Genomic DNA, 138788 nt, shown 5'->3' on the forward strand with positions numbered 1-138788 from the left:
AGTGTCCATAAATAGAGTTTTATTGGAACATAGCCACACTCAGCAACAAAGGCTGTACAGCCTGCAAGCCAGAGACTCTTCCTCTCTGGTCCTCAACGGAAAAATTTTTCAGACCCCAGAACTAATGGAAACAACATGCCTTCTTAACTTGGAAATGACTGGGCCTAGACAACTCCCACAATGAGCTCTCTGTGCCCGGCCTTTCCATTTGAAGGGGATAATTACTGTGTTGCTGAGAATGTAATTCTAACAATTCTACCACATCTGCAGGAGATAACTGGGGCAGCCTTCCTGTTGTTGTTGGCACCCATGCGTTCCACATCCCAGTTTGGCCTTCACTGCAGGGCTGAGTTTTAGGAAGGCTGTGCAGAGGGAAGCACATCTACAGGTTGAGCAGCTCACACACTCATGCTCTACTTGTGAGGTCTTCTAATAAAACAAAAACGGGCTTATATTTGACATAGTAATTTTGAGCCAATCTGCCTTTTTTTGAGAGCAGTTATTTTCCCACATCCTTAAGTATTCATTACACACATCCACATGTATTCTTTTTAACCATATAGCATCCTGTAATGTGAAAACACTATAAATCTAATGTTGGACATTAATCTTACTGTATTCTTGGCTGTCATAAGCAATACTACCTCTGTATCTGTTATGTTTTCTTTGACTTTTTTCAGATAAATTTTTAAAAGTGGCATGGCCAAGTTTAAAGAGCATATACAAATTATAAGGCTTTTTGATAGATTTTCCTCTTGAAAGACCCATAATTCATAATCCAACCAGGAGGATATACTATAGGGCCTCTTTCCCCACAGCGTTTTCAGCATGAGATGTTTTCATTTTTTAAAACATTCCTGCTAGTTCCATAGGCAAACAATGCTGATGGGTGGTTAATTTGTATTTCTTTAATTACTAGTAAGTTTAAGACCTTGTCATGTGTTTTTGGTCATTTCTAGCCTTTGATCTCGCACTGTTCGTGCCCTGCATACATTTCCAGTTTTTCTATTGGGGTAGCTTGCGTTCTACTGATTTTCTTTAAAGAATAGTATTTTATTGGAAATACTTTTTCTTCTGCTTTCTTGCCTTTCTACTGTGTGCTTTTTCACATCCTCAAGTGTAGTGATATTTGTGTTCTCTAATTCTCACAAGTGGCCACTATTAGCAATTTAACAGATGCTCAAAGAGGTGCCACATTGTCAAATGGCAGAGGTAAGATTTAAAGCAAGTCCAGGGTTTATACACTCCCTCAATTACTACACAGTAGGTATCAAAATACCCCAAGACAGCAGCATCAATAACATCTGCGAGATGCAAATGTTAGAAAAGCTGCAAATTCTCAAGCCTCAGCCCAATGAGTCAGATGCTGAGTGGGGCTCAGCCAGCCCTCCAGGTAATGATGTGTGCTTAGATTGGAGAGCCACTGCACTGCATTGGCCTTGCTTCTGGATTTCTAGATAAAATAAGATAAAAAGATAAATAAGGGAATGGTAGCTACCGGGAAAAGGTCAAACGCTGAGGAGAGACAAAGAAGCACTTGTGCTGCCTCAAAGTGCGTATCCAAAATATCTTCTGTGCCAAGTGTCTTCTCCACTGTATACCCAGGAGCTAGACCTCCATGGATGATACAAATACGCTCTCCCTCACACTCTGGCCTCCAGACATGGCAGGAGGCAGAACAGCGAGGTTGCACTACTTACCTCCCCAGTCCCCTTCCTTCTGTGTTCCCTTGAGTTGGCTGCATCTCCTGACTCAAGCCACGGCTCTGGTAGCTGGCCGTTTTTCAGGTCCTGATGACCTTATCCTTTCTTGACTCATCTGTTTTTAGGAGCCTCAGGACTCTGGCCTACGCCACAGCCACAGCAACGAGGGATGTGAGCCACATCTGTGACTTATACCACAGCTCACAGCAATACCAGATCCTTAACCCACTGAGTGAGGCCAGGGATCGAACCTGCATCCTCATGGATACTAGTGGGATTTTTTTCTCTGCGCCATGCCAGGAACTCCCCCAATGATCCCTTATTAAACTCTCTTCACCTAGCTTGAGGATGCTCCCTTTTTTCTCTAGGATCTTGTTTGAGTCTACAAGTTCTTCCTGGGCCCTCATTTCTCTAATTTCCTCCAGTTTTAGTCACTTGATAAGTTGGTTGGTTGTTGGTTCAAAGTTCCTGGTCTGCACCAAGCTCTTTGCTGCTTTGGGACTTTTGCCTGAGGACCCACTGCTCCAAACACTCTTCCTCCTGTGCTTTGCCTGGTTGACTGCAAGTCTCAGCACAGACAAACTTTCTCTTGGAGGACTTCATGGATGTTCCTCCAAAATCAGGTGCCCTAGTCATTCTCTATCAGAGACCCTGCTCTTTTCTTTCATAGACACATCTAAACTTGTAGTTGTGTACTTAACTTTGTGTTCATTTGTTCAGTACCTGTCTTTCTTACTAGCCTGTGATCTCCATGATGGCAGGGCCCCTGTCTGCTTTGCTTACAGGTATAAGCCTTGCACATAGCCTGGCACACGGTAGGTACTTAACGACTCCAGAATAAAGGAAGGAAGGATTTGGCGTGCTGTCTACTCACTCTCCTTCAATAGAACCAGGGCAGTTATTCTGAGTACAAGGTGCTGGCGAGTTGTTCCAGCTCCTGCAAACAGCAACTTTTATAACTGGACGGTGGACAAACCACTAACCAGTCCAACAAAACCCAAGAACACAGATACCCTCTCACACATGACTACTCTCACACCCTAATCCCTCCAGTGAGAATTAAACAAGGGGGAAATGCCCAGGGCTATAAAAGCTATAAGACACAAAAACGAGGGGCAAAGTGGGTTATAAACCTAAAGGAAGAAGGAGCGAAGTAGCTGGCCTCTATCACCTTTGAAATGACTCCCAGGTGCTATCGATGTGCCCAAAAGGATGGCTTCTTCAGGGAAATGCCAACAACTGACACGCACATTGTGGTCTCCCACATATGTCTATGCCGGTGTTTACTTAGCCATTCCCTATTTCAACAAATATTTAATGAAAATCTATGTCCCTGTTATTGATAGGGACAGAGTAAAGGCACAAAGTAGGTGATTAAATAGTTAATTCCACTAGGGGGTTGGAAGTAGAAAAAAAGTATAGAAGACCCCGGTAAATTAATGATCACTCAAGAAAGCCACGCAAGAGAAGCATGAAGACATGCCCCAAACAATAAAACAATGGTGGCACAAGACCTATGTCTGCCCAGTGAGGTCAGTAAGTTAATGATTCCTAGGACATGCTTTTCTGCGCACACTAAAAACAAAAATACAGGGAAAGGTGACATTATACTGAAACTGAGATGATTTACCATATTTAATATCTGTTTACTGCCTTTTTGATCATTTCCAGTGCACCATGACAGTCCTAGTTTGACCATGTAGGGATAGTAAAACTCCCCTGCCCAACATGGAGAAGGAGCTGATGATGGAAGCCTGATGTCTACTCAAGAATAAGAAAGTGGGGAGTTCCCGTCATGGCGCAGTGGTTAACGAATCCAACTAGGATCCATGAGGTTGCGGCTTCGGTCCCTGCCCTTGCTCAGTGGGTTAACGATCCGGCGTTGCCGTGAGCTGTGGTGTAGGTTGCAGACCCGGCTCGGATCCCGCGTTGCTGTGGCTCTGGCGTAGGCCGGTGGCTACAGCTCTGATTCGACCCCTAGCCTGGGAACCTCCATATGCCTCGGGAGCGGCCCAAGAAATAGCAACAACAACAACAAAAAAGACAAGAGACAAAAAAAAAAAAAAAAAAGAATAAGAAAGTGGTCTTCTCCTCCCTCTTTTGATTATAAAACTGTAGTTCTGGATGCAGCACTCCCTTGCTCACCCACTTGTATTTCTCCCAAGCGTCCTGTACTAACTGAACTCTTCCCTTACCCGCCACTTTGACTCTTAGCTGAATTCTTTCTGTGCTGAGACAGAAAAATCTACACTTTACTAAGTTCTGAGAATGTGTTCTACTGGTTTCATTATGGTGTGCACAAAGGTAACAGCTCTTAAGACATTCAAATGGAGCTATGTGAGAGATGTAAGATAAAAAACTATTATGCAGGGTAAAAATATTATAAATAGCCTCCATGTAGGAGCACAGGGGGGCAAAGGATAAAGGGATACTTTGTCCTGTGGGAGGCTGCCCTAAGAAGATAGCACTGAGGTAAGAAGATGTAGGAGGCAGCCGCTTGTGGGCAATGGGGAAGGGAAGGCAAAAAAAAAAAAAAAAAAACCATGCCAGGGCACTGGAAAGGGATATGGGTTTTCACTCTTGGACTGTGGAGTGCAAGTGAGAATTGGTGGAAGTAGACTAGGGACCTAAGAGCCAGCCAGATTTAAATCACAAAGAACCTTTCAAGGGAGCTTAGCCCAAATTACACATGGGTATATGTGGGCCACCAGAGCATTTAAAAGTCCAAGAGCAGCCTCTGGTTTGCCTTAATTCGTTAAGATGGCAGCAGGGAGGACAGCGTTGTAAGACTACACAGAGGCAAGAGGACCAAAAGAGAGAGAGAGAGGAAGAGAAGAAAGGCTAAAAAAGAGGGAAAAGGTGAGCACCTGAACCAGAGCAGAGGCAGCGCAGATGTGGCTCTAGTAGAGAACTCAGGAGTGCCCTATACCAGGATGTTACTGTGTAGGTGAGTGTGAACAATGACCCTAGGACAGAGCTCTTTTTTTGCCTTGGCAACTGGCCAGTTTTACCAAATTGGGCAGAGGTGGGAGTAAGATAGGGGTCCCAAAGAAAACATGAAATCAGCTTTCAAGGAGTGGATGGTGAGGAGAGTGCAGGACATCAGGTGAGAGCATCCATTAGGCAGCTGTTAGAAGCCTGTGGGTTTTGAGCAGGATCTGGTTAAAGACAAGGACTTGTGACGTCACTAGCGTGGATGAGACTGTTAAGAGTTGAATGGGAAAATGACATAGAGAATAACATATAAACACTTCACAGTTTTTCTCCCTTCTCAGCTTGGACCAGGGAAGGAACACTTTTCACTTCCCCAGATTCAGGAAAAGCCAGCGTGCAGATGCTTTCCGTTCCAGCTACTGGAGGGTCAGCCCCACCTGTGGGACTCGAGAAGGGCACCAGGCTTCCTAGGTTCATTCCCGGGAAACTCGGACTCCTGCGGTCCGCTGGGCACTCACATCTGGTACCTCTCGCCCTCCAAAGGCCTCCGCCGCGGCCACGCCCCGCGGCTTGGCGCTGCGCTTTGACGTCATCACCGAGCGCCCTGCCTGGTCTCTCCCGCCATCCCGGACACGCCCCGCGGCGTGGCGCTTCGTTTTGACGTCACCACCGTGTGCCTTCCCCGCCCCGCAGGTGTTCAAGCTTCAGCCCCGCGGCGGCGACAAGCGCGTTTCTTGTCGCTTCTCTCTGCCAACATGTTCCCGGCCGTCTCGTCTCCGCGGACCCCGGGGCCAGGGGCTCGTAGGGGACCTCTGGGGGGAGTCGGGCCAGGCTCCACGCCCCGGGCTACCAGCAGGAAGGGTCTGGCCCTGGGGTCTGCGGTCAGCTCCCCGGTGCTCTTCTCGCCCGTCGGCCGTCGTAGCTCGGTGAGCTCGCGGTAAGTGATCGTCCCTGGTTTAGTTCGGCGACCGATAGGCTCACTGACCTCCAGAAGTCACTGGAACCGGGGACGGCATGGGGGACGCCTCCTCCACCCTTGCTTTTTATTTCAGCCTCCTCGAATTCATCACTTCTTCGCTTTGCACTTTTCTTGAAATTACCTTTGTATGTAGGTAAAGAACAATTGGATTTGATTTAGTGGCTGCGTACCTCACTTAGTACTCTGTGATCGGCCTGGTGTAGGTCACTTAGGACCTCTTCATCTGAAATTGAGAAAATGATACCTGACCTGAGCTTTCGAAAGGAGTCAGTATGAAATGCTACAATTCACATGTAAAGTGATGGTGGGAATGGGGACCTGAAACCCTGCAAAATCATTGTATATGCCTAACATAGTGCCATTAGTATTTGCTAATTGGTAATTAAAGGTATTTTAGCTACAGAAGTTAACTTTGTGGCTATATTAATAGGGAAAAGGCTTTCCATAAACAGTGAAATAAGAAGAGCAATTGTGTCAGGAGTTCCCTTTGTGGCTCAGCCATAATGAACCGGGTTAGTAACCATGAGGTCCTGGATTCCATCCCTGGCCTTGCTCAGTGGGTTAAGGATCCCGAGTTGCTATGAGCTGTGGTTTAGGTCACAGACGCCGCTAGGGTCTGGCATTGACATGGCTGTGGTGTATGCCAGCAGCTACAGCTTGGATTCAACCCCTAGCCTGGGAACTTCCATATGCCTCTAGTGTGGCCCTGAAAAAAGACAAAAAAAAGAATAGTAGTTGTGTTACCAAATAAAAGCATGGCTCACCAATCTGCATCACTCCTGAAACCATGCTCTGCATCCCCCCCTTTCATAATTAATCTGGAATTTTAGAACATGCTGTCATGTTTCTTGAGTGATTTCCTTTGAATTCCTCTATCAAAAATGAATTTTCCTCTTCAAGAAAGTGGTAATTTTTTTTTTTTTTTTAAGGGCCGAACCTGAGGCATATGGAAGTTCCCAGGCTAGGGGTTGAATTGGAGGAGCTGTAGCCACCAACCTGCACCACAACCACAGCAACGCAGGATCCAAGCTGCATCTGCATCGGCCACCAGCACCACAGCTCATGGCAACACCAGATCCTTAACCCACTGAGTGAGGCCAGGGATCAAACCCTCATCCTCATGGATGCTAGTCATTTCGTTAACTGCTGAGCCACGACGGGAACTCCAAGAAAATGGTAATTTTGAGTTTTGAACTTATAGTTAAGATTTATCTATAGAAGTTTGCGATACTTTTTTTTTTTGTCTTTTTGTCTTTTCTAGGGCTGCATCGGCAGCATATGGAGTTTCCCAGGCTAAGGGTCGGATCGGAGCTGTAGCCGCCAGCCTACGCCAGAGCCACACCAATGCCGGGTCCGAGCTTCATCTGCGACCTATACCACAGCTCATGACAAGGCAGGATCCTTAACCCACTCAGCAAGGCCAGGGATTGAACCTGCAACCTCATGGTTCCCAGCCGGATTCGGTTCCACTGCGCCACAACAGGAACTTCAAGAAGTTTGCAGTACTTTAAAGGAGAAATGATTTTTAGAGACTACCCTGTATCCTTTTTAAAAATCCTCTTTTGCATTTTACAAATGCTCTTTTAGTGGTGGCCTTGTCATTGTTTTCTACTCCTTTTGAGAAAAATCAGTGCATAAAAGTCACACTTTGTTTTTAAAAAATTTCATCTTACCTTTTGGTGATCCTTTAAGAAAAACCTTTGTTGTAGTACTCTGTCAGGAAACACTGCTCTCAACTACTCTCTGCGTCTCTTTGTTTAATCCTGTGATAAGACATAGAATATGTTTTATACTGATTAATTGACACTGTTTTTCTGTGAATGTTAAAAAAGAGAGAAGGAAATACAGTTTCTACTGCCACATCTGTTGTTGACCAGGAAATAGCATCTACTCACGACCCTATTTAATTTCTTGATTTGGATTATATAGAGTTGGTAGATTATTTTAATTCCAGATCTGATGGGAAGTTAAAGATAATCTAACCCAATGTTTGTAAAACTTTTTTGACCACAATGTATGATAAACTCTATATTCTGTTTTTCAGAAATGTTGATTGAGACCCCCCAAATGACCTATAATTTGGAAAACGTATTTCACAGCTGAGGAAGCAGAGTTATAAAGAGTTTACATGAATAGATCATGCATCTAATTAGTAGAGATAAAAATCTGAAGCCAAGTATTCCTAAATCCTGTCAGTCTCTTTTTAATGAACAATAAATTTAACTACACAGTATACATGAGCCAGAGTTTTATACTTCGTCTTTCTTTGTGCTTATTAAAGATATTTTTTCTTTATTGTGACAATATAGTCATAAAAATTGTAATGGATAATGGAATATTTTAAGGTGTGGGTGAAATAACATGGTCTCATTTTTTTAGAGGAACACCTACACGCATATTCCCACACCACTCCATAACTGAGTCTGTGAACTATGATGTGAAAACGTTTGGATCTTCTCTCCCTGTTAAAATCATGGAAGCCCTAACATTGGCTGAAGGTGGGTGTCATTTTCCATTTGCCTCTGTTAGCAATTCAAAGCGAAGCCTAGGTCTGGCACAGAGATTGAAGTTTGTGCTTCGTCTGGTATACCTGCATTTCAGTGGGGAGAAATAGATAGCCTGTTAAAGTTTACATTGTATTTGAGAAATATGATAAATTTGAGAAGCAGAATGAGTTCATTTTAGCACAATTAAAGTAAGTGTTTATGGTTGTATGTACTGTGTGTGCAAGACTCAATCCAACTCAAAAGTTGATTGAGTATATGAAGTTTACCTTTTTAAAAAATCCAAAAAAGTACTGCCTCGCATTAATGGGTTTGATAATGCAGTAAAATAAAGTTTTGCCTCCATTCTTCTGGCAGAGAATTAGAGGAAGTTTGGAAGGTGCAGTCACCACAAGCTTCAGAAAGACTGCTAAGGATGAGAGCTGGTGTGACCGGCAGAGCAAAGTTCAGAGGACCCTGCCATGTTCTGGAATAGTATTTTTCAAACTGGAAGGAAGTGACTGAAATCAGTTTAGTGACAGATTGCAAAATATCAGAGCGCTTCTCATTTTGCTTATTTTATTTAAATTGTGCATGAATGCACCGTGATATAAAACATATGACATACTGTGAATGACAGTCAGTTTAAAGTACTCCACTCTACAAGAAGGAATATTTCTCATCAGTGTGAACTAGCACATCTTGCCTATAAGTCCATGGGATCTTCAGATGCAATTAAGACAATTAAATTTCCACTAATCTCTGTCATGCATTGTTCCTGTTTTAAATATATATTATATTTTCTTTTCCCATCTAAAAATTTTAGCTTAAATTACATCAAAACCTTTTAACATACTTCTGGCTTATGCCACTAGGTCATGTTAATAAATAGTACAGGGCCTCAGAGGAGTCTAGAAATCAGGATGTGTAAACTGAAGAAGTGTGTAAACTTGAAAAGATCTCTTCCTCACATGGAAACTTCCAGGTGCTAGTCACTTGGTGTGCTGGGTCAGGGTCCTCCAGGGGTCACCAGTGGAGGGTTTGGGGCTGCTGCAGTGTTTTCAGGAAAAGAAAGTACTGAGCAGTTAACACTTAGCCTAGGTATGATTTGATATTTTAGCTTGTACATTATCGATGCCTTTTATTTTGCCCTCCTACCCTGACTTGAAGCGAAGAGCAAAGCCCAAATTAATGAAATTTCTAGATCTGTTAATACATTTACACGGGTTTACCCCCTACACTTAGAGCAGTGGGTAGTCCTCCCATATCCACAGGCATGTGCTCCAAGACCCCCATTGGACACCTGAAACAGGGTAGCACCAATCATAGAATACTCTGTGCTCTCTTATGAGTAGTAGGAGGCTGTATGAATTGTCAGCATCACTTCTCTGTGCTTTGCAACCACATTTATAGTAAAATAGAGTCATTTGAACTCAAGAACTGAGATGCTGTGAATCTGATAACTGAAGACCACTGCTAAGCAACTAATGTGAGGGTAGCGGGTGTGGCATGGATACGCTGGACAAAGGAATGACATGGTCCCCATCGGGACAGAGCAGACAGTATGAGATTTCATCACAGACTTAGGTGTTGTTTGTTACCTCTGGAATTTTCTTTCTTTCTTTTTTTTTTTTTCTGTCTTTTTGTCTCTTTTAGGGCCACACCTGTGGCATATGGAGGTTCCCAGGCTAGGGGTCTAATCGGAGCTGTAGCCGCAGGCCTACGCCACAGCCACAGCAATGCACGATCTGAGCCTCGTCTGTGACCTACACCACAGCTCACCGCAACGCCGGATCCTTAACCCACTTATCGAGGACAGGGATTGAACCCATGTCATCATGGATGCTAGTTGGGTTCATTAATCGCTGAGCCACAACAGGTACTCCTTTAATATTTGGGACTGCAGTTGACCGCGGGTGCCTAAAATTATGGAAAATGAAACTGAGGATAAGAAGGGGTACTATATACTAATTCAGCTAATTAATTACAGACTAATTATTAATTTGGTTCCCATATAATGAAGCAGTTTATCCTACTTTCAAAGAGCTCTTATTTAAAAATCCTGTTCTTGGAGTTCCTGTTATGGCTCAGTGCTAACGAACCTGGCTAGTGTCCATGAAGGCAAGGGTTCAATCCCTGGCCTCGGTGGGTTAAGGATCAGATGTTGTCATATAGCTGTGGTGTAGACCAGCAGCTACAGCTCCAATTCAGCCCCTAGCCTGGGAATTTCCATGTGCTGTGGGTGCAGCCCTAAAAAGACAAAAAAAAGGAAAAAATAATAAATCTTGTTCTCTTGAAGGAAAATAATTTTTCCTTGAAATGTTTCTGTATTTAACGAGAGGACCTATTATTTGTGTTGCTTTATCAAAATAAAATTATGAATGTTACTAAATATTATAAAAAATAAGAACTGCTTATAACAAGAATTAAGAAATAACAAACCTAGGTCCAAAATACCTTTTTTGGCTTTAGATATATTTCTAAAAGTGATAGTCTAAGTTAAACAGATCTCTGGAATTCCCATCATGGCTCAGCGATAATGAACCAGACTAGTATCCATGAGGCCGTGGGTTTGATCCCTGGCCTTGCTAAGTGGGTTAAGGATCTGATGTTGCCATGAGCTGTGGTGTAGGTTGCAGACACAGCTCGGATCTTACATTGCTGTGGCTGTGGCATAGGCTGGCAGCTACAGCTCTGATTGACCCCTAGCCTGGGAGATTCCATATGCCACCGGTATGGGCCTTAAAAAAAAAAGGTTAAACGGGTCTCTTGTTTTGGATATTAGTAACTCTTGAATGATTGAAGAGTTTTTTGTTGTGAGTTAATCTTGTGTGGGGGTATGGAGGTATGTATGTGTGTGGTGATTGGTTTTATTTTTTGCCGAAGAGCAAGGTAGTAAAGGAGTTTTTGGTGTGAGGAAATGTAAAGTTTTCCCTATTCATACTGTAAGCTGAATTATGTGCCTCTTTTTTTTTTTTTTTTTTTAGTTGATGACCATCTGACAGTTCACATAGATGAAGGTGGATGGGCTTGTCTGGTCTGCAGAGAGAAACTCATCATTTGGAAGATTGCTCTGTCACCTATTTCCAAGGTGCTGGCTCTTTAGAGCTGGAAGGAGATGGGGGAGGATTCCTAATTGGCTCTGAGTTTTACCCTCACTTTTTAGAGTTGGTGAAGGACCATAGTTTGAATTTACTCAAGCATTATGGATTTGCATTTTCACAGTGGTAGGAAATACTGAGAATGCATACACGTCTGTGTATTGGGAAAAAGCTTTCTCCCCATCATGATTTTTTTGTCTTTTAGGGCCACACCTCAGCATATGAAAGTTCCCAGGCTGGGCGTCAGATTGGAGCTACAGCTGCCAACCTATGCCACAGCCATAGCAATGCAGGATCCGAGCCATATCTTCGACCTACAATGCAGCTCACAGCAATGCCGGATCCCCAACCCACTGAGTGAGGGCAGGGATCAAACCCAATCCTCATGGATACTAGTGGGATTCGCTTCCGCTGCACCACAACAGGAACTCCCTCCCCCATCGTGATTTTAAACAAGATCTATTTTTTACGTTTAGTAAAATTAGAGACCTTGATTATTATTATTATTATTATTTTTGGTCTTTTTAGGGCTGCCTCTGGGGCATATGGAGGTTCCCAGGCTCGGGGTCCAATCAGAGTTGTAGCCAGTGGCTTACACCACAGCAACGCTAGATCCAAGCCATGTCTGCGACCTACACTGCAGCTCATGGCAACACCAGATCCTTAACCTACTGAGCGAGGCCAGGGATTGAACTTGGCGTCCTCATGATGCTAATCAGGTTCGTTTCTGCTGAGCCACAACGGGAACTCCGAGACCTTGAAATCTTTAATGAGTGTTGTGCTAAGCAGTCTTTCTGATGAAGTCTCAGACTAAATGTCATCCACATCCATGCAAGTTAATGAACTGAGTTGATTTCTATGAAGATAGGAATATGTTTCACTGCATCTACTGAATAATGCTTAGTAAAATAGGAAAATGATACCAGTTTTTACACTAGTTTACCTCTCAGTTGTCAACTTCTCACACGGTGGGTGGTCATTGGTACGTCCACTCCTTTATTCTCAGCAACCTCTTGTTTTGTCTGCTCTGGATCAGGCATACTCTCTGCCCTCTCGTGCTCACTGTACCCTTGTTCCACTGGGACTCGGTCTCCTGCTCACCTCAACTATTCCTGTCCACTGGCCCCTCTCCTGCTGCTGCCTAGAATACCGTATTTGCAGTTAGGAGCCTGGGTGAGGGAGAGGTCCTGTGGGGGGCATCCTGAATTAGCAGAGGAAGCCCAATATTTTGCTGAGTCTAGGAATATTTTCTGGATGGCTTGGTGTACTTACTCTAGTCATGCTCATTTTAAATGTCAAGTAAACAAATCAAGATTAGACTGGGAAAATTCTGTGGGAAGCCTATAGAATCATTTCTTTCAACAAATAGACTTTTTGGTTTGGGGAGAGATTGAACTGGTTGTTATTAAGGGTCTGGTCTAGCTGTTAAGTGTTCCTGATTTTGTATCACTTAATATATATATTTTTAAATTACTGAAATTGATGATAAAAGCCTGATCAAAAAGATTTGAGAAGAAGAATATTTGTAGAATGGTATTTCCATCAATGAATTAAACTCTAAAATATGCAAACAGAGGAAATAGTGACGTCAGGTGCATATTCAAAAAGTTGGATTTGACATGAAAGATTTTTCTTCTGTGGATTTGTCCCATAGCTGTCTGTTTGCAAAGAACTTCAGCTGCCACCAAGTGATTTCCACTGGAGTGCTGACTTGGTGGCTCTCTCGTATTCTGCTGCCTCAGGTGAATCACATTCTACTCAGGTAGGTGACTTACATGCTTATTGAAGTACTTTTTGCAGGGTGGGGTGTGCCTGTGGCATGCAGAAGTTCCCCAGCCAGGGATCAAACCCAAGCCACAGCAGTGACAATGCCGGATCCTTGGCTTCTTGGTCACTGGAGAACTCCAAAGTACATGTTTTTAAAGTAAGGGAATTCTAAAATTGGAGGAATCATCCAGCCAGACTCTGAAACATAATTATAAAGCCACAGGAATCAAGACAGAGTGGGAGTTCCCATTGTGGCTCAGCAGAAATGAACCTGACTAGTATCCATGAGGATGTGGGTGTGATCCCTGGCCTCTCTCAGTGGATTAAGGATCTGGCATTGCTGTGAGCTGTGGTGTATGTTGCAGATTCGGCTCAGATCTGGTGTTGCTGTGGCTGTGGTGTGGGCCGGCAGCTGTAGCTCAGATTCAACCCCTAGCCTGGGAACTTCCATATGCTGTGCACGTGGCCATATAAAGGAAAAAAAAAAAACAGGGCACAAGACTTGAACAGACACGTTGCCAAAGAGGATATAAGGATGCCAAATAAGCAGATGAAAAGATGTTCACATCACCGGCCATCAGTGAAATGAAAATTGAACAAGTGAGACATCACTGCACATCTAGTGCAGTGGCTAAAATAAGAAGTACTGACACTTCCAAGTGCTGACAAGGAGCAACTGGAACTTCATATTGTTGCTGTCAGAAATGCAGAATGGTGCAACCACTTGGTTTTCTCTTTCTTACACAGTTAAAATATGCTTGCCATATGACCCAGCAATTCCATTCCTGGCCATTTATTCTAGGGAAATTAAAGCTTATGTTCATGCAGAAATAGTACACTCATGTCATAGCAGCTTTACTTGTGATGGGCAAAGGTGGAAGCAATCCAGACATCCTTTAGCAAGTGAATGGATGGATGAACTGATTTGTCTGTAGTGTGGATGACACTGAAGAGGCATGAGCTGTTGATTATCCACAGCCTGGATAAATCTCAGTGATATTATGCTCAGTGAGATAAGCCAGTGTCAGAAGGTTATATTCTGTATGGGTTTGTTTGGCATCTTCAGAAAGATAGGACAAGGATGATGGAAGTAGTGATGGCCAGGGGTTAGGATGGGAAGGTGTGACTATAGGGAAAGCATCAAGGAGTTCTGGGTGCTGGTGGAACTGCTCTGTATCCTCACCATAGTGGTAGTTATGGGTCTATCTGTGTTGTAAAATCCATACATCTGTGAGGAGTTCCCCCTGTGGCCCAGTGGGTTTGGGATCCGAATGTGGTGGCTCAGGTTGCTCTGGAGGTGCAGATACTATCCTTGGCCCCACGCAGTGGGTTAAGTATCTGGTGTTGCCTCAGCTGTGGTGTAGATCACAGCTGCGGCTCAGATTCAGTCCCTGGCCTGGGAATTTCCATATGCCTTGGTGTGGCCAAAAAAGAAAAATTTGCAGAACCGTGAAACTAAAGGGCAGAAACATCGATTTTACTGTATGATAATTAACAAAGAAAAGGAGTTTTTATTTCTGATTTCTGGTAATTAGTAGTACGTCATCCCGTTTTCTTTACATTGGTGTTGTCAGACTTCCAATTTGGGGTCCTTCTTTTCTTGTGATTGTTGAGTTCGTGATCTTGTTTTGAGGCTGTTGCTGTCATGGTGGCCACCAGAGAAGGATCCATCCGCTACTGGCCAAGCCTTGCTAGTGAGGACACCTACACAGAGACGACCGTGGACTCAGGAGGGGATAAGACTTACAGCTTCCTAACAGCCGTACAGGTATATGACGGGCATTCTTTTACATTTACTGGAAAGCCATGATGAGGCCTCTAAGGGGGATTTGAACAGATCACACAGGCCTGTGGGGCTGGTGGGAGTAAAAAAGCAAGAAAGGTAAGGATCTAGGATTTGAATCCTTAGACAAGGGGAAGCCATGCTCATGGGTCTCTGAAATATCAGTAGTGCATAGTAGCCGGTCGTTTTCATTTCTTTCAGAAACACCTTATGGGAGTGACTTAGAAATTTTGACATGAGGAGTGGTTTATTAATACATACTCTGCAGGTTTACTAAAGAAATAGAATCTGATACTTGATTCGTTGAACCTACCTTATGGTGAACTTATAGCTTAAAAGTCAGAATTTAAGAAACTTGCAATCAGAAAACTTCAACAGTTTTTCTGTGTAGAATTAATAATAGTAAGTGAATGGATTCATAAGTAAGTTATTTTAATAAAACAACAGTGTTCTTTTGGACTTAACGTACAGATGATTTTCCTAGTTATAAGAACAATTTCCGTTAATTTTCTTTTCTTAGTCTTAAATGCCTAACTGAACTAATTCCATGATATTTGTTCACAGGGAGGAAGTTTTATCTTGTCCTCTTCAGGAGGCCAGCAAATTCGCCTGATCCCTGAAAGTTTAGGAAAGATCCACCAGCATATCCTGCCTCAAGGGCAAGGCGTGCTTTCAGGAATTGGTCGGAAGGTTTCTTCTCTCTTGGGAATTTTGTCTCCTAGTAGTGATCTCCTAGTAAGTTGACGAAAGAACTCTTGTCTTACAAGTGTCTTTCTTAGTGAAATCAGTAAATTTCCTGTGAAGTTTGTATTGCCTCTCTCTGACCAGTGATGTACATGAGATGGGGCCTTTGATTTTTCCAGTGAAGTGGAAATGATGATCAAATGAGTTCATACTAACCCTCTTGCATACCCTCTAACATTAATATTCTTAAATCACACAGATTATCTTAGAGGTACATTCTTTAAGTTAAAACTACAATGTAAAATTATAAATGTCTAGTTTTGCTTTCTAGACTTTACCAAAAGTATGTTCTCCACTCCGTCTCCTCTAGCTGTCTGCGTGGGTGACCCAGGTCTGTGTCGGCAGGGCTTCTGCCTCAGTTTCCCAAGGAATGGAAGGAGGATGATGGGAAGGAACAGGTGTGGGGCACCTGTTCCAGGTGTGAGCCAGGTGCTCTGTGCTTGCTGTCTTGTGTGATTACTAGTGGCCTATAGTGTAGAGAGCTTTATCTTTGATTTGTGGGTGAGGACTGAGGACATGGCCTCAGTGAGGCTACAGACCACTCAGTAGACTCATTTCCAGGCCTTTTGGAATTGAGAGCTTTTTTTTGACTGTGCTGTTCCCTCTGTTTTCAGTTTGCTGTCATCATCTGCTTCCTTAAATTGTCTTTGAACCCAAAGCTTAATGTCTAAAAACAAATTCCTCCTGTTCTCTTCTTTCCAACTGACTACAAGTTAACATACAGAGCTCATTTCTCTTTTGACTTCTCTATTTCTGAGGGCAGCATCACTCTTTTTGGAGACCCAGGTATAAAACTATGATTTTTTTTTTTTTTTTTGGTGTCTCCCTCTCCTGGAGCGATGATCTACGAGGTATTCTAGGTTTTTACTTCTCCCACATTTCATTGCAGCTCCATCTTCCTGCTTCTGTTGTTATGCCCTAGTCCACACTCTTGGTAGATTTCCCCTAAACTCTTGGTGCCAGCCCACTTTATTCCCTGGGAGCGCCTTCTATCCCATTAGTGGCCAGAGTCATAGTAGCAGGAGAAGTGGAGACATTTAGGGTTTTAACTCAAAACAGTCATGTGTACCCAACGAAAAGAAACACATCTATACTGCAGAAGCAAGTATATACTTAAAAATAACACACACGTACCTGCCAGGTTCCCTTTCCTATGACACATCTCTTGCACTCAAAAGCCATTAGTATTATCACCCTTGTTTACTAGGTTCACAAACTCCCACTTGAGCCTCTGCTCTGTGTCCCTGGTTTTTCACTAAACCCCATTTTTGCTTCTTTCCTAGTTATTATCTGCATTTCAATTTAGCAGGACCACTGCTTGCTCACTACCCTGTGACTTTCCCACCTCCAACCCTGCTCTTCGTGGACCTTCTGCCTTTATATTTCTGCCTATGGAAATCTTCCTTCCTTTCAAGGTCTATTTTAGGATCACTCCTTCTTTTGAGTCCTAAATGAAGAATTCTGTTTCAGGATTACTAATCAAGTAGTTATAAAATACACTAAGTTTGAGTTTCAGAGAAATAGTTCATTAACATTAGAACTTAATAACCTATAAACTTTTTTCTTCTCTCCATACAGCTTTCAAGTGTCCTTTGGGATAGAGAGAGATCAAGCTTTTATAGCCTGACAAGTTCAAACATCAGTAAATGGGAATTAGATGATTCTTCAGAAAAACAAGTACATAGTTGGGATATAAATAGAGTCCTGAAGGAAAACATTATAGATGCTATTTGGGTAAGGAATAGTAACATTTGTTTCTAATTCACAAATGTAAAGTTTTAGCCGTCACATAAGCAGAAATGGAGTATTCAGTCTTTAGATATTGGCATTCATTGATGCACTTAATTTTTAAAATGCATGCAGTATTCATTCAATAACAGTTTGAACTACTGTGGTTGAGGCACTTTACTCAGTGCTGAGGATATAAAGTGGAAAGAAATGATTCCTGTACTCCAGTAGCTTACATTACTGATGTTTTCATCTAGGGATCTGAAAGTAACTATGAAGCTATTAAAGAAGGGGTCAACATTCGGTATTTGGATTTGAGGCAAAACTGGTAAGCAGTTCATTTGTCATAAAGAATATGGTAGTTGTTTGGAGAAATAAGTTGATCTTTACTATAAAATGATGAGCAGTCTTGCTCTCTGTTCTTCTAGTGCCTCTAATGCTAACCTTATAGTGTGATGCCTTACTAAATGGTTTGGTGTTATCTAATGATGCTAATTCATTTGAGAAGTCTAGGTGCTTGGCAGCCTTCAGCTGTGTGTCACATTAGCTCTCTGCCCTAGCTAGGGATGCAGCTTTTATGCTGTCACAGCTGGAGCTCCTTGTTTTTCTGTGCTTAATTAGAGCTGTCTTACCCACTGTGTTGATTTGAAGTGGAGTGTTGTTTAGTCTTTAGCTTGGTTTAGTATTTTTAGTTGTTAGTAGAGGGTGCTTGCCACCCTTTTAATATTTCTGAGACTTGAACGAAAGCTGCTAAAAAATGTACTAAATATTGTAGAAGGTTTGAGATTAGAGACCATTTAATTCGTTTGGGGGCAACAACTTTGATAGACTTAAGAGGACCATATAAATCTTAAGATGAAAAAAGTTTGTTTTCACATATACATGAAAGCCTCATTTATGGAAACTCACCTGGGCATAGATTGGCCTGAGAGCTGTGCTTTGCCCGTCCCTGTGTTTAATGACTTGTTGATCTTTTTTTAAGTCAGATTTATTGAGTTACATTTTACATACAGTAAATATTTTCCACCCTTTTTAGTGTATAATTCAGTGAGTTTTGACAGATGCATAGTCAGTTAATTGTAACCATAGTCAAGATACAGAATAGTCCTATCACTCGAAAAATTCCTTTGTAATCAACCCCTCCCTTCTCCACTTTCAGCTCCAGGCAACCACTGATGTGTTTCCTGACCCTGTACTATACATGGAACCATATGTTATGAAGCCTTTTGAGTCTGGCTTCTTTGATGTAGCATAATGCACCTGCTGCTTATTCAGTGCTTCCTTCCTTTTTACTGCTGAGTAGTAGTCCATTGCATAGGTTTACCAGGGTTTGTTTATCTGTTCAGCAGTTGAAGGATATTGAGTTGTTTCCAGTTTTATGCAATTATAAGTAAAGCCACTAGAAACTTTTGCACACTGATTTTTTTGGTGTGAACACATGTTTTTATTTCTCTTGGGTAAACTTCTAGGAGTGGGTTTGCTAGGTTACATGGTAAGTGCATATTTAACTGTAAGAAATTGCTAGGCTGTTTTCTGAAGAGGCAGTAGATCTTTCTTTTTCACTGATTAGTGATGGACTTCTGATTTTGGCTGCGGCATGGCACCTAGCAGACAATCCATGTCTCGTCTATTACTCTCTGATAGCAGTGGAAGATAATGGCTACCAAATGTCAGATGCAGTAACTGTAGAAGTCACTCAGTATAATCCACCTTTTCAGGTAAGATATCTGTCTGTAAGGTTTTTTTTTGTTTTTGGTTTTTGTCTTTTTAGGGCTGCACCTGCATCATATGGAGGTTCCCAGGCTAGGGGTCAAATCGGAGCTGTAGCTGCCAGCCTATGCCACAGTCACAGCAACACCAGATCCGAGGTGTGTCTTTAGCATACACAACAGCTCATATCAGTGCTGGATCCTTTAACCCACTGAGTGAGGCCAGGGATTGAACCTGCGTCCTTACAGATGCTAGCCAGATTCTTTTCCACTGAGCCACAATGGAACCTCCCTGTCTGTAAGTGAAATTACACAGTGACAATAACATACTGAGTTATTTTTCCTAACTGTTGCAGGGCCAGATTCTTTGAGAAATTCATCCGCTGGCTCGGAAATACATTTTAAATTGCTAGTTTGGGGGCATTGGATCCTGTCTGCCATGCTAAACACATTCCTTTCCCTTGGATTAGCTAAAGAGAAGTGGGAGTGGAGCGCCTGGCAGCAAGTGTGTTTCTCCTGCTCCCACTCTGTGAAGGGATTCTTGTTTCTTTATCACTGAGTAGAAAGAAAATGCTGACCATGAACTGCAGAGTGAAAAATAAGGAAGGAATCTGATAGGAATTGGGCTTTGGTTTCACCCCTGCAAATTACAGGGAACAAAAAAACCATTTTTGCTCAGAGATTATATTGGAGGCAACTACATTAAATACTCATCAAAGTTCATGTAAACAATTAGAAGGTAAGCTCTCTAATTTTAAGCTTCTTAATGGCAATTGAACATTGTTTAATAACTATGATGTTTGTAAGGAGAGGTCTTAACTGCTGTAAATTCATTTCTTTTTTTTTTTTTTTTTTTTGTGGCTGATCCCATTGTGCCATGGCAGGAGCTCCTAAATATTCATTTCATTAAACTTTGTATAGTATCTAATTCTGCAGCTCCAATTTGACCCCTAGCCTGGAAACTTCCATATGCTGCAGGTACAGCCCTAAAAAGAAAAAAAGAATAAGAATTCTGCAGAATTAGGAGTTCCCATTATGGTGCATCAGAAATGAATCCGACTAGGAACCATGATGTTGTGGCTTCAAACCCTGGCCTCACTCAGTGGGTTAAGGATCTGGCGTTGCTGTGAGCTGTGGTGTAGGTCACCGACACGGCTCGAATCCTGTGTTACTGTGGCTGTGGTGTAGGCCAGCAGCTGTAGCTTCTATATGACCAGCCTGGGAACCTCCATATGCCATTGATGTGGCCCTATAAAGCCAAAAAAACAAAACAAAACACACCAAAAAACCTGCAGAACCAGAGTTAAGTGAAATGGATTTATAGGATTTCCTGCTGTGGCACAATGGGATCAGCAGCATTTCTACAGCTCCAGGAGGCAGGTTTAATCCCTGGCCTGGCCCAGTGGGTTAAAGGATCTAGTGATGCTGCAGCTGTGGGTCAGATGTGATCCCTGGCCTGGGAACTCCATATGGAATTGGAGCTGCAGCTGCCAGCCTTTACCACAGCCATGGCAACATAGGATCTGAGCCACATCTGTGACCTACACCACAGCTCACGGCAACTGCCAGACCCTTAACCCGCTGAGCAAGGCCAGGGACCGAACCCACAACCTCATGGTTCCTAGTCGGATTCATTAACCACTGTGCCACGATGGGAACTCCTTTTTTTTTTTTTTCTTTCTTTTTTGTCTTTTTGCAATTTCTTGGGCCACTCCTTTGGCATATGGAGGTTCCCAGGCTAGGGGTTGAATCGGAGCTGTAGCCGCTGGCCTACACCAGAGGCACAGCAACACGGGGTCCGAGCCGCATCTGCAACCTACACCATAGCTCACGGCAACGCCAGATCTTTAACCCACTGAGCAAGGCCAGGGATCGAACCCGAAACCTCATGGTTCTTAGTTGGATTCGCTAACCACTGGGCCCCAACGGGAACTCCTAGTGAGATTCATTTCTGCTAAGCCACAAAGGGAACTCCACTAGTCAGTTTCTTAACCTGCTGACCCACAACAGCAAATCCAGAAATTTTGTTCTTAATATGACTCTCATGGCTGAATGCTATAAGGAAGTCTTTTTATTTGGCCATTTATATGAAACAAATAAACCTTATGTGCTCTGACTATATAAGCGAAATATGCTCAGTGTTAAAATTTTTCAGGCAAAGGGTATAAAGAAAATGTGAGAATTAAAAAATTATGGGATTCTGCTTTTAATATTTTGTTTGTAAAAAACATTTTTTTTTTTGTCTTTTTGGGGTTGCAACTGCGGCATATAGAAGTTCCCAAGCTAGGGGTTGAATTGGAGCTGTAGCTGCCTACCTACACCACAACCACAGTAATACCAGATCTGAGCTGTGTCTGCAGCCTACACCACAGCTCACAGCAACACTGGATCCTTAACCCACTGAATGAGGCCAGGGATCAAACCTGTGTCCTCATGGATACTAGTTGGGTTTGTTACTGCTGAGCCACAACAGGAACTCATGTAAAAATTTTTTTAATAACAGTATATTCTTTTTAGCTTTTGTCATTTTTATTATTCAATCAGATCTTATTTCTATTTCAAATTTCATATGTGAATAAGTTAACTCAGTGTTCTTGTGCTTGATATCTAGATAGTGAGGAAAGAAACAAAATGTTTATCAGGAGTTGTTTATAAGTATTTGTCAATTCTAAAATAAATAATGAACTAATTCTTTATTTTCTTTCTCACATTTGCTGTAGGCTTTTAGTTAAAGTCTTATCACCTTGGAAATGTTTTCAAAATTTGCTAATTATTTGCAACTCAGCAAATGATTTCTCTAATTGATGTTCGTAAACTTATTCTGTTTTATAAGTCATCTTATACTTAGTGTTTAGGTTTTCACAAGGATAATTAGTGAATATTACCATTTTTGTGAGATGGTAGATGAATTATAAGATCGTACAAACAAGTATTTTTGTTTCAATTCTCATTGAATCTTAAATTTAATTTTTAGTCTGAAGACTTGATTACGTGTCGGTTGATGGTCCCAGACTTTTCAAACCAGACAGCCTATCTGTATAGTGAAAACTCTGTCTATGTGTGCTCCACGGGAACTGGGAAGTTTTCTCTTCCTCGGGAGAAAATTGTCTTTAACACACAAGGTATGGTAGCAGTTTGAGGAACCAGGACTAGTGAACTCATTAGGCATTCCAAGCAGTCTTTGTTCTCTTAAGTGTTGCTTCAGGCATGATACCCCTAAGTGTTACTGACACATTCAGTACCACATCTGCAGTCGCGAATGTTGCAGCTCAACTGAAAAACCAGAAAGATGGTAGAATTCCCAAACTGTTATATTTATGGGCAAAAAATAGTAATGTTTTTCCCTGAAGAGGCCAGAGGAAAGAACTGATGTTAAGAGAAGTAACTGCTTGTTCCTCGTTAGTACTAGTGACATATCCTGAATTGATGTTCTTTGAATAAGTGTATCCAGAGCCCTGGGTAAGAAGAGTCCAGGTGCTGATCTCACTTGGGGTGATGGGGTGGGGGTGGGGCTGGAATGGGGGCCAGACCCAGCCAGAAGCGAAGAAAGCCAAGCCCGTAGTCTCAACAGGATCCTTACCTGAAGAGGTTGAGCAAAAGGCACAGTCCAGGTGAGGCAGCAGGATGGAACCCAGATGCTGTAATTCTCTAGTCCCAGCACAAGAGCTACATCGGCAGTGGGATGCTGTCAGGGACGGAGCAAGCTTAGACATTCCTTCCCTGTTGCTTACTCAGAATGTGAAGATAGAATTGGGCGAGAAGATCTGTCCCATTGAAAAGCTGTTATTCAGAGTTTTGCAGAAGGAGCAGTTCTCTCTTCCAGTTCACTGTGCTCACTGCTCCTGCAAGGCTAGTTTTATTGTCCTCAAGTTGAAGGTCACAGCCTCCTACTCCAAATGGTAATGAGCTCTTGATTTTGGATACAGGCTTACAGAGCTGAGTTCAGAGTAGGAGTAATGCAGTAAGGGCTGTCAGGATTTCCCGCCCAGGGGAAAGTAGTTTTTGTTATGTAGACTTGATTGTGTATCTTTTTTTTCCTCATAGGAGACAGTATTTTAGGAGCTGGTTCCTGTGGTGGTGTTCCTATCCTTTTTTCTAGAAACAGTGGATTGGTGTCTATTACTTCAAGGGAAAATGTGTCCATATTAGCAGAAGACCTTGAAGAGTCACTGGCATCTTCCATTGCTGGGCCAGGCAATGAGGTAACGCAGTTCCTTGAGAGGCAGACATTTTTGTCAGGGTGTTTCTCACAATTGCTTAGAACTGGCGTTTTAAAAGAGCTGTGATGAGTCCACTCATTCTTGTATCCCCCTCATCTCCTTTGGCTTCTTTTGCAGGAGCAACTACCTTTTTTTTTTTTTTTTTTGCTTTTTAGGGCTGGACTTGCCACATGTGGAAATTCTCAGGATAGGGGTCAAATTGGAGCTGCAGCTGCCAGTCTATGTCACAGCCACAGTATTGCTAGATACAAGCTGCATCTGTGATCTCTACCACAGCTCATGCAATGCTGGATGCTTAACCCACTGAGCAAGGCCAGGAATTGAACCTTCCTCCTGATGGATACTGGTCAGTTTGTTTCTGCTGAGCCACAACAGGAACTCCAGAAGCAGCTACTTTTAAGGCCTTTAGCTCTTTCTTTTGGTATTTTCCTCCATATTTCTAGGTACTCTGTATACATTGCTATCTCTTATTCACCAGTTTTAGTCATCTGTTGCTCTCCTATTATGAAAGCTGAGGACTTGGGGTAACTCATACCTCTCTCTGCTTTATTATCCCAGTATAGTTTATTTTTCCATTATAATTAACAATGTGAATATTATGTATAATCCAGAGAACAGTATTGCTCTGATTACCTTTCGTTTAGTGTAGAATCAATTTTGTGTGATCCTTGGTGTGTATAATTGCCTAATTTTGTATTTGCTTACTTCTCTTTAATACCTGGCTCAATCTTCCCAAGTCCTCTGGAGGCCCTGTAAGTGCCTTTCAGTACAGCTTTGCCCACAGGCAGGTCTCTTTGAAGCCCCACCCCTGCTGTTCTCCCAGAACTTCCCTTTCCTTGTCCTCCGGTTCTCCTCAGAACCTGTCCCTACACCACACAGGTCTGCGTGCTCCCTGCCCTGTCACCTACCCCACTTCTGGGTTCCACTTCCTTTGTTGTAGTTGGAACCACAGTTTGGGTGGCAGTGTTTCTTTTTCTTCTTGTTATTCTATGAGTTTTTTTAAGGGGTGGGGAGTGGGGTAAGGACCATCAATTTTTTTTTCCCTCTCATCTTGAAACCTGAAACACCCTGAGTCATAAGATTTTTATCTTCTTTTATAGGAGCTGCAAAATTAATATTGTTTGGGGTAGTTTCCAAATATATAGTATGTGAAATATATAGGCAATTTGTGTAATTAAAATTTAATTTGTTACAGTTTCAACAGAAAGTAATGTTTTTTTAAAACTTTTATTCTTTTGTTATTGTGGTTTTGGTACTGTTAGATGCTCTGAAGCTGTCTTACAGTGTTCCATTTCTTTTAAGTTTCTCTAAGTTTTTCTTTAAACCTGAAATCAACCATAATGCTTAGAAATATACTCTATGCTGAGTTGTATAAGAGTAAACCTAGGCCACAATAAATAAATAAATAAAAATAAAGTTCCCTGGTGGCATAGCAGTTAAGGATCTCATGGTGTCATGCAGTGGTTGTCGGGCGTTGCAATGACTTGGGTTCAATCCCTGGCCAGGGAACTTCCAAATGCTATGGGCTTGGACAGAAAAAAAGGAGTAAACCTATAAAAAGGTATTGCTTGTGGTGAAATCCCCAAATCACTTTACTCACAATGTAATCCCTGAATTATATATGTATTTTCTATAGATTTTTAGTTGATCATTTGCTGTGTTTTATCTTGTTTCAATAAGTGTCTTGAGTATATTAACCATTGGTATAGAGACTACGGTAAACAGCTTGTGTGTCTGTGTTGTTGCTTTTATAGGTGGGTCCAGTTTTTAATCTAATAATTAGGAGTATACTTATACCTTCATCTCTAAATTATAGTTTACTGTTTTGCAGAGTGTGGTTTTTGAGACCTCTACGAAGAATGAAACTATTGCCCACGAAGATAAAACCAAATTGCTAAAAGCTGCTTTTCTGCAATACTGCAGGTATAACAAGTTTTTTTAGTTATGGTTTATCTGATGTCCAAGGACACATTTTACTGACATTTGCTGCTTATTTGTTGACTAGTGGAAGCAAGTTTAAGGGAATGAGGCCATCAAGGAGAAATGTTTTTCTGAGCTTTAGCAGTTGAACAAACCATTGTTCTGAGCTTAGTTAGCCACAGGAGGATTCCAGCCAGGCTAGGAAAAACCCATGATGGAACATACGCTCTCAACTCAATGGAAACAGTGTCCTGTTAGAAATGGAGGTCGTGGAGTTCCCGTTGTGGCACAGTGGAAACGAATCCGACTAGGAACCATGAGGTTGTGGGTTCAATCAACTCCCCTTCGTGGGCTGAGGATCTGGCATTGCCGTGAGCTGTGGTGTAGGTCCCTGGCTCGATCTGGTGTGGCTGTGACTGTGGCATAGGCTGGCAGCTATGGCTCCAATTGGACCCCTAGCTTGGGAACCTCCATATGCCACTGGTGCAGCCCTAAAAAGTAAAAAAAGAAAGAAAGAAAGAAACGGTGGTTGTGAAGCTTGGGGGCATTTTTTATGTATAACATAAAGGCACTCAAGTTGCATACAGAGGGTTTCCATTGGTGTTGAATGGGGACTGGACTCGGCTAGTTGAGTTTTTTGTGTAGATATCACCATAGAACTTAGGGCTTATGTAATACAGCTCCTGGGCCCACAATCTGGTTGGTTGTGGCTGGGCTCGGGTGGCGTTTTTCCAAGTGCCGTCTGGCCTAGCTCATGGTGTGTGTCAGCTGCTTGCTGTCTGGCCACACTTGCTTGCATTTCAGGGACCTCAGCTGGTCAGCTCCATCTGCGATTCATCTAGCAGACTTGCCTGGCCTTGTTCACACACCTCAGGGTCCAGAATAAGTACAAGAGAAAGCCTCACCACACTGTTGTTCTCAAATCTCTGCTTGGGTACATTTTTAAAATCCTACTGGCCAAGGTGAGCCCCATGGGGGGAAACACTCACGGTGCAGGTGCGCACAGGGGTGGGGAAGCCACTACTCAGTCTGACACACTCGCTGACCCAGTAAGGCCATTTCAGTGTGCCCTGCACATACACTTTGTATATTATTATGCATCTGGTACCATCCTTAAAGGTATATTTATATTTGGACACTAGGAGAATTTTGATCCAGCCCTTGTTCTCCCCTGATTAGCCATGTGAGACTTTGGGCAGATTGCTAAGCATTTCTGGGATTCTAGTTTAGCAGATCTTTATTCTGAAGAAGTGACTTGACTGCAGTCATCTCCCCCTTCTTAACTCATGATCCTGTAATTCCCCTCATGGTAGAGCTGATAAACAGAGGTTCCCTCTCAGAGGAAGGGTAACAACAGTGAGACAAGTTGTCGGCTGTCAAAATGATCTACTCAGCTTACTTTCTTGCCAGAAGAGGGCACCATTAGATAAGTTTTTTTTGTTTCTGTTTTTAATCTCACTCTGTTGCATGGTGTTCAGTGTGACTGCCAAGATTTGAATTAATACTATGATTTTATCTAGTATAAGTTTATCCTTTAACAATTATGTCAGGCCTGTGGCATCTCAAAAGTGAAATGGTAATGGAATCATTGTATTAGTTTCCTGTGGCTGCTGTAACAAATTGCCACCAGCCAGGTGGCTTAAAACAGTAGAGGTTTGTTCCCTAGCAGTCCTGGAGCCCAGACCTCCAGAGTGAACGAGCCAACAGGGCCCTGCCCTTCTTAAGGCTCTCGGGAAGGAGGTTGGCTGTCCCTGTCCTGTTTCCTAGCGATTCCGGGTAGTTGGCTCCCCTTGGCGTGTGTAAGTGTCCCTCAGTTGTCTCCATTGTCACCTGGACTTCTTCCCTGTATGTCTGTCTTCACATGTCCTTCAGAGAGTGACATCAGTCACTGGATTTAAGGCCCACCCTAATCCAATAAGACCTCATCATAATTGACCATATCTTCAAATACCTTCTTTCCAAATAAGGTCACATTCTGAAATTCTGTGTGGCATGGATTTGTCACTTCTAAATGTTTCACTGGGGAAGATGACTAAGTATGAAAGGAGATCCCTGAGCTTAAGTGCCAAGAGCACACCTTTGGAACAGTGTCATTGGGCCTCTAACACAACTGAGCCTTCTGCTTAACCTGTTTAGCAGGGTTGAAGTACTTCAAGGTTAACAAGTAATTGTTTCCGGGTGGTGTCAGCCAATGGTCTTAATGACTTTTAGACTCTGCACAAATGGAATTATAGTACCTCTAAAGCAGCATTTCTCCACCTTGTCACTGTTGACCTATGGGGCCAGGTAATTTTTGTCATGGGGCTGTCACCAGACTTGTAGTGTTTAGCAGCAAATCTGGCCTCTTCCCACTTGATGCCATTAGTGTCATTCTCCCTAGCCTGTGACAACCAGAATTCTTTTCAAGGGGTCCACATTGGTAGGTGGAACACTAAACTTATCTGTCTAGTTTTCTGCTAAGGTGATGTGACTTTCTTTATGGGATGGTCTCTTTGAAATTAATTTTTGTATATTTTGATTTTGCTGTACTTAATATAAATATAAAACCTTTTGTTCATGAGAGTTTTAAGAAACTTAGTCTTTTGGTTAAAATAGTTACTGCTTTGTCCACTTGGCCTGTAACCTATACCATATCTAGGTGTTTAGCTTCAGCCTTGCCTTTAACTGTGTTAAAGACAGTGTTTTTGTGTCTCTGTGGTCAGCACTGTCTCCTGTTCTTCCAAGAAACCTTTTCAGCCCTTTCTCACCTCCTTCCCCTTCCCCTCTTTCTACTCCTTTCCCAGCCTGAGCAGATGACTCAGCTTGTTCCAGAGATAATGGAAGCAATCCTTGTGCTTTCCACCTACAAACTTCCCTGCCTCCCAGCTCCTTTCCCTCTTGCCCTCCCTCTTTTTGTCTTAGTTCTGAATGTTCCTGTCCTTTTCTATATCCTTGATCTTTCTTGTGCTGGCTTCTTCTTGCCAAGACTTCCCTCCCATGTCTCTTTCTCACACCTGTCTCCTGGTCCCCTTCCTGCCATGGCTGTGCTGGTGGAGACTCCTGTTCTTCCTTGCCTGGATCTCTGCAGTCACTTCCTAGCTGGAATTTTCTTTCTCCTGTCTCTTCCTCTAGCCCCAGAGCATATTTGAAATGGTCTTTTAAAGATAGAATAGATCATGACGCTGCCTTCTCAGTCAGTTTCTTTCCACTGTCCTTATGACTAAGCTCACACGCTGTCCCATGGTTTACGAGTCTTCTAGTTGGTGTTGTTTCTAGGAGGTCTGCCCTGGGCCTGTCTTCCCACCCCTCCTGGGTGGTCTCCTTTCCTGGGGCTTCCATTCTCCTGAGTTGCAGGTGTGTTTGCTCAGAAGCATGACGTGTTCTCTTTGCCACCACGCACCCCTCCTGTGGTCATCCCAGCCTCCCTGCACTTCTTCCTCCAGGACGTGTCCCCTGCCCCTCTGGTGCTTTTGGTCTCCCATCTGTGTGCCCTGTGGCCTCTGCTATTCCCTCTCCTGGTGCGAATGTAGCCACTTGTTTAAGTGTCTGGCTCTTGTGCCACTGTATACTTGGTGATGTCTTGGGACTGTTTCCTGATGTTTTGCTTATTGTTCTGTCTCCAGTGCCTCCATATTGTAAGTGTTCAACATATATTTGTTGAGTTAATGAATGTATAATGGTTCTCTTCCTTTTTTTTAATTTTTCATTTTATTTATTTATTTATTTATTTATTTATTTTGCTTTTTAGAGCCCCACCTGTGACATATGAAAGTTCCCAGGCTAAGGGTCCAGTCGGAGCTGCAGCTGCTGCCCTACACCAGAGCCAGCAACACAGGACCTAGCCACATCTGTGACCTACACCACAGCTCATGGCAATACTGGATCCTTAACCCACTGAATGAGACCAGGGATCGAACCCACATCCTAATGGGTACCAATTGGGTTCATAACCTACTGAGCCACAGCAGGAACTCCCTGGTTGTCTCCCTTTTAAGTAAATGTTACAATAAAAGTAATAACTTTGGGATAACATATGGGACTTTTAATTTCACAATTAACTTTCTCATGTTTAGTACTTTCACTTTTAATACTTTTGTTTTCCAATTTTATTTCAGAAAAGATTTAGGTCATGCTCAAATGATAGTTGATGAGCTGTTTTCCTCTCACTCTGATTTGGATTCTGACCATGAACTAGACAGAGCTGTTACCCAGATCAGTGTGGACCTGGTGGACGATTACCCAGCTTCTGACCCACGCTGGGCAGAGTCTGTTCCCGAGGGTAAGAACATCCTAGTGTGAATGTTATGGAGTGAGTTGTTTTGAGAAGAATATTCTGGTTCTTTTGTTAAAGCATTTCTCGATGTATACTTCTTATTTTCTGAAACAATTTAGTATGAATTTTCAATATTTTTTTAAAAGGTTGTAACTTTCCTCATAGTAGATTTGAAAAGGGCTCAGAACAGAATAGAAACTGAGCAGCAGAAACAAATCCGACTAGAAACCATTAGGTTGCGGGTTCAATCCCTGGCCTCGCTCAGTGGGTTAAGGACCCAGTGTTGCCATGAGCTGTGGCGTAGATCACAGATGTGGCTCGGATCCTGCGTTGCTGTGGCTGTGGTGTAAGCCGGCAGCTGTAGCTCTGATTAGACCCCTAGCCTGGGAGCCTTCATATGTCACAGGTGCAGGCCTAAAAAGACAAAAAAAAATTAAAAAAAGAAACTAAGGGACATTGTGTATTCTGTCTGAAGCAGATTAATTAGCCTTATTAGCTTTCTAAGGATTTTATTTCCAAAAGGAAATTGCTGGCATAGGTAGGCACTTGGCATTTATTAGCCCCAAATTAAATGATAATGTTAGCATAACTGCTGAATTTGGCTAATAGAAATTACACATTTCTCTAAGAGCAGCAGTGATCAAGTCTCAGCATGTGGCAGTGGGCACATGTCCTCCCGTCTGCCCTGGGTGACTGTCTTTCTCAGCCTCCGCACAGCATCAGGGGCACTTGGGGGTTCCAAGGACCATGGTACTCTCTTGAGCATCCTCTCTTTGTAACTTTCTACCACGCAAGTAAGCCTCACTGGAGGTTTAGGAAGAAAACAGTGATCACCTTCTTTGATTCTTTTAATCTTTAAATGATTAAACTAATAATAACTTTTGTGTTTTGAGTAAACACAGTATGAATTGTGTCAAACTCCCAGAATTTTCCTCTAAACTTTTAAACTCTTGGGTAATGTAATTAATAATTGCATTGAGGAGTTCCCATCGTGGCTCAGTGGTTAACGAATCTGACTAGGAACCATGAGGTTTCAGGTTCGATCCCTGGCCTTGCTCAGTGGGTTAAGGATCAGGCATTACCATGAGCTGTGGTGTAGGTCGCAGACGTGGCTCGGATCCCGTGTTGCTGTGGCTCTGGCGTAGGCCAGTGGCTATAACTCCAATTTGACCCCTAGCCTGGGAACCTCCATATGCCGCAGGAGCAGCCCTAGAAAAGGCAAAAAGACAAAAAAAAAATTGCATTGAAAAGTTGATACTTTTCCTTTTGTATAGATTTTTCTTAACTTATAACTTTAATAGCAGTAATTCTTGTAAAGCCAGTTTTTGTTTTTTTGTGTGGTTTTTTTTTTTTTTGCTTTTTAGGGCTGCACCAGTGGCATATGGAAGTTCCCAGGCTAGGGGTCGAGTTGGAGGACAGCTGATGGCTCTGTGCCACAGATACGGCAACTTAGAATCCAAGCCATGTTAGTGACCCACACCACAGCTCAGGGCAACGCCAGATCCCCGACCCACTAAGCAAAGCCAGGGATTGAATCTATATCCTCATGGATACTAGTTGGATTTGTTTCTGCTACACCACAATGGGAACTCCCAAAGCCGGAATGTTATATGTGTAAGTCTTGTTATTGTGTTTCAACAGAAGCACCTGGGTTCAGCAATACATCACTGATTATTCTCCACCAGCTCGAAGACAAGATGAAGGCCCATTCTTTCCTTATGGACTTCATTCACCAGGTGAGCACCCAGTCACAGGGAGCAGGGATGGCCTTGACACTGGCCTTGTTGTGCCTTTTTCACTTCTCTCCAGGACAGCGTGACCCGTTTCTTGCTTATTCCAGGGTGTTTCATTGACTAATGTCCATTTTCTCTGCTGACTTAAGTAAGTATTCCAGGGCTGTGTGGAGGCCCATTACTATAAGAATCAAAGCTCCATTGAAAAGAAGATAAAAAGAAGGAAAATGGGATATTTCAGTAGACATTTTATTTCAGCTTTTCTCATTACAGTCTGTGATACCCTGTGCTGCATTTGAATTTCCTGTGTGCTTTTATGTAAAACTTAGGTTTTTGTGTATAGATTTTGTATTATTAGAAAGACAGTGAAGATTCTGAAGGCGGCGACAGGTTTTTATATGTGGATGTTTAGTACTGAGTTGCCTTTGCCATCAAATACTCATTTAAGGTATTTGTTTTTTTAAGGGGTAGGGGAATCCCCATTTATATTGCGCCTAAAATTAGGAAATGTTTTTACTGCTAGACAGAATTATTACACAGAATGGCCTGTCCTTGCCTTGTTGATTTAGTTGTGGCTCCCAGGCATGGTCCAAATGAACTAATTTAATCCCATGTTTACATATTTTTCCCACAATCAGTAGTGCCTCCATGTTGAAGAGATTCATGTCAGGTCACCTCACAGAGCTTTCCACAGTGACAAGAATGTCCTGTGTCTGTGCTGCCCACTGGCTGCTGGGCACTTGGAACAAGCTGGGACAGCTGAGGAAATTAATTTCTTTTTTTTTTTTTTTTGCTATTTCTTGGGCCGCTCCTGCGGCATATGGAGGTTCCCAGGCTAGGGGTCTAATCGGAGCTGTAGCTGCCGGCCTACGCCAGAGCCACAGCAACGCAGGATCCGAGCCATGTCTGCAACTTACACCACAGCTCACGGGCAACGCCGGATCGTTAACCCACTGAGCAAGGGCAGGGACCGAACCCACAACCTCATGGTTCCTAGTCGGATTCGTTAACCACTGCACCACGACGGGAACTCCTAATTTCTTTTTAATTTAAATTTAATTAACTTAAATCTGTCAACACTTTGTTGGATCTGTAGTCACCTTATTGGACAGTGTAGTTCTAGATGATCCCAGAAATGTTTCTTATCCTGCATTCTGCTTCAGTTTTAATGCATGTTTTGGCTCCTGTCTACTCTTACTGTCTTGGCAAGAGAACTTCATTTGTTCATTGAGTCTTTCTTTTTTTAGTGTTTTAAGTGGGCTACAGCTTAATGGGGAAAAGATACAATGTTTTCTCCTGATGTAACTGTTTAGTCAATTGTATCAGCGATTAGTATGTTACAAACCACCCCAGGATGTGTGGGTTAAAACAGTTCTGTGGGTTAGTGGGCCAGTTCTTAGCTAATGTCATCTGAGCCCACTCCTTGAACTGCATTTAGGAAGGGCTGGGCTGGCAGGTCCCTGGGCGGGGGCATATCGTATCTGACTGGCAGTTGGTGCTGTCCGTCCACTGGGGCCTCTTGGTTCTTCTCCACTTGGTCTCATCCTCCTCCAGCTGGATGGGTTTCCTGTGGTCTCAGGACAGCACTCGAAGGGGATGAACTTAGAAGTTGTAGGCTTCTTAAGGTCTCACCTCAGATGTCACACATGTTGTCATTTCCTCCAAAGTGACATTGATCAAAGCAAGTCACAGGCCAGACCAGATGAAAGGGGCTGAGAAATTGATTCTGCCTCTCTGTGGGAAGAGTGGCAGAGGCACATTGCAGAGGGGGTATGTGCTGGCATGGGTGGAGTCCGTGGCCCTGAAGTGCCACCCTGAGGGGACGCTAATTTACCAGAGGGAAGAGAGCCATGGAGCTGGCACAGTTGCAGCATCTCTTGGCACAGCTTCCCTGAGCCTCAGACCCTTCTGGAGTCACAAAGCTGTTGGCAGCAGTGTCCATTGCAAGACCATGTCCAGCTTGATCTAAAAATCCTACTCCGCCTATGCCTTTATATTTCCTTTAATATTAGAGCTTACTTGATTGAAGAATTTACACTAATTGGGAAAAATGCCCAAGTAGATACTTGTGTCTAAGGAAGTAATTCTACATATAAGGCCCTCCTCCTCATGCTAGACTCAGCACCAACAGAGTCGTGACTTCATTCCACAGGGTGCAGAGTGACATCAGTGCCTCTGCACAGCGTGCCTCCAGTGTCCTGGGGTCAGGGGCCTGGGCCTGCACACGGTGTGGGGAAGCAGAAGCAGGGGTGAGGGATCCTCTTCATGTGTGGCCGGCAGGATAGTCACGTGTAGTGATAGCTTCACCAGCAGGCAGTGCTGTGATGTGGGGACACATAAAGCTAGCAGTCAGGGTGCCTCCACTTTAGCGTTTGTGAGGAAACAAGGGAATGCAGGTCAGGGAGGCCTGTATAACTCTTATTTTTAAATAACCAGGTGAACAGGTTGAATAAGTTAAGATAGATGGATTCAATGAAATATTCAATGGCCATTAGAAATCTAAGTCAGAGGAATATCTGAATATGTAGTGAAAAAAGAAGATGCTGTCAAAACAAGGACCAGAATGGAATATACACTATGACCCCTTTGTGTTTTAAAAAAGATCTCTTCTAGCACATAAATACCATGAAAACAAAGGAAATTTAGCCGAAGAAGTAGCTGCAAGTAGAATAGACGGGGGCTGGGGACTTTTACCTCTCTGTACTATTAAGTTTTCTAACCATGCATAGTTTTTATTCATATCAGAAGGAATTCTCTGGGGATTTGGACTACTCTTCATTTTTATTTTCTGTGTTATTTTTCTGTATTTAAAATAAACCTCAATATATAAAGATTACGTCACTTTTTTTTTTTCTTTTTAGGGCCACTCCCGTGGCATATGGAGGTTCCTAGGCTAGGGGTCAAACTGGAGCTGCAGCTGCCGGCCTGTGCCTCAGCCACAGCAACACCTGATCGGAGCCGCATCTGTAACCTGCACCACAGCTTGTGGCAACACTGGATCCTTTACCCACTGAGCGAGGCCAGGGATTGAACCTGTCCTCATGGATACTAGTCAGGTTCTTAACTCTTAACCCGCTGAGCCACAACAGGAACTCCAGGTCACTTGTAAATGAAATGAATTTTACTTAAAATGTGGAAGAATGTTCACTATTTATGTCCATCTCTTGGCTTCTTCCTAGTTCAGGTTATTCCAGTGCTTTATCAAATGAGAAAGTTAGGAAAACTCCTAGAACTAGTAACACACCAGAAATGGACATCAAGCAAATCAGAGGCAGCTGAAGCAGAGGACAGAAGACTCTGCTCCTCCCCATGGGTTTAGGGTTCTGGACATCAGCCCTTGAAGATGGAGATGGCTAAGTTTCTAGTTCCCAAAGATCTGGAATCTAGGGGAGTTGATCGATATAGATAGAAAAGAGCCATTTTGTGATTCTGACAACTGTAAACAATAATTTGAGGAATAAGATAGATAGAGACAATAGTAGTAGACAGAATCTCTGGGGTGACCTTAATCTTGGAATAGGAACATCTGTATTTTCTTACAGACGTAAATGGCCCTGGCGGGAAGTGTGTGTGTATTAGAAACAGCCTAGAAGAGAGGGGGAAGGGATAAATTAGGAGTTTGGGATTAACATATACTCACTACTGAATATAAAATAGGTAGCCAAGAAGAGCCTACTGTATAGCATGAGAAACTGTACTCAGTGTTTGGTAATAACATACAAAGGAAAAAAATCTGAATAAACATGTATCTATATACCTGAGTCCCTTTGCTGTACCCCTGAAACTAACACAACATCGTAAAGTCAACTGTAGGTCAATTAAAAAAGGAGAAAGAAATAGCCCAGAAGAGAGACAGCTGGAGTTCTTCCTGGGGAGGACTGGGGCCAGGTCTCTGTACCTGGTGTGACTGCATCCTCCTGTAGGTTACAGTAAATGCTTGCTCAGAATACGTGTTTGTCTCAAGGTTGGCCTATTTGGACGTCTTGGCACCTCTCCGGTGAGAGGGCTGCCGATGGCAACTCGACTGCTGCTGTGTGAGCATGCTGAGAAGTTGTCAGCCGCAATTGTCCTCAAGAACCACCACTCGAGGCTGTCGGACCTTGTGAATACGGCAATACTGATCGCTTTGAATAAGAGGGACCGTGAGATCCCACCCAATCTGACCCCTGCTGATGTCTTTTTCAGAGAGGTAAGAGCAGGTCCTCCTGCCCTCAGTGTGGCCTTGCAGGCTGCACCATTTCCTGAATGGGCCCCCGGCCAGGAAAGGGTGGAGGACAGAAGATCCTCCATGTTTTCTGGGTAAATGGTCACTTGTTTTTTGCTTTTCCTGTAATTTTGATTTTGTAAAGTTGACGTAGAGGTCCTCCCTGTCACGTCTGGATGTTTCCTTTGTCTCTCTGCCCCGGAAGGACACCTTTGGGGCGGGCTCTCTGGCCCCTGGGTTCCTGTCCAGTTTGACAAAGGGCTCCTCTCCAGCCACCTCCATGTTTCTGTAGCTGCAGCCTCCCGGTGCCCCTTCAGGCCCAGACTTTACCTCCCTGCCTTTGCTAGCTCTGGGGGCTGCACCCCTTCGCTAAACTCCCCAGCTACCTGCTAGCTTCCCATTAGAAAGCTCAGAGGAAAAGAAGAACCTGCTGTAAACTTGGGAGGGAGAAAGATTAAGGTGCTGGCCAGCCGGTGACATAGTTCTTGTACCTGTGCAATGCCTTATAACCTTGTGAAACAGCAGGGCTGACTTTTCTGTCTCCCCTTCCAGGGGTTGATGCTAAGACTCAGAGGCTGATCATCATTTTTTTTTTTTTGCCACATCCGTGGCATGTGGAAGTTCCTAGGCCAGGGATTGAACCTGCGTCACAGCAGTGACAACGTGGGATCCTTAACCACTAGGCCACCAGGGAGTCCCCAGTAGTCTCTGAGACAGCAGACGCTGGCTCTGAGCTGGTGTTGAGTGTGCTCTCTTGGGCTTGCTAGTAGGTCACTTCTGGAATGTATAGGCCTGTCCCTGTACAATTCAATAGGACTGTCCTTCTGTTGTGGTATTATCTGAGGTTGGAAACAGTGCCAGCTCTTCCCCTGGCTCTGTGGAATTTGGAGTTGTTTTTGCATTTGGGAAACTTTTCTATCTGGTGCCTCTAGTTTTATTTCCTTCTTCCTACAGTCTAACTATAATCTAGTATCTAACAGCCTATGCCAAGAATCTCTTTTATTCTGAATATTTGATGTACTATAACCTAAAAGTAATTTTTAAGACTCTGAACTATTTTCAGCTCTGTTGACTCCATAAATGCATCTAGTTTGAAGAAAACCTAATTTTTATACATTTGGACCTTTTTTCTAGGACATGTAAGGCAGAGCACTTTTTTAAAAAAATTTTGTTTAATCTAGGAAATATACCTAAAATCTGAATGAAAAAGAGCAATTCACCTCAAAATTTTGTGATCTAACAAAACTTGTAATTTGTGCCCCTTTTTGTCTTTTTTTTTTTTTGCCCCTTTTTGTCTTTACATACATAATTTTACATGATGAAGATTTTTAAAGAAATTATTAAGAACAAATTGGATCAAGAGCCTGTTTCCTTTTTGGGCATTTGCATAAAAGTGCAGAGCATACTAGTTAATTAAATATAGGTACAACTTTCCAATTAACTGAAAAAGGAGAAGGATTTGGGATTTATCAGTTGGATACGTAATTCATGAGTAGTAGCTTAGGAATATGACAGAGAAAAAAAAAAAAACAAATAAACCTGAAAACGTGATTGGTTCCTTAAGAGAATGGTCCACATGTCTAAGACTGTTTCCATCACTCTTTATCTTCTTTTTTTTTCGGTCTTAATTCAGGGCCCCCTTCATGGCATATGGAATTTCCTAGGCTAGGGGTTGAATTGGAGCTGTAGTTGTTGGCCTACACCACAGCTACAGCAACGTGGGGTCTGAGCCACATCTGCGACCTACACCACAGCACACAGCAATGGATCCTTAACCCGTTGAGCAGGGCCCAGAATCACACCCACGTTCTCATGGATACTAGTTGAGTTTGTAACCCACTGAGCCACAACAGGAACTCCTGTAACCTAGTACTATTAGAAGGTGACGTTGAGACTAATAGCTATAATAAACAAATATTTCATTTACTTGATATTTATTTATTTATTTTTTTTGTCTTTTTGTTGTTGTTGTTGTTTTTGTTGCTATTTCTTGGGCCGCTCCCGCGGCATATGGAGGTTCCCAGGCTAGGGGTCGAATCAGAGCTGTAGCCACCGGCCTACGCCAGAGCCACAGCAACGCGGGATCCGAGCCGCGTCTGCAACCTACACCACAGCTCACAGCAACGCCGGATTGTTAACCCACTGAGCAAGGGCAGGGACCAAACCCGCAACCTCATGGTTCCTAGTCGGATTCGTTAACCACTGCGCCACGACGGGAACTCCCATTTACTTGATATTTAAATAAGAAATCTACTTGCTAGCAATCCTGAATTTGCTTGTTTATCAGGCTTAGTTATTTGGATTCTTGACCTAACTTTTCTTTTACAGATTTGTTTGCATCACTACCTGTTCCTCTGACTAGTGATCAGAGGATAGACTTAATGAGAAAAGTCCACTAAGTTGCTTCTAAGTAGATGTAATTGTCACGTAGTTTTTGTTACCAGCAGTTGCCATCTCTGTCCTTCCCCAGGTGTCCCAGGTAGATACCATCTGTGAGTGTTTACTGGAGCACGAGGAGCAAGTATTAAAGGATACATCATTGGAATCAGTTGAATGGGCCGAGGTGGTGATCAATGTGAACAGTATTCTCAAGGTACAGACATACGGTGACAGCTTGAGCAAATGAAAGCCCAGACTGTGAATAGAGGAGAGGTTTTCATATTCCTACTCTGCATCACGAATAATTGATAGTGGTTTAGCCATTTGTGAATTGAAAAAAGTTATGAAAATAGCAGTCATTTTATCAATCCGTTGGCAAACATTTTGAGCGTAGGCCTTGCGCTTGTTAAAAGTTTGTATAATCCTTAATTCTATTTGGTAGAATAAACATTTCATTTGGAGAAGGATATATTTATATATAAGTTGGCATATGTATTAATGTTACTGTAATTATCTAAGTCTCTTTTAACTATTTAAAACCTCACTGCTTAACATGATTGATTAAAATGTTCCATCTAATTTCAGCTATTGAACTTCATAGTAATGGTTTTCTTACTTTGGTTAATATAGTTTTCTAAAATCGAAGTTAAATTATGGAGTAAAGCAAATTTTAAATGCAGAAAGAACCAACAAGTAATCCTATAGGCCTTTGCTGAGTAATTTTTTGTAATATTTCAAAAATAGACTTTGACATTTCAGAGTATCTTAGAGTAAAATTCCTCAATTTTTTTTATTTTGTCTTTTCTGGGGCTGCACCTGCAGCATACCGAGGTCCCCAGGCTAGGGGTCTAATTGGAGCTGTAGCAACCAGCCTACGCCAGAGCCACAGCAACTTGGGATCTGAGCTGCGTCTGCAACCTGCACCACAGCTCACGGCAATGCTGGATCCTTAACCCACTGAGCAAGGCCAGGGATCAAACCCGCAACCTCATGGTTCCTAGTTGGATTCGTTAACCACTGAGTCACAACAGGAACTCTGGATTCCTTAATTTTTTGCATGTGATAACACACTTCTTTTTTTTCCAGGACATGCTGCAAGCTGCTAGTCATTATCGGCAAAATAGAAGCTCCTTGTATAGAAGAGAACCCCTAGAAAAAGAACCTGAGTATATCCCATGGACAGGTGAGATTACAAGCATTGAGCCCAAATATACTGATGTATTAGCAGTTGTTCATGATGTATTTCTAACGATCAGTGATTTAGGGAAGCATATTATTCCCCTAGTGCAGGTCTATAAGTGAGAAGATAAGTGCCATTTTAAAAATGAGCAGTTCTTATGAAAATCACTTTATTTCTTTGGAATAATTCATGGGTCTCTCTATAATTTATTTTTTAACTGGTATTTCTGCATCTACTGGGTTTTAGTACACGTATTCATAGAAGTAGTCCTTGGCGGTATTGATGATATTTTATGTTGATTTAGTACAAGTAAGTAAGTGGAGTGCATTAAAGGAGTTTAGAAGGAGGAAGAATCACATTTACCTTGCTTTGCTAGGATGTCTCCATGGAGAAGATGGGTTTGTGCAGGACATAGAGAAGTATCACCTGAACCCCTATTTGATTTCTTTTTCCAGCACCCCATGATGAGATAGAATTTTTAGGTGGTTGGTCTTTCCCCAGCCATTATAAAAACTTTACCTATCCTATTCTTTTGTATGATTTCACAGCAACAAGCGGTCCTGCTGGCATCCGAACAGCAATAGTACGGCAGCATGGGATCATCCTGAAAGTGGTTTACCCCCAGGCAGACAGCAGCCTCCGGAACATGGTGACAGAGCAGCTGGTGGCGCTGATTGATTGCTTCCTGGACGGTTATGTTGCTCAGCTTAAGTCTGTGGACAAATCTAGTGACCAAGAAAGATATGACAGTCTGGAAATGGAATACCTACAGAAAAGATCAGATCTCCTATCTCCGCTTCGTAAGTACATGATATTAAGTGAGAGCTGTGGCTGTCTGAATCTGTGGAACAGAGGACAGAGTCACATCAGTAATGCAGCAGGTTATTCAGAGTAGTAGCGTTAATCCAACGGTAGTTCAAAACTTAAAGCAAAGCTTTCATTGTATAGCTCTCTGTGTTCACTTATTCAACCTCGTTGTCATTACTTAGTGGGCACAACTATCCTAGACAATGCTGAAGGTGATTTAAACATGAATAAATCAACAGCCTGTGGCAGCTGCCTTCAAAGAGCTTATCGTCTCAAACCCTCACAGGAATAACCAGAACACAGAGTGGGGTGGATAAGGGCCGTTAGAGGTTGCAGATAGATGGTGTGGTTGTTTAGCGAAGGGCACATGATTGTCACAGCCGGGATTCAGAGAAGTAGCTTGCCTCGCTGGTACGTGAAGGAAGGGGATAGCGTTTTAGGTAGGCAGCAGTGAAGCAAGGACTGAATATGCATCTTTAATGAGTTATATGGATTATGAAACTAAATGCCAGTACCTAGGAAGGTTTCCATTCATTATTTTTAGTATGTAATATGAATAAAGATAAAATTTCAAGGAATATTTTTTATTACACATTGTATTTTCACTAACGGGACTTTTCCCCATCTGTTCTCATTGCCACAGTCACACTAGGCCAGTATCCCTGGGCTGCTTCATTAGCAGAAAAGTATTGTGACTTTGATATCTTAGTACAAATGTGTGAGCAGACGGACAACCAGACCAGACTCCAGCGCTACATGACCCAGTTTGCTGACCAGGTGACAGCCGTGGGGGATGTAGGCAGCAGATCCTACAATAAGGCTTTTGCTTTTTCATATCTTGCTTGGGGATTTTGAAAGATGGTACAGTCTTTTCGCAGTTAACTAAATACTAATTTGTACATTATGTTTCCTAGTAAATTGGCAGAAAATCTCTATATAAGATTCTTTGACTTTTGAAAAATACGCTGAGACTTTTATTTCTGTTTTTATATTTTCAGTTCTAATGAAAAGTCCTTAGGTATATGTGGGTGTTGGTAGAGCTCTGGAACTTGAATAGAAGATCTTGGGAGCTACTTTTACAGAGTTCAAATTTCCATATACCTAAGAGTTTTGTTTTCCTTTTTTGACAGCGTGCTAGGGGTCGAATTGGAGCTGTAGCTACCGGCCTATGCCACAGCCACAGCAACTTGGGATCCAAGCCACATCTGTGACCTACACCACAGCTCAAGGCAACGCCGGATCCTTAAGCCACTGAGCGAGGCCAGGGATCGAACCTGCAACGAATCTGACTAGGTGGTTCCTAGTCAGATTCGTTAACCACTGAGCCATGACAGGAACTCCCCTATTTTTTTTGTTAATGCTTACTTTTTTTAAAAGAAAGTTCCCATTGGAGTTCCCATCATGGCGCAGTGGTTAACAAATCCGACTAGGAACCACGAGGTTGCGGGTTCGATCCCTGGCCTCGCTCAGTGGGTTAAGGATCCGGTGTTGCCGTGAGCTGTAGTGTAGGGCACAGACGCGGCTCAGATCCTGTGTTGCTGTGGCTCTGGCATAGGCCAGTGGCTACAGCTCCAATTAGACCCCTAGCCTGGGAACCTCCATATGCCACGGGAGTGGCCTTAGAAAAGGCGAAAAGACAAAAAAAAAAAAAAGAAAAGAAAGTTCCCATTATGACACTATTTAGGTGAATTTAAGTTGTTGTTTTAAGGCAGTTTATTTAGTCAGTTGATCTTTATGTAAAAACTGATTTTTTTTTTCTGACTTTAAAAGTAACATTGGGGAGTTCCCATTATGGCTCAACAGTAATGAACCCTACTAGTATCCATGAGGTTGCAGGTTTGATCCCTGGCCTCGCTCAGTGGGTTAAGGATCCGGCATTGCCATGAGCTGTGGTGTAGGTCACAGACATGGCTCGGATTTGGTGTTGCTGTGGCTGTGCTATAGGCCAGCAGCTGCAGCTGAGATTCAACTCTTAGCCTGGGAACTTCTACGTGCTGTACCTGAGGCCCTAAAAAAAGAAAAAAAAAGTAACATTGTATAAAATTCAGGAAACCACTATAAACGAAAAAGATTAGGTACGCTTTTATAATTCTACCACCCGGAGAGAATTGTTTTTAACGTTTGATTTATATTCTGTCTTTCTGTACTACATTATTATAGACATGTGTGTTTCGTTAACTGATGTATCACAGTCCATATCATTAAATATTACACAACCACATATTTAATGATGTTATAGTGATTCATGGACTAGATATAACTTACCTTATTCTACCAGTACCTGATTGCTGGATGTGGCTTATCAAGTATTTCACAATAGTGCTAAAGGAAATACTTGGTGCCAATCATAATTTTTATTCTTTTTAAGGATTCTTGTTCTCTGTTGACATTTTCCATCCATTTTTGCTTTGTTTCTTTTATTTTCTTTAATATGTTTGTATTTTAAAGTCCTTTTGTACTAACTCCAAAATGATCATTTTTAAGTCTACCCTCTGTTGCCTCTGTAGTCACATTTTTCTGCTTATCTCTTGTGATATTTATTTATTTATTTATTTATTTATTTATTTTTGTCTTTTTAGGGCTGCACCTGCGGCATATGGAGGTTCCCAGGCTAGGGGTTGAATTGGAGCTGTAGCTGCCAGCCTACACCACAGCCACAGCAATTTGGGAACCAAGCTGCATCTGCAACCTACACGACAGTTCACGGCAATGCCGGATCCTTAACCCACTTCAAGGCCAGGAATAGAACCTGCCTCCTCATGGATGCTAGTTGGGTTCATTAACCCCTGAGCCACTATGGGAACTCCTCTTGCCATTTTTAAATTGTATTTTGGACATTTTGTATTTAAAGAACTGTAAAGATGGAAATCAATGCTAATTTTTCCCCTGGGAGGCAGATAAAATGAGAGGCAGATCACTCAGTTCATCAGGAATAGAGGTGGGCCAGGGATTGATTGCAACTTTTATTACATTCAATAGATGTTCTGTGTGAATCATATGTAGATTTACAAAAAAAATTTTTTTAAACCAGAACATTTATTGTGTGAGTTCGCTAAGATCCTTAAGATTAAATTTTTTTTATTATAGTTGATTTACAGTGTTTTGTCAATTTCTGATATACTGTAAAGTGACCCAGTTATACATACTTGTACATTCTTTTTCTTACATTATCTGCCATGTTCCATCACAAGTGGTTGGATATAGTTCCCTGTACTATCCAGCAGGATCTCATTGCTTATCCACTCCAAATGCAATAGTTTGCATCTACAAACTCCAAACTCCCAGTCCATCCCCTTCCCTCCCCTCCCCTCCCCCTTGGCAACCATAACTCTGTTCTCCATGCCTATGAGTTTCTTTCTTTCTTTTTTTTCTTTTTGGTCTTTTTGTCTTTTCTAGGGCTGCACCACAGCATATGGAGGTTCCCAGGCTAGGGGTCAAATCAGAGCGGTAGCCACCTGTCTAAGCCACAGCCACAGCAACGCAGGGTCTGGGCCGCATCTGTGACCTATACCACAGCTCATGGCAACACCGGATCCTTAACCCACTGAACGAGGCCAGGGATCATGGTTCCTAGTCAGATTCGTTAACAACTCAGCCACGATGGGAACTCCTGTTTCTTCTCTGTAGATAGTTTCATTTGTGCCATATATTAGATTCCAGATATGAGTGATATGCAGTATTCATCTTTCTTTTTCTTGAGAACCTCTTAATTCCATCCATGTTGCTGCAAGTAGCATTATTTTGTTCTTTTTTATGGCTGAGTAGTATTCCATTGTGTGTGTGTGTGTGTGTGTGTGTGTGTGTGTGCGAGCACACGCACGCACGCATATATGTATGTGTAGACCATATCTTCTTAATCCATTCATCTGTCAGTGGACATTTAGGTTGTTTCCATGTCTTGGCTATTGTAAACAGTGCTGCAAGGAACATAGCGGTGTATGTATCTTTTTCAATGAAAGTTTTGTCTTGATACATACCCAGGAGTGGGATTGCTGGATCATATGGTAGTTCTATATTTAGTTTTCTAAAGTACCTCCATACTCTTTTCCCTAGTGGTTGTAACAGTTTACATTCCCACCAACAGTGTAGGAGGGTTTCCTTTTCTCCACACCCTCGCCAGCATTTGTTATTTGTAGACTTACTAATGACATCCATTCTGACAGGTGTGAAGTGGTACCTAATTGCAGTTTTGATTTGCATTTCTCTAATAATTAATGATGTTGAACATTTTTGCATGTGCCTGTTAGCCGTCTATATGTCTTTGGAGAACTGTCTCTTCAGGTCTTCTGCCCATTTTTCAATTGGGTTGTTTGTTTTTTTGCTGTCGTTGTGTGAGTTATTTCTATATTTCAGAGATTAAGCCCTTGTCGGTTGGATCCTTTAAAACTATTTTCTCCCATTGTGTAGGTTGTCTTTTTCCTCTTTTTTATGGTTTCCTTTGCTGTACAAAAGCTTGTAAGTTTGATTAGGTCCCATTGGTTTATTTTTGTTTTTGTTTCTGTTGCTTTGGCATTTGTATGGTTGATGTCAGAGAATGTTTTATTTTGCCTACATTCTCTTCTAGGAGTTTTATGGTGTCTGGTCTTATGTTTAAGTCTTTAAGCCGTTTTGAGTTTGTTTTTGTGCATGGTGTGAGGGTGTGAGGTATTCGTTTGGCTTTTTTTTTCTTTTCAGGGCTGTACTTGTGGCATGTGGAATTTCCCAGGCTAGGGGTGGAATGGGAACTACAGCTGCCAGCCTACACTACAGCCACAGCAATGCAGGATCCAAGCCACATCTGCAACCTACACACTGTTCATGGCAACGCCAGATCCCCAACCCACTGAGTGAAGCCAGGAATTGAACCCACATCCTCATGGATACTATTTGGATTGGTTTCTTCTGCACCACAATTGGAACTCTGAGGTTTGGGGTTTTTTTTAATGTGTTTGTGGGAGAAAATGAGTGCCACGTCCTAACTGCTCAGCCATCTTGATCCTGCCTCCCCCTTTGTTACATTTATTTCATTTCTGATTTCAAAGTTCTTGTGGGACTGGTGTATTTCTTGCAGAATCTCCCCTTTACTGGGGCTATCTCTGAAATACGATGAGACTGCAAGACATTTTTGTCTTCCTTCCAGCCCAGCCTCTCATAGCACTCTAGCATCCCGCAAACATCCTGCATGGAAAGCTGGCTGGAGTTTGGGGCCTCTCTGGCACACAGTTCTACCCTGAGAACCTTTCATTATGGAGTGATAGAGCCTCGGCACTGCCCAGTAGAACTCTATGATAATGGAGATCTTGCTCGTAGATGCTATCTCAGATGGGAGCTCCTGGCCACAGGTGGCCATCGAGTACTTGAAATGTGGCTGGTGTGACTGAGGAAATGGATTTTACATTTTAGATTAAACAGCTACATGTGACCAGAGACTTCCATGCTGGACAACACACATCTAGAGTCTGTGATCTTGAGCCTTCAGCAAGACCCCTTTCTGACTGAATGTTCTCATTAGGCAAATGAGGTGATTAGCCCTACAGTGTAGGAAATTTGTGTTTAAAACAGGATTTCTCTTCCGGAGTTTAAAACCTCTGGAAGAGGAGTTCATGTCATGGCTCAGCAGTAATGAACCCAACTAGTATCCATGAGGATGTGGGTTCGATTCCTGGCCTTGCTCAATGGGAAAGATCCAGCGTTGCTGTGAGCTGTGGTGTAGGCCACAGACTCAGCTCAGCATTGCTGTGAGCTATGGTGTAGGCCAGCAGCTACAACTCTAGTCCTGAGGACTTCCATGTGCCATGTGTGTGGCCCTAAAAAAAAAAATTTCCTTTGGAAGAAATTTATTATCAGAAGTGTATTTTTTAAAACTGTATTACTAAATATTATTGGATTCTTGGCTCTTTTCTTTGTAGAATTTTTCCGACTTTCTCTTCCGTTGGTATCTTGAGAAAGGAAAGCGGGGCAAATTATTATCTCAGCCCGTTTCTCAGCATGGACAGTTGGCGAGTTTTCTGCAAGCTCATGAGCATCTCAGCTGGTTACATGAAATTAACAGCCATGAATTAGAAAAGGTAAGAAGGATTCAGTTATATAGAGTAGGTTTAGGCAATTTTTAATTTAGTTTTAACTAGGTTTTTGAATAGTTGAATACTAGTTAAATACTACTTACAGATTTTTTTTAAAGTATGTCTCCTTTCACATAATTTGATACAAGTATTTTTCATTTATGATGGTATTACCATTACTTGCTATACCTCAGTTGAAAAAAGAATTAAACCTATTATGACTTGACTATTATTACAGTGAAATAAATCACAAAAACTTTAACATGTAAATAGCAGTCATTGGCCTTCTTTTGTAATGAATTTTTCTTATAATAAAAATGTTCAAATTACCAGTCAAAACAGTACATGAATTAAAGTCTATCCTTGACAGGGTGTCAAAGTGAATATATAATTGTTATAGAGCAAATGTTTTATTTATGTCTCATTTCCCAGTGATTAGTGTGGGTGACTGATATTTATTGTGTAATCACTCTCAAATTATGGTACTGTTCTGTTTTTAGGTTTGTTGATAGTGCCTTGATCTTCCATTGATAGAGCTTGGTTAGGGGTAGGGGAACCAAGTTTGGGTTGTATTTAACCTTCATTTCAAAATGTGAGTTAGTATCCAGGACCTTACTACAGTTTTCATATTTTGTTTATTATAGGCTCATGCAACACTTCTAGGTTTGGCAAATATGGAAACTCGTTACTTTGCAAAGAAAAAAACCCTTCTTGGTTTGAGTAAATTGGCTGCATTAGCTTCAGACTTTTCAGAAGATATACTACAAGAAAAAATTGAAGGTAAAAGACAGTATTTGAACCAGAAGACTACACATGAGTCATGCTGTCAGTGTACTCTTAGAATGGGTTCCTATTAGCGCTTACTGGGACCCACTAGAAACAGGAGCCCTTTCTCCTTTGAGGGAGTGCTTTCTGGTCAGTGTCCTTAGACAGTTACCCATTTACATAGTCAGGATTCCCTTTCTATAGAAAAGGAATTTGTGCTTTAAGTAAGAATTTCTGAAGAATAAGTTCAAATGATTTGAACAATATTTGGATTACCACCTTAGTGACTCAGATGCTGAGAACCAGAACTGCAAAGAAACTTGACGTTTACTTAGTGGGTTTGCTATAGGTGGTAGTAATTTTGAAGCTATTGGTTTCAGAATTCAAAACTTTTTGGTGTCATAATAGTGAAACCATTTTTTCTATATTGTGGATTGATATGATTGAGTGTATTGTTATTTTTGAGAACCAAGGAGAAAGGAGATATAAATACAGAAGGAGCCTGAATTGCAGATGTCAGATATAACCGTGGTTGTCTGAAAAGTGTATTTCTTGGCTCTGTCACCACCTAAAAGTGGTGACATCTGGTAGCATGAGTCCACCTATCCCATACTTGGTTTGAGCTCCCACTTCTCCACAAAAGGAAATGAGGGGTTACCGAGGAAATTATCTTGGGGAGTCTTGTTGGGCCAGAAAGCAGGCTTAATGTTGAGATGTCAGACAACACAACACAGCAGCTTCCACTGGCTGAGTTTGGGGATAACTTCAACAACAAAAAGAATGATGGCAAAAGATTTTATTTCATAGTTAAAAAAAAAAAATCCAGGAGTTCCCATCATGGCACAGCAGAAATGAATCCAACTAGGAACCATGAGGTTGCAGGTTTGATCCCTTGCCTTGCTCAGTGGGTTAAGGATCCGGCGTTGCGGTGAGCTGTGGTGTAGGTCGAAGATGCGGCTTGGATCTGGCATTGCTGTGGCTGTGGTGTAGGTCGGCAGCAATAGCTCCGATTAGACTCCCTAGCCTGGGAACCTCCATATGCCTCAGGCACAGCCCTAAAAAAACAGAAGACAAATAAAAATAAAAATCCACAGGGATACCCGGAAGAGGAGAGGGTCAGTGAAATGCTTCTTTACAAAAAAAGTGTCCCAGCTAACAACTGTAGAAGGGCTGATTGACTTGAGAGTCACCATTTTGCAGTCGTGGTGAATAAGCAAAGGATGACCACTGAGTTTAGAGGTTAGGGAAGGAGGATATTCTCATGTTTTCAGAGCATCATTGCACAGGTCTAGTGGACACTGTCACCAGCAGTGAGATAAACTAACATTACATACTTCTTGGAGTGACATAATATGCCAGTATATAATACCAGCCTGTGTTGTGTTCCTGCCAAAAATGTTCAACTTGAATCTAATCACAAGGGAACAGTGAGATATACCCTGGTTGTGGGGCATTTTATAATATGTACCATCAGCCCAGACTCTTCAAAATTCAGCAGCATGAAAAAAAAGACAAGAGGCTAATTTAGATTAAGGGAACCTAAAAGTCATGACAACTAAGTGCAGTGTGAGTTTATTGATTGGCTCCTCCACCGTCCCCCAAATAGCCAAAACAACGATAACAAGTGTTTTGGGGACAGCTGGGGAAATTTGAACATAATATTAGATGATATTACTATTTGATGTTAAGTTCTTCAGGCCTGATAATATTTTGGTCAGATGTCCTTGTTTTTGGAGATACATGGTGAGGTATTTAGAAATGAAATGTCATGATGTCTGCAACTTTCTGATTTAGGGGAAAATGGGCAGATAGAGTAGAGATGGCAGATGTTAACAGCAGGTGGCAGGTATACAGTCCTGCACATTGTATTCTTTAAAAAGTTCTGAAATCCTTCAAAGTACAAACTGGAGGGAAGTATCTCAGCCATGTGGTCAGGGGTTCAGTGTATATAAATAAGGATATTTGGCTGCAAGGCTTAGCCTCTAAGTTCTGAATTCAAATTATACTGCTTCACTTTTTCCCTCCAAGGGGTAGGTGTAGTGGAAGGAGTCTGGACAGAAATTGGACAGATTGGAGTTCCCATTATGGCTCAGTGGTAATGAACCTGACTAGTATCCATGAGGATGCAGGCTTGATCCCTGGCCTCACTCAGTGGGTTAAGGATCCAACGTTGCCAGAAGCTGTGGTGGTTGCAGATGTGGCTCAGATCTGACATTGCAGTGGCTGTGGTGTAGGCTGCCAGCTACAGCTCCGATTCCACCCCTAGCCTGGGAACTTCCATGTGCCATGGTTGTGGCCCTACAAAAACAAAGAAATTGGTCAGATCTAGTTTCATATATTCTCTCCAACTTACTGGCTAGCTTTATGATCTTTGGTAGCTCATTTACCCTCCTAAGTCTCTGTTTCCTCGTCTATAAAATACATTGTTCTGAGGATCAGAGACAATGTGTGTTCCTTGGAAAAAATTTCTCACACATACCGAGTGCTCAGGTCCTAAGAGCTGGCGTGTAACTTTGTTATTAAAATTACCCTTTGCTGTTTGGGAGGCTCTTTCTTCAGTCTTTTGTTTTCCAACACTAATGGTGTGTATTCTTAGAGAAGTGTGTATATAATCTGCAGCCCGGCTGGTTGTCCAAAAGGGGAACCATGTTTTAACCTGGCTGCCAGAGCTAGGTTCTGTTAATCAAAATAATTTGACATGCTTTATTATTTCTGGTTCTCCCTGGGTCTGGTAGTCATTCTGCATTGATTGAGCCTTACCACAATGAGACTATTTCCAGGTCTCAGTAATTTCTTGCAGACTATTATCGTACTGTATCTAATTGAAGGGAGTAGGTTTTGGGTTTTTTTGTTGTTGCTTTTTTTTTTGTCTTTTTGCTATTTCTTTGGGCCGCTCCCGCGGCATATGGAGGTTCCCAGGCTAGGGGTCGAATCAGAGCTGTAGCTGCCAGCCTACACCAGAGCCACAGCAACGCGGGATCCGAGCCGCGTCCGCAACCTACACCACAGCTCACGGCAACGCCGGATCGTTAACCCACTGAGCAAGGGCAGGGACCAAACCTGCAACCTCATGGTTCCTAGTCGGATTTATTAACCACTGTGCCATGACGGGAACTCCGGGAGTAGGTTTTTAAAAGATAACTTTCTATTGGTTGTATAAATAAATTACTTGTGAAAATTTGTATAGAAAACAACACAACAGAAAAATAGTCTATAATCCCACTGCCTTAGAGTTAACTGCTGTTACTTTTTTGTGCATCTTCCCTGTCTGTTCACACATGGTATGTGGAAATTGCACAAAAGTGTAATGTTTACTTTTATAAGATTGGGGTCATATGGAATGATGGCATTAGTTGGAGGAGCATGTTTGTTGCTTTGGTGATTGCATTTTGCTATAACTGGTGTGCTAAGGGGCTTCATAGCATTCCCAGCTCTTTCCCCCTGTTCCCAGCTCATGGTCATGGGCAAAGCCAGTAATGATCTGCAGTCTAGACAGTTTATGCAGGTTAGAAGCCCTGTCTCCTCACTGTGTAGAGATGCCCATCATGAGGTAATAGGTTTGGTGCATGGTCACCTGGGTTTTGTTTTTCCTGGAGTAACTCATGGTGGCTTTTAAATAGATCATTTCCTTCACTGAATGAAATTATACTGGCAATAAAAATTATACTGGTAAAGCAAGAAGGACTTTACAGAGTAGGCTTAAAAGGAGCTGAGAGACCTCAGGTTTGGGGGACTCATGCTTCATGAAATCACTGTCTGCTCTACAGTTGCTTCCATCAGTAGGTGTTTTCTTACCTCTCTCCCCTTCTAACTATTTCCAGTTGGTGACACTTCATATGATTTGCATCACACCATGAATATTTCTAACAGAATTAGGAGTCAAGAATAAGCAGAATTAATAATATTCTAAGATCATTGAATAGTGATGGAATTGCCTTTAAAGCTGTTCCTTTTTAAATTCAGATGTGGGGTGTTTTTTTGTTGTTGTTTTTGTTTTTACTTTTTATGGCCACACCTGCACATGGAAGTTCCCAGGCTAACGGTTGAATTGGAGCTCTAGCTTCCGGCCTACACCACAGCTCACCGCAATGCCGGATCCTCAACCTACTAAGTGAGGCCAGGGATCGAACATGCAATCTCATGGTTCGTAGTGGGATTCGTTTCAGCTATGCCATGACAGGAACTCCTAAATTCAGAAATGTCTTATGACAGCAAAAGTAAAAGCTTTCCCCATTGCTTTCCAGAAATGGCAGAGCAGGAGCGCTTCCTGCTGCACCAGGAGACCCTTCCTGAACAGCTGCTGGCCGAGAAACAGCTAAGCCTCAGCGCAATGCCCGTACTGACCGCATCACAGCTCATTGGCGTATGTGCTTTTCAAACCTTTGCACTGTTTCTTAGTCTCAGAACAACCTCCTGTTTCTTGGGCCATGCAGTGCAGTTCGTCAGAGTCATCGTCTTTCCATTTCCTACTTTCCTAGTAACTTTTCCCTGGAACAAATTGTTAGAAGCTGCTTGGGAGCAGGAGGCCAGTTCGCAGAGAGCAGTGGCCCAACCTCTGCCTCCCTGTAGACAGAGATCCTCACCCGTTTCTAAGGATGCTTATCCAGGTGACCAGAAGAAATTACTTATATTGTGCTTTTGTAGTATGGGACAAATATGTACCATGAAACCTATTTGAGGCTTTTCTGAAAGAAAAGTGGTATTAGGAAGTAGATTTCCATAGCCTGTAAGTGTCATCCTCACCATTTTCCTCTGCAACATAGCAGTTTCCTGAGGACATAACTAGATTAGGGCTACAGCCTGATAGGATAATGTTGTGTGCACTTACAACCTTAGCTCTACTTCTCTTCCTTTCAAGAAAGCATTTCGGATGCGAGAGTGATGTCATAGGATCATCTTGAACTCGGCCTGATTATATTAATAAGAAAGCAAATAATTTAAGAACTTGAGCACTTTAGCTGTTGTTAGTAACAGATTTCCTATAATTGAGTTCACGACAGCCTCTTCTGATAAGCATATTTAACTTAAAAATCTAAGCAGCTGTTGTTCATTAGGACTATTGTGTGCTGGTAAGAAGAATAAAGTAGTACCAATTTTACTCTAATATACCATCAATTTTAATACTACATTTCAAGTTCAGTGTTGTTAATATTGTGGAGGAAAAAAGATGGTCAGCAACAATGAAATAAAGTGTTTAAGGGTTGTAAGACAGTGACACCAAGCGGATAGCTTTTTTTTCCCCCTGAAATGGCTTGAATATTGTTTTTGCTATTAAAGGATTATATTCAGGTTTTAAAAATGAAGTTTGGGAGTTCCTGTTGTGGCTCAGTGGATTAGGAATCTGATTAGTATCCATGAGGATGTGGGTTTGATCCCTGGGCTCATTTAGTGGGTTAAGGATCTGATGTTGCTGTGAGCTGTGGTGTAGCTCACAGACATGGCTTGAATCTCATTTCGCTGTGGCTGTGATATAGGCTGGCAGATGCAGCTCCCTAGCATGGGAACTTCCATGTGGAAGAGGTATGGCCCAAAAAAGCAAAAAAAAAAAAAAAAGAGAGAAGATTGTTGGAGTTCCCATGTGGCTCAGTGGGTTAAGGATTTGGTCACTGCTGTGGCACAGGTTTGATCCCTGGCCTGGGAACTTCCACATGCCATGGGTGCGGCCAAAGAAAAATGAAGTTTGTCATCTTATAAATAGTTATTGGAAAAAGAATATAGGAAAAATTCAAGTTGATATTAATAAAGCAAGCATTTATCTGACTATAAAATTATGGAAAATTTATGAGTATATAGTCAGCTTTAAGCAATCAGGAATAACCATTAGTAACATTGGTGTGTATTTTCTTCTCTTAAGTAAACTGTAGACCAACTACACACTTTATTGTAGGTATCAATTTTTAAAACTGTTCAAAGGGCAACATTTCAGAAGCATTATAGCCAGCTTTAAAAATAGAAGCAATTTGGCAGCAAAAGAATACTGAAACCTATACCATCTTGAACTTAAGAATATAGATTTGCTGACATTTTTAAAGTATATATACTAAGTTATATAAATTCATTACTGAATGAACATAGGTTTGGGGGTTTTTTGTTTGTTTTGCTTTTTAGGGCAGCACCTGCAGCATATGGAAGTTCCCAGGCTAGGGGTCAAATCAGAGCGATAGCTGCTGGCCTACGCCACAGCCACAGTAACATGGGATCTGGGCTGAGTCTGTGACCTACACCACAGCTCACGGTAACGCTGGATCACCAACCCACTGAGCAAGGCCAGGGATTGAACCTGCATCCTTATGGATACTAGTTGGATGCGTTTCCACTGTGCCACAAGGGGAACTCCCGTGGATTGTTTTAAAAGACAGTTTGTTGTGAGGTAGGTGGTGTATAATTTCCAAATGTGATGCTGTTATTATTCACTATAAAAATACCTACCACTTCTTTGAAAGACATAATGACTTCTCTGTATATGTCTCCAGACTTGGTTATATGGTTACTTACAGTGATCCTCTCCCCTTATTGTAACTCACTGTAGCTGTACATCTGTGAGGAAAATAGAAGAGCTAATGACTATGATTTCAAGAAGGCTCTGGACCTGCTGGAGTACATTGATGAGGTGAGTAGAATCACTCTGATCCCAGGCAACTGTCACAATTTGTGTATGGTTTTCTCTAGGACTGAGGACATCTGAAAAGTGTTCATTTTCAAAGACTCTCTTGTTCAGCTATCCATCATTCTTGGAATACATACATCTCTGTAGAAAAGCTGTCAGGAGACCTCACTTCCCAATCATTCTCACATATCTCTGGGTGCCCTTTCCCCAAACAAATGAAAAATGCTGCTTTCCAAGGTCCTGACGTAGATTTTCTCTCTCATTTATTGAGTCACTGTTAGTTCTTTAAACTGAATGCTGCTTTATCAATTTACTCTTGGTAATATTCACCCTAAGAGAAGCTATTTCTCAGCCTTCTTTGAAAAAAAAGATTATAATGATAATGCTGTAGGGTAAGTAGTTGGTCCTGCAGTTTGAAAATATTTTGGTAGCTTATAAAAATGTAATATGGGAGTTCCCATTGTGGCTCAACAGGTTAAGAAGCCAACATAGTGTCTGTGAGGACCTGGGTTTGATCCCTGGCCTCACTCAGTGGGTTAAGGATCCAGCATTGCCACAAGCTGTGGAGTAGGTTGCAGGTGTGGTTTGGAGCCTGGGTTGCTGTGGCTGTGGCATAGACTGGTAGCTGCAGCTTCAATTCGACCCCTAGCCCAGGATATGCCGCAGGTCTGGCCATAAAAAGAAAACAAACAAACAAAATAGTAATGTGGTGGCTCTTCTGTTACTCTGTGTAAAATCTTGAATCTCTCAAGCTCCGTGATAAAGTCAGATTGTCTCAGAATAATCGGAAACAAATTCACCAAGTTATTAATAGTCTTACTCCTTACATAGTATTAATGTCTTAAAGGGAATTTTTAAAAAATTACATATTAAAGCACAGAGTTCCCTGGTGGGGAAGGATTAAGGTTAAGGATCCAATGTTGTCGCTAATGTGCTTAACCACTATGGCATCAGTTTGATCCCTGACCCAGGAATCTCCACATGCTGCAGGTATTCAAAAAAACTTTATAAATTAAAATATAATAATATTTATGCAGAATAAGGTGCTAACTCAAATTTAAGCCTTTTGTTTGTTTTCCTTTTTAGGGCTGCATCTGTGACATATGGAAGTTCTCAGGCTAAGGTTGAATTGGAGCTACAGCTGCCGGCCTACACCACAGCCGTAGCAACACAGGATCTGAGCCACATCTGCAACCTACACCACAGCTCACAGTAACACTGGATCCTTAACCCACTGAGTGAGGCCAGGGATCAAACCCGAATTCTCATGGATACTAGTCAGATTCGTTTCTGCTGTGCCACAGCGAGAACTCCCTAAGCATGTATATTTTTAAATCAGGACTTAATGGGGACTTTTTGTTTTGCTGTGAAGGAGGAAGATGTAAATATAAACGACCTAAAACTGGAAATCCTTTGCAAAGCTCTTCAGAGAGATAAGTAAGTTCTCAAAGCATGAATCTAAGATGTGGTTTGGGGAAAGGACTTTTGGGGAAGATTATTATATAAATCAAATGGTTTTGTACCATAATTATATTGTAACATATATTATGAAAATGGTAGTGGTTACAGTAGTAATTTTATCTTCTTTTTCACTGTAATCTCCCTGGAGAGGAGGATTTCTATCCACTGGAATGGTGGTGGTTAAATTCAGTGGCAAAGGGAGATGGAAAATAATCAGGTGTAGGGGTCAGAATCTTAAAGAGAGCGTGACTTAAGTGCTACAGGCTTCTCTACTCGCTGTTTCCCTTTTTCCTATGGTGTTGAGAATTGCAGTGGAACTATTTTTACTAAGCATGTCTTCCTCTAATCACTCCCAGATAGTTAAAATTGTTGTCCCATTTGGTCTTGCAGGTCACCCTCTGAATCATTTAGCTCTGCCTCTTTGACTCTCCTTCCCAAGCATAAAAAATGTATTATATCATTTGACTGGAATTCCTTGTTCTGGCTTCCTGTTTAAAAACTTCAGGGTATCATGTGGGATATGTCCATTGATTGCCACAAAGCAGTGGTTCTGTATGTATTTTAATAGATAATCTCAACTAGATAAAGAAAATTTCTTAGGTTATACCAGATATGGTTGCCATTTTTTATTTTTATTTTATTATTATTATTATTGCTTTTTAGGGCCACACCCCCAGCATATGGAGATTCCCAGCCTAGGGGTCTAATTGGAGCTGCAGCTGCTAGCCTATGACAGAGCCACAGCACCATGGGATCCAAGCCGAGTCTGTGAACCACACCACAGCTCAGGGCAACGCCAGATCCTTAACCCACTGAGTGAGGCCAGGGATCAAACCCACAACCTTATGGTTCCTAGTCAGATTTGTTTCCATGGCTGCCATTTTTTAAAGTGAAAAATAGAATATAACACATTTTAACTATTGCCTGTGCTCTGAAAGGTCACATTTTGGGGTCCTTACTAGGTTTGTACTTACTTCTAGAATTTTCTTGGGAAACATACCTTACGTTTGACATCAAATCCGTGCTGGTTATGTTGGGTGAATAGCCACCTAAGTGTCATATCTTATATCTAATATAGAGGCTGTGGGCATATCAAACATTTAAATCTCCTTTATTTAGTTTTCAACAGTATCACAAAACTCAAGTTTCTTTAGAGCAAACCCACAACAGCAAACAAGTCATTTATTTCAGATCATGTCCATGATTTTATTTTTTCCTCACAGTGATTTTTTTTTTTTTTTCCCCCTAGCTGGTCCAGCTCAGATGGTAAAGATGATCCAATTGAAGTATCTAAAGACAGTATATTTGTGAAAATCTTACAGAAACTTTTAAAAGATGGTAAGTGGTTTGTTAATATTGAAAATAACAGTATCACTCTTCAGTTTTAGAATTTGCCCACATGTCAAATGCCAGGAGGTTAAGATTAAACAATGTAGTACTTAGAATCAGGGAGATGTGTTTAAAATAAAGGGAGGTCTTCGGAGTTCCCGTGGTGGCGCAGTGGTTAACGAATCTGACTGGGAACCAAGAGGTTGCAGGTTCAATCCCTGCCCTTGCTCAGTGGGTTAACGATCCGGCGTTGCCATGAGCTGTGGTGTAGGTCGCAGATGCGGCTCGGATCCTGCGCTGCTGTGGCTCTGGCATAGGCCAGCGGCTACAGCTCCAATTGGACCCCTAGCCTGGGAACCTCCATATGCCGCAGGAGCGGCCCAAGAAAAGGCAAAAAGACAAAAAAATAAAATAAAAAAATAAAATAAAATAAAGGGAGGTCTGTTTTCCTGCCTCCAAAACTGGGGGAGCTTGTGTCAGTCATGGTGGAGTCTATCTGCTTGACCAATTAAGTCTAGTGAAGATTGAAAACTTAAAATGAGATATATAAACTTTTTTTGTTATATCCAGTATTAAACTGACCTTACCATGCTTAAGAACAAATTACAAAATGTTTTTATCTGTGCATTTTAGACATTAACACTCTAAAACTAACTTTAAGAACAGAATAAAAGGAAACAAGCAGGGAGTGTGTTCTGTATGTTTTATACCTAAGACTGGACAAAATTCCATTTGCTAATCAAGATACAAATAAGTAAAGACACACTTCACGATTACATGTTTATTGTGTGAAGGGGAAAGATGAGCTAGAGGATATACTTTTACTTCCTTTTATATTACTGGAGTTTAAGACATGGAGACTCTTAGACTAGAGACAGACAGGGATTTTTGTACATTTTTTACATAAAGACAAGTGTGGCTCATTTACTATAGAATTACTAAATCAAAATATATGCTAAATTCAGGCCATGTGCAAAATAGGCTAACTTGCTATTTACCAGCCTTTCAAATATAAGGACAATCTCTTTACTACCACCTGGAAAAAGATAGACAGTGACCAAAAACTATGGTAAATTCAGCAGCCCTTCTAAATGGGAATTTTATCCATGATGCTGACATTGTTTAATCCACATAACATGCCCAGCCCTGTGCCTGGCACATAGTAGTTATCCATAAATGTTTGTCCTTTGAATGCCTAGAATTATTTTATGGATTCATAACCCCAGTGCTTCTGTAACAGAGTCCAATCTGTCCTCTGTTTGAGAATCACTGACCCTTGGGGGCCTAAGAGAAGCACTGAGGGCCTCAATGCACCCCCAGTGGTCTGAGACAGAAGGCGGCAAAGCCTGGGTGTTCACATGGCAGAGCTCTCACTCCAGATAGAGCCTGTCGGCCTTGACCTCCTGCATGCTTCAGATGGGTAGTCTCCTTTATAACTGGTCAAATGTAAATGCAGTTCTGTAACTAGATTAATTGGAGCTTGCTCAACATTATCCTGGACTTTTTTTTTTTAATGAAAAATGGAGACTTGATTACCCCACATTGACAGTAGACCTAACGAATGCTTTTACTTACAAAGATGAATAACACAAATAAGTAAAGGCCTTTTCATTGTCAAAAAATAAATAAAAATGTAAAATTAAATAAGGAAGGGAGACTTTTGCTAGGAAATGCTTGAAATTCAGACAGTTAAAATATATCCACCAGACTTTCTCTTTTCTGTATTTGGAATTGGAGAAATCACTGGCTGTGTGCTGTTGAAGATACTCATTTGGATCCAAATCTGATGCTTTCCATGAAGTTAGTTCTTACGAACGTGTCACTGAGCTGAATTGTATTTGGTGCTATTTAAAGTTTGCTTTTGCAGTTTTTTCTCTTTTCAGATTATAAATCATTGATAGCAGAAATAGAAAGCTATAGTTTCACAAAAAGTGTTATTAAATTTTGACCAAAGGACAAAAACAAGTAAGAAACTATACATATGTATCACATATATAAAATTATACATATAAAACAGCAAGCCACAGCCAGGTATTTTTGAAATTTTTTAAATCATATAGCTTCCATGTACAGTGGTGAATATTTTAAAAAGTTTTGAAGGTAGATACAGTCTCAAATTATATTTCATAGACTGGGACAGCTAACAGTTACTTCAGCTTGTGGAATGAATTCAGCCTGCAGATACATTTAAATTACCCACCTAGAGCTTTTCAGTTTTTACATGTTACTAAAGTACATTATAAATATGGGAAAAAAGTATGCATGTCATTGCATGGAGTTGGATATTTTTTCTAATTAGTTGCTGGCATTTAACAGTTGAGAAAAGTTCTTACAAAAGTCTTATTTTCTGACTTATCTTAGAAATCAAAAGGTTTGCCTACAACAGACTGAAATGCCTGTCAGCCAGGTGTGATAAGCACTGTGCACTCTGAGCATGCACTGGCTCCACATTAGCAAAACACCTAGGCCGCCTCCTCAATACCCGCCAGACCTTTGCAGGCGTTCAAGTTTCAACCCCTGCTGTAAAGGAAAGAAATCATCATCGGAGTTCCCATCGTGGCTCAGTGGTTAACGAATCCGATTAGGAACCATGAGGTTGCGGGTTCAATCCCTGGCCTTGGTCAGTGGGTTAAGGATCAGGTGTTGCTATGAGCCGTAGTGTAGGTCGCAGACACGGCTTGGATCTGGCGTTGCTGTGGCTCTGGTGTAGGCCGGCGGCTACAGCTCCGATTAGACCCCTAGCCTGAGAACCTCCATATGCTGTGGCTATGGCCCTAGAAAAGACAAAAAAAAAAAAGAAAAGAAAAGAAATCATCAAATTTTAGATCTAAACAGAAGGCATGCACTGTAGTAACAGAAGTCAAATAAGATATAAGATTTTTTTAAATAGAATTGATCTTGGGAGTTCCTGTCGTGGCTCAGTGGTCAACAAATCCAACTAGGAACCATGAGATTGTGGGTTCGATCCCTGGCCTTGCTCAGTGGGGTAAGGATCTGGCGTTGCTGTGAGCTGTGGTGTAGATTGCAGACACAGCTCGGATCCCGTGTTGCTGTGGCTCTGGTGTAGGCCAGCGGCTACAGCTCTGATTTGACTCCTAGCCTGGGAACCTCCATATGCTGCGGGAGCAGCCCGAGAAATGGCAAAAGAAAAAAAAAAAAAAAAGAATTGATCTTTAGTAAATTAATGTGATATTTTCATAAGTGTAATAGTGTTTTTACAGAGAAAAAGTCTTTATTGAAAGTGTGTTAATTATAATAAATGATATACAAAATTGCAGATTTAGCTTCGCAACAGTTACTAACCCAGATTTTTGTTATAAAAATAATAAACAATTATAATTTATAACAATTAAGTACCAAAAATGGTGCTAGGCACTTTGATGGTATTAAAAAGAAATTCTTGATTTTCAGAACGTTATGGTAATATGACAAATGATAAAATAATGCCTTATTATTTTAAAATTTTTCTTCCAGTTTTCTTTATCAAATGAGGGAATTGTATGCAGTGTTTTGTGACCACACAGGTGCACACTGGCTTCCCAGCTTGCTGGGCCTGAGGAAGACATGACACCCAGCTCCCTGGTCTTAGATCTACAATGTAACACCTGCAGACTGCAGAGTGCTTTCCTGGCAGCGTTTCTACTAAATTACTTCCCAAATAGGAGAGTATATAATTGTTTGAAATACTTGTTTTCAAGTGAATGTTAGTTTAAAACTCACGCACTGGAAGAAGGACTTAAACTGTGGAGGAAAATGGACATAGTTCAGATCATATTAAAGACTTTAAATAGATTGGCTCTTTTGACCACTGGGGGGTGGAACACTCAAGCAGCCCCTGCTAATAAGTAAAGAATGTCATATTGTCAGACCTGCAAGTATGTTTGACAGATGGAAGGAATTTAGAACAGAACATTACCCAATAGCAGAGTGACATTGGATTTTAAATAGAAGCACAGGTGTTTTTATCATCAATCATCTTAATTCATTTGAGAGTTTTGTGACAATAAAAAACAACTTTTTGTGTTTGTGTTTATAGGCATTCAGCTCAGTGAATACCTACCAGAGGTGAAAGACCTATTACAGGCAGATCAGCTGGGAAGCTTGAAGTCCAATCCTTACTTTGAGTTTGTTTTGAAAGCCAATTATGAATACTATGTGCAGGGCCAAATGTAACTCGTTCTTGAAATGGTCATCGCTCCTAAAAATGTGTATATATGTTGTCTTTATAAAAGTTTTAGACCTTAAACATCCAGAAGTTTGTACAGTTTTATAACCTGTTGCTGAGTTTTTTATACTTTATTTGGATGTTCCTACAAGTAGTTGTGACTGTAGTTTTTTAGTTACATCATTTTTTTCCTTCCCTTTTTCCAACTGAAGTTTATCAGTTGTTCTGTACTTGCTACCCTTTTTATCTCGCCCCATCCATCCAGGGTCCTGGTTCTGGCTCCTTGTATGTACGCATCACTTATAGGCTTCAGCTTCTGCAACTCTAAAAATGACAAGATTGCACTGAATTGTCTGAAATTGCTCTGACTCAGGATATTGCGCACTGGGGAGTATCTGGAATGTTTGACATCTGTTTTGGTTAGGGCTAGTGGGAAATAGTTAGTGAGATAAATGTCAGATTAACTTATGGAACTAAAAGACAAAGTGGGTCTAATTCAGTGTGAACCTGACAACTGATTACTTCATTGGGAAAATTGTCAAACTTTTCTACATAAGTTATAGAGTATTAATAAAAGTGTTTTGGTGAATAAAACATATTTATGTGACTTTCTCTAAGTTCCCATGTAATAGGTTATAACCTTTCAGTGTGGGGATTCAATCCACTTTGTATATTTTCAGGGTAATATATACTGAATTCCAGCCTTACCACAGTCTGTCTAGCTAATGTAAGGTGTGTGTGATGCTAGAAACCATTATAGGTTTCCTTAATAGGGCAGCTAATTTAACTGCCCTATTAAGCAGTGGTTCTCAAAGCTGCTTTGTCCTGACCAATGTCGTCACTCAGTTTTTATCTGGCTTTAAATAAAGGCAGGGAGTTGCTGGCATATTCAGACTTTGGCCCAGCTGAATGCTCACTAAACAACTTGCTCCAGCAGCTGAAAAGGTCAGAAGTTAAATTTGGTGAGGAGAGCCCAGTTCCCAGTGCCCTCTCCCCTCCAGGCTTCAGGTCCTGCTTTTGACCCTGTTTGGAAGAGCAGTTCACAACAGGATCCCCACGAGGGGGGCAAGATCCCCAGGAGGGAGACAGCCTCAGGGCCCCTCAGCGCAGCCTGGGGGCGGGGTCAGGGATATCCTGAGGGGCAGTAGGAGATGTGAGGGAGAGGAGCTTGTCACATGAGGTAGCAGTGTCGAGTTCTTGTGTTTGGTTTTTCAGGGACTTAGAGTCCTCACCTGTAAGGTCCTGTCAGGTGATCATGCACTCAGGCCCCCACAGACCCAGTCCCTAGTGTGACAAGAGCCAGTCCCATGAGACTCCTAGCCCATGGATCACATAATGTAAAACCACTGCGTTGTCTGGGAGTTCCCGCTGTGCTTCAGGGGAAACGAATCCAATTAGTATCCATGAGGATGTGGGTTCAATCCCTGGCCTTCCTCATCGGGTCAAGGACCCGGTGCTCGTGAGCTGTGGTGCAGGTCAAGACACAACTTGGATCTGGCATTGCTGTGGCTGTGGTGAAGGCTGGCAGCTGTAGCTCCAATTCGACCCCTAGCCTGGGAACTTCCCTATGCTGCACTTTCGGCCCTAATAAAACAAACAAACCAAAAAACCCAAAAAACAAACAAACAAAAAACAAAAACCACTGCATTGTCTCCAGTCTCAGCGATGGAAGTAACAGCCCCCAAAATTGTTAGGTTTTTAAAAATTATTATTTAATAGTCATAATGAACTTAGGGCCTAAGATCTTGAATAATTTTTTTCTCCTAAGTTTTAAAAATTTGTTTCACAGCATAGTCTTTATTTAAAAATTGCTGATTTTTATATAAACTGAGTAGTTGGTGATGACAAATAATAAAGGTGAGCACATTTTCTAAGGAAAGAGCAACTTCACTGACTTGGAGAAGGTTTTTGTCACTTCTGTCTGAACGCTGCTGAGAATGTCCCAGCCTGTGGCCCCAGTTAAATCAGACAGTAAGCCTGTGGTTTTGATCATGAGGAGCAGGCCCTAGGTGTTGGTATGTTTTAGGAATCTGAATGTGTCAGGGATTAAGACAGGACTTGAGTTACACAGGGAGACACCTGCTGGAGTCCTTGGGAGGTAGAAGGTAGCTTCTGTTTCAAAGCTTCTTCCTTTTTGACAAAAACTTTTTTTTTTGTCTTTTCTAGGGCTGCTCCCGTGGCATATGGAGGTTCCCAGGCTAGGGGTCGAATTGGAGCTGTAGCTGCCGGCCCACGCCAGAGCCAGAGCAACACGGGATCCGAGCCTCATCTGCGACCTATACCACAGCTCACGGCAACGCCAGATCCTTAACCCACTGAGCAAGGGCAGGGATCGAACCTGCAACCTCATGGTCCCTATTCAGATTTGTTAACCACTGCACCACGATGACAAAAACTTTTTAAACATTGGATTATGCTTCTTTTTTACTTTGGGGTCTGAATTGGGGTTTTCCTAAAGCATCACCCAGCAAGTTGTAAGGGCTGTGGGGACTCAGGGTGTGAGGCACAGTTCTCTTCCAGGGGAGCTGCAGGGGAGTCACCCCGTGATGGCTTAGCCTTGCTGCCCATGCACGTGGCGTTTTAAGGCTGATGCCTACAGAAGAGTTTGTGTAGCCCAACTGCCTGTTCCTGGACATTGTACTCAAGGAACAGCTCTGGAGAAAATAGCTTTCCCGTTCCTATGTAAAATCTACTCACTAAATACCAAAGGTGTGTGTGTGTGTGTGTGTAAAACAGTTCTTTTTTTAATTTTTATTTTTGGCCGTGATGCTGGCATGCAGAAGTTCCCGGGCTGAGGATGAAACCTGCGTCATAGTAATAACCAGAGCCACAGCAGTGATGGTGCTGAACCCTTAGCTTGCTGAGCCATAAGGGAACTCCCCAAAGTATATATTTTTTATACATAATCTTGTGTAATTCTAAAATTTTAAAAATACTATAGGAGTTCCTGTTGTGGCTCAGCAGAAACAAATCTGACTAGCATCCATGAGGATGCAGATTCCATCACTGGCCTCACTCAGTGGGTTAAGGATCCAGCATTGTCGTGGGCTGTGGTGTAGGTGGCAGATGCGGCTCAGATACCCAGTTGCTGTGGTTGTGGGGTAGACTGGCAGCTGCAGCTCTGATTTGCCCCCTAGCCTGGGAACCTCCATATGCCACGGTTGTGGCCCTAAAAAGACAAAAAATAAAAATACTGTAGAGAATATGAACCTATTTTTTAAAAATAGATGGGCAAATAAACCCCTGTAATCCCACCAGATAGAAATACCTTCAGTTACCATTTTAAAATATATCCTAGAACATTTTAGAATGTACATGTATTACATTTTCTAACTTACTTATTTTGACATGAGACAGTGTGAGCATTTCTGTGTATCTTTAATCCGGTCTTTCTCAACCTGTTTTTCATCATCACTCCTCCTAAGGAGACTTTAATCTTTTTGCTCCCTTCACCCCCACCCCCATGGAAGTTTAATACCACAGATACACTGTGTATCTTTTTATGTACCACAGCCTTTGGAAACCACAAAGCATTGTAATAGCTAAGATATTTTCCAACCTCCTAAGAACCAAATCTCCCCCCCTTTAAGAATGCATGTCTTCAGTACTCTTTTAAAATACAGTTTTTAATGACTGCCTGACACTTTACCATATGGCTGCATCATAATTTATTTAATAGGTCTTTTACTCTTCTCTGCCTCTCTGTCTTCTTCTTAACAATCTTAAAACACTTGGGTTGGGTTGAGGTGTTTGTTTTATTTATTTATTTTTTTACCATTTTAAATGATACCTGGTCTTTGTGTATTCCAGATATATTTAAAATTACAGTAGTTCCCTCTGTGGTGCAGTGGGTTAAAGACTTGGCATTGCCACATCTGTGGCATAGGTTGCAGCTGTGGTTGGGATTCAGCATCTGGCCTGGGAACTTGCATTTGCCACAGGCCAAAAAAATGAAATGGCATGAAATAAAATAAACACTCTACAAGGACTTTCTATATATATTTCATTTCAAAAAAATGAAATGGCATGAAATAAAATAAATACAAGGACCTTGTAGTAACCTATAAGGGGAAAAAATCTGAAAAAGCATATATATGTGTGGGTGTGGGGGTGTGTGTATAATGTATGTATACATACACATAGCTTGATGAATTTAACTGAATCTTCAGATTCATGACATGATGGCCAAAAGGACTGCTAATATTAGCTTTGAATCAGTAGTATCCAAGGTTAAAATAAAAATCACAGTTAACTCTCAAGACTGTAAAAGTTATGCTATATTAACTTGTGAGTCTGTAATAGCTTGATATCAGTGTTATGGAATATACCATAAATAATGGCTAATGAGAACTTTTTAGGAAATTCTCAGATTACTTTTCTTATACTAGTTTTCATAATGAATATAGAAATGGTCCTGTTAGCTTTTCAAAACTGTTCTATGGTTTATTTTTATTTTTTGCTCAAATAAAGCTTTTATTGTTTGTTTAAATTATATTTCTTGTGAGCTGGAAATTTGAGAATCATCCTCGCTTTTTTTTAGTTTTCTGTTCTTTAAGATGAATGTTTAGCTTACTGAGCCAGCTGGTCACCTTCCTCATGCTTTCTAAGTCCAGTGACTAGTTCTGAATGTGAACAAGTTACAAAAAAAATGGGAATTGCATTCAAACAGTTTGCTAATATTTGAAGTGTATACATTTTTGTTATTGTGTTAAAGATTGTATTGTATAAGGAGTGTAGCCAGTGTTTACTTTAGTTGTTAGTAAACATTTCTTTTTCTTTTTTTCTTTTTAGGGCTGCTTTCAAGACATATGGAGGTTCCCAAACTAGGAGCTGTAGCTGCCAGCCTATGTCAGCCACAGCAATGTGGGATCCAAGCTGCAGCTGTGACCTACACCACAGCTCACAGCAACTGGATCCTTAACCCACTGAGTGAGGCCAGGGATCGAACCCTCGTCCTCATGGATGCTAGTCAGGTTCATTAACTGATGAGCCTCAATGGAAACTCCAGTAAACATTTCCAATGCTTATATATATTTGAATATATAATATATATAATTGAATCACTTTGCTATACACCTGAAACTAACACAACATTGTAAATGAACTATACTTCAATTTTTAAAAACCAAGAAAAAAATTACATTGGCTTCCCCTGTTCAGTTAGTGATGATGTTAAGTGCTCAGTGAACAGTTCTAATGATTTTTTAGTGTCCCTTGCTCACCACTCCTACCACCTCACGCCCTCACATCCTCCAAACACTTAGAAGTGTAGCGTTTCTTATGTTCCAGGCATCAACCTAGTGTCAACCTTCAAATCAGTCTTTAGGAGTAAGTGGCACCTCAGTTGGGAAGGTGGGATCCCTGGAAGGGGCCTGCCCAGGTCACACAGCCAGTCAGGGGGGCAGGCAGACACCCAGACGTGCTTTACCAAAGAGCAAGCTTGGAACTAGTTCATTACAGCAGGCTCGAGGGCTGGAGGGGAAGGAACAGCTCCGTGAGAATCACTAGGCCCTTAGATGGGACAGAGCAGAGCAAGCCCCAGGCTGAGAAAACTCCTCTTTCTGGCTGCCGTGGTCCACAGGGCATTTTTAGACTTATGGCTTGTGAGGACAATGTGTATGTTTTTTTCTTTTGCACACCTGGTCACTGGAATGTTTCTGACTTCAAGTGTTGCCAGCCAGCCCCCCTCACTGTTCTTTTGGAGATGATAGATAATAGTTGCCAGTGAAGCCATGACTGCATTTAAGATGTATTTGTCCCTTCAGCAGAAAAGATCCCTTGAAGATCTGTTATGTTCCAGAATACAGAAGGTGTGGGAGAAGGTTAAAGGGAGATAGGAAGGTCGCCCAAGCCCCTGCACGACCCCAGCTGCTTTGGGACCTGAGATGAGCTCTCTGGCTGGTTGGGCCTGGCTTTGCTTATTTTTCAAGCTGCCTCGGGTATTACCTGTCTTGTGTACCTCAGGATAGTTAATTAATGGGAACAACGCGAAAGCATATGAAGCATTTTATGAATTCACATCTAAGTAGGTAGAAGGCTCATACTGTGCAAACTTGGGGTCTGCAGATATGTGAGGAGCTGAGGGGACATGGCTGAAAGAGGGGTGTGGGCACGCTGGCTGGGTCATGGCAGAGGGCCTGTCAGGATCAAGCGCTGAGGCTGCACCTGAAAACTTAGAAGCAGGAGCTCTGTCAGGCATACCCTGCATGGCTGACCTTTCCTCACCACAGTTCTCAAAAGGCTTCGCGGGCAGTAACCCGCTTACTCAGGCGAGTGCGAGCTGCTGCTGTGTCCCCAAAGTGTACATGTATGGAGGCGGCCTTCCACCTGCTCCTCAGGTCTGTCCCTAAGCCAATGAGAATTCAGCAGCACCAGAATGGCCTGGAGCTGCCCCATGGTGACAGTGGGGGAGTATTTAAAGTGGCCCAACCAGGGCTGAGAGCAGACGTCTCCACTGGGCATCTCAGGGCCCATCTCCCCAAGGTGTGCTGGACTAGCTAGATCTCTGCTAGCCTGTGAGTGTTGTGTTCATAGCATTTCATGTGTGCTTGAAGCCAATTAGAAAAGCTTGCTATAGGAGAGAAAAGAGCTGCACTGAGCACCCTCCTTCCCCTTTAAATGTCAACAGATTAGGAGTCAGTGAATGACAGCACACCTCTTGCTACCTTAGAGACCAAAATTTAAGCTACTCCCCTTAAGCTACAGCTAGAGTGCACCTGCCAGTGTCTTTAGTCCCCACTGATGGAACAGGACCCAAGGTATTGAAGATGGAACATAGCTTGGTCAGTTATTCATTCATCCTCTAATTTAAAAAGCTGGATATGCTGTACAGCAGAAATTGACAGAACAATGTAAATCAACTATAACAGAAGAAATAAAAACCTGGGGGGAAAGAAGCTGACTAGGAAACCCCAGGAGCTTTCTACATGGGCCCTGGACTCACCAAACTCTTTATTTTGTAATGGACTTCTGACATTTTTAGGAAGGGCTGTCCTTGATGTGGGCTATAGAAGAGGGTTTCACATGCTTCTTCAAGAGGACCCACACTGTCCCAGTTGCTGAGTCCCACCACCAGATGCTAGTGGCAGCTATTTGGGGAACACTTAGGCACTACAGAAAAATGAGTGATTCCATTCTGGCTCACACCACATCCCTGATGTACCCCTTAAAGCATGTCACTGAGTTCATCACAGAAAATTGTTTCCCCTGTGCCTTCCACAACAAGGTTAGAGCTGTCCTTGGGGCCAGGGGAAGGGGGCAGGGAGTGAGAAGCACCAACTGGATAACCTCCTCTGACCCCCACTCCACCTTACCATAAGTAGATCCAAATCCTTCTAGAAAATTAGGAAGGCATATCCCCATATATCAGTGATATAAATAGAACTGCTTCAGCGCTCTGGTAGACGGTGACTCTCCAAGGTGGACTGGGAGGCAGCCTGGCCTTGGCTGGGCATCGTCCTCTAAATAGAAAGATGAACTTGTTCAGCCTTTCCAGAAGGAAAACTGCTGCCCAGCCTACAGTGCAACGTCCTTGTCTTCCATCTGGAGGAAGCACGGGTGACATATCATCTAGTAAGGGCACCTCTCTGTTTCCACCTCCAGGTCGAGGGGTGTGACCCTTACTTCTCAGCCTCAAGGGAGGGACACTCAACCCCCCAAAAAGACATGAGAGCGCTCAGCTCGGCCCACCGCACCCCGGACCGGAGCAGTCACACCCCAAAATTCACTCCCTTCACAAGCCCCCAAGCGCGTTCTCTGGTGCGGACAGCTCCGGGGCCCTGGCTTTGTGCCCAGCGTTGTTAGAGCCGCCGCCCTGAGCCTGTCCCCGGGAGCCCCGCGCCTCCTCCCACCGCTCCGCTCTCGCGCCCCGCCGCCAGTTGTCTGCCCCGAGACAGCTGCGCGCCCTCCCGCCGCCGGTGGCCCTCTCCGGTGGGGGTGGGGACCGACAGGGTCAGCCCTCCGGATCCGGGGCGCTCCGGGTAGCGGGGAGAAGTGATCGCTGGGGAGCTGGGGGAGGGGTCGCCTTCCTGCCCTACCCAGGACTCCGGGTGCGACCGCTCCTCTATCTCACGAGCCCACCACCACTCCACCACTTGGACACGTCTCCCTCCTCCCTGGAGTCGCTCTAGAGGGTTTGGGGGTCTGAGTAAAGAACCCGAAGTAGGGATGAAGTGTGGCGGCACCTTCCAGAGGCCCCGGGCGCAGGGTAGACCGGGGCGGGGCGGCCCGCGGACAGGTGCAGCCCCAGGCGCAGGCGCACTCGCGCCTCCCGGCGCAGGCGGTGAACCTCGCCCCACCCAAGCCCCTCCGGGGGGCAGCTGGGCCGGGTCGGGAGGGGCCCACCAGCCCGGGAGACACTCCATATACGGCCAGGCCCGCTTTACCTGGGCTCCGGCCAGGCCGCTCCTTCTTTGGTCAGCACAGGGGACCCGGGCGGGGGCCCAGGCCGCTAACCCGCCGGGGGAGGGGGCTCCAGTGCCCAACACCCAAATATGGCTCGAGAAGGGGAGCGACATTCCTGTGAGGCGGCTGGGGGGAGAACCCGCGGGCTATATAAAACCTGAGCGTGGGGACCAGCGGCCACCGCAGCGGACAGCGCCGAGAGAAGCCTCGCTTCCCTCCCGCGGCGACCAGGGCCCCAGCCGGAGAGCAGCAGGTGTAGCCACCCGCCCAGGTAGACAAGAGTGGGATGGGGACAGGGAGACAGGGCACTGTCGAGGGGAGCCCAGAGAGCTTCCGGGAGCGCAGCCGACCCCTGCCTCCTCGGTGCTGCTCGGTCCCCAGAGCCACATGCGCTTTAAAGAGGAGACAGGAAGCAGTCGACCTTTGGAAACGTCTCCAAATTTATTCCCTGCCCCTTTGGATTTCTCTACCTACACTTAGTATGTGTCCTGGTAGATGAACGTTTGACTTTAGTAGTCCCCAGGGCCAACTGAGCCAAAAGACAACAAGGGCCTCTCTTTCCTGCTTGCCATCAAGAGAAAGGGCGCCTAGGAATTTTTGAGTCTGGAATGTCGTGGGGTCTGGAAGAGGCTATTCCTCCCCGGATGGAACGCCCAAGCCCCACCCACGGCATGTCTTCCCACCCTTACAGTCGCCCAGCCCTTAGGGTTTGCCGGCCTTAACCCCCTTGGGGAGGCCACCTAGGTGCAGAGAGGGCGGGTGCCAGAGGGAAAGGGGAAGAAGAGAGTGCCCTGGGTTCCCAGGTGGAGAAATTCTGAGGTCTCTTCCCAGCGCAGTGCCCTGGCAGCGAAGCTCTGCCAGGTTGCTCGGATTGATCCCCTGGCGGGATGCACGAGGGCTGGGGGTGTCCTTAGGTCCCGGGGGAGGGAGGGCGCTCGGGCCAGTGAGGTTTCCTGCCTGACACGCTGCGCATCTCCACGGCCTTGCTGATCTTGCAGAAACCCGACGCCATGTGTGACGAAGACGAGACCACCGCCCTTGTGTGCGACAATGGCTCCGGCCTGGTGAAAGCCGGCTTCGCCGGTGACGACGCCCCTAGGGCTGTGTTCCCGTCCATCGTGGGCCGCCCTCGCCACCAGGTCAGGCTGCCTGTCCACCGAGGGAGCCAGGCCGGGGTCCCTGTGCTGCCCAGAGCCGCCCCTCTTGAAGCCGCTGTAACGAGTGCCTGGTGTCTCCGTTCCGCAGGGCGTCATGGTGGGTATGGGTCAGAAAGATTCCTACGTGGGCGACGAGGCTCAGAGCAAGAGAGGTATCCTGACCCTCAAGTACCCCATCGAGCACGGCATCATCACCAACTGGGACGACATGGAGAAGATCTGGCACCACACCTTCTACAACGAGCTCCGGGTGGCCCCCGAGGAGCACCCCACCCTGCTCACCGAGGCCCCCCTCAACCCCAAGGCCAACCGCGAGAAGATGACTCAGATCATGTTTGAGACCTTCAACGTGCCCGCCATGTACGTGGCCATCCAGGCAGTGCTGTCCCTCTACGCCTCCGGCCGTACCACCGGTGAGTGCCCCGGCCGGCCCCGCCCACGGATGAGCCCCGCCCCCTCCCCGAGGGCTCCCCCCCACCCCCGCCCCTGCCGGGGTGCCGCCGCTCACCTCGGCCTTGTGCTGTCCCTGCGCAGGCATTGTGCTCGACTCTGGCGACGGCGTCACCCACAACGTGCCCATCTATGAGGGCTATGCGCTGCCACATGCCATCATGCGCCTGGACCTGGCCGGCCGCGATCTCACCGACTACCTGATGAAGATCCTCACCGAGCGTGGCTACTCCTTCGTGACCACAGGTGCGCGGCGCCGGGGCCTCCCTGGGCAGGTGGGCGGGCTGCGCGCAAGTCCCCGCGCCCCGTGCTGAGGGCTCCTCCCCCGTCCCGGTCCCCCGCAGCTGAGCGCGAGATCGTGCGCGACATCAAGGAGAAGCTGTGCTACGTGGCCCTGGACTTCGAGAACGAGATGGCCACCGCCGCCTCCTCCTCCTCCCTGGAGAAGAGCTACGAGCTGCCAGACGGCCAGGTCATCACCATCGGCAACGAGCGCTTCCGCTGCCCGGAAACGCTCTTCCAGCCCTCCTTCATCGGTGAGCCCTGCAGGCCCGCCCCGCAAGCACCCCGCCCGTCACCCGCGGCCTACCCACCCTCCAACTCATGCTCCTGATTCCCCGCTGCCCCCAGGCATGGAGTCGGCGGGCATCCATGAGACTACCTACAACAGCATCATGAAGTGCGACATCGATATCAGGAAGGACCTGTACGCCAACAATGTCATGTCAGGGGGCACCACCATGTACCCGGGCATCGCTGACCGCATGCAGAAGGAGATCACCGCTCTGGCCCCCAGCACCATGAAGATCAAGGTGGGAGGCGGCCCGCGCCCATGCCCGTTAGTGGGCTCCAGGCTGCGACTGCGCCCACCTGACCGGTTGTCTCTGTCTTACAGATCATCGCCCCGCCCGAGCGCAAGTACTCCGTGTGGATCGGCGGCTCCATCCTGGCCTCGCTGTCCACCTTCCAGCAGATGTGGATCACCAAGCAGGAGTACGATGAGGCCGGCCCATCTATCGTCCACCGCAAATGCTTCTAAACCCCATTCCAACAGCTGCGACTTCTCCTCAGGACGACGAATCTGCTCAAGGTGCAGTGGCTGACCTCGAGCCACCAAGCGGCAACTGCTCTCCCACCGTCTGCGTTGCTGCTGCCCAAACCGACACAATGTTTATAACGTGTACATACATTAACTTATTTACCTCATTTTGTTATTTTTAAAACGAAGCCCTGTGGAAGGAAATGGAAAACTTGAAGCATTAAACTCAGCCATTCTGTTATGCTGCGTAAAATTGTCTGCTGTGTTTATTTGCGGGGGTGGGGAGCGGCGGGGGTCGGGAGGAAGAGGGACCCCCAGCTTTCTACCTCAGCGTCACTTTTCACAATACTCTGAACGAATGCACTCTTTTCAAAACCATGATTTTCCCCTCTGGCTCAGATCGGTTCCCTGTACTGGCAGGCCAGCCGAGGCCCGACTTGACCCTGGGGCGTGTCCCCCTTGTCCCTGTGCTGGGGCTGCAGCCAGCGATGGGGCAGCAGCGCGGGCGTCTGGGTCTTGACGCCGGCAGGGCGCTGACCGTGGTGCTGGGACCTAGGGCCGCCCTGGGAAGCGTATTCCTGTTGCACCTACGCGTTCCTTATTGAATCTCGAAATCTAAATGAAAGGGCTACATCCGCTTTTAAAGTACCGGTTCTCATTTACAAAGTGAAGATAACCACTTCTATTCCGGATTGAGATGGCCTTTGCTTCAAGCCGGGTGTTGATGGTATAAAGAAGCTTCCTTTGGGGGGGGGGGGGCGGTGAGTGGGGCCCAGAGGTGGGAGGAGGATGAGGAAAGACCAGTTGACGGTTCCAAAGGAAGGACTGTGCATCCTTGGCGGGCCAGCAGGGAAATGTCTGCAGGGAAGGGAGTGCAGAAGGTCCTAACTAGGAGGAGGTAAGCAGGGAGAAGGGGCAATCCTGCTCATGCCTGCAATGTTTTAAAGGAACAAAACATAGTAACAGTTTGAACTTCTAGGAGAGAGTAGTGTATCTGTATTTTAATAAGTAGCCTCAAGTTTCCTAGTCGAGGTTCCCAGGAAAAGTGGCCCCTAAATAAAAGAAATTCTGACTCAAAGATAATACAGTCATTTGGAAATGTTTCTAAGTAGAATGAACAGTATAGCTATGTTATATGCCACATTACCATATGTTTATTCCCTCCTTTGTGGCTTATTGAGAAGCTTCTGAAATCATTGACACCTCCAAGGCAGGAACACCATCAAACCCAGATATCAAGAGAGAAGCGACCATTCAGCAGAACTTAAGGGTTTTTTGGTTTTGTTTGTTTTGTTTGTTTGTTTGTTTGTTTATTTATTTATTTATTTATTTATTTTAGTAAGAGCCGCACTGTGGCTTATGGAATTTCCCAGGCTAGGGGTCAAATTGGAACTACAGCTGCTGGGCTATAGCAATGCAGCCACATCAGTGCAGGATCCCAGTAGCATCTGTGACCTACACCATAGCTCATGGCAATGCCAGATCCTTAACCCACCTATCGAGGCCAGGGATTGAACCTGCATCTTCATAGATACTAGTTGGGTTCATATACCACTGAGCTACATTGGGAACTTCCAGAAATTGAGATTTTAGTAAAACAAGCATATGATGCCATGTCCATTGAAAACCATGCATTTATCCCCCAGGATGGATAAAGCTTAAAAATGGGCTAAATTCTAGTCTTTCAGAGGAATCCAGCTTTTGTGGATAATAACAAATTTATGCAGGCATATCTGAACAAACAACACACATACACAGCCTGAATAATTCAGGCAGCCAGCAGCTGGGAAGAAATGTCAGAATTACATAAGTCAGCTAACTGGCATGTTAAATCTTTTTTAACCAAAATCCCAGATCACTTAATTAGGATTTAAGTAGGATATTTAAGGAGGTAATGGACCCACTTCTCCTGTGATCATAATCATCAAATGATTCATGATATTTTATAACTGACAAAAGCTTTCAATATAAACTGGTAGCATTTCCTCTTGTGCCACCTTTGACATTGCTCTTCTACTGAAAAATGTGTGCAAAAATTATAAAATTGTGCGGTTTCATTGGAAATGTGCCAAATCTAAAAGTTACCTTTTCTTTTCTGATACTTCTCTAAAAAGAAACAAGGGTCCCATAGTTTATGAATTTTATGCATCTTTCCTGCTCTCCTATTGGTTGTGATTACAGGGATTTGGTTAATGGTGTTACTTAGGCCTGAGAGAAGATTTTTGCTGTGGCGTAGTAAAGAACGTGTGTATATATTTAAATACATGGAATATCAGGGTACCTCCCAGCTCCATTAGTCCCCTGAGCTGTCACCCCCAAGTGTGGCAGAACACAGAAGGGGTTAGTGAAATATTGTATTGTCTATCTTCTATGTGCAAGGGGCACAGAGAGGCTAAGATGTGGTCCCATCCTTGGGGGTTTGCTGTCCCGACCCCCACCATCACTAGGAACTTATGCCTTGACTCTGAGCACCACAAAACCTGTTGGACCTGCTGGCTGGGAGGGAGGCAGGCCCACCCTGGACCGTGACCATTGGATGCTGTGGACATCGTGGCTGTTTTGCATGTATCACTGTTGGGCAGGCTTCCCTTCTGCACAGGATTGTTTTCTGACAGGGCTGGATGAGTCCAGATATGGGTTCTTTTGGAGAAACATGCCTCTATAAGGAGTGCTATGCTTGAGAAGGCCTGACCAACCCTGGCCTTGGGAACACAGAGTAGCACTGCCTCTGACCCAGCAGTGCCTTTGCCCTAAGAACAAGGCGGAATGCGCTCAGGTCACAGACCAGCCCTGACCCTGTGGGCACTCGTGGCCAGCCTACCTGGCCTGCCTTCCTCCCTTTGTTTCTTGCCGCATTTTCCTCACCTCCACTTATTTGTAGGAGGTGTCCTGCACTGTCCTTCGAAGACACTCCTTTTAGCACTGTTGATGTGTCACAGCCCTTTTAGGGCATTTCCGCTAGCTGATGATCTCTGCCCAAGCTGCTGGTCTTGGAGAGAAACTGAGGTCTGTTTTGCTTGTGTTCTGGCAAGGTGGGCAGCATGACAGGTTCCACGGTTCCAGGTCCACCTGCATCCTTAACACCCATAGCCACAGCCACTCTCCCAAACAGGCTGTGGACTGCAACTTCCAGAGGTGACATGGGGTGACAGAGTCAGCTGGAGGCTAGCTGGTGTGAGTGAGGAATGGGGGGCACCTCTACAAGTGTGGCCCTGTCACTAGGTGAAAGTGTCCTGGGCCCTCTGATATTTTTCCCCCTGTACCCATGGCATGTGGAAGTTCCCAGGCCAGGGAATTAAACCAGTGCCACAGCAGTGACCTGACCACAGCAGTGACAACACCAGGTCCTTATGCTTCTGTGCCACCAAGGAAGTCCTCTGAGCCCTCTGAGTGCTCCTTCTCCTCCTTGTCCATTTCATTTTTTTTCTTTTTCTTTTTCTTTTTTGTCTTTTTGCCATTTCTTGGGCCGCTCCCGCGGCATATGGAGGTTCCCAGGCTAGGGGCAAATCGAAGCTGTAGCCACCGGCCCACGCCAGAGCCACAGCAATGTGGGATCCGAGCCGTGTCTGCAACCTATACCACAGCTCATGGCAACGCCGGATCCTTAACCCACTGAGGAAGGCCAGGGACCAAACCTGTAACCTCATGGTTCCTAGTCGGATTCATTAACCACTGAGCCATGATGGGATCTCCTTTTCTTTCTTTCTATTTTTTTTTTTTTTTTAAGGGCTGCACCCAAGGCATGTAGAAGTTCCCAGGCTAGGGGTCCAATTGGATCTGCAGCTGCTGGCCTCCACCACAGCCACAGCAATGCCAGATCCAAGCCTCATCTGCAACCTACACCACAGCCCATGGCAATACTGGATCCCCATTCTACAGAGCCAGGGCAGGGATCCAACCCACATCCTCATGGATACTAGTCAGATTCATTTCTGCTGTGCCACAACGGGAACTCCTCCTTGTCAGTTTCTTAATGGCTTCTCCTGACCCTGAAAAGTTTTTGGGGTTGGTGAGGAATGAAACAAAGGTGGGGAAGTATGCCAAGATGATGTTGGTACTTCTCATAGGCATCCATAGAATTAGAATTGCCTTTCATGTGAGTTGTTGGGGTTTCCTGGTTCCTGGAGCTAGTCTCAGGGTAGTGGTCTCTTTATATCATGGGTCAAGGGTGGCCATAACACGCTTGGGTCCCATCTTTCTTAATTTCCTTCATGGGACCTCTATTAGTTTCTTCTAACAAATTACCACAAACTGGGTGGCTTAAAACAACAGGATTTTTTTCCCACATTTCTGGAGGCTAGAAATCTGAAATCAAGGAAGGGGTGGCTCCAACGAGGCCTCCTTCCTTGGCTTGTAGACAGCTGTCTTCTCCGTGTGTCCTCACTTGTCTTCCTTCTCTCCATGTTGGTGTCCAAATTTCCTCCTTTCAGGACACCAGTCATACCTGATTAAGGCCCACCCTAAAGACTTCATTTTAACTTAATTATTTCTTCAAAGACCCTGTCTCCAAATACAGTCACATTCCAAGGTACTGACTGGGTGGGGGTTAGGACTTCAGCAAGGTGATGACACAACCCAGTCCATAGACAGAGGTGACAATTCAACCCACTATAATACCTGAGAGGCCACTCTGAATTCATTTTAAGAGTCCATGCATATCTTATGTTAATATTGTGTCTTACGCTATATGAAGAAATTTCACATCCATCAGCTCATTTTATCTAGTGAGGTAGCTAGGATAAGGTTATCCTTCCACTTTTATAAATAAAAGTAAAACTTCATGACTGAGTGACTTGCCTAAGTTTATAAATTAGTAAAAGTAGCAGAACAAAGATTTGAACTTGTAACTCTTGACTCTATACTTTTATTTTCAATTTTGATATAACCTTATACTATATATACTATATAAAATATATATTATATTTATGTTATATTACATATATAGAATATATATATATATTTCTTGTAAATAGTATAAGGCTGAATAATTTTTTCCAACTTGACAGTTTTATCTTTTAGTTGAGGCATTTAATCCATTTATAGTCAATGTAATTACTGGTATATTTGGGTTTAAATTATCATTTTATTTTGTGCTATTAGTCTTGCCTGTTCAAAGCCTAAAATTAATCAATATGTTTAGCCTTCTTGAACAACATCAGACTCTCTGAGGACTGGTAATTCATTCATTTACCATCCTCCTGACTTGTCACATATTTTCATTCTGTCTTTATAAACCTCTACATGCTTTTATTTACCATACATCAATCATGGCTTTAACCTCCTTAGAAACCATAATTGTTTTATAAAGTTTAGATTTTATTGTAGGTCAGCAATTTTCTCTGCTCATTTCTTCTTTCCTATGGGTCCTTTTCCCGGGGGACTATTTCCCTTCTTCCTGAAGCAGTCTTTAGAATTTCCTTTTGTGATGAACTGCTGGTAGCACAATATTTCCATTTTTGTTTGCTTGTATATGTCTTTATTTCTTCTTCATTCTTGAAACACTTTTTTTGCCAATATAGGATTACTGGTTAACAGTTATTTCTGGCATATTTTTATTTTTATTTTTGGCTACATGTGGAAGTTCCTGGGCTAGGGATCAAACCTGCACTACAGCAGTGATGCCAGATCCTTAACCAGCTGAGCCACCATGGAACTCCCCTTTGGTATGTTGTAGATGACATTTTTCTGCCTTCTGAGTGCCCTTGACACTGTTGAGAAGTCAGCAGTCAGCCTACTTCTTCTTTGAGGCAAGCTGCATTTCCCTCTCCCCACATTTCTGCTTAAAGAAATTCTTTCCCTTTCTCTTTGATTTTCTGCCATTTCTCTATGTGTACCTAATTGTAGGTGTCTTTTTATGTATCTTGTTTGGAATTTACAAGCTTTTTGAATATGTGGGTTTGTGTCATTCAACATGTTTGGGAAATTATCAGCCCTTGTTTTTTCAGATCTTGCCTTCAATCCATTTTGTTTCTTTCTCTTTCTGAAGAATTGGGAAATTGGGCTTCCACCAAAATTAAAATAGTTGCTCATTAAAGAGCACCATTAAGAAAATGAATAGTTAAGTCACACACTGGGGGAAAATATTTGCAAAACATGTATTGACAAAGTGTTGGTGTCCAGGCTGAATTTAAAAAACCTCCAAAATTCAGTAACAGACAAAAATGCAATAAAGTTGGCAAAATATTTTGAAGAGACCCTTCACAAAAGAATATGTAAGTGGCCAATAAAATAAGCATAAAATCACACTCATTACAATGGGTATTGTCAAAAACAAACAAACAAGTAGAATACAATAAGAAGTTTTGGCAAGACTATGATCTTGCAAATCTACTTCTGAGTATAAACCCCAAAGAAATAAAATCAAGGACTCAAAGTGGTAATTATACACTCACATTTGCAACAGCATTATTCATAATAGGCAAAAATGGAAGCCATCCCAGTGTTCGTTAATGGAGGAGTAGATAAACAAAATATGGTATGTATATACAATGGAATGTTACTCACCCCTAAAAAAGCAGGAGATTCTGACACATGCTACACATGGATAAACTTGAAGGCCTAATGCTAAGTCAAATAAGCCAGCCACAAAAACACAAATACCATACAGTTCCAGTTATAGGAGGTCCCTAGAGGAGTCAAGCCTCGTAGAAAGAAATTAGAATTGTGGTCTCCAGGTCCTCAGCAGCTGAAGTCTTGGAGTGTGTTTCTATTACCTGTTTTTTTGCTGTCACACTGCCTTGTTTCCATAAGTACTTGAAATGTTCATTGTCATGTGCATTGTCCTTGAATTACCTGTGGGACACTCAGAAACCCAGAATAAAGGTGACTCTCTCCAGAAAAGATGTGTATTTGCTTCTGCCAGGGGTCTCCTAGAATACTGCTAATCTGAGACGATATTAAATTAAATCCATGGACTGAGGTCTCTTGGTTCCCTCATGTGATATGAATACGGGCTGCAGATATGTGTGAGAGCTCAGCTTGTGTTTACAATTTCCCAGGAATCTGTACCTCACAGCACTACCAGGCACCACTGGCCTTTTGGATCCTTGAGTGTCAGTGCAGGGCAGGGTTTACTCCTAGCTTACTGCTTCATGTGTGCCCTGTGGTATAACCCTTCAGGGTCCCAGCTTCATGAGGAAGGCACCACACTTTGCAAAGCTGTTAAACCTCAAGTGCACGGTAACTAAGGTTACCTTGCAAAGGCTCTCAGGACAAGAGCTATTTCTAGAATCATTGCACTGCCTGCTCTGCTCTGATTGTGGCCTAATAATGCTTTACTATCTTGTCAACTCTTTGGTGCTTCAACATCCTAGTTCAAAATACTTTATCTGGCATTTTAGCTGTTTTCAACAGGAGTGTTGTTCCAAGAACTCAGCCTGTCATAGTCCCTAAAAATAGAACTCAGCATCTTTCGCTGCTCAGGCCTGGCTTTAGCCACCCCTGAAAAACAGCTCAAATCTCACACATGGGCTTAAGGAATTTTGCCCCAAATTCTGTTGCCTTATTTTAAAGCTGTTATATTTTCCCTGAGCCTAAAAATGCACTGGGTCTGAAAATTCCCCAAGACGACAGGTTACCAGCTGGGAGGCAGAGCTGCCTGGAGTCCTTCAGCTCAACACTAATGTGCCACGTGGCAGCAGGGATCCGCTGGGCCAGGGAAAATGAAGGGTAAAATGGACAAAGCAACTCGGCCAAAGCGATAAATCACCAGGCAATTTCTGCAAGGGGGGTGAGGGTGATAAGCGATTTTTTTCCCTGCATTTTTTATACTTCAATAATTTTTTCTAACTGTATGCTTTTTTTTCTTTTAAGAAACGTGTGCTGTGTTAATATTACAAATATTTAAGCAAAAAAATGAAGGAAAAAAAAAGAATAAACCAAGAAGAAAAGTCACTGTAGGCCTGCAGCCCAGAATGGTGCCTCCAGTGGCAGCCATGGGTTTGGGCAGATCTATTTGCCTCCACCATTCCAGTGACAGGAGGCAGGGGCCCTGAGACCCACGGAAGAGCTTAGGGCATCGGGCTGGCCGGGGGTCAGAGGCCATCTGTATCAAGCGTGACCCCAACTTGGCTCAGCAGAAGGACAAACCCTACTTCTTTCATTTCTCTGGTCTGTGCTCCAGGGATGTCCTGAGCAAATGGGCAGATGGCACAGGGAAGCATCTCTGGGTTCCAGTCCCAGCTCCATGCATGATCTTGGATTCCAGTCCTAGGTCTGTGCAGGCCCCTGGGTTCTAGTACAGACTCCACACAGGCTCTAGGGTTTCAGTCCCGGCCCGGCTCCTTACATGCCCTTGAACTTCTGTCTCTGACAGGATGGGAGCCCAGCTCATGGTGGTCCCTGTTCCTCTGACAGTCTGAGATCCCACCGTCCCCATTCCTCCTGCTGGGCACCCTTGGAAGAGGAAGGAGAGGCTGTTCTGTGGTCCCTCAGGATGCAGATGAGGGATGAACAAGGAGAAGGGGAGACTCCAGTGCTAGAAAGGGTCCAAGTTCTCTGTGACGTTCCGAAAAGGCTCCATTTACGCCTTGTCCTTCCCAAGCCAGGTGATTAGAATTCTGCCCCCCACCACCACCCCGAGCTGTTGGCTCATCAGCGTGTAGGCATCAAATACTTCTACTCTAGGCACCAAGCGGCGCTATATGGAATAATCAGACTGCACTAGAACTTCTCCAGAAATGCTTAAAAGGATGCCTACTGCGCTTCCCATCTGCCTCCAGAAGGTTCTCTGGAATCTGGGTTTTCCTCTGAGTTTTGTTTCAGGCCTCTGGTGTGGGGGCGGGGCAGGCAGGTGAGATCAGGACCACAGAGCTGAGCAGGGACCCAGGTGCATGCTCGCATCCCCAGGGACCCCCTCAGAGGTCGACCTCCTTTGCTGCATCTGGGTCTCAGCCCGGCACTGGGAAGTCATATTTTTTCCACAGGGCAATCCAGGCCCTGTGAGGCAAACAGATTTGTTCCCAGCCACAGGAGAGCACAGGGTCATGGCTCACAGCCAGGGAAGTATCTTTTTCTCCACCCATCTTCCTGGTTATCCAAGGACACAGGTATGGGGCTGTCCTTCCCTCAGCTGGAGAGGTGGTGACATCCTAAATCCAGCCTTGATTGTCCTTTAACTCACTCCCCAAAGCATCCAGAGCTCCACCCTTGCACTGCTCATTGGCACACCCTGCAACTACCAATCAATTTGCTCACATTTACTGAGCACCTACTATGTGCAGGCACCAAACTGGGAGACAAGAGGCCAGCCGAAGAGTCCTGGTCTCAGCCTCCAGGAGCCTTCAGTACAGGTGGGAGACAGGATTCATCAAACAATAGCATAAATCAATGTCAGTCTGTACGTTTAGCACGTGCTCCAAGAGAGGCGTGTTGTGTGACAATACAGAAGCAGCCAAGGGTGGGGTGGTTCCTGAGCCAGTGCAGGTGAGGTATTTGAAGGCCAGCAGGTGCTGCAGGTTCATATTCTGCAGAGAGCTGAGTGTGGCTGGGCATGGGGAGTGAGTATGCAGAGGGAGGCAGGCCCTCCACCGCTGAGGGTCTATTGGTTTTTTTTAATTTTTAATTTTTTTTCTTATTAGGGCTGCACCTGCAGCATATGGAGATTCCCAGGCTAGGGGTCGAATCGGAGCTGTAGCTGCTGGCCTACACCACAGCCACAGCAACGCAGGATCTGAGCCATGTCTGCAACCTACACCACAGCTCAGGGCAATGCCAGATCCTTAGTCCACTGAGTGAGGCCAAAGATCAAGCCCCCAAACTCATGATTACTAGTTGGATTCGTTTCTGCTGTGCCACAAGGGGAACTCCCTGCTTTCTCTTTATTTTAAGAAATATGGAAAGCCCTGGAACTGTTTTAAGAAGAGAAAGAGAGAGGGGAGCTGTCCTGTTGGGGGCAGGAGAGAGGACCCCCAAACGACTCTTAGTTTCTAGCTCACCTTCAGATGCTCGCTGAGACAAGGCACCTGAAACTTGTGTGCTGTGACCGCTGTGGGAGCCAGGCTGACTGGTGGTCCCAGGCAGAAGGGGGCATGGTCGTGGCCCTGAGAAGGGGTGCAGCCTGGGCCCTGAGACACGGAGCATGACATGGGCTGCAGCCCTTCACTTCCTCTCATTCCATTCCCACCTTAAGCCTGGCCGGGAACTAGAATGTTCTCTGTAGAAAATCCAGAAAGACCACAGGAGAATGAGAGTTTGTACTCTTTTCCTCCCATTTCAGGCACTAAAGCAGGGAAATCATAAATGATAGATGAGCCTTGGAGAAATCGGCCCCAAATAGCACTGCTTTATCCAGTGTCTGCTCTGAGGGCCCTGGGGGGGCAGAGGAGGAGGAAAGGATGTGGGGTGGAGGAGGGATGGGGATGGAAGAGGGGGAGGAAGGTGGAAAGGGAGGGGAAGAGGGAGGAGGGAGGGGGGAGGATGGAGGAGGGAGAGGGGGAAGAGGAGGAGGAATGGGGATGGAGGAGGGAGGGGGAGGAGAAGGGAGGGGGAGGAGAAGGGATGGGGAGGAGGAGGGAGGGGAGGAGGAGGGAGGGGAGGGGGAGGGGGAGGGGAGGGAGGAGGCCGCAGCTGTCTGCCACACGGAGTCAGGTGCCAGCTCCCTCTGCTTGCTCTATTTTTATACCAGCTCCTGCTCATATCTGACTGGTTAAATAAACCTCCAGGGGTGAAGGGAAGTCTGGTGGTGGGCTGAGGGCTGAGGGAATCATGAGAAGCTTCAAGAAGAATTAGGAAGCAATCTCTCTCTCACACAAGGAGATCTTCACCTTTTCCATAAGCAGGCACTTCCAGTGCCTTGCCCAGGGCATGAGGAGCCACCAGGATCGGCAGTTAGGGCTCTGGGAATATGAGCCAAGAGGCACCCAGAACAACAGCCTGGCTTTGTGGTTGGAAGATTCGTGAACAGGCTCTTACATATGACATTGAGGCATAGTGGTCCCGCAAATCGCAGGAAGGCAGGAGATAGGACGGGTGGGGTTGAGAGGAGATCAGAAAGCAGTGCAAGAGCCCGGGGCTCCCTATGAGTGGTGCTGCCTCCTGTAAACCCTTTGCTGTCTCTGAGCCCCTTCCCCCCACCCCCGCCCCCCACCCTGTGCAAGGGGGTAGCCTGCCCAGCCCTGCATGGTGGAGGGTTTCAGCCAACTGAGCAGACCTCAGTGTCAAGGCCAGACATGCTGGGGTAGGGGTGGCTATCGGCCTCCTTCCTCTCACTCTGCCTTCTGGAGGAGAACTCGGCCCTGTTTCTTGGTCCGTGAAACCCATAAGAGCCTTTCTGAGGTCACGGGCAAGTGTCAAGGACAGAGGTGGTCTGCCATGTGCCTTTGGGCCCATCTGGGCCCATCTGGGGCTCAGTCCACACATAGAGCTGTGTTGCTTCTCTGAGGTTCTGTGCTTTTAACAACTTGGCTATTTGATGTATGGACATCAGAGGCTGCTATTGGTCCTGGCTCCGGAAGTTACCTTGTTTGCATCAGGTGGGGGAAATATTGACTGTGTCAGCCCTGGGGACGTAGAGGCCCTGGGAAGAGGGGGTCAGGGTTTACTCTTGCTGGGAGGAATAGGGTGGGCTGAGAGCAACACACCCTTGTCGCCTTGCCCTGAGGGGTGACTTTAGAGTGAGAGCCTCGTGGCCCAGGGCCCGAGCCTGCCTGTGGGCTGCGGCTGGGGCGGGACAGGCTGACCGTGACCCCGCCTGGGAGCAGGTGCCTGGCCGATGGCACAGCCTCTCCTTTTGGGGACTCTGGAGCAAGCAGGCAGCTGTCCTCTCCTTCACTGGCTCCGTCTAACCCTAGAAGGAAGCAGAGGGACACTGACAAGTGGCCGGTTTGATTTTTTTCCTTTCTCCTCTGGCAAGTAGGCTTGGCTTTATACCCAAGCTTTAAGACCACGGGTGGCTGTGGTGGGCCCTGAGGGGAGATATGGGCATCCAGCCCCCCAGGGATGTGCTAAGAGGTCAGCATGGTCCCGCTCCAGGCACCCTCTCCACCCTTCCCCACCCCCTCCCTGCAGCTCTGAGCCTCAGAGCCCAGCTCCAAGAAGGGAGCTGACCTCAAGCTGTGCGCCCCCTTTCCTCCAGGTATCTGGGATGCTAGGCCTTTCTAGAGCCTGCGTGTGCCTGTCTATGAGCCTGGGCAGGGGCAAGGTGTGGCCCCAGGGGACAGGCAGCCTGGTTTTGAACTGCTGGGACATTCTTCCAGGGCCTCAACTGCCAGGCTTGGGTCTTGTTCATCCCAGGTGCTCCTGCGGGCCAGGCCCCCAGAGCCCCGTTGTTCCTCCCCCAGGACTGGCTCAGGGGGACCTGCTGGCCCATAGTGACCACGGGGTGGTCGGCCCCAGGGGAAAGCTAGAAGTTTCCCATTTTGCAGATTTGAAAGCCAAGGCTGAGAGGTGATGAGAAGTTCCTGGGCTGCCTGCATCTTTAGCTGGTTATTTCTCCTGCTTCGGGGATGCCTGGGGGAACATGGTGGTGGGGATGGTGGGTGAGCCTGGAGCAGCCCTGAAGACATGGAGGCAGGCTCCTTCCCAGGTGAAAGACCAAGGGCCACCACTGTCCCAGGCCCCCTGGGTCAGAGGACAAAGCTTGCCTCCTCCCTTAACAGGTGTTTTATTTTTCTCTCTTTTAAGTGGGCTCCCCTCACTCTAGGCACCTGGTTTGCCATTTCTCAGGTTCATTATCATCTAGACTGAAAGCTCCCAGGGCTGGCTCTGTGCCGCGGCCTGGGGACAGGAAGGAGGGTGTTGGGGACACAGCAGCTCTCCTAGACTGGGCTCACAGGGACAGCTGGGTGCATGCCTGCCATTCCCCCCAGCATGCTCATTTTCTCGATATAGGGTGCTGCTGGCACGGCCAGGGCCTTGCTCCAGGGCCGGGTGCCTTGCTGCTTTAGGGCAAGGCCGGCAGGGACAGGCCTGGCGTCAGCTTTCCCCTCTCCTTGCATGGCCAGGCCTGCAGCCCGAGCCCTGATTTGTGTGTATTATTAGGTCCCAGGACTCCTGCAGCCCTGGGTGAGCCTCAGAGTGTGGGGCCCAAGCCAGCCTGTGAAGGGAACTTCGACCCGTATCTGAATTTTTTTGGGGGGGTCCTCCAGTCTTGTTGAGTGGACAAGCCCACCAGCTCGACCAGGCAGGATGCAGACAGCGTCTTGGGAAGTTTTAGTTCCTCTGCTTGCTGTCCCCTACCTGCCCCTGAGTCACCTCTGGCACCCTCCTCCCCACCCCTGACACCCCCCCCAGGGGCTGTTTTCTGTTCTATAAATTAACCTAGTTCATGGCTGACAGGGGCTTCAGGTTATCTCCCTGGTGACACAGGGGCATGCTTACCAGGACGGTTAATGCCACAACCCTACAAGGAGAGTTAATGTTGGACATCGGGACCTCACTGCCCTGGTGGCAAGGGTGGGGGACCCTGTCCAGGGCACAGAGGCCCCTGGCCCCCAGGCAGGGCCCAGGCAGCTGGGCTTGGCAGGGAGGAGGGTGATGCCCAGACACTATTTGACAATGACTATGAAGGTGAGAAGCTGTTTGGCTTTGCCACCAAGGGGATGGAGAATGACAGGCACCTTCAACTGGGTGAGTGCACCTGCCCTCTGTTTCTTGGGAGCTCAGTGCCAAGGCCAGCCTTGGTGAACAGGTGTGGTTTGATAATAATTATTATTGTTATTATTCAGTTTTTTTTTAACAGGCAAAGAATTTCATTAACCTTTGTTGCAAACTTTATTCCCAGGCTTCTTTGGCTTAGTGACCTGCGGGGAATGCACTGAGTGTAAGCAAAGGCTGAAAAGAGCTGCAGGGGCCAGGGGGCTTGGGTTTAAAACTACTGGAGATCTAGATTTTATCAGACCCGTGAACACTTTTTTTTTGGCTATTTTAGGGCTGCACCCGTGGCATATTCAGGTTCCTGGGTTTGAATTGGAGCTGCAGCTGCCAGCCTACAACATAGCCGCAGGAACACGGGATCCAAGCTGCATCTGTGACCTACACCACAGGTCACGGCAACACAGGATCCTTAACCCATTGAGTGAGGCCAGGGATCAAATCTGTGGCCTCATGGATCCTAGTCAGGTTTGTTAACTGCTGAGCCACGATGGGAACTCTGTGAACACGATTTTTAAAAGCAGTCATAAGAGAAAACAGATCCCAGGAACATCTGTATGTTTCATCTTCTTCAGGCATTGACTCAGTTCTGTTGGCTTGGTTCTTGGAAGCCTCCGAATTTTGCCCGCAATCTGGATCCTCACTGGCACTTCCAGCCTGGTTTGATCCCAGAGATGAGGAGCTGACCCTGGAGGCCAGGCCTGAGGCAGGAACTGCTGGAGAGGCGGAGGACAGCTTGGGGTGAGGGCCGCAGCTGTTCTTCTACGGGAGCCCCTGCAAAGAGAACAGCCCGGCAGGCCAACCTCATCCACGCTCTCACAGACCGGGTTTCCCCCACCCCCTGGAGTCAGAGGTCCACCTCCCCCTGGGGATCATCCACTGCGGAGGTGGGCACAGCCCTGGGGTGCATCGGACTGGACCTCTCGGCTGTCCACATTCGCTCTTGGGGGACAGCCCCTCATGACCTACTCCCCTCCTCATCATATCTTTTGCATCTGCATCTGTAAACAAGGGGTAGCATGGCCCTTCCGATCCCAGCTGGGGACATGGTGGCTCCTGAAGGTGCTCTTGACTGGCAGCCCCCCGGCCTCACACTGTCCTGGGGAGGGACGGTGAGGAAAAGGAGAGGCTGCATTTCCCAGAACTGTGGTGTGGGTCGCAGATGCAGCTTGGATCCTGTGTTGCTGCGGCTGTGGTGTAAGCCAGCAGCTGCAGCTCCAATTCAACCCCTAGCCTGGGAATGTCCATATATAAAAAATGATCCAACTGCGGTGGCTCTAGTCACTGGGAAGGTGCAATTTCAACCCCTGGCTCCAGGCAATGGGGTAAAGCATCCAGCATTGCAGCAGCTGCAGCTCAGATTCAAAACCTGCCTCCGAAACTTCCACATGCCTTGGGCCATAAAAGAAAAAAAAAAAGACAGGGGGAAGACCACAAACCCAGGCAGTGCAGCCCCTCTGTGCCCACGCAGAGAAGGGGGCTGGTGATAAAGTTATTGCCGATATCCCCAAAGGTGAAGGCAGAGCTCAGCCATGATGGCAAAGTTGACCACCTTCGGATGGGGACCAGGAGGCTGGTCTGGCCATCTCCTGAGGTTTCTCAGGGTCCCTTGGCAGAGGCAGCTCCTTGGCCTGTGCCCCGGGTCTCTAATGACCCAGCTTCCTGGGATTTATGGAGGCTCTACTGGTGGGGGTGGCCTAAGTACTGCCTTTTTTTTTTTTCTGTTTTTAGGGCTGCACCTGCAGCATATTGATGTTCCCAGGCTATGGGTGGAATCAGAACTGTAGCTGCTGGCCTACACCACAGCTCACGGCAATGCCAGATCCTTAACCCAGTGAATGAGGCCAGAAATCCAACCCAAAACCTCATGGTTACTAGACAGATTCATTTCCACTGTGCCACAATGGGAACTTCCTTTTTTTTTTGTCTCTTTTTGGGGCCAAACGTGCAACATATAGAAATTCCCAGGCTAGGGGTTAAATCGGAACTGTAGCTGCCAGCCTACGCCACAGTCACAGCAATGCCAGATCCCAGCCACATCTGTGACCTATACCATAGCTCCTGGCAATGCCGGATCCTTAACCCACTGACCAAAACCAGAGATGGAACCTGCAACCTCATTGATATTAGTCAGGTTTGTTACCACTGAGCCACAACAGGAATTTCCCAGGCACCACTTTTGAAGTTGATGGCTCTGATGCTCAACTCAGAAATGGAGAAACTGCATTTCCGCAAATCTTCTGAACAGTTGGCCACCATTTGAATGGTTTTTTTTTTTTTTTTCTTCTTTGTCTTTTTAGGGCTTCACCCAAGGCATATGGAATTTCCCAGGCTAGGGGTTGAATCAGAGCTGCAGCTGCCAGTCTACATCACAGCCACAGCAACTTGGGATCCAAGCCATGTCTATGACCTACACCACAGCTCACAGCAATGCCAGATCCTTAACACACTGAGCGAGGCCAGGGATCGAACCTGCATCCTCATGGATACCAGTCGGGTTTGTTACTTCTGAGCCATGACAGAAAATCCTGGGTTTATTTGGTTTTGTTTGGGAGGGGCTTTTGGTGACCATCAAGGGAGGGCTGAGATGGCTGTGATGGATGTGTGCAGATGGGACTGAAGCCTAGACCCTGTGGGTGGGGAGAATGTGGCTGGGGCCATGTGCTCACGGCAGTTTCCGGGCAGAGTTGATATTTGTCCTGAGCTTCAAAGAGTGTCTTGAATGGGGTAAGTGCAACATAGTAATAATGCATTTTATTATTTAAAACCTCAGTAAGGATTATTTTCAAAAACAACATTTTATTTTGGAAAAGTTTTAGATTTGCAGAAAAATTGCCATGGGGGGGTGTGCAGGTCCTGGCCCCAGAGCCCCGCTGTTCATCACCTGGTATAGGAACCACCTTGAGGCCTTACCATTAGCTATACTCCAGGCTTTTATGGGTTCCACCTGTTTTCCCGATGGTGCGCTCTTTCTGCTCCAGGGTGACAGCAACATCCTCTGCCGCCTGAAGTTCTATTTTCACATGTTGCTTCTCTTTTCTAAATAACCAAGTGTCGGAGTTCCCATTGTGGCACAGTGGTTAACGAATCTGACTAGGAACCATGAAGTTGCAGGTTCGATCCCTGGCCTTGCTCAGTGGGTTAAGGATCCAGCGTTGGCTGTGGTGTAGGTTGCAGATGCGGCTCGGATCCTGCGTTGCTGTGGTTCTGGTGTGGGCCGGCGGCTATAGCTCCGATTCGACCCCTAGCCTGGGAATCTCCATATGCTGCAGGAGCAGCCCTAGGGTTCCACGTACTCTAATCTATCCCTCCAGAAACAGATGAGCTCAACCTTCAGGAGATGGAGGAAGCCTTAAGAGCAACAAACCCGTGCCCTTCTCTGTGCGTTGTAGCCAGCTGACGACTGAAGCAGAAATACATACTTTGGGGGAGGCTCCCCTGAAAGCTGAACCCTCTGCAAATGGAAGTCGTTATAGACGCAACACTCGGACCCAAGCAGGGCCCAGCCCCACGCCCTGCCGTTCATAATGGCACCCAGCAGGCAGCACCTGCTAGTGCCATCCTCCACCTATTCTGACTTTACTCTTCTTTGTCTCCTTGAGACTAGATATAGGGCAGGATTGCACTGGGCGCCTTGCCTAACGTGGCTGGGAGCTCAGATTGGGAGCCAAACTGCCCTCTCAATTCCTGGCTTCTTCTGACCAGCTGAGTGGCCTTGGGCAAATTGCTCACCCTCTCGTGCCTTTGTTTCCTCTTCTGTAGCAGAGAATGACAGAATTTACCCTCAGGGGACTGCCCTGAGGATGACAGGAAATGAGCTTATAAGGTTCTTAGGACTGTGCCTGGGAGTTAGAGGTCCTCCCAGGATCCCTTTGAGGCTGGTATTTGTCAGTTGGATGACTTGCCTCACCTGGGCCCTAACTCTTCTTGGATCAGATTCTTCATTGATTGATGGTCAATGGATTTTCAACAAAATTGCTGGAACTGCTGAATATCCACATGCAAAAGAATGAAATTGGACCCTGACCCTCCACCAACACAAAATTACTTCAGAATTAATCATACATCTAAATGCACAAGCTGAAATTATAAAAATCTTAGAAGAAACATAACAATAGATCTTTGTGTCCTTGGAATAGGTGATAGTTTCTTAGATGCAACAACAAAGGCACAAGCCATAAAAGTAGCAGGTAAATTAGATTTCATCAAAATTAAAAAATTTGGGGAGTTCCCATGTGGCTCAGTGGGTTAAGGATCCTGGGTTGTCAATGCAGCAGGTCACTGCTGTGGTGCGGGTTCAATCCATGGCTTGGGGAACTTCCATATGCTGTGGATGTGGCCATAAAAAACCAAAAACTCTGACAAAAGATTTGTGTCTGGAATGTAGAAATATTTTTTATAACTCAACAATAAGAAGGGCAGTAGTCTCTCATTATGTATTCTTTGAATAAATGAATGACATTTTTAAATTAAAAAATTTTTTTTTGCTTTTTAGGGCCACACCTGTGACACGTGCAATTTCCCAGGCTAGGGGTCCAATAGGAGTTACAGCTGCCAGCCTACACCACAGCCACAGCAATTTGGGATCCAAGCTGCATCTGCAACCTACACCACAGCTCACAGCCATGCCAGGTCCTTAACCCACTGAGCAAGGCCAGGGATTGAACACGGAACCTCATGGTTCCTAGTTGGGTTCGTTAACCACTGAGTCACGAAGGGAACTCCCGAATGAATTTTCTTCTAAAAATTAAAAACTGGAGTTACTGTCATGGTTCAGCAGTTAATGAACCAGACTAATATCTTTGAGGACTCGGGTTCGATCCCTGGCCTCGCTCAGTGGGTTGAAAATCCAGCATGGCCATGAGCTGTGGTGTAGGTCACAGATGTGGCTCGGATCCTGTGTGGCTGTGGCTGTGGTGTAGGCTGGTAGCTACAGCTCTGATTTGACCCCTAACCTGGGAACCTCCATATGCTGAGGGAGTGGCCCTAAAAAGACAAAAAAATAAAAATAAAACTTTTTCACTCCAAGTTCTGTGTTGCCTTTTTTTCTGAATTGAGATACAATTGACATATGATATTCTTTTCAGGGGTACAACATACTGATTTGATATTGTTTACATTATAAAGTGATTACCGCAAAAGTTTAGTTAACATCTGTCACCACATGTTTACATTTTTTTTCTTGTAGTGAGAATTTTTAAGATACATTCTTTTAGCAAATATACAACAGAGTACGATTAACTATAGTCACCATGCTGTACACTACAACCCCAGGACTTATTTTACAACTGGCAGTTTATACTTTTCAACCACCCATTTCAACCCTGCCTTCACCTCTGGCAACCACTGATCTAAATCTATAAATTCAGTTTTGTTTTTTACATTGTTTTTTAGATTCCACGTATAAGTGAGCTCATACAGTAGTTGTCTTTCTCTGACATTTCATTTAGCATAATACCCTCAAAAGTTCATCTATGTTGTCATAATTGTCAACATTCTCTGCTTTCTTATGGAAGAATCATTTTCCATTTTGTATGTATATCTCACGTTTTCTTTATCCATTTATCCATTGATGGACTCTTAGGCGGATTCCATGTCTTGCCTACTGTAAATAATGCTATAACGAACATGGGGTTCCATATATCTGTCTGAGTTATTGTTTTCACTTCCTTTTGGATAAATACTCAGAAAAGGAATTGCTAGATCATGTGACAGTTCTATTTTTAGTCTTTTTAGAAAACTCCATACTGTTCTCCACAGTGGCTGCATCAGTTTACATTGCTACTAACAGCACACCAAGATTCCTTTTCTCCACATCCTCACCAATGCTGGTTATTTCTTGTCTTTTTGATAAAGGCCATTCTAACAGGTATGAGGTGTTATCTCATTGTGGATTAATTGATTGATTGTCTTTTTAGGGCTGCGCCTACAGCATATGGAAATTCCGAGGCTAGGGGTCGAATCAGAGCTGTAGCTGCTGGCCTACACCACAGCCACAGCCGTGCAGGATCCCAGCCGCATCTGCAACCTGCACTGCAGCTCACAGCAACTCGGAATCCTTAATCCACTGAGTGAGGCCAGGGATTGAACCTGTGTCTTCATGGATACTAGTCAGGTTGTTACTGCCGAGCCACAATAGGAACTCTTTTTTTTTTTTTTTTCCCTTGTCTTTTTAGGGCCGCACCTGCAGCATATGGAAATTCCCAGGCTGGGGTAAAGTCAGAGCTGCGGTTGCTGGCATATGCCACAGCTGTAGGAACATGGGATCTGAACTGCGTCTGGGATCATGGTGGTTTTAATTTGCATTTCTCTGATGATCAGTGATGTTGAACACGTTTTCATGTGCCTGATGATCATCTCTATATCTTCTTTGGAAAAAAGTCTATTTAGATTCCCTGTTCATTTTTCAAATTGGATTGTTGGCTTTTTTACTATTGAGTTTTATGAGTTATTTATTTATTTATTTATTTTGGCTATTAACCCCCCCCCCAAAAAATCCCAAGTGCAGGAGTTTCTGTCCCTGTGAAGTTGGGGTGCAGCCCTCTCCCATTGAGGCTAGGTTGCCAACTTGGACACTTTCAAACATCACGCTATTGGGATGTTATGGAAGCTTCTTCGTATAGGTGTGACCAACTAGTAACTCTGCTTTTAGACCTTCTCCCTTCTGCAGAAAATGAGGGGTAGGGCTGAAGGTCGCAAGCTTCTACTCGTTGCTGGGTCTTTCTGATGGCCAGTCCCCATCCAAGAGCCACTCAAGAGGCCACACAGAGTCATCTCATTATAACGAAAACTGCTCCTGATGTACCTACCACCCAGGAATTTACAAGGGCTTTGGAGCCCTGTCTCAGGAATGAAGTTAAAGAGAACTATTTGAATAAGAGGTGATTCTAGTGCTTTTATCACTTAGAAAATTACAAGGTTTTCAGAGCCATGTGTCAGGGATGGGTCCAAACCCAGATGCTAGAATAAGAGATGTTCCTAGTGTTCTTATCAGTTAGGAATTCATGAGGGTTTTAGGAGCTCTGTGTTGGGAACTGGGGAAGAGACCAATATTTCTTATTTTTTCAAATGTATAGAAATGCATAGATTTTTTGAATATTGATTTTGTATCCTGGAAATTTACAGAATTTGTTCATTAGATCTAAGAGTTTTTGGGTGGGGTTGTTAGGGTTTTCTATAAATAATGATATGTCATCTGCAAATAGTGAAAGTTTTACTTTTTTTTTTGATTCGAATGCATTTTATTTATTTTTCCTATCTGTTGTGGCTAGGACTTTCAGTACAATGTTGAATAAAAACAGTGAGAGTGAACAACAACAATAAAAAAATCCTTGTTTTGTTCCTGATCTTAGAGGAAAATCTTTCAGCTTTTCACTGTTCAGCATGATGTTAGCTGTGGGTATGTCATATGTAGCCTTTACTATGTTGAGGTACATTTCTTCTATACCCACTTTGTTGTAGTTTTTTTTTTTTTTTGGCTGCCCCATGGCATATGGATTTCCTGAGCCATAGTTGCAACCTAAGGTGAGCTAGCTGATCACTACCCAGGTGGAGGGGCTGAGTGTTCATAGGTTAAGTCTATATTACCACTCTTTGCCTGACCTTCACTCAGGCGACTTACAGTAATAGCAGCTACCACACCATGTAAAGAATGGAAACACAGAGAATTCATTTTTATTTGTACCCTCCATCCTGTGGCTTGTTACACTCATCCTCAATTGGAAAAGGATTTGTGTATATTTAGATATTGATTTCCATAATAAATTAATGTATTTAACATGTATCTTATATATCTTACATATTCCTGCAAGTCTCATTGAGTTAAAAGGTTCACATTTTAGGAATTCCCATTGTGGCTCAGGGGAGATGAATCTGACTAGTAGCCATGAGGATGCAGGTTTGATCCCTGGCCTTGCTCAGTGGGTTAAGGATCTGGCATGGCTGTGAGCTGTGGTGTAGGTCACAGATGTGACTCGGATCCCATGTTGCTGTGGCTGTGGTAAAGGCAGGCAGCTGCAGCTCTGATTCGACGCCTAGCCTAAGAACCTCCATATGCCTTGGGTTCGGCCCTAAAAAGAAAAAAAAAAGTTCACATTTTATATCAATTCTGGAAAATTTAATAATAATGTTCAAACATTTAAAGAAAGGACTTCAATCTGAAAGGAAATGGATGTGTGTATATATATATAATATGTATGACTGAATCACTGTTGCACAGCAGAAATGATCACAACACTGTAAGTCAACCATACATCAGTAAAAGTTGAACCTTGTAAATCAACTATATTTCAATCAATCAGTAAATGAGGAAATCAGAGCAAGAAAAAGAAAAGAATATAAAATGGAATAGAGCTGTGGTTTGTTAATGCTCAGAAGTGGGTCACCAATTTGGCTCTATACTTTAAAGCAGCTGAAGCACAGAAAAACCACAGAATTTTCAGAGTCCATAATGTAAAAAACTAGTCAACTTGTCAATAAGAGGGACTGGGATGAACTTCTGCCATGAGTTGTCACAAGGGGATCATGGGTGAGGCGGTGGACCAGGTCACCTCCCTGCACAGACCCAGTCAGGCTGTTTCTTGTAAAGCTGATGCTCTGACAGCAAGTACAATTCAGAAAAAGCAGTTCTGGGAGGTGCCAGAGCAATGCTCTTGAAGTACACAGTTTTCTAATAAATTGGATAGAATGCAAGGGGGTAAAAATGGACTTTGGATTCCTAGAGCAATGTGGTTACAGGATATTTTCTGGCTTCCCAGCCTGAGAGAGTTAGGGGCTCTGTTCTCTGGGGTGAAAACCTGAAATGCAGATAGTCTGTACTCCTCAACTAAGAACTCAGTAGAAAGTCATCCTCTCATGAAAATGACGGAGCCTCAGGAAGACTGGTACGCTGGTGGGCATGGCTGTAGGCTGGATAGAGAGTTTGGCCAAGAATTTCCTCAGAAATGCATACCACTAGGCGGCCCGGGGCTCAGCATTCTACAACACCGAGCAAGGCAGCCAGAATTTGAGTCTGGGCACCCTTTCAAAACAGGCGTTCCCGGTGCTGCCAGAGGAGACCACGCATAGAATTCTGTGTTCTGACAAATTGCTGTGGTAATCACACTGTTTCGCTGGATTTGATGGCTTATTATCTAGTAGTCAAGGCAGTTGGGGATATTTTTGCTTCTTTGTGAGTTGGGACTGAGAGTGGGAACACCAGCAAAGGGGGTTGTTCTGGAGGGAGACAGAGGCACGGTGCTAGAGGTGGGGGTGGGGTGGGGAAGGGGAGGAGGAGAGCTCAGGGCTGTTCAGGAAAGGCCCTAGAAGAGAAGAGGCAGCAGTGGGGAAAGAAAGGCTGACACAGGTTGCTATGGTCTGAATGTCCATAGCCCCCTAAATTCACATGTGAAACCTACCCCCAAGGTAATGGATTGTGGAGGTGGGGCCTTTGGGTGGTGACTGAGTCTGAGGATGGAGCCCTCATGAGTGGCATTCACGCTCTTCTGAAAGAGGCCCCACAGAGCTCCCTGGCTCTTTCTCCACCAGGTAAGGACATGGTGTGTGACAAAGGGAATAGATTCTCCACAGAACTCAGCCAGGCTGGCACCTTGGTTTATAATCTGCACAGACAGTGGTGCTTTGTTATGTTGGCCAGATCAGACTGAGATGGGGGTCTTCACCTGAGAGCCAATAGCAGGGCTGAGCAGCCTCTCAGGTCAAGGTCAGGGTCTGTGGTCAGTGGGTCCTGGCACAGAACCTCTCTTTGCCAGTCAGGAATTGAGGGGTTCCAGAAAGCCCCCAGGAAGCAGGGCTCCAGGCTATTGAGCTGGCGGTGTTTCCCCAGGCTTCTTGGTAGGAACTCAAGTAAATACTTTACTGTTTTTGATGCATATTCTTGATTTTTTCCTGTGGCTGGAATGGCCTTGAGACATAAAGTTTATGATCATCAGAACTAAGCTAGTGAAACAAATGCTTCACCAAGATCTTGTCCATATTAAAGGAACTATTCGAGTGTAATTTTCTATATGATAGTCCCTGGCTACATCCACTGTAAACAAGAAGGGAAAGGGGGCAGGTGAACAGTACTGAGCTGTACTTGAGGGTATAGATATAGATATATAGATGTAGATATACATATTTGTATTTGTGTGTGTGTGTGTGGCTATGTCTGTGTCATGTGGAAGCTCCTGGGCCAGGTTTGGAACCCATGCCATAGCAGCAACCTGAGCCACTGCAGTGACAATGCCAGATCCTTAACCCGCTGAGCCACAGAGAGCTCCTTCAGGGTATTATTTATTATTTATTTTTTTGTCTTTTTGCCTTTTCTAGGGCCGCTCCCATGGCATATAGAGATTCCCAGGCTAGGGGTCTAATTGGAGCTGTAGCCACCGGCCTACACCACAGCCACAGCAATGCAGGATCTGAGCCGCATCTGCGACCTACACCAGAGCTCACGGCAACACCTGATCCTTAACCCACTGACCAAGGCCAGGGATCAAACCCACAATCTCATGGTTCCTAGTTGGATTCGTTAAGCACTGATGACGGGAACTCCAAAGGGTACTTTTTAAATGTTACTTTTCTTTGTAGGCATTTAGCACTCTGGATCAACCTGTAGCTCTGACAGCCCCCTCTGGGGCTCAGGAGTGCTGTGGGCAGGGTCTGCCCTGGCTGCAGACCCCTGTTTGTCTCAGGTCCTTCTCTCTGCAAGCCCCAAAGGGGACTTGATTCTTGTGAGTGTGCCCTCATCCCCAACCGAGTTGGTGGTGGTGGGGAGGTGGACACATCAGACACTGTCCGGGGACACGATTGACTTGGCAAGTGACGGCATTTGGGCACCCAGTCGACTCTGACATGTTGACCTTGTGACTGGGAGATTCAAAATGCCATTAACAGAAATAGGGAGCAGAGACAAAGGAGCTGGTGGGGAGAGCAGGATGGTGAACATAAATACCAAACCTGTGCTGCTAGCAAACTATGCACAAAGGGAGGTGGCCAGTGGGTGGACAGTGGTCCAGCCCTGCAAGAGTGTGGGGACATGGAGGTACTTATGCCACAGGAATAGAGGTAATCCCTGCTATGTGGTCCCTTGTGCAGAGATGAGGCTGAGAGGTGAGGAAGGAATAGGGAATTCTTAGTTTTTGTTTTTTCTTTTCCCCCTGCCACACCTGCGACACGTGGAAGTTCCTGGGACCAGGGATCAAACACTTACTATAGCAGTGACAACACCAGCTCTTTCACCTGCTAGGACACTGGGGAACTCCCGGGAATTCTTAGTTTAAAAAATGAGGAGGAGGAGGAATAGGAAGCTGCCAAGGAAACTGGAAGCTGGTCAGAGAGGAGGAAGGAGACAGGACAGTTCACTGTATGGACAAACAGTTTGCTTGCTCTCAGAGACACTAACTCTGCTAATTTTGTGAGGAAAAAACACACATTTGAAAGTTGGGTTGGTGGCTTCTAGAATCATCTCTGAGAGGCAGAACACCAATGGTGACCACTGTGGCTTGCATCCTTCACACCACTGGCTCAAGAGCCAGTATTTCATTAAGCACTAGGGCTACTGCTGCTCCAGGACCTTGGTCCTGAAATAGACATTTCAAAGAGAGACCCTCCAGGTCCTTGCTCCTCTGCACAGGTAGACCCTGATTCTAAGCCTGGAGTGGAGTATCTGGTTAGCAGCGTTTAGCTCTCAGGATGGCATTCTGGCTGCAAGGGAGACTGGGGGAAATATCTAGCATCTGTGCTTCCACACTGGGAGGTGGGCTTATAAAAAGGGTAGAGTGGATGAGGGCCTCCTGAGTCTGTATTTGGAGGGAGGGAGAGGGGCAGGGAGAGGGAGACAGGGGGAGGGAGCGAGAAGCCCAGAGACACATGGGAAGATGGTGGCTGATGGTGGACCATGAGTGGGAGGGTCAGGAGAGGCAGGAGGGGAGTATGTGACATGGAAGGAAGGAAGGAAGAGTGAAGTTGGCGAAGCTCTTGGAAGATGGACTCCCTTGGCTCCAAAGGATATTGCTATTGACATATGAAGGGATGGCACCCTGAGGGGAGGGAGTGATGGGGCCAGGGGCCCAGGGCGGCAAGGCTTGGGAAGCAGGGAGCACAGGAAGTTCAGCCCAGCACCCCCAATGGAAGACAGCCTGTAGAGCTCATCTCCTGTGAGGCTGCCCTCCCAGTGCTGCCAGTCTGAGTCATTAGTAGGCTTTCTTAGATGGAATCTCTATGCATATACATTTTGTTTGTTTGTTTTTGCCTTTTTAGGGCCACACCCAAGGCATATGGAGGTTCCCAGGTTAGGGGTCTAATCAGAGCTGTAGCTGCTGGCTTATACCAAAGCCTCAGCAACACCGGATCTGAGCCACGTCTGCAACCTATACCACAGCTTATGGCAACGCCGGATCCTTAACCCACTGAGCAAGGCCAGGGATCGAACCCACAACCTCATGGTTCCTAGTCGGATTTGTTAACCACTGTGCCACGACAGGAACTCCCTACATTTTTACTTATATAAAAATATGTAAAAATTTTACTATGTATTTTTTCTTTTTTAATAAGATTTTTATTTTTTCCATTATAGTTAATTTACAGTGTTCTGTCAATGGCTACTGCACAGCAAAGTGACCCAGTCATACACATATATATTCTTTTTCTCACATTGTCCTCCATCAGGTTCCATCACAAGTGACTAGATAGAGTTCCCTATGTTATATAGCAGGATCTCATTGCTTATCTTTTTTTTTAGTATGATTTTTATTTTTTCCATTATAGTTGATTTACATTACTATGTATTTTTATACCTGAATTATTTTCCCATGATCTTTCAGGAGTCTGGCACCAGACCTTCCTTTCTACTGGTTCACATCTCCCTCCTGGAGGCCCTGCCCAAGGCCCCTCTCGCTGAGGACTCCCTCCACCAAAGGCCAGTGCCAGCATCTCCCTCTCCTGTCTGCCAGGGACCCTGCTGCCTGGCCTCTGAGATCTGTGGTGCCTGCCAATTTTCTACTCTCTATCTCTTCTGTGAGCTCCTTAGGCCAGTCCTAAAGTTTCCCTCTTGCTTAAGAAACCAGCTGAACATCCACAAATTTTGCCAGGTATATCCTGTAACCTCTGAACATTGGTTTTGATTGCACTTGCACAACAAGTTTTTTGTTTTGGTTTGTTTTGATTTGGTTTGTTTTTTGTCTTTTTAGGGCTGCATCCACAGCATATGGAGGTTCCCAGGCTAGGAGTTGAATCAGAGCTGTAGTTGCTGACCTACACGCAGTCACAGCAACTCAGGATCTGAGCTGCATCTGCAACCTACACCACAGCTTAGGGCAACGCTGGATCCTTAACCCACTGAGCAAGGCCAGGGATTGAAACTGCATCCTCCTGGATGCTAATCAGATTTGTTTCTGCTGAGCCACATCACAAAGTCCTTGCACAATGAATTGACACCATCAGCCACATCAGTGGTCCTTCAGTGCTGTAGGAGCAGTTTCTCCAAAGGAAAGGTTTGCCTCCCCTGCTACTGCTTTTGACTGTATTCAATATCTTAAAAGCTGAATCTTACTTATGGTCAACTACATACCAGAAGGTTCCCCTGCACAAATGCTGTCAAATTAGACCTTTCTCATCCTGTTCTTCTTTTAAACACAAAGATGAATATGTAGATGGGCATATGTTGTTTTGTCTGCCGACTGCTCCTTCCTCTGGGGAGCCACTTCTTCCTTGTCCCTGTGGTTCTCCTGGGGCTGTCAATCTCAGCCTCCCACCCTATCCCCTTCTACAGGGGTGGGCACATGACCCATGCTCTGCCAGTCATATCACCTCCTACCCCTGGCCACAGCTATGCATGTGACTGAAGATCTATAATTGGAATACTAAGGAGTTCTCTTTTGTTGGTGGTCCTCTGCTAAGACAACATAAGCTTAGGTCCACAAGTGGCATTTTCTCCAGCTATGTGGAAGAAGTCTATTGCCATTCCATCTCAGAGTGGCCCCCAAGAAGAAAGCAGATCTCAAAGACCAAGAGAAAGAAGTAGAGTCCCAATGATATTGATTGGATCCCTGGGACTAGTTCAGCCAGAGCCCATGAATATCCTTACTGTTTGAGCTAGCCGAACTGGGGTTTTGTCACTTAATTAGAATGAATGCAATATACTTAATTGTGCAAAATAGGAATATTAAAACAAACCATTCCTAATCCTATTTTTCAGTTACACAAAAAAAATGGTACCAGACCTTATTTACTTTATGTGTGTGTGGTTCTATGATTGTTAAATTTGGCTACAGATTCCTCCATCCAGTATGCATGCCCCTTTGCAAGGTAGTTTTGCTGCTGCTCCTCTCCTGCAGAGGTGGAATTTATTTCTCTCTCCTGGAATCTGGGCTAGCTAGCCATGTGACTTATTTGAGCCTTGCTGAAATACAGCAGAAGAGAGGTATATGCTTTTCAGAAGCCTTCCAGCTTCTGCTATTAACTTCTTGGAAGTGAGGGCCAGGTGAAGAAGCCAGGCTAATCTCCTGGAGGGTGAGTCCACAGGGAGGACCAAGACAGCCCAACACACAGCCAGCTCCAGTGCCAGGCCTGTAAGCGAGGCCATCTTGAACCTTCCAGCCCAGCATTCCCTCCAGCTGAATGCAACTGTTTTAAGAGAATCTAAACCAGCAGAGTGGAAGCAGCAGCAAAATTGCCCTGCTAACCCATAGAACCGTGAGAAATAACGCATCTTGGTCGTTTTAAACCACAAATTTTAGGGTGGTTATTATGCAGCCAAAGCTAACTGAAACAGATTGTGTTCTGATTTTTTCATGTAACTGCACATCATCTTTCACCCACGTTATTAATATATTTATTAAGGTTCTTTTGTTTGTAACCATGGGAAACCATCTTAAAGAAAAAGGAGATGCATTAGAAAGTTCCTGGGGTATTTTGAGCTACAGAAAATAAAGTTGGGGAGGGAAAAAGTCTGGGTCACTGTGGGGGTGTCAACAGCAGGAGGTCACAGTATGTCTCTTCAGAAAACTGCCCTTAACAATCAGTACTAATGACGTCTAGATTACTAACTTTAGTTTTCAGAACAGGCTGACTCCCGCGGGGGCAGCGTCTACCTTTGAATCATTTAGCTATGATGGGGGCGGGGAAGGACGCGGAGACAGGCGACAGAAGGGAAAACAGTCATGAATCAGAACAAATCCGGTATGGAAGCCGGAGCCAGGTAATTCATTATGGCCTAGGCCTGCTTTTCAACTGCTGAATATGTCCTGATATTCCAAAACGTTTCTTTCAAATCTTTTTGTAACGAATGTATCCAGGCTCCTTTCAATAAAGGGGAAGAATCCATGTGGGGCCCTTTGGAAAATGTAACAATCAGAGCAACGTTGTATACTTAGCACCACTCAACTGAGTGGGCCAAGGTTTTCTGCGCAAATTGGTCTCCGAGAGGGTGGCTCGGCCAATTTTATCATTCTCATAAAATATGTTTGGAGCGTGGACAAGAAAGGACTCGTACTAAAACGTGAAAGGGGGTTAAAGCCGGAGTAACAGGTGTTGTGAACAGAGGGAAGGAAGCAAGAGTCAACGTGTGGACTTGTATTGTTTTTGGGAAACTCGAGGTGTCAAAGAGACCACTGGATGTCGCTGGCTGTGGGGCGGCCGGTCCTGGACGCCTTCTGCAGAGGCGGGGGCCCAGGGCAGCGCCTCCAGGGACCTGGGGCGCGGGCGCCTAGGGAGAGTGGGCAGGGACCTGGCGGGGACTCCCGGCTTGCCGAGGCGCCCGCGTCTCGGTGCCCCACGCACCACCCTGAAGCAGCCGCCCCCACCGAGCGGGGCGTGGGGCCGGGGCCGGGAGCGCGCGCGGGAGGCGTCGGCTCCCAGGACTGAGGCGGCGCCTTCGCCTCCCCGCTGCCGCCGGAGGAACACGGGCCACCGCGCCAGTGGCGACATCTTGCTCGTCAGGAAAGCGCGGGCAGAGCGCGCGACTCTGGGCTGCTAAGCCTCGCTCGCGGAGGACTGCTTGGGCGCCGCGGGGCCGGGGGCGCAGGGCAAGGCCGGAGCCACACGAAGGAGGTAAGAGGGGGCCGCCCCTCCTGCCCGCACCCCGCGCCCAGAGGGCGCTCCCAGGACCCAGAGGCCGCCCAGCTCCCCGCGCCCACACCTCCGTCTCCTCCCTCCTCCACGGTCCATTCCCCTGGCTTCCGCAGCCTCTGTCTGCGCGCCTCCGGAGCCGCCCTCCCCGGTGACCCCCACGCCCAGCAGCGCGTACCGCTATTCCCCTCCCCTACCCCCAGAGCCGCCGGGCCCGTCCCCGCCCCCTCCCAGGGCTGGCAGCGCGTTCTCTCCGCCCCTTGCCCCGCCCACCGCCCAGGTCCGCCTGCGCTGCGCCCGCCTCCACTCCCCGCCCGCCCCCACCCGCGCTCCCGTTCCCGCTCCCACGCCCCGCCCCCGCCCGCCCCGTTCGGGCGGGGCTCCGGGTTTAAACGTCGCGGCGGGCCGGGCGAACCGGAGGGGCGGGGCGCGCGTCTGTGTCTTGTGGCGGATTTCGTAGGCGAAGGCGAGGCGCGGAACGGCGGGCTCTCGGTGCCGGCGGGCGCCACCATGTCCCCGGGGAGCGGCGTGAAGAGCGAGTACATGAAGCGCTACCAGGAGCCGCGCTGGGACGAGTACGGGCCGTGCTACCGCGCGCTGCGCCACTACCGCCTGGGCCGCCGGCTGCTGGAGCAGGCGCACGCGCCCTGGCTCTGGGACGACTGGGGCCCAGCCTCGGACGACTCGGCGTCGTCAGCGTCGTCGGGCGCCGGGGCCCCATTACCCCAGTGCACCCCGGCCTCGCCGCCGCCGCCCGCGGCGCGGGACGGGTTGGACCAGCCGGCCCACGCGGCCCGGGAGGAGCAGGGCGCGGAGGCCGTGGGGGACGCAGAGGACGCGGAAGACGCTGCGCTGCCAGGTACCGGGCCGGGGAGGGGGGCTGCGAGTGGCCTGCTCGCGGTACCGGATTTGCTCTTGCATCTCTGAACTGCCCAGCTGTTTCTCGAAAGCGCTTGGGGAAAGCTCTTCCTTTACCTGTTTTATTTAATTTTTCATTGACTTTTGGTAGGAGGAGAATGTGTCTCCTTTGACAAAATAAGGAAGGTATCGGTCCCGCCTCCGCCCTCCCCTCCTTTATTTCCGTAATTGGATGGATCTGGGTTGAGCCAGCTGTGAACTCATTAAAGTGCCTCTGGAGAAGTCCGGGTTTTTACCCAAGGGCCTTGTTGGCCTCTGAGCCGCTGAACTCGCATCTGTTTATTTTTCAGCGCGCAATTGTTTATGAGAGGAGCCCAGCTTTCTTCAGATTCTCAAAGGCGACCGCAAGAGGTTAAGAGCCATTGAGCTAAGCGTACCGTCCTGTGAATGGGGCCGTTGTTTTGTATTTTAACTCCCTGGCCGCGCCGCGCTGTCCCTAAAGAATATTTTGCACTCGTTTACGCAGGCTGTTGCGTAACCGCGGGCTAGTATAGGAATAATCCTGATAGTGCTCGGTCCTCTCGGCTTCTTGCCTCCCACTCATCGAAAAGCGCCCATCCTTAGGCTGCTGCTGTGAGCGGGAGCAGGGGCTGGGAAATGCCTCTTGCGGGCTGTGCATCTGCTTTGCAGCCGCGGCCCTGCACCTTCTCCCCTCTCCAGGCTCGCAGAGGCGGAGTGCGGTGGTCGCTGGTAGTAAGGACCAAGCTGAATGAATGCCTCTGATAGGGCCTGGAGTAGCACCCGGTTTCTTTCTGCTAATTTCTGACGGTGGCCAGAGAACATCGGCGTCACTGGGATTCAAAGAGGCTTTAATAAACAGAATAACTGCAGTTTATTCAGAGATTTTCATACATGCAGTCACTGATCTTAGACCATGTATTTTCTCATTCAACATTCAGAACAATTCTGAGATGTGGGACCGTAGTTTTATGCCATTTTTTCTCATTTAAAAATTTTTTTTATTGAAGTATAGATGATTTTCAATGTTGTAATAATTCTGATGTATAGCAAAGTGATTCAGTTATTCATGTGTGCACATCCATTCGCTTTCACATTAGTACGTTAATTTAATTTTATTTTTTTAGGGTCACACCTGCAGCATATGGAGGTTCCCAGGCTAGGGGTCAGTTGGAGCTGTGGCTGCCAGCCTACACCACAGCCACAGTAACTTGGGATCCGAGCTGCATCTTCAATCTACAACACAGCTCATGGCAATGCCAGATCCTTAACCCATGGAGTGAGGCCAGGGATCGAACCTGTGTCCTCATGGATGCTAGTCAGATTTGTTTCCCCTGAGCCACGATGGGAACTCCATAGTTTGTTAATTTTATAGGTGAAGAAATGGAAGCTCAGGGAGGAATGACCAGTGCCTTTGTTTTTGTTTGTTTCCTGAATTGTAAGTGGTCCTCTTTCAAAGTCTTATTAGATCCTCATCCTAGCTTCTCTGTGAGATGCTGAGAAGGAGAGGAAGTTTTGTCTATGAGCCAGACTGTTTTCAGCTATTCTCAGTCCGTCATTTCAGGCAGGGTGCCTCTCCAACCTAATGTTACTTGTTAATTCTGACCAATTCCTGACCTTTGCTAGAAATTTGAATAACAGAAGGCGGAGAGGGTAGGGAGCACTGATCTGGTAGCTCAATTATGAGATGTACTCTATCAGACTGAATGGGCATTTCTCCCCCCAACTCCTCCCCTTCATTGTTTGTGAAAGAGCTGTCGGTTATTTCTGTGGGTATATAAGTGCCATTTTTTTTTATAGTGATATAGTATAGAAGGGGCCTGTGTTGGCAAGAGTTCATGATTATTTTGGTTTCCTTAGAGACACTGAATCCTCCAGTGGCTGAAGCAGTTATTTCTTCTCTGCTAATATTTCTGGTTTAGGCATTAGGGAGGAGAAAGGCTGTTTCTGCTTTCGGGCCTCCCAATTACAGGCTCTTTTGCTTTGCTCATGCTGTCACAGCCCCTGTGGATCTTTGTGTCTGGTAGGACTGAAAGTCCTTGTGTTTAAGTGGACAGTTTTATTTACTAAAATAATGAGCACTCACTCGAGTTTCTATAGAACATGAACATTGAGTTCTTGTTTTTACTGAAGCTATATGTACACAGAGAATCATACAGCTCTATACAGCTTAGTACAAAATATACAGCAGCCACCCCCTGGCCCCCCCCCCCCCCCCCCGCAGTAGAGCAATTGCCTGTTCCTTAGGTGACCACTTCCAACTCCTCTGGTTTTTCCTTGGTGCGTGTTTTCTATTTCTCCAAGTGACATGACTTTTATTGACACGTCTTGATTTTTTTTTCAGTTTTTAGCATCATCAATTGGCTTTAATTTTTTCAGCACTCTCTTAACCCATACACGTGACCCTCCTCACACCCTCTCAGTGTAGTCATAGAACTTGTTAGTCACAATTAATACTTGTGGAAGAGGTTGCTCAAAGCTGCCCTATATTGTTTGCCACAATTCCTTTGTCCTTCTTTAGCAATACCACTAACACATCAGGTTTGCTGTCACTCTTCCTTTTAAGAATCCCTCCCGGGGCCTCTGACCTACTTCATCTGGCCTGGTTGCTGCTCTTGCAGCCTGCTACCCCGTTGCATCTTGGGAGGGCCCTTGCCTGCCATCCCAGGGACACCCTTGCTTCTCTCTTGGGTAGGACTCTCTGTTGTGTGGCTCTCAAGCCATCTTCTTTCTTGGTTTGCCCTTCCTGGGGGAGATTATCTTCTAGTACCTCCCTGAGAAAGATTGCTTGAGAGGTATGATTTTCTGACACCTTGCATGTCAAAAGATTTACCCTCACAAATCAGTGACTTTGTGACTGGGCATAGAATTCTAGGTTTGAAGTAATTGTCTCTAAAAAATCTGGAGAGAAGTTACCACTGTGGCACAGCAGGTTAAGGATCCGGTGTTGTCTCTGTTGGGGTGAAAGTTTGATCCCTGGCCTGGGAACTTCCATATGCTATGGGTGCAACAACAACAAATAATAATCTGGAGACATTGTTGTCTAGTGTTGTATCTTCTGATTTGCTATTACAGTCCTGTGTAATTCTCTTAGCCTTTTGTAGATTACATGCCCCCCCCCCCCCCCCCCCCGCCATGGGAAGCTTTTTGGGGTCTTCTCTTTGTCCTCTGTGTTCTGAAAAATTTCCTTGATCTAGGCCTGTTTTCCTCCAATGTGTGTTGTGGTTCCTTGCAGTCAAACTCATGTCTTGTAGTTCTGAGACGTTTTCTTGAATTGTTTTTTGTTTTTCCTTCCTCTCTTTTCTTTCTGAACTCCTTAGTTGGGTGTTAGAGTTCACAAATTTATTCTATAATTTTTTACCCCCACCCCTTTTCCATCTTTTTCTTCTATTTTTCTGGGCACTATTCTCAACCTTCCAACTCTTTTTACTACATTTTCCCTTTGTGGGCTTTTACTTGTTTTTAAATATAAGAGCCATTGAATTGTTTTCTGGGCTCCCTTCCTCCCTTCCCTCCCTCTTTATTCATTCCTCTTTAAAAGATAGTATTCTGTTCATAGATTAGCCTCTCTTTTCCCACTGAGGATGCCATTCCATTTTCTTCTTGTGTGTTTTTCCAGCACAGTCTCTGTTTCCTCTCCCTTTCCCCACATTTGTTTCTTTTGCTTATAATCCTGTATTTCATGTTAGAGACTTTTCTCAAAAGTCTAATGATCCTTGGATTCTCATTTAAGAGATGAGTAATAAAGGGAGTTCCTATTGTGGCTCCATGGGTTAAGAACCCAACTAGTATCCATGAGGATGCAGGTTTGATCCCTGGCCTTGTGCAGTGGGTGAAGGATCCGGCATTGCTGCAAGCTGCAGTGTAGGTTGAACATGCAGCTTGGATCCAGTGTTGCTTGTGGCTAAGGTGTAGGCCAATTTGACCCCTAGCCTGGGAACTTCCATATATGCCATAAGTACAGACCTTAAAAAAAAAAAGAAAGAAAAAAGAAAGAAAGAAAAAAAAGGTGGGTAATAAAGAGCTGTTGAAAAGTTCCCTGGGTGTAGGAGTGAGAATGCTTATTAACCGTGAAGTTCCCTCTCCAATTCCTTTCTTCATAGTCACACTTCTTTTTAAATTGAACATTGTTTTTAAGCCAGTTGTACATACACATAATTTTAAAAAATATGCTTAAAATGAAAAAGTAATCCTGGCCCATTCACCACCCGTGCCCGTTGCTCCCTAGGGGGCTACTTCTGACTCTTTACTTTCCTGTCAGCCTTGTGGCCAATGCTCGTCTCATTCAGAATAATTGTTGCTTTTTTATTTTTTGACTTTTTTTCTTTTTAGGGCTGCGCCTGTGGCACATGGAGGTTCCCAGGCTAGGGGTCTAATCGGAGTTGCAGCTGCCGGCCTACAGCACAGTCGCAGCAACTCGGGATCCCAGCTGCATCTGGGACCTACACTACAGCTCACCACAATGCTGGATCCTTAACCCACTGAGTGAGACCAGGCATCAATCCCGCAACCTCATGGTTCCTAGTCGGATTTGTTTCTGCTGCGCCATGACGGGAACTCCCTATTTTTTTTTTTTTTAAATTATTTTTAGGGCCTCACCTGCAGCATATGGAAGTTGCTGAAGCTTGGGATTGAATCAGAGCCTTAGCTGCTGACCTATGCCACAGCTTACAGCAGTGCCTGATCCTTAACCCACTGTGTGAGACCAGGGATCGAACCCTCATCTTCGTGGATACTAGTTGGGTTCTTAACCCACTGAGCCACAACAGGAACTCCTCTGTTGGCTTTTTAAATTTGAAACAATATTTTGACTTCCCATGATGGGAGATGATTTAGCTCAAGATCTTAGCTTGGCCACCACCCCCACCTCCAGATACACCACAGTGTTAACTATATGACTTTCATTTAAGCACTGTTCTGTTTGGATGATCATGGCTGTGTAAATGTTATTTGCAGGTAATCCATACAGTACATTCTGATTATACTTTCTTTGTTATTATTTATGTTTTTCCTGGAGTTAATCATTGCTTTACTTTTACGTTTGTTTTTTGTTTTTTTTTTAGGGGGTACTCCCATGACTAATTCAGTCTAGAAAAGTCTGGTAGTGCTGTAAGACTTGTCATATGCCAGGCATATTAGGTGTTCATTTCATTGTTTTTCTTGGAGACATTTTTTGGGAACCCTTGATTCTCCTGTTGTAATTTAAACTTTGCACTGTCCAGATCTGATGCAGCTGTCAAACTGGGGCTTCTCTTCACTGTTTGCCCAAGTATTCCTTTTGCTCACCTCCTTTATCTGACCCCTGTCTTACCAATCTCAAGTCTCCCTTTTGGGGAAACATAGCCTCTGTGAGTCCTGAGACATGTTGAAGGGGAAGTAAAATTTTCGTCACCTTGCATGTCTGAAAATGCCTTTTTCCAAGGATTGGATTGCCATTTTGGCAAGATGGAGAGAATTCCTAGATTAGAAATTTTAGGATTTGAAGATACTGTTATTGAATCCTAGGTTTTGGTTGTATGATTGAGATGTACCATGCCATTCTGACACTTATGTATAGAATGTGAATATATTTTGTGTGCGTGTGTGTGTGTGTGTGTGTGTGTATTTGTGACCCTTTCCCCCCACCTTTTTTTTTTTTTTAAGTTTTAGGATATTCTTTTCATCCTAGATGTTCTAAAATTCTATGCGTATGTCATTTTTTAATCACTGGGCTGACAACTTGGTGGGCCTTTTTAGTCTGGAAACATTTCTTTCAGTTCAATGATATTTTCTAGTACTGTTTAAAATTTCCTCAGCTCTGTTCATTTTTTCTTTCTATAATTATTTTTAGATGGTGTACCTTCTGGATCAAACCTCTAACATTTTTATTTAAAAATTTTTTGATATTGGAATTTTTGGTTCTATTTTCTGGGAGAACTCTCTTATCTTCCAGATTTTCTATTGAACTTTAAAATTCTGTCATTCTAGTTTTTAATTTAAAAGCGATAACTTTTTTCTCTCAAGGGTTCTTTTAAAGAGCATCCTGTTTTTTCAGTATTTCTTTTAACTCCCCCTTCCTGAAAGCCATAAATATGCTTCAAGAGCTCTCATATTCTCAGCTTAGTCTTTTTCTCTTTATTTCGGTCTCTTTCTTATTAGAGGATGTTCTTAAATGCTCTGCTCATACTGAGTGAAGCTAGAAGGGCTTTTCAAGAGCTGTGTGTACGGGGGAGCTTGTTGGCTGTATGTAATTGCATGAGGATCCATCTGTCTCTCGGGGGGATGCTGACAGCGATACCTGCCCTTTCTCTCGTAGCTTCCCCAGTGTTCCTTCTTCCTCCTGCCTGGGAGGGAATATGTCAGCTGTCAGCATTCTGGGAACAGAATTTGGCAAAGGGAGGAGGGGTCTCAATCTTGACCATGTAATCCCGTTCTCAGGAAGGTATCAACCCTGTTGAGCCTGGTGTCCAAGTCCATCCTCCAGACTGTAATGAACCTGCCTTCTGGGGTGGGAGAGGTGAGGTCTCCTGGGCCTATGGGCTGGAGGAAGGACTGTTGAAGAAGTATCTCTTGCTGCATAACAGACTTATTGCTACTGGTTTCTATGGGTGGAATCTCTGCTGCATGCTGACAGCAGCCTCTGTTGAGAGCACCAGGGCTGGGGTTGTCTGCTGGGACACTTGCATGTGACATCTTCCTCATCACACGCAGGCTGGCCTCCGAGGGCAAGCGGTCCTGAGAGAGAGCTGGGCAGATGCCCACGTGACACCTCTTTACCCCATCCTGTGCTCGAAGAAGTCTGCCCAGGCTTACTGGGAAGAAGCGTCCCATGACTCTCAGCAGAGGCACATTCTTGCTGAACTGTCAGAGCCCGTGGGCTGGGGCACTGACTGACACTGGCCCTTTGGAAAGGCAGTCCCCTGCATGAGCCTTCTGGGGAACTTGGTGCCTGGGTTCCATGCCTGTGGGTCTGTCCTGTCCGTGGACCCTTCTGCAGGGAGTGGGCATCATCTTGCTCTGTCCTGGGACTCACTTCTAGCTCTTCATCACTTTCCAGCTTCCAGGATGTGTCTGACATCATTGCTTCCTTGTTCTTTGTCCTGTGGGTTACACCCTCTTTCCTTCACTTTACTAGGGTTTGGGGAGGAAGGTTGTCAGTGAACATTTAACCTGATTCCGTTTTTGCTCTATTTTTACTTATTTTTATTTTTCACTTTCTTTATTAGTCCTGCAAGAGGTTTGTGAATTCTATTGATTTCTTTCCTCAAACTAACTCTTGGCTATGTCAGTCTTCTTTATTTATTTATTTTTTAATTTTTTTTTTGTCTTTTTGATATTTCTTGGGCCGCTCACATGGCATATGGAGGTTCCCAGGCTAGGGGTCGAATCGGAGCTGTAGCCACCAGCCTATGCCAGAGCCACAGCAACGCTGGATCCGAGCTGCCTCTGCAACTTACACCACAGCTCACGGCAATGCCGGATCATTAACCCACTGAGCAAGGGCAGGGCCTGAACCCGCAACCTCATGGTTCCTAGTCGTATTCGTTAACCACTGTGCCACCACGGGAACTCCCAGTCTTTTTTATTATACATTTATTAACTCATGATCTTTTTTTTCTTACTCTGATGATGTAATGGGTTTTTTTGTTTTTTTGTTTTGGTCTTTTTAGGGGCACACCTGTGACATATGGAGGTTCCTAGGCTAGGGGTCCAATCAGAACTGTAGCTGCCAGCCTACACTATAGCCATGGCAATGTGGGATCCAAGCTGTGTCTGGCACCTATACCACAGCTCATGTTAACACCAGATCCTTACTTAACCCACTGAGCGATGTCAGGGATTGAACTCACAACCTCATGGTTCCTAGTTGGATTCGTTTCCTCTGCACCAGGACGGGAACTCCTTATTTGTATAACTTTTTAAGATAGATACTTATTATTGATTTTTTCCCTGCCTTCTCTTGTGATATATTGATGTAAGGCTATAGATTTCCTTTTGATTACTCTTTTAGCTGCATTATGCTTATTGAGGAAACTTTAGAGACATTTCTAATAAACACAGGATTAAGAAAGGAATGCCATCTATCATCATTACTTTTTCTTATTTTTTAAGAATTGTAGTAAAGAATTCCCATCGTGGCACCACGGAAATGAATCTGACCAGGAACAGTGAGGTTGCAGGTTTGATCCCTGGCCTCACTCCGTGGGTTGAGGATCCGGCATTGCCGTGAGCTGTGGTGTGGGTCATGGACGGGGCTTGGATCTGGCATAGGCTGGCAGGTACCTCTCTGACTGAACCCCTAGCCTGGGAAACTCCATGTGCCGTGGGTGCAGCCCTAAAGAGATAAAAGACAAAAAAAAAAAAAAAATATTGTAGTAAGATACCACACACATTATTGTTTTAGCCATTTTTAAGTGTATACCTCAGTAGTATTGACTGCATTTACAGTTTTATGCATTTGTATGATTTGTTTTTGACCCACGAATCATAGAGAAATGTTTTTAGGGGGAGGGATTAATTATTAACAGATTAACAGATATAAGCTATTATATATAAAATAGATGAGCAAGAAGGATTTAAAGTAGAGCACAGGGAACTATATTCAATGTCTTTTAATAACCTATAATGGAAAATAATCTAAAAAAATTAACTGAATCACTTTGCTATACAACTGAAACTAACACAATATTTTATTTTATTTTTACTTATTTTTTGCTTTTTAGGGCTGCACCTATGGCATGTGGAGCTTCCCAGGCTAGGGGTCGAATAGGAGCTGTAGCTCCTGGCCTATGCCACAGCCACAGCAATGTGGGTTCCGAGCCACATCTTCGACCTGCACCACCGCTCACGGCAACGCTGGGTCCTTAACCCACTGAGCAAGGTCAGGGATCAAACCTACATCCTCCTGGATGCTAGTGAGATTTGTTAACTGCTGAGCCATGAAGGGAACTCCACTAACACAATATTTTAAATCATTACACTTCAGTTAAAAAAAGAGAAATGTTTCTCAGTTTCAAAACTAGAGATTTTAAAAAGTAATTTATTTTCGTTGTTGAATCTAGCTTAATTACATGATCAGAGAATACGTTCTATATGATTTCAATTTTGTAAATGTATTAAGATTTACTTTATGGCTTTGGAATTTGTAGATTCTTAGAAATGTTCCACATGTGTTTGACAAGATGATATACTCTTCTTTTTTTGGCCACCCTGCAGTATATGGAGTTCCCAGGCCAGGGATCAGATTTGAGCCATAGTTTTTGTCCTACACCATAGCTGTGGTAATTCCAGATCCTTTAACGTACTGTGCCAGCCCAGGATTGAACCTGTGTCCTTGGCGCTGCAGAGACACCACTGATCCCACTGGGCCACAGAGGAACTCCAAGGTGGTATATTTTGTGGCTGCTGGGTGCAGTGTTCTGTATATGCCCATTGGGTCAAGTGTGTTAATTCTGTTGAAGATCAGTCTTTTCAGTCCAACTTTCTGGGATGATGTCTGGTTCTCTGTGTGCATCATCCAGCATGGGAGCCATGAGCCACATGTGGGTGTTGAGCCCCTCAACTCCAACTAGTACAACTGAGGAACTGAATATTCATTTTTACTTAATTAATTTAAACTTATGTTTAATAGCCACATGTGTTTAATGGCTTTTGTATTGGATAGCACAGTCCTAAATCAAGACTGAGTCAATTACTGAGAAAGGGGGTATTTTAATCTTTCGCATTAAAGGTGGTAACACTGTTTCTGTTTGAAAATGTCTCTCAGAGTTCCCGTGGTGGCACAGTGGTTAATGAATCTGACTAGGAACCATGAGGTTGCGGGTTTGATCCCTGGCCTTGCTCAGTGGGTTAATGGTCTGTCGTTGCCGTGAGCTGTGGTGTAGGTTGCAGACGCTGCTCGGATCCTGCATTGCTATGGCTCTGGCATAGGCCAGCTCTGATTCGACTCCTAGCCTGGGAACCTCCATATGCCGCGGGAGCGGCCCAAGAAATGGCAAAAAGACAAAAAAAAAAAAAAGTCTCTCTTTCTTTCTTTGTGTGTGTGTGTGTGTGTGTTAAAGTTCCTGAGCCAGGGATCAAACCACAGTAGTGACCCAAGCTACAGCAGTGACAATGCCAGATCCTTAACCCACTGAGTCACCAGGGAACTCTGAAAATGTCTTTCTTTACTTGAAAGTTCATTTTTGGAATAGGATTTTGAAACTTACATACACTTATCATGCATGAAGCACTATTTCAAGAGTTTTATAAATATTAATTTCATAGTGATAACTTCTCTCTGTCCTCTATTTTCCATCCTTTGTCTACTGCTCCAGGTATTTTTGAGCTTGTGTTTCTTCTTTCAGTCCAGAGGGTAAACGCAGTTGTTTTATAGCCTATCAGTGATAGTTCCATTACTCAAGTCTACCGCTCCTGGTCCCTCCTTACTCTCTTCTCTCCTGTGTGCCTAGTCATCATTCACAGGACACTCACTGATGTGTTTGGAATATTACACAATCTGTAGGAATAATCTAAGGTCTAGGCTCTTCAGAGAGGATTTTAGTTTCTGATATTGGGTGCTTGTGGACGCTCTTTTTTTCCTTCTTTCTTTTTAGGGCCACACCTACAGCATATGGAAGTTCCCAGCTAGGGGTCAAATTGGAGCTGCAGCTGTCAGCGTACGCCACAGCCATGGCAGCACAGGATCTGAGCTGCATCTGTGAGCTACTCCACGGCCTGTAGCAATGCCGGATCCTTAACCCACTGAACAAGGCCAGGGCTCGAATTTGCACCACAGAAGCAACCTGAGCCACCGCTGTGACAACACTGGATCCTTAACCTGCTGTGCCACCAGGGAGTTACAACACTGTTGTTTCTAATGACAGCCCTTTCAGTATCTGTGGTGGGGAGAGTTGGTCTAGAATCCCCCCCCAGCCCCCCCCATCACTGACACTGGGGTCTCCACTCTTCACCCCATTGCCTGCTGTGCCCTGGTTCCCTCACCCCGTACATCTGCGAGGCAGCCCACGAAGAGCCAAGTCTCTTTGTTAAAAAAAATTTTAAGTATTTTACTTTAATTGTGGTAAAACACACCTAACATAAGATTTGCCATCCTATCTTTTTTTTTTTTTTTTGGTTGAGGTATAGTTGATTTACAGTATTACATGCTTTGGGTGTAGAACATAGTGATTTGCAGGTTTTTTTATTTTTTTGTTTTTATTTTTTTGTCTTTTTGCCTTTTCTAGGGCCGCTTCCCGCAGCATATGGAGGTTCCCAGGCTAGGGTTCTAATCCGAGCTGTAGCTGCCGGCCTACGCCAGAGCCACAGCAACTCAGGATCCGAGCCACATCTGCAACCTACACCACAGCTCACGGCAACGCCGGATCATTAACCCACTGAGCAAGGCCAGGGATCGAACCCGCAACCTCATGGTTCCTAGTTGGATTCGTTAACCACTGTGCCACGACGGAACTCCTGCAGTTTTTAAAAATCTTTTATTTATGTGTATATTTTTTTCTACTGTAAGTGATTTGCAGTTTTTAAAGGTTATACTGCATTTCTACCTGTGGAGTACTGGCTGTGTTCTGTGTGCCTTGCAGTGTGCCCTTGTAGCTGTTTACTTTTCACATGGCAGTTTGTGCCCTTGGCCCTACCCAGAGTGCTCAGTCCTTCTTCATCTGCTCCCTCCTGACCTCTCTGTGGGATTTGGCTCTGTTCACTGCTCTCTCCTTTAGAAAGTCTTCCTTCAGCTTCCCCCCGGAAGTTTCTGTTTTGCCAGCTGTCTTTCTGTCTCCCTCTTTGGTCCTCTTCCCTCTGCCTGCAGCCCTATAAATGATGATGTCTCCAGGAGCCTCCCTCTGCCCCCCTCCCTGACGATGCGTTTCTTCTGGGTGACCAGCTCTGTGTCTGAACCTCAGCTCCCACCTCCCCGTTCATGATTTTCTCCAATTCCACTTCCTCTTCTGGGCCCGAGAGTACGGGTCTAGCTGCTGCCTGGTTGGTGCTTCCAGGAGCCCCTCAAACCTGGGCATTAAGTGCCCTTTCCGCAGCCTTTGGCTGCCTTCTGCCAGAGGGTAGCGTGACTGTGCATTCCTGGCATCCATACAGAGTCCAGCGTCCACCCACCTGCCCACCGAGCCCACTGTTGTTGGGCTCCCTGCTCTGGAGGGGCCTGGGCCCCACCTCCCTGCTCTCTGGCCAGTGTGCAGGTTACCAGTGCCCAGTGAGACTGAGTGCCTGCCAAACTTGGGGGGGACTATCCTGCCTCTTCTCCATCCTCCACCATCACCATTGGTCACCCCTATTCCCAGCTCTGCTTTTTTGCTAGCTGTCCTTTCTGCCCCCACTCCCCGCCCCCCCCCCCGCCTCCACTCTGATTTAACCCATCCTTCACATTTGTGGCTGGACACCTAATTCCTAAAATGCAAATAGGACCACATTATTTTTCAGCCTAAAATCTTTCATCTTTTTTAAGAAAGGAGAAAAGTCCTGAGTTTGGCATTAAAGTCTTTATCTCCCTCTGCTGCCCACGCCGTGCCTTTACCCACAGACTCTGGGGACCTGTCGCTGTGAACTCTATGTTCTTTCTTCTCTCCACACCTTTGAACCAGCCAGCCCCTCTTCCTGGAATTCTCTTTCCTAGTCTCTTCCCGGCTGGCATTAGCTTGGCCTTTGAACCAAATCACTGTTCCCTTATCTGGGCTGGGTCTTCTGGAAGGTCTGGGTTAGACGCACATGGGCTGGAAGAGGAGGAGAAGAGAGGAAAGGGTCATTTCCCTTTCTTCTTGGTGTTGTCACTACACGAGCCTTGGCCCCACTTCTCCTTCCCCTTGTCTTGGTCCACCTCCCACATCCAGGGTAGGGGGAGAGGAGGACAGGGTATGGACACATCACTCAGTGAAGTGCTTGAATGAAGAATGGATGGGGTTTTCATGACGAAATGGAAGGTTGGCATCTTACCTCTTCCCCAGACAAGGGCTGGGTTTAAAGATATGGTGCCTGGTGGTGGGGAGCACTGAGTCCCAGGGTAGATGTGGACTTTGTTTCCTTAAAGTGTTTAGTAATAAAGGGAACAGTTTGGTAGAGTCAGATTATTGCTGAAGACTGAAAAGAAGAGGATCTGTCTGGGCCTCCTGTGTGAACTGTTAGGACTGCCCGACTTGGCCTCTCCTTCCACAGGGACATAGGCAAGGAAGGATCACGCTAACAGAGTTAAGGGACCCAAGTGTGTCCTAAAGAAGTGACAGGGTTTGGGAATAGCAGCTTCTGAAATCATGACTTGGAGCTGGATTCTGGAGCCTCTGAAATGAAGGATTTCCTTAAGGCCTGGACACACAAGGAGCTCTTGCCTGGACATAAGTTTAGGCTGAGAAGAAACATAGGCTCCCTAAGGGTTCATGGGTTCAATCCATGGCTTCACTCAGTGGGTTAAGGATCCAGCATTGCCATGAGCTACAGTGTAGGTCGCAGACTCAGCTCGGATCTGGCCTTGCTGTGGCCATGGTGTAGACTGGCAGCTGTAGCTCTGATGTGACCCCCAGCCTGGGAACTTCCATATGCCACACATGCAGCCCTAAAAAGGCAAAAACACACACAAAAAACATAGATTGTTTGAAAATTGTTACACAAACTTGTTTCTGTGCTTCTGTTTTAAGTGAAATTTGTGAATTGAGCTCTAAGTGAAAAAGTTACTGAATTAAGTAGTATGAATTTTTCATCTCAAATATTTAAAGTAATTATATGTAAACCTAATTTTAAAGCATTCATCCTTTTTTATCTCCTCCTTTAAAAAGCACTGTCAGTGAAAGACATAAAAGAAAAACCTGAACCACAGATCAGGACAAAAGAGACTGACAGATCACCCAGCAGGACTGAACCTCCACAACCACCAAGTGCCTTCCCCGCCCGAGGAGGTAGGAGAGTGGTCAAGAGTCCTCAAAGGTCATCAAGTAAAATAAAAGAAAACAAGCACCCATTTGCCCTTTATGGGTGGGGAGAAAAACAGACGGATACAGGAAGCCAGAAAACTCACAACGTCTGTGCTTCTGCTCCAGTGCATGAGGTGGGTGCCAGTGAGCGGGCCTCTCTGATTTCCCCTGTGGTCACCATCATACTTTGGGACATGGTAGGGCTTAGGGGATGGTAGGGTGGGCCAAGAACTGGGCCAGAACTGGGCCTCTGATTTGCAAACAGGATTCGGGATGTTAGATGCCTGGTGGTCAAGGGGTTTTGCTGGGAGTTAGCTGGTACCTGGAAGGGTTTAACAACAACAAGCCAGGTGGAGAGGTAGCAGGTGTGGGGGGACCAGGCTGTACAGAGGAGGGGCATGGCCAGGGCTGGTGGCTGCCTGTCCACATTTGCCCCTGGCCACCCAAGGGTCTCCTGCTCTTTGGGCTTGATCACCTGTGTCCACCCTCTTGACTCCTTTGTGACAGTTTGTCTCTTCATTCGCATCCCCTGCTTTCCTGATGTCTATCTGACTCCATTTTTCTCTTGGGATTAAATGGTGATTATGTGGAGTTCCTATTGTGGCTCAGTGGAAACGAATCCGACTAGTAACCATGAGGTTGGGGGTTCAACCCCTGGCCTTGCTCAGTGGGTTAAGGATCCGGCGTTGCCATGAGCTGTGGTGTAGTTCTCTTGTAAGTTGCAGATGTAGCTCGGATCCCACATTGCTGTGGCTGTGGCCGGAGACTGTAGCTCTGATTTGACCCCTAGCCAGAGAACCTCTGTATGCCATGGGTGCGGCCCTAAAAAGTAAAAAAAAAAAAAAAAAGGTGTGTGTGTGTCTGTCGCCTGCTCATCTGTCTCCTGGGAGCTCTAGTTCTTGGGCTGAGCCCTGGTCAGACGAAGGGGCCTCATGTGCAGCCACAGGACAGTCACTGTGTTTGTGGTGATGGTGTCACTACAGCCCAAAGCAAAGGAGGAATGAAGACGAGCAGAAAGTGCAGACTATTAGCATTCTTATTAAATGCCATAATCGCACTTTTCCTGAACAAACTTCTGAAGCCTAGCAGATGGTGCTCTGGCCACCCCAGGGGATTATGTTGAACAGGTTTCGTTAAATGTCTTAGGTGGTATAATCCCTTGAGATTTGTCAACATTTCACTGTAGAACATTTAAAATTCCTGCAATGGAATATTTAGCCATCCATAATGTAAGCAGTTCCAGTGATTTTTCAGAGCCAGTTTCTCAAAGCACATGCAAATGAGTTGCTTACCCTTTATATCTGAAGTTTAGTCCAATAGGCATTTTCTGTTGCTTAGTTTCTTTATTATGGATGGTGCCTAAGACAGAATTCAGGGGAATGGCATCCCTGGAGAAGCTCGTAGACAGAGAAGTCCTACAATGGTGAGGCTGGCTTGGCTCTGCCTTGTTCCAGGTGACCTGCATTGTGAATACTCTTAAAAATTAGCATGAAAGCCACTTGAGTGACTGTCTTTTTGTTCTGACGGCCTGCCCTCCCTCCAGATTCACGAATCAGCATTGCGAGCCAAGAGCAGAAGGCAGGTGGAGAAGAGGAGACTGGTGGCTCAGAGGCAGCGGGCCCATTCTGCAGATGTGGAAAAGAACAGGAGGGTCAAGCCCGCCTCCTCCGAGAACCCGTGGATGACAGAGTACATGAGATGCTTTTCCGCTAGAGCTTAAAGGACAGGTGCTCGGACAGCCTCTTGTACAAAGTGTAAATGAAAGAACAAAAACTGGCAAAAGAAACCAGGCACAGGTTTAAGAAACCGACTGTTTATGCAAGGTTTTTCTTGGGGAATTTCCAAAAGACTTTTATTTTGATGAATCCTGGTCACCTACTTTGGCAGTAGGGTGACAGGTGAAGCCATAGACATTTGGTTATTTGTGAAGAGGATTCCCCACCCAAATCTTTGATACTTGTATAAGGGTTTTGTTTTAAAGCATCTTAATCTTTTCAGATACTGACACCAAATGCCTTTAAGTGGCTTATAGATGCTTAACTCAGTATTCTTCCCTCAGTTTAGGTGGAGCCTGTTTTCATCCTTTTCTGAGTAACTTCTCAGATTCCAGAGCTGGTCAGGTCCTTCCAGCTTGCAGCAGAAGACTCATTTTCCTTAGTGTAGTTTTCTTTGTAAAAGAATATCAAGTTAAAAGTGAGTTTCAACACTCGAATCCATTCCATGTATAGTGAAACTAGAGCTTTGGTAGTTCTTAAACTATTACACTTTTTTGTACTTCAGTTCAGCACCACTCCATGTGGACTGTGATATTGAAGAATTAACTGGGCTGGGTGAGAATCACCTTTTTAAATTATCATCTAGGCACTTACTAATCATTGAAGTAGTTCAAATGCATTCCAGTAAATGAAGTGCCCCCGCACTGTGCTTAGAAGTAGTACTAAACTTTCTTTTGAGTCAAAGATTGTCACTTTTTATTGTGAGACTTTTTTAAGAACACCCGTGGGGCACCGGCCACTTGCTGCAATCTGGCCTTTTGGCACACACCCACCAGGACTTCGACCTCTTCTATAACACTTCGGCAATGACATTTAGAACTTTTAGATACCTGTTAAAGGTGTGGACCACTCCTACTTTCTCTACTCTTTGCTTTGTGCAACTCACCATTAACAAAGCCTTGATGATGTACATTGTTCAGACTTCCAGTTGAAGTACATTCCTTCTAGATTCCTAGCCAGTGGCTCTTACATAGAACGCAGTGTGAGAAGGTGGTGTACAGGCACAGATGTGAGTGTGTCAATGGGGTGCTCCTCCTTCTCTTTAGTACATTTGCTTTTGGGGTAGAAAGGGATTTCCATTCAGCAGAGACAGAAATCTATAGGAAGGATGAAAGCGAAAGTCCTTATGGGAGGGAAGGAAGTACTTTGCCAGCTGAGCTCGAGGTGTGAGTGAAAAGTTGGTGTCTGATGTGAGGTTGACCATTTCCTTGATATTTTTACTGTGAGTCTTTGAAGTATTATGGTTGATTTTTAGAACACATGTTTTATGCCACATAAAATCTTCACACAGTATCACCTTACACAACTGTATTAAGCTTTGCAAACTCATACTGAAGAATCATGAGCTTTTAAAAAAAAAAAAAAACTGTAAATATTTGCATTGTCTTGCGGTGAACACACAAGAGCTCTCCTGGTCACTGAGGTGTGTATTTAATAAGAGGAAGTTCTGTATTTTGTCCAGAACAGCCTTGCTAATATTCTGTGAATTTTGCTGTTATCACAGTCCTTTAACCTCACAGGTACCTAAAGGTGACATTCCTGTGACTTTGTGACAGGGCAGCTGATTGTGGGAACTGTTCCTTTTTAACCACCTGCTCCAGGGTCCTGGTGCGGCTGACAATCTTAGGGAGTAGCCTCAGGGTGGCTGGGCCTCACATTGACGGCTGCCTTAGAAACCCAGCCTCCTCAGGCTTTGACAAGCCAGAGTCTCTCCTTGGGAAAACAGACCCAGGTTTAGCGTGCCGACTACTGCGAACTGCAGATGGAGGTCTGGAAGAGCCTGGAAGGCAATATTGGCCAACTTTCCCCCCTTTTTAAGTAGAGGACAAATGAACACGATTTTTAAAGTACCTTTAATGTGCATGAGTGAAGAATGAGTCTACATGAATTAACTGAGAGTCCCCTTCCTGTGTCCAAGTCATCAGTTAGTTAAGGCCCCTTTTCCTTCTTTCTCTTTAGGGGTAAGAATTACCTTTTGAGCCTTCAGAGTTTTTTTTTTTTTTTTTTTTTAAGTGATAACAATTTTGAGGTCCTACTTTTTCCTTCTCATTGTGGAAACTAATGTGGTGGTGATCCTGTTCCCACACCTATAAGACAGCAAGATAGTTTAAAATTACCTTTCATGTTGAAAAGTTTGAAACTGAGAATCCAGTGATATTTAAAATACAGAATAAAATAATTGCTCCATAAGACTGTCTTTACAGTTTTGGTTTTAAGTTCTTAATTAAAACAATTTGCCATAAAATGTTTTCTGTGTTACTTTTATTAAAAGCAGTAATAGAATATTGAGTAACATCTGCTGGACCAAAGTGAGTGAGAATTCAATAGTAATCTTGTTCTTTTTCTCTCTTTTAAAACCTAAAAGACTGCTCTTATTTAGGAGGTATCTGAATACTTGGTACCTCTGGTCATGTGTATACTCCCCCATGGCCATAAAATTTCTAAGCATAAGTATACATTTTAAATAGCTTTGTCATTGACTCATCAAATATAAATTACTTGTAAATTGAAAGGTGTGTGTGCTGGGTTGCTAAGACTTGGTTAACTAAATTGCACAGAAGAAAGGTGACTGTTGAGTTCTAAGGCTGTGCTAGGTATAAATTTTATAAAGGGGATGCCAAGTACTTGATAATTCAGGTGTTGAAACATATCATTGGCATAAAGGAAAAAGAGCCAAGCATATGTCAGAAGTAAAAACGACTTTTCTTGTTGACTGCTTCAGTAAAAAATGGTTTAGTGGATAGTTTTATATTTCGCTGGACTAGATACCAAATGGTGCTAATATTTATATAGTCTGATTCCATAGTTGGTTTCGGATCAAACTGCCAATGCCCGACCCCTAAGGTCCTTACTTAGTCCTGTGATCAGTTAAATAATATTTAAAAAGTGATTCAAAAAGTGGGACCTTGCATTAGAAGTGGGTTTTGTGTAATAGAGAGCTATTCAGTGCAAGCGCGTGCTTCATACCAAATTCTGTGCAGGGAGCCTTGTCCAGGGTTGGCCCAAGTTTGTTCCCTTCATGCCTGCTAATATGAGGTGGGGAAAAGTTGCTCCCTTATTACTTATTTCCATTTTTTTAAGTCAGGACACCCGAGTGAAGACATTTGTGGCCTCTTTTAGGATTTTTTTATAATTAAGACTTAAGAACGATTTAAGAACAGTCTCCCTGTGTTGTTATGTATTATTTTGAGCGCTACTTTCACTTTAACATTCTGAAGGGAACAAAGGCTGGGCACGAATATTCACAAAGCTCAGGTGTTGGGAATTTGGGGCTGTGTTTTCTCAGAACCATGTATTGCTTTTAACTTATACTTAGTATTGCACTTACTTGGAAAGATGTGAATAAAGCTCATTAATCTTACAGGCTGAAACTTCTGTTTTGTGGGCAATGGTTCTGATCCATACATTAGAGGATCACAAGAAAATGGGTTTTCATTAGATAAATATTTAACAAAGTACATTAGATACATCCAAGAAAAGATGCTTTCTGTGTTCACACTTTGAGTTGAACTCCACATTTTCCCTTTCTCTCACACCTTCTTTTTGTTTTGCAATGACAAAAGTGACAGGATGTGGTTTAAAAAACTCAAAGGGAAGTACAGAATACAAAGTGAAAGCTCCCGCTCACCCTTCTTAAAGGAAAGCGGTGTAATGTTTGGTGTGTAAACTTCTAGATCTTTTCCCCAGACCCTTATTTATGGGGGTACATGTACACTTTCTGTTTGTTGCAGAGAGATGGAATAACGCCATACATATTGTGTAACTCCGGCTTTCCCTCACCTGCCCCCCCTATTCACACCGTTCCCCTATGGAGCTGATTAGCATACCGAACGCCTTTGGGACTGGGCTGCCTGTGTAGACTCCTCAGGTCTCAGACTGACCTCCAGATGGGGGTACGCAGGGGGCAGGTACAAAGAACACTTCCAAAAGCTTTGAAAACTGACATTGGAACCAACACCCACAGGATTTGGGGCCTGAGCCTACACAGACTGATTACTTGCTAACCCAAAAATCTCAGCATTTCCCAAAAATCTCAGCATTTCCCGAAGGGTTTGCTTGTATCTCATCATGTAATATTCAAAATACCTTGGATACAGTCCCACTTTACTCAGCGTATGAAAATAGCTCTGATGGAAAAAGATAATCAGTAGCTGCCATCATAGACTTCAAGAAGGAGGCTATTACCAAAAAGTTCAATGCACCCTCACAAACCGTCTTGAGTGTTCAAATAGAAAATTATCAGAGTTTCAAATAGAAATTATCAGTAAAGAAATAGATGGCAGAAGAACCAAATGAAATGTTAGAACTGAATACTCTGACTGGTGGAGTTCCCACCACGGTGCCATCGGTTAAGAATACAACTGCCGTGGCTCAGGTTGCTGCAGAGGGGCAGGTTCAATCCCTGGCCTGGTGCAGTGCATGAAAGGACCCGGTGTTGTGGCAGCTGCAGCGTAGTTTGCAGCTGTAGCACCGGATTCAATCCCTGGCCCAGGAACTTCTATGTGCCGAGGGTGTGGCTATAAAATTAAAAAAAAAAATTCTAACTGAAATTTGAAAAAGCCCACTGGATGGATTCAATAGATCGAAGATGACAAAGTACAAATAACAGATCAATACAAATCATCTAGTCTGAACCACAAATTAAAAAAAGGGCTCAAAAAGTTTCCAGGTTGTGTTATGAGAGTCTCAGAAGGATAAGAGAAGGCGCAGTGCCTTAAAACATCCACAGAAATGATGGCTAACAACTTCTACGTAAGCTGAACAGGATAAATCCAAAAGAATCCAAACCTGATATATCATAAACTGTTGAAAAACCAAGATATCTTGAAAACAGCCAGAGAAAAATGAAAGTTTACCTCCAGGAGAATAGCAATTCAAATGCCAGTGCATTTTTCCATCAGAAACTAGAGGCCAGAAGGAAGTGGCTCATTTCTTAAAGTGTTGAAAGAAGACTCAAAATTCTGTATCCAGTGAAGTATTGCTCAGGAATGAGGGTGAAATACATTCTCAGATGCAGGAAAACTAAGTTGATAGGGGACCACTTTAAAGAAATAGCCAAAGAAATGATTCCAAAAGGAAACCGGGACCAATGGGAATGCTAGAATACAGTTCTAGTATTTGGTCTTTTGTCCTCAGTTCCTGAAACAGCTCTGGAGCCAGAAAGGTGAAAAGAGTGTCTTGTTATTCATAACAAGCCCCTTTCAAACACACTTTTTTTTTTGTCTTTTTGCTATTTTTTTTGGCCACTTCCGTGGCATATGGAGGTTCCCAGGCTAGGGGTCTAATCGGAGCTGTAGCCGCTGGCCTACGCCAGAGCCACAGCAACGTGGGATCCGAGCCGCGTCTGCAACCTACACCACAGCTCACGGCAACGCCGGATTGTTAACCCACTGAGCAGGGGCAGGGATCGAACCCGCAACCTCATGGTTCCTAGTCAGATTCGTTAACCGCTGCGCCACGACGGGAACTCCCAAACACACTTTTTGATTGACTTTTGGCAAGGTCCTAAGAGTGGGGGCTGGTTGCTAGGGAAACCAAAGGAGAGGAGAGGAGCTGGGGATTGAGTTAATCACCAGTGGCTAGTGCCTTCACCACTCGTGCCTATGTAATAAAGTTTCCACAAAACCCAATCAGATAGGGTTCAGAGAGCTTCCAGGTGGGTGAGCAGGTGGAGCTGTGACGAGACGTGCCCAGAGAGCATGGAGACTCTGCTTTCCCAAACCTTCCCCTATGCATCTCTTCAATCAGGCTGTTCTTGAGGTGGATCCTCCACAGTAAAGCAGTAATCAAGTAAGTATACTGTTCTGATTCCTGTGTGTTGCTCTAGCAAATTAGTCAAACCCAAGGAGGGGGTCCTGGGAAGCTCCAATTTACAGCTGGGTAGTCAGAAGCACAGGTAACAATCTGGACCTGTGGTTGGCATCTGAAGTGGGGGTGGAGGGCAGACTTGTGGGGCTGAGCCCTTAACCCCGTGGGACCTGACACTACCTCCAGGTAAACTGTCAGAATTGGGTTGAATGGTAGGACACCCAGGTGGTGTCGAAGAATTGCTTGATGTTTGGGAAGATCCCACTCACCTGGGGTTACAGGTAGAAGAGTGTTGAGAGTGAAGGAGACACAGGAATGGGTTTTTCCTTAGAACCTAACAGCAGAGCTTCCAAACAGATGAGCGTCTGTGCCAACAGGGAGCAGGTGTGGGTGTGTGAACGTTCTTAAAACCTGGAAGACTGCTCTAGGAAGTATGACAGACACCATCCCTGCAAAGTGACAGAATGCAAGATGAACAGGATTGTCGGTGCACAGGGCAACTGTGGCTGCAGTGGGCAGATGAAGCTGCTCTTCCAGGAAAAGGCTAAAACTCTAAAAGATTGTCCTGAGGCGAACTGAATGAAGGACCAGCTGACACCTGAAGAGAGAACTAGACAATTTTACAATTGTACTTCGAGACTTCAACATTCCCATTGGTAATAAAACCAGCAGACAGAAAAATTGGTGAAGATAACAGACGAGCTAAACACCACTATTAACCAAATCACTGTAACAATTATGGAACACTCTACCCAACAAAAGCAGTTTTCACATGCACATGGAACATTCACAAAGACAGTTCATAGCCTGGTTATTAAAATAAGCTTAAATTAAAAATCATACAAAGTATGTTTCTGATTGTAATGGAATTAAACCAGAAATAGGTAAAGATAGGAAAATCTCAAATTGGTTGAAAATTAAGTAACCTGCTCATAAATAATCCACCAAAGAGAAAGTCTCAGGAGAAATGAGAAGATATTTTAAATGGAAGAAAAACGAAATGACAACGTATTAAAATTTGTGGGCACAGTTAAAGAAGGCGGTGCTTAGAAGGAATTTATAGCATTGAAACTTGTATTAGGAATGAAAATCTTAGATCAAGAATCTAAGCTTCTGTCTTAAGAAACTGAAAAAGAGCAAAATCAACCCACACCCTAGAGAATGAAGAAAAAAGGAAAGAGCAGAAATCCATGAAATTGAAAAACAAATGAAGCCAAAATCTGGTCCTTTGAAAAGATCAATAAAATTGATAAACTTCTATTAAGCTTGACAAAAAAGAACAAGTCATGCATTCGCAATATCAGGAATAAAATGTGGTTATATGAATTTTACTGAGTATTAGTGAGGGGAACATTTTTTCATGTTGCTCAGTCATTTTTCTTTGATGAATGGCCTGTTTATCTGCTTTGCCAAGCTTAAAATTATTTTGAGAAAGTTAAAAAACACAATGCCTTTTTTTATAAAGTGGGTTTCTGTTTAGCTAGCTAGGATCTCTATATATTTGATACCACTCTTCTGTTAAACATTTTGCAAATGATTTGTCATAACCCATTGCTAACATTATGGCTTTTTTTTTGTCTTTTTAGGGCAGCACTTGAGGCATATGGAAGTTCCCAGGCTAGGGGTTGAAGTGAAGCTACAGCTGCTGGTCTACGCCACAGCAACAGCAACGTGGGATCCTTAATCCACTGAGGGAGGCCAGGGATCAAACACACATCCTCATGGATCCTAGTTGGGTTCATTAACTGATGAGCCCCAAAGGGAACTCCTATGGCTTTTTTGTCTTCTAGAAAATACTATTTTGCAGAGTCAAACTGAAACTGACAGCACTAATGGCCTGAACCCAGCCAAAACCCAGATTGAGACTTGAACCCATGTGCTGGGACTCCTACCCAACCTAAAGCCAGATTGGGACTTAAACCCACAGTTTTAAATTTGTGTTACTTACCATGTGTCTGGACTCACCAAGGCTCAGGTCCTTTATGCCTCCACACGGAAGGAACTCGGTGAGAGACAAAGTGATAGGCAAGAAACAGATTTATTAAGATAGGACGCTTGTATGTGGTGCAAGCAGGCACGCAAGAAGCTCTGCCCAAGGATCCAGTGAACCAGTTTTATCATCCAAGGGGAGTGGGGGTTGGAAAAGCCTGCCTCTTCCTTTCTGGGAGTAGTAGCTCCTCCTTAGTATCCGGTTGGGTGTGTATTCAAATCAGCTGAAGGGTGGCCTTCAAACTCCTGCCCTTGGTCTGAATCTGAATGCAGGCCTCATCCCATTCCCCACGCAATGACCTAGACAATTCTCACACTTCCACTAGTTAATAAGCAAGGCTGCTTCGTTCTGTTGGTTTCTTGAACTTACAGTGATCCCCTAACATCCCCCAGGTTTCCCTCTTTATCTATGATCCCCTATTGGGATTTCTGCAACCACGTGTGCCTACTCTATCCCTATCAAGACCTCGAGCCCTTTCTTTATGGATGGGGATTTTGTGTCACCTACAGAAAGATTCACCCTTTGATCCTGAAAAAATATCTGTACATTCTTTTAATGCCTTTAAAAAACATTGCCTTTTGGAATTCCCGTCGTGGCTCAGTGGTTAATGAATCCAACTAGGAACCATGAGGTTGTGGGTTCGATCTTGGCCTCGCTCAGTGGGTCAAGGATCTGGTGTTGCCCTGAGCTGTGGTGTAGGTCAAAGATGCGGCTCAGATCCCGCATTGCTGTGGCTGTGGCATAGGCTGGAGGCTACAGCTCTGTTTAGACCCCTAGCCTAGGAACTTCCATGTGCTGCAGGAGCGGCCCTAGAAAAGGCAAAAAAAAAATATTGCCTTTTGCCTTTAGATCTTTAATCCAACTGGAATTAATTTTTTGGTGAATATGAATTAGAAATCCAGCCTTTAAAAAAATCCAATTAAATGGGTAGCAAAAGGACAACATCATCCAGTGAAGAGCCCTCACGGATATGAAATGTCACATCATACTTTTTCATAAATTGGCACAGACACAAAGGAAAATTTCTAGATGCTGCTCTTCTGTGGAGAAAGTTGTCTATACCTGAACTCATAGGATGGTTTTAATTTAATTTTGTGGGCCTGTTAGTGTTTGGTATGGCAAATCTCCCCACTCCCACCTTGGCTTTGCTCTTTCTCCTTGGCAATTTTCTTTTTTCTTTTTTTGCTTTTTAGGGCCGTACTTGTGGCATATGGAGGTTCCCAGGCTAGGGGTTGAATCGGAGCTACAGCTGCTGGCCTACACCACAGCCACAGCCACAGCCAGATCTGAGCTGCATCCGCAACCTACACCACAGCTCACGGCAACACCTGTTCCTTAACCTACTGAGAGAGGCCAGGGATCAAACTTGCAACCTCATGGTTCCTAGTTGGATTCATTTCCACTGCGCCACGATGAGAACTCCTGGCAATTTTCTTTTTCAAATGAGCTTTAGAATGAGCTTGTCAGTTACTATTTTAACATTCCATTTGGGAATTTTATTAAACTGCATTACATTTTTTTTTCTTTTGCTTTTTAGGGCCGCACTCGCAGAATGTGGAGGTTCCCAGGCTAGGGGTCAAATCGGAGCTACAGCTGCCTGCCTACACCACAGCTACTGCAACATCAGGTCTGAGCTGCATCTGTGGCCTACACCACAGCTCAGGGCAATGCCAGATCCTTAACCCACTGATCGAGGCCAGGGATCGAACTGGCAACCTCATGGGGACTGACATCTTTATAATATTGAGTCTTACTGTCCCCAAATAGCGTATGTCTTCATTTAAGTTGGTCTTCTTATATTTATTTAATTTATAAAGTTTTCATCAAAGAGGTTCTAAACAGGAGTGCCCATCATGGCTCAGTGGTAACAAACCCGACTAGGATCCATGAGGATGCAGGTTTAATCCCTGGCCTCGTTTAGTGGGTTAAGGATCCGTCATCGCTGTAAGCTGTGGTGTAGTTTTCAGATGCGGCTTGGATCTGGTGTTGCTGTGGCTGTGGTGCAGGCTGGCAGCTGCAGCTCCAATTTGACTCCTAGCCTGGGAACTTCCATATACCACAGGTGCGGCCCTAAAAAGCAAGGAAAAAAAAAAAGTATTGAACATTTCTTGCTGGATTTCTTTCCCTCTTTCCATCAAATTTTCTAGTTGGTTCTTGCCTTTGCAGAGGAAAGGGGCTGAACTGGGAGGAATGTTGTTAATCTTTCTAATGAACAAGAGAAAGAGAATACGGGTCAGGACAGAAATTGACGATGCTGTCATTAATCATATACTTTGGAATTACCTCAAAAGAGCCTGAGAATTGGAAATGACCCCCCCCCCTTTTTTTTTTGCTTTTCAGGGCCACACCTATGGCATATGGAGGTTCCCAAGCTAGGGGTCGAATCAGAGATACAGCTGCTGGCCTACACCACAGCCACAGCCACAGCCAGATCTGAGCCGCGTGTGCAACCTACACCACAGCTCACGGCAACGATGGATCCTTTACCCACTGAGTGAGGCCAGGGATCAAACCTGCAACTTCCTGGCTCCTAGTCGGATTCATTTCTGCTGCACTGCAACAGGAACTCCTTTTTTTGTTTTTGTTTTTTAATCAATAAGGAGCTGGTTAAAGAAAACATGGCATATCCACACAATGGAACATTACTCAGCCTTCAACGAGGAGAAAGTTCTCAATGTACTGAACTGCGCCAAGAGTCCCAGGTGTAGTGTAAATGGAGAGAAGATAGTACGTATAGCATGTTGGCTTTTGTTTGAGAAAAGGGAGAGTAGTAATACCCCTATCTTTAACATAAACTCTGCAAGGACACCCACACTAGCCAGTGGTTACTGTAGGTGTTGGGGGAAGGGAGGAGGAGGCAGCAAGGAGGCCGCAGTGTGACCTTCCATATGCTTTGACTTTGACACAAATACCAAAGAATGTATTAGAGGAGGAGTTCCCATTTGTGACTTGGTGGCAACGAATTCGACTTGCATCCATGAGGAAGCAGGTTTGATCCCTGGTCTCTCTCAGTGGGTTAAGGATCTGGCGTTGCCATGAGCTGTGCCGTATGTAGGTCAAAGAAGCGGCTAGGATCTGGCATTGCTGTGGCATTGCAGCTGCAGCTCTGATTTGACTCCAAGCCTGGGAACCTCAGTACGCCAGTTGCAGCCCTAAAAAAAAAAAAGAATGTATTAGAGAAGCTCCCTGGTGGCCTAGCAGTTAAGGATCCAGCATTGTAACTGCTATGGCATGGGTTCGTTCCCTGGCCTGGGAACTTCTGTGTGCATGGGCGTGGCCAAACAACAAATGCATTAGCTGTTTTTAAAAATCCTAGAGAAGACAAAAACAAAAACAAAACAAAAAAACAAAAAAAACCCCAAAGCTAAATAAACAAATTTGAATAAATCCAAAAAGATGGCTTCCCTGAAGCAGTGCAATGGTTAAGCCAGATGATAACAGAACCACCTGGGAGGCCTACAGGGCATCCACTGCAGCCCCCTCATGAAGGGTCGGGGTGCCCCCTCTCCTGGGTCTGAACCCAGCTGGTGGGAGAGTGTCTTGAACACTACCATACTCAAAACATAGATGTTTTTGGACAGTGAGGTGTAAATCTGAATTTCCACTTAACAAGACTAAATTTTTCTAGGAATAAAATTTTAACTTCATTAGACCAATAATAGAAGCTTATCAAAATTTTTAGAAGGATCAGGGCATGCTCAGGTAGACCAGACTGCTGGCTTTTCCACGTGTTCTGACTCAGACATAGCGACTCTCTTCCACTTTCCTCCACGGCTAGGATGATGTTCCCAGAGTACCTGCTGGTGATCACTTTGTATCTGCAGTGCTCCAGCTGCCACTGCCATTCGTAGAATAAAAGGATGCCTCCTTCTTTTTTTTTGTCTTTTTTGCTATTTCTTGGGCCGCTCCCGCGGCATATGGAGGTTCCCAGGCTAGGGGTCCAATCGGAGCTGTAGCCGCCGGGCCTACGCCAGAGCCACAGCAACGTGGGATCCAAGCCGCGTCTGCAACCTACACCACAGCTCACGGCAACGCCGGATCATTAACCCACTGAGCAAGGGCAGGGACCGAACCCGCAACCTCATGGTTCCTAGTCGGATTCGTTAACCACTGCGCCACGACGGGAACTCCAAGGATGCCTTCTTGACTGTTTACGGCAAAGGTTAAACTTTGATAAAGACAAAATACAAACCCTAATTTTTAAAAAACCAGTGTTTTGGACTTCCCATTGTGGCTCAGCAGAAACGAATCTGACTAGTAACCATGAGGACGCAGGTTCAATCCCTGGCCTTGCTCAGTGGGTTAAGGATCTGGTGTTGCCATGAGCTGTGATGTAGGCTGCAGATGTGGCTTGGATCCTGCATTGCTGTGACTGTGGGTAGGCCTGCAGCTGAAGCTCTGATTCAACCCCTAGCCTGGGAACCTCCATGTGCCGTGGGCATGGCCCTAAAAAAGCAAAACAATTTTTTTTTTTAAGTGTGTATTTTTTTTTTTTTCTGTCATTTTGCTATTTCTTGGGCTGCTCCAGCAGCATATGGAGGTTCCCAGGCTAGGGGTCCAATCAGAGCTGTAGCCACTGGCCTACACCAGAGCCATAGCAACACGGGATCCGAGCTGCGTCTGCAACCTACACCACAGCTCACGGCAATGCCGGATCGTTAACCCACTGAGCAAGGGCAGGGACTGAACCCGCAACCTCATGGTTCCTAGTCGGATTCGTTAACCACTGCGCCACGACGGGAACTCCTTAAGTGTGGATTTTTGGACTCCTGCTCTATTGGTGGAAGTGTGTACTGGCACAAGTTCTCTGGAGGGTACTTTTGTTTTTAGGCTCTTAAACAGCAAAACGTCTTTGACCAGGCAATTCCACTCCTAAGTGTTTCCTAAAATGCCCATGTGAGTAGAATTCACAGCATCACAGCATCCAGGGCACAGGGCACATCCCCAAGCTGCCCCCACCAGGAGCTACCCAGGGGGTGGGACACAGAAAGGAAAGTGCAGGGCTGTCCTGAGCATCAGGGAACACCCAGAAGGGCCCCCTGCGGGGAGGGGACCCAATGCCTGCTGCCTGGAATCTTGTGTGTGTGGCTACAATTTAAACTTAAACACTGGTGGCATGGACCATGAGGGCTTCTCGGAACTAGTTAAAGAGTGATTATTTGTGAAAACTGACATCGCCATTAATCCATCATTTACTGCTTTTAGGACTTAAGTGTTGGCAGCTTCTCTTCCACTTGCAGATTTCAGGAGAACTGGGGGTGCTTCTGCCTCTGTGCTGCCTTCTGGTGTTTGAGAGGAGCCCTGGGGTCAGGACCAAATGGCTGAATTCTGCCAAGAGCCCCCTCCGATGCCCCCCTGGCTGGGGACTCTCGTGGGACTGCAACCTACCCACTCATGGACGGTTCTTGATACCGCCTAAGGGGTCTTCTACGCTGTCCATGGAACCAGACTTGTACCTATGCTCTGCTGTGTGGTGTTACCCAGTGAGAACAGCTCCGGCACAGGTGAAGCACCATGTCAAGGGGACATCCCCGAGGACACACCAGACTTGGCCATGAATGACATGGAGTCCAAGTGTAACTATGTTTGGGCAAAGTCTGAAATGACAGGCTTGTGGTCAAAGCTGACATTACTTCTGGAAATAAAAAGAGGGGCAGAAGTTGGCCAGGGTAGAATAAATGGATAAAGATCAAGTAAAAAAATCCTGAGTATGTAATGGAATTTTTCTTCTATTCTTGTTCAAGGACTAGTTTCAACAAACAGAAAAGAGCATGGGTGAGCAGGGTCAGGAGTTTACTGGCAGGCAGTACAGGATGTTGCCACAATAAACACATACATTAGATGCTGCAGGTAAGGGAGGCATAAGGCAGGGTCCACCTTCCCTGCAGCTGGAGGGCTGCACCATTACTCAGGTCTCACAGGCTCCATCCCACCTTCATGAGAGAAACATTTATCTCACCGGCAACTTCAATACAGCTTTAACCACCAAAGACAAGATGATTGTGACAAGCATTCTGAAAACCAGTTGGTGTGAATTTTCAGTCATGCATTTTATTTTATTTTATTTTTTTGGTCTTTTTTTTTTTTTGTTGCTATTTCTTGGGCCGCTCCCGCGGCATATGGAGGTTCCCAGGCTAGGGGTCCAGTCAGAGCTGCAGCCACCGGCCTATGTCAGAGCCACAGCAACGCGGGATCCGAGCCGCGTCTGCAACCTACACCACAGCTCATGGCAACGCCGGATCGTTAACCCACTGAGCAAGCGCAGGGACCGAACCCGCAACCTCATGGTTCCTAGTCGGATTCGTTAACCACTGCGCCACGACGGGAACTCCTCAGTCATGCATTTTAAATTTATATATATATATATATATTTTTTGTTGTTGTTGTTGTTGTTGTTTTGTTTTTGCTTTTTAAGGCCGCACCTGCAGCATCTGGAGATTCCCAGTCCAGGGGTCCAATTGGAGCTCAGCTGCAGGCCTACGCCACAGCCACAGCAACGTGGGATCCAAGCCGTGTCTGCAATCTACACCACAGCTCACGGCAATAACAGATCCTTAACCCACTGAGCGAGGCCAGGGATCGAATCTGCAACCTAGTCAGATTCGTTTCTGCTGCACCACTATGGGAACTCCTCCTATAATATTTTTAATTTACTAAAGCAGGGGCCAAAAAAGCAAGTTACCAAACTTGCAAGTTTTTTTTTTTTTTTAAATCAATACATGGTTTCACAGTGAGGAAATCAACCTATTTCCCACCTTTAACAATTTAGCACTAAAGGTATTTTATTTTATTGTCTTTTTAGGGCCACTCCTGCAGCACATGGATGTTCCCAGGCCAGGCAGAGGTCGAATCGGAGCTACAGCTGCTGGCCTACACATCTCACAGTAATGCTGGATCCTTAACCCATTGAGGCCAGAGATTGAACCCACATCCTTATGGGTACTGGTCGGATTCATTTCTGCTAAGACACAATGGGAACTCCAGCACTAGAGATATTTTAAACATGGAAAATACTCTTACCATTAAAATAACACTTTATAGTTCCTGAAATTCCAATAAACACGTGGGTGAAATTTGAAGAAAAACATGAATTTTGAAGAAAAACAAGATTCCAGTCAACAGAAATTCTAGTGCTTCCCCAGCTTTGTGCCTTGGGCCCCTGGGTTGTGAGATGGTCCTACATCTGCTCTGTCTGCTGTGAAGTGCTGTGCTGCAGTTATATCAGATGTTAAATATGAGAACACTTTTAAGTTGTAAAAAATGCAATGCCCAGGAGCTCCCCTGTGGCGCAAAGGGTTAATGATCTGGTTTTGCTGTCATAGCTGTGGTGCAGACCACAACTGTGGCATGGGTTCGATCCCTGGTCTGGGAGATGCCACAATGCCACAGTGTGGCCAAAAAAAATAGAAAGTGTAAAAAAATGCTATGCCCCTTCAAGGCTTTATTATAGGCATTTCAAATGACAGTATTGAAAATGAGGAGCCTGCTAACCTGAAAACTGCCCAGTAATTTCTCAGTAAACTATGTTTTTTAAGGAAGGAAAGTAAGCATGAAATTCTATGCTTTGTTCAGAGACACGGTGAACAACCAACACAGCCCCTGGGCAATGAATTTCTCCAAGGGCAAAAGCATCATTCTCATGGCTCGAATAGGCCTAAAGTTAAAAAAATCAGGTAAAAACACATATAAAGAACCTAAAAAGAACATAAAATTTTAAAGCTTCAGGTGAAATCATTTCATCTTAAAATTAAAATAGGAAAACTTTTTTTTGTTTGTCTTTTTAGAGCCGCACATGTGACTTCTTCCAGGCTCTATGGGCTGATCTTGGTAAGAAAGACCTACACTTACAGGTGGGAGCCTGACCTGCTCCAGGCCTAGTGGAGCAGGGTGCCAAGTGAAGGGGCATGTGGTAGCCTGGGGAGGGATAAAGTGTCATTGGCTCAGGCCATTGAGGTCCATAGCATCAACTGTGTGGTTCCTAGCAAGCACTGTGGGGGATCTGCAGTGGTGTCAAGGGCTGACTTCAGTGGCACTTCCAGGTTCAGCAGCTAGAGACCAGGGCAGGAAGCAGAGATGGCCAGAGCCAGTGCTGTGTGCATTTGGCTGTGAAGGCCAGCTGCAGGTACCTGTGTAGTGACAGGGTTAGTTGTAGTCACATGAGTGCTAGGGGTCAGGATCAGTAGTAAGGGCCCCGGGCTGAGTGTGGCCACAGCAGCTGTGGTGGCCTTGGTTCTTGTGCACTTCCATGGCTGCAGAATCAAGTGGTGATGAGTCTGGCTGGCAGCCTGAAAGCACACAGATGGAAGAGGCTAGCCACAAGTGTGCACATGGCGGGGGTTGGGTGGGGTGGGTGGGTGGGTGCCAGTCTCAGGGGCCTAGGCTGGCATCTTGCACTCACGTCCCTTCTGAAGTCCCTTCTATATACCAGGCAGCCCTTTTCTAGGGAGTCTTAGCCCAGTATAGTAGATCAATGTGACCAGTACTAAAAGAAAGATAAGGATGGCAAATGGCAAGCAGACTGTGTCTGCATATGTCAGGGGTGGGTGGGGGTGGGTGGGGGATAGGAGGGGGTTCAGGATGGCTCCCAGCAGAGGAGTTTTGTGCTGCACCCCACGGGACAATAGGGGTGCAGCCTGACAGACTTGGACCATCAGCAGGGGCATTACAGGTGAGGGCAACAAAACACACAGTCCATGCAAAGGCACAGAGGCAATGAGAAAGCAAGGAGCATTCCGAGAACACAGAAATGTCTTACAAAAGCATCGTTTTCCCCAGGAAATGGGCACAGCATGAGGACATGTGACATATGTTTATGGCCACAGAAACCAATATGATGACTTTTCTGGAAAGGAGACTGACATGGTAGACTTACCTGAATCAATCATATCACAGAATTTCCTATTCAATGGAAAACAGTTTGAGGGCTTCCCACCCAACAGACATAAATTAGCATTTTACTCTTGTACAGAGTTAAATGGCCCCTAAATATTTAGTAAGCATAATTATTTCTATGGAATTTTGGAATGGGATATACATATTTAGCCTGTAAACTTTTTTTTTTTCTTTCTGGGACTGCACTTGCGGCACATGGAAGTTCCAGGCTAGGGGTTGAATCAGAGCTGCAGCTGCTGGCCTACACCACAGCCCCAGCAACTCGGGATCTGAGCCGCATCTGTGACCTACACCACAGTTCACAGCAATGCCAGATCCTTAATCCACTGACAGGCCAGGGATCTAACCTGCATCCTCACAGAGACATTGGGTAATTAACCCCTGAGGCCACAACAGAAACTTTAGCATTTGTTTTTTAATGCTAAGAAATTAAAAGTGATACTTACACATGACATCAAAAAGGTGAAGAAAAGAGCTATCAGAGCACAGGCTTATCTATTTTTGGTTGGGTTCCCACAGGCAGAAGGATGGCACCCTCTTGCACGAAGGAACATGCTGAGATGACTGTACACTGGGGGGGTTAAAGGACACATGGTTTGAGTGTTTCCAAATTCTACAGCATTAAAAAAGTGGGACCGAAGCAGATAAAACATGATCGGCATAAAAGTTCCTTGGTGGCCTAGTGGGTTAAGGATGCGGTGTTGTCACTGCTGTGGCTTGGGTTTGGTCCCTGGCCTGGGAACTTCTGCATGCTGTGGCCAAGAACAAAGAAACAAAACAAGGTTGGCATAATGTAGACAACTGTGGAAGCTAGTTGTTACAGTGGTTTTATATGTTATTTTCTCCAAACTTGCATATGACTGAAAACCCCTGTAATAAAAAAAATTGAAAAGAACACGAATGCTATTTTTTATTATTTTCTTTTTTTCCTTTTTTTTTTTTTTTTTTGGTCTTCTCTAGGGCCACACCCGTGGCATATGGAGGTTCCCAGGCTAGGGGTCTAACTGGAGCTACAGCTGCCAGCCTACACCACAGCCATAGCAACGTGGGATCCGAGCCCTGTCTGCAATCTACCACAGCTCACGACACAACACCGGATCCTTAACCCACTGAGCAAGGCCAGGGATCAAACCCACAACCTCAAGGTTCCTAGTTGAATCCATTAACTACTCAGCCATGAAGGGAACTTTTTTTTTCTTTTTTGGCTGCCTCATGGCATATGGAGTTCCTGGGCCAGGGATCAAACCTGCGTCCTGGTGCTGCAGAGTGCCACAGTGGGAATTCCCATAAGTGCTATTTTTGAAAGGAAACACAGATTCCCCAATGGCATTATTTTCTAGCACTCAGTTTCTAACTTTAGAGGGTGATGACCAGCAACAGTCAGTCCTCTTCCTGAACCTTGCAAGCTGAGAGTCCTCAGATAAATCCCTCCAAAATTCTAAAAACAACTCCTTAAAGAAGTTAGCACAACCAGGAAGCAACCAAGCAACAACTGGGACAGACTCAGATGTTGTAGCTGGGCAGGTAGACTGATGAGTAAAGAGAAATCACTTTACAACCAGCCAAAAAAACTATTTAAAATTTATAAAGTGTTTTTAAAGTCCTTCTAATTTACCCCTCCCCCAAAAAGCAAATAAGACAAATTTGACAGAAAATAAAGAGCCATCTACTGTGTCACAGTATGGATTACAAATAATTTCAATCACTAATTTTAGCATCAGATTCTTCACTCTGAATAATATTGACCTATGAGGAGTCCATGTTCTTAAAGATTTCAAAAACTCTTATGTAAGTCACACATAAAATGTTCTCAATAAAACCACTATAGTATCTCAAATTGTGATGGAATTTTCATTTAAATGCTGGGCTGCAAAAAAATACATTATAAACTCAAGTCTAGGAGTTCCCATTGCGGCGCAGTGGTTAACGAATCCGACTAGGAACCATGAGGTTGCGGGTTCGATCCCTGGCCTTGCTCAGTGGGTTAACGATCCGGCGTTGCCGTGAGCTGTGGTGTAGGTTGCAGATGCGGCTCGGATCCCGTGTTGCTGTGGCTCTGGCGTAGGCCGGTGGCTGCAGCTCTGACTGGACCCCTAGCCTGGGAACCTCCATATGCCGCGGGAGCGGCCCAATGAAATAGCAAAAAGACAAAAAAATAAAATAAAAAAAAAAAATAAAAAAAATTAAAATATGAAAAAAAAAAAACTCAAGTCTAGGTGAGAGACATATGCTGAGAATTATAAAACATTAGTCAAGGAAATTAAAGAGGATTCAAAGAAATGGAAAGATACTCCATGCTTCTGGGTTGGAAAAATTAATATTGTTAAAATGGCCATACTACCCAAAGCAATCTACAGATTACCCATGACATTTTTCACACAATTAGAACAAACAATCCAAAAAATTTATATGGAACCACGAAAGACCCAGAATTGCGAAAGCAATCCTGAGGAACAAAAACCAAGCAGGAGGTATAACTCTCCCAGACTTCAGGGAATACTACAAAGCCACAGTAATCAAGACAATGTGGTACTGGTACCAAAACAGACAGACAGACCAATGGAACACAATAGAGAACCCAGAAATAAGCCCAGACACCTATAGCCAATTAATCTTTGACAAAGAAGGCAAGAATATAAAATGGGAAAAAGACATTCTTTTCAGCAAGTGGTGTTGGGAAAACTGGATAGCCGCCACGTAAATCAATGAAACTGGAATGCATCTTCACACCATGCACAAAAATAAACTCAAAATGGCTTAAAGACTTAAATGTAAGACAAGATGCCATCAAACTTCTAGAAAAGAACACAAGCAAAACATTCTTTGAGAACAACCTTGCAAATGTTTTCTCAGGTCAGTCTCCCAAAGCAACAGAAATAAAAGCAAAAATAAACCAATGGGACCTAATCAAACTGACAAGCTTTTGCACAGCAAAGAAAAACATAAAAAAAAAAACCCAAAAAACAAAAAGACAACTTACAGAATGGGAGAAAATAGTTTCAAACAATGCAACACACAAGGGCTTAACCTCTAAAATATACAATTTATACAAATCAACACTATTCACAATAGCCAAGACACAGAAACAACACAGAAACAACAAAACTTTCCTTGAAAAAGACACACACACCCATATGTTCACTGCAGCACTATTCACAATGGCCAAGACACAGAAACAACATGAATGTCCATTGACAAGATGACTGGATTAATAAGATGTGGTGTATATATACACAATGGAATATTACTTAGCCCTAAAAAAGAACAAAATAATGCCATTTGCAGCAACATGGATGGAACTAGAGACTCTCATACTAAGTGAAGTCAGAAAGAGAAAGAAATACCGTATGATACCACATATCTGGAATTTAATATATAGCACAAACAAACCTTTCCACAGAAAAGAAAATCATGGACTTGGAGAATAGACTTGTGGTTGACAAGGGAATTTGGGGTTAACAGATGCAAACTATTGCCTTTGGAATGGATAAGCAAAGAGACACTGCTGTATAGCCCTGGGAACTATATCTAGTCACTTATGATGGAACATGATAATTTGAGAAAAAAGAATGTGTATATGTATGTGTGACTGGGTCACCTTGCTGTACAGGAGAAAACTGACAGAACACTAAACCAGCTATAATGGAAAAAAAATAAAAATCATTAAAAAAATTAAAAAAATAAACTCAAGTCTAAATGGAATTTAGAATCTTTTTAAAGGAAGACTGAAAAGTACTTTTCTAGAAATGTAAATTAAGAGCAACCAGAAAAATTAATAAGTTGTGGGATATGTATTATAAGATTCGCTACTAGAGCTATCTGGTCTTTATTTCTGGTTCTAGGCACAAAGCTCCTAAAACCCTTGGAGTTTCCCGAGTGACAGGAGGCCCTTTGAGGAGTGTTTATGCTAATAAGTCAACTTTAAGTGGGTCAACTAGGGAGTCTCAGACTGGGACTGGTCGCCAGAAGGATGAAAGGATTCAAAGGTTGGAACTTTTAGCTCCATCCACTGACCTCAGGAATTAATCTCTAGGATAAATTCTTGTACAGCAAGGTTTGAGGAGCTTCTGAGCTTCTAGATACAGGAAGGTGCCCATGTGCTGGGAGCACGGTGCATCCCATACTCCACAGGGACAGAAGCTCCTGTGCCCAGGACCCTTCTGAACCTGGCTCTATGTACCTCTTCATCTGTATCTTTTCATATCCTTTGTATTAAACCAGTACTCTAAGTAAACTGTTTCAGTTTTGGGAGCTGCTCCTGCAAGCTCATCAAACCCAAGGAGGGGCTCATGGGAACCTCGGATTGATACTGGTTGGTCAGAAGCATGGGTGATTGGCATCAGAAGTGAGTGTCTGGGGATGTGGTGGTGGTGGTCAGACTTTGCCCTTAACCTGTGGGACCTGATACTATCTCTGGGTAGGTAGTGTCAGAACAGAACTGTAGAACACTCAGCTGGTGTCTGAAAAATCAGAGAACTGGTTGGTGGTGTTGGAAAACATTCCAAGATCCAATACCACAGTATCTCCCCTCTTCATTAAGAACTACCATGGTTTGGTTCTCCAGCAACTTTTATTGGTCAAGGGATGTGGGATTATATGCAGTATCTGTAGTTCAATTAACAGGCTCACTTATAAACCAACTTAACATTTATCTTATTTAAAAAATGTATGCTTTTGCATAAACTGATGTGGTCAAATGGACATGCTTCTATTCCATGCAAACAGCTGTTCAAAAATGAGCAGCTTACGAACCTACTGTGAATGAGACACTGAAACATTCTTCAAGCCAGGTCCAAGAAGTAGTTCAATCTGAGAATTTGTTTCATATTCTGACTTTTCAAAATCAAATACCCAAAACATAAAAGAAGCAAAATTAAAGTA

At 44.7% G+C, this 138788-nt stretch overlaps 3 protein-coding genes across 4 annotated transcripts; all 3 read left to right on the plus strand.

Annotated features, from left to right (window-relative positions):
• Positions 1-5288: 5288 nt before the first annotated feature.
• NUP133 (nucleoporin 133) lies at positions 5289-60592 on the plus strand. Of its 2 annotated transcripts, none has more exons than XM_047760359.1 (26): positions 5289-5574; positions 7996-8114; positions 11087-11190; positions 12855-12962; positions 14601-14735; positions 15315-15485; positions 17073-17228; positions 17480-17550; positions 18793-18940; positions 21906-22053; positions 22976-23133; positions 24983-25074; positions 29166-29329; positions 30965-31059; positions 35021-35245; positions 37731-37853; positions 38726-38822; positions 39368-39619; positions 40270-40403; positions 45515-45673; positions 46312-46447; positions 50677-50795; positions 52962-53042; positions 54412-54476; positions 55750-55838; positions 59866-60592. In XM_047760359.1, exons 1-26 carry the CDS (start codon positions 5393-5395, stop codon positions 60000-60002), a joined length of 3468 nt encoding a protein of 1155 aa, XP_047616315.1. In that variant the 5' UTR covers positions 5289-5392; the 3' UTR covers positions 60003-60592. The 2 variants fall into 2 exon arrangements, with proteins under 2 accessions (XP_047616315.1, XP_047616316.1); XM_047760360.1 differs by lacking the exon at positions 59866-60592 and adding an exon at positions 59304-59859.
• A 7969-nt stretch (positions 60593-68561) lies between these two features.
• Positions 68562-71296, plus strand: ACTA1 (actin alpha 1, skeletal muscle). Its single transcript, XM_047761588.1, has 7 exons — positions 68562-68668; positions 69396-69536; positions 69643-69967; positions 70089-70250; positions 70349-70540; positions 70635-70816; positions 70900-71296. Exons 2-7 carry the CDS (start codon positions 69408-69410, stop codon positions 71041-71043), a joined length of 1134 nt encoding a protein of 377 aa, XP_047617544.1. The 5' UTR covers positions 68562-68668; positions 69396-69407; the 3' UTR covers positions 71044-71296.
• A 29258-nt stretch (positions 71297-100554) lies between these two features.
• CCSAP (centriole, cilia and spindle associated protein) lies at positions 100555-120578 on the plus strand. Its single transcript, XM_047760864.1, has 4 exons — positions 100555-100662; positions 101141-101539; positions 115308-115576; positions 116986-120578. The coding sequence occupies exons 2-4, from the start codon at positions 101191-101193 to the stop codon at positions 117160-117162; spliced, it is 795 nt and encodes a 264-aa protein (XP_047616820.1). The 5' UTR covers positions 100555-100662; positions 101141-101190; the 3' UTR covers positions 117163-120578.
• The last annotated feature ends 18210 nt before the right edge of the window (positions 120579-138788 follow it).

The sequence above is a fragment of the Phacochoerus africanus genome, chromosome 15 (assembly GCF_016906955.1).
Source record: "Phacochoerus africanus isolate WHEZ1 chromosome 15, ROS_Pafr_v1, whole genome shotgun sequence".
NCBI lineage: Eukaryota > Metazoa > Chordata > Mammalia > Artiodactyla > Suidae > Phacochoerus > Phacochoerus africanus.

Coding starts and splice junctions, on each gene's coding strand:
- NUP133 (XM_047760359.1), top strand. CDS start 5,393: ATGTTCCCGGCCGTCTCGTCTCCGCGGACCCCGGGGCCAGGGGCTCGT. Junction 17,229..17,479: donor ACATTATAGATGCTATTTGG/GTAAGGAATAGT, acceptor GTTTTCATCTAG/GGATCTGAAAGTAACTATGA. Junction 55,839..59,865: donor ACAGAAACTTTTAAAAGATG/GTAAGTGGTTTG, acceptor TTGTGTTTATAG/GCATTCAGCTCAGTGAATAC.
- ACTA1 (XM_047761588.1), top strand. CDS start 69,408: ATGTGTGACGAAGACGAGACCACCGCCCTTGTGTGCGACAATGGCTCC. Junction 69,537..69,642: donor TGGGCCGCCCTCGCCACCAG/GTCAGGCTGCCT, acceptor TCCGTTCCGCAG/GGCGTCATGGTGGGTATGGG. Junction 70,541..70,634: donor CTTCCAGCCCTCCTTCATCG/GTGAGCCCTGCA, acceptor CGCTGCCCCCAG/GCATGGAGTCGGCGGGCATC.
- CCSAP (XM_047760864.1), top strand. CDS start 101,191: ATGTCCCCGGGGAGCGGCGTGAAGAGCGAGTACATGAAGCGCTACCAG. Junction 101,540..115,307: donor GGAAGACGCTGCGCTGCCAG/GTACCGGGCCGG, acceptor TCCTTTAAAAAG/CACTGTCAGTGAAAGACATA. Junction 115,577..116,985: donor CTTCTGCTCCAGTGCATGAG/GTGGGTGCCAGT, acceptor CCCTCCCTCCAG/ATTCACGAATCAGCATTGCG.